The sequence below is a fragment of the Ambystoma mexicanum genome, chromosome 9, assembly GCF_040938575.1.
Source record: "Ambystoma mexicanum isolate Mex_15411 chromosome 9, UKY_AmexF1_1, whole genome shotgun sequence".
NCBI lineage: Eukaryota > Metazoa > Chordata > Amphibia > Caudata > Ambystomatidae > Ambystoma > Ambystoma mexicanum.
Window position 1 is genome coordinate 770,696,726 of NC_090931.1, and position 144,179 is coordinate 770,840,904.

Genomic DNA, 144,179 nt, shown 5'->3' on the forward strand with positions numbered 1-144,179 from the left:
GAGACAGCTTACTGTTTTGCGGAACACGAGGCACTGGCACAGGGAAGGATATCATGTTCTAGCAGGGAGACATTCCAACAATGTTATGTAGTTGCTGAGCTCATGGGCTAAGTGTCAGACAGTTCTGAAGCAGAGAAAAACATCCTCTGTGAAGGAGCAGCATTAGTTGCATATAATTCTCAGTTAACTGCCTTCTACGACAGTGTTTGCAAGACAGACTGGCACCTGGCCTCTGATTAGCCGCGGCTCTTGTACAGCTTCAAGGTTTTACCGAATAATAAAACAACGTATTTCTGCAGGGTTTCACATTCCTATCTACATTAGTATTCAGAGTTCAAGCTATGGCCCCGCAGCGTTTGTGGGTTTGAAGCACAGAATTTGATTTGCAAAGCATTTCTGAAAAGAAAATGGTGGACAATTACAATATGGATTCCCACTGGCCACATTCAGGCTTCGTGGTTTGCGGTGTTCGTTACATGATGCAATTTTCTTACTGCCACCATACATAACGTGGCATTCGGGCTGTGCGATTACATCACAGTTTAACAAACCCTCCTTTTGGCCTTAAGCCAATAGCATCATCCGTACATTGCATCCTCATCGGACAAAGTGTCACTTTCCGAACTACCCAGCTCACTATCATAATCAGTATCATAAACATTAATTGTCATGAATTCTTTGATTACTTCATTCTCTTGTTTATGATCAACATTTTTCATAGGCTCTTTAGGTTTTCGTATCTTGGCACTTAATATCTGTATGCATTCATATGTGATTATGGAGCAGATGGCTGGCAGACATTGTATACAGCAACAACAAAGTATGAGGATACTAAGTATCACAATTAGGATAGAGACCACCTTCCATCCCCAGGATTGTAACAGTTCCCAGAACCAGGTACTCAAATGCCAGCCACCCATGGAAACATGGATTTCAGAACTCAGAACATGTAACCTTTTAATTGCTTCAAATATCATGGTGGAGGAGTCACTTATGAAAACACAGCACGCTGATCCCACCAATTTGCATAAACATCCACGATCAGCCAAAATAACGTCAAGGACCATTCTATTCTGAAGTGCAACTAGTCTGATTGCTTTCTGTTCTAGGGTCATGTTATGCAGTATAAAGTGGTTTCCTTAATTGTTTTCTCTAACACTCTGGACAACCTTCTAAGGTTCCATGAATGTATGGCCTGCCCTCAGAAAGGTATAAAGGATTTGGCTATGTCACCAAAAATCTGTAAGGTAGCATCATCTCGTCGAGGTTGAGATCTGGATATTTTAGATATTTCAGAGGTAGTGGCAAGGAATACACCAGGTAAAAGTATCCCTAGGAAACAGGTACATTCCCAGTCTCTAGGTAGCCATGGATAGGCTTGATACCAACATACAAAATAAACAGGACCTCCTACATATAGTGGTTTATCTTCATGTTCAAGTACAGCAGTATTCATGCATTTGGCAAATGTACCCATCGGATGAGAACCTTTCTTCCTCAGACAAAATGGGACAGATTGAGGACTATGATTAAAAGTGTAAGAAGGAAGCATGGCGTACTATTTACGTACAGGAGCTATTTTAAAAGTGATTAGTTACTGGTACGGTCTAGAGAGTCTATCATTGGGGCTAGACGAGACAATTTTCATTTTATTCTTATTTGTAAACACAGAACATCCTAATGGTGTCAGTACTAATATCTCAAATTCATTTATATTGGTTCCATCAAAGTTTCCAGTGGCACTATCATTCCATCTTCAAAACAAGAGGGCTCTTAGTGCAGCATAGCAAGCACTACTCAGAGGGAAAGGATGTATGTACCAACCCATTCCTCTTTCTCCATGCTGGGGTAAATGCGAGCATACCCACCAGTTAGATCTATTCATTATTGCATGGGTCATATTCATAATATATAAAAGAGTATTGTTATCATAACCTTTTCGATGCTTAACATCTCGTGCAGGAAGGGTGTAAGAAAGCACATTTGCAGGGGTCGTAGTGGGAACAGTAACAGTGGGCAAAATAGTATTCATTGGATACATTTGTTCTAAGTACCAGGTCATTGGAATCAGAGTAAGTAAGATGCAGATGATTACGATGAATAGTAGGATTTTCACAGACCAAGTCTTTCTCGGGGACAGCTCGATGTCCATACTTCTAGTAATAGTTTCATCGCCTTATCAGTACAAGAGGCAATAGGAGCAAAGGCAGACATTTCTTAGGGAAAGTGATTTTGAATTCTTTCTTAGCATCTGTTGAAAAAAGCCTCGCTGTTAAGCTTTTTGTTCAGTATCTCAGCGAAGTGGCAACACATGTATTAGTAGAAGTTCAGGATGCAAACAGGTTAAATTTTGCTTGCTTAAGATGGTATCAAGCTGGTGTTTACCTCAGAAACTCCAAAATGCAGGAGCCAGTGTTAACATCAGATTTCCATTGAGTCTGTACCTTTGCTCCCGCTTGTTCACGCTAGGTTGCAAAGCCCTTCACTTTTCAAAGATAGCACCGGGAAACCGCGTGTCAGAGCTTCATCCAGTACCGTTGTTCAGCTCATATGCTCCTTTTCCCTAGGCCTCCGTTTCCGGACCCAATCCGTGGGTCAGAAACAAAGGCTGTTATAATCACTTTGGAACTCGTGGACATAGATTGTGCTTCGTAGCACCAGGTACAGCGTGATCGATGAAGTGTGCATTGTCGTTGCTTACAGCAGATGCAGAAACAGTGCCAATTGGCAAAGCAGAAAATGGTGATGATGAAGCAGCAGACGAACAGGATTGATGTGACACTGATGTCTCAGATTTTCTTGCAGTCTCCCCAGGCCCCTCCTTGGGCTCAGGAAGTAGTTTCAGCTGAGTTTCGATGATGTCTTTGTAATCAATTAAAGCTGGCCACTCTGGAAATCGGAATCACCGGTCTCTTTTTCATGTGGCAGAGGATGCAGGACTCTTTTCGTGTGCTTTGCATGAATCCAATGTTTACGATCACTCACTCGAACAGCAGTCTGCGTGGCCTGAAGAATTTGGTAAGGCCCCTTCCGACGTGGTGCAAGTAAAGATTTTCTCATCAAAGTTTTTGATCAAACACCAGCCACCCGGCTGCAGCCAGTGACCTGCACCTGTGTATCTGGCAGGAAGAGCCTTTTGTTCCTGCTGATGAATCAAACGCATGTCAACTGTTTAAAATAATCAATCAGTAATGGATATTCAATATTCCTAAGATTTTTTGGACGAGGCACATTCCATACATTGGCAGGTCTCCCCATTACGATTTCATATGGGGAGAGACCTGTCCTTGATTGCACAATCGTGAGCATCGACAATAGGGCTATAAGTAAAGCGTCGGGCCATTTCAAGTTACTCTGGGCACATATTTTTGCCAAGTTATTTTTCAAAATTCCGGCTATGGCATTGCACTGTGTGTGGGTCTGAAGCATAGAATATGTTTTGCAAAGTGTTACTGAAAAGAAAATAGCGGACAATTACAAAATGGATTCCCACTGGCCACATTCAGGCTTCATAGTTCACAGTATTCGTTACATGATGCAATTTGCTTATGGCCAACATACATAACGTGGCATTGGGCTGTGTGATTACATTACAGTTTAACATAACAGGGGTGAACCTGTTTTTTTTTTTTTATCAAACAATTAGTATTGTTTTTTTAAAGAAATGAACACACATATTACAAACATCTCTCTTCATTATAGGGGGGGAAAGTGGGACATTACTCAAATCAACATGTCCAGAGAGAGGGGAGAGGGGAGAGAGGGGGAAGGGGAGAGAGACAAACATATAATGTAGTCTTACAGATCAGGCTCAGTCTGCCCTGGGTTACAGGGCCTCACCCCGTCCCCATCTCTGTGGCGACGCTTCTGGTAGTTAGTCGGCCTCCTCCCACCGATTCCATATCTTGTTCGCCTTTGGCGGGCAGCCTCTCGCCTTGTACACCCGGTGTTCCATTGCAGCGCAAATGTCCACATCCATGACCCATTGATCGTACCTAGGAGTTCGTTTCGGAGCCCCACAGTTGAGCAATTTTCCACCTAAGTATCGCTGTTGCAGTCGACGAGAGCAATTTCTCATAGCGGGAGAGGTCAGTTTCACCGGAGATCCCTAGAAGCAGTTGTTTCGGGCACCTTTGTATCGTCATACCTATGACGCCGGTCAGATTATCGCAGCATCTCCGCCAGAGCTGCTGAATGTTGCTGCATTCCCATATGATGTGGAAGAAGGTGCACTCCTCCCGCTTGCAGCGAAGGCAACGCGCGTCCGACGACCTGCCCCAGCGGAAGAGGGCCACTCTCGGATAGTAGGTGCGGTGGAGGATTTTCAATTGGACCAGTCTGAGTCTTGAGGAGATGGCCGCCTCGCGTGGGTACATCAGGGCCTCCATCCAATCTTCTGGTTGAAGCGGTCCAACATCTCATTCCCATTTGGTTTTCAGGCTGGTTAGTTCTGGTGTCGCAAAGGAAGTTATCACGTGGTACATTGTCGAGGTGACTTTTCGTTCCACTCGGTCAGTCACTATGTTCCGCTCTAGACAGGAGCTTTCTGGCATGTCTCATATGTCCTGATGGAGGGCGCCGCAGGCGTGTTTCACTTGAATGTAGTGGTACCTTTCTGTGGCAGGGGGGAAAAACTCTGCCTGTAGTGTCGCAAAAGATGCCAGATTGTCCTCCCATACCACATCTCCGATACTGGTGATTCCTCGCTGAACCCATTCGGGCCATCTAGGCAGTTTTTGCATTTCGGGAAGGTAGCAGTTGTTCCATAGGGGTGGGGCTAATGTCAGTTTCCCTTCCCAACCCAGAAATCGATGTGTTTCCTTCCAGATTGTCACAATATGCATTGTCATGTCTTCTTTTTGTGTACGGCTGAGACCCCGTAGAGGTGCTCTATCGGGGTTGTTGCACTAATGGAAGTAATCCCTTTAATGTGTGGCAGATTTGTGTCACCATGAAGCATATCGCTCACCACCAACATCTGACTGGCCCAGTAGTATGATTGAAGTCTGGGCAGCCCGATCCCCCCTCCCAGACGGACCTCTGGAGAGTAGATAGGGCAATCCGTGGGTGTCCACCTCCCCATATCAGCTTCCGGAGGGTGCAGTCTAGTTTTTGAAATTCTCGGTATGGGATATATAGTGGAGCATTTTGCAGTATGTACAAAAATTTGGGGAGGGCGATGGGGTGAACCTGTTTTGATAAGGCTTTCATAGATCGGACTTGTCTAGAAACCTTGTCTGCGGAGAACAGGGGAAAGGCAGAGAAGGAAGAGTGGTGGAGGCTGTAGACAAACCAGAAGAAGAGCAAGAAGTGGGGGGAAGGAGGGGATAGGAGGGGAGAGAGGACAGGATGAATCTCTTTCGTGTGATTTTCAAGATCCCCCTTCTCCTCCTCTCTTCAGCTTTCCTGATATATAATTCTCAGCTGCTTCTCTGCTCATGGGAGTGACTCTTTTTTTCAGCAACATTTTGAGAGATCTTTTTAATGTTATTTATAGATGTATAAGGTGCCGAAGCCCACAGGCAGAGATAAAGTTATTCAAGTTTACATGAGAGCTGTACCCATCTATACTAGTGGGTGAGCAGGCAGATATTTGTTGTTTAAGCACTGAGACATAAAGATGATGGCCATTTTCCACAAGGCTCTGAGGCCCTATTCTGAGACATGTGCAAAATAAGAAATGTATTGTTCTGTGATGGAACAGCACTTTTCTTACTTCTTCTTTAATCTGATTAAAAAAACAAATTTAACAAAATAAAATGCAATGCACAATGTTGTGAGTCCTAACCTGATGCCATAGTAACCTCGAGCGTTTGTTTAGGAAGGGAATTCTCCTCCACCTTCGACATCTGTACACCAGATATTTTCATCATTCATTCAAAGCACCTGCGAGGTATCGCACTGGTTGTACAGAGGACAAGTGTCAGGTAGAGTCTCAGAGGACTGTTTCCCCTGTTGTTAAAAGAATGCGCAGATACACAATGTGAACAGAATCACCATTGGCAAGGCAAGAGGAAGATTGTCCACTTATTTATTTTCCTTTCACAGCATGGTGACATTTTAGTAAATTAAGAAAAATCTCGTTATGCCATGGGAAGTGTTGCCAAGCCACACATGCACCCACTTCCCTCTCTCCATTCATTTTGCATGATACACCGCATGACACCTTCCCACCCCTCCTTCCACACACCTCAGAATGCTGGTCCTGGAAGTTAGCATAGAGGCTATCGTGATTAAATACTTCTCATTATAGCGCAGAATTGGGCCCTGGGTACCCTAACATATCCTTACATTTTGATTTGGGTTGACATTCTTCAAATTATGTTTTTGTACATCCCAAAAATAAAAATATAAGGATAGTTTTCTTGGACTGTCTACTTTTATCGTGCAATACTGGTTGTATCTTTATGAATGGAGTACCATAGTGTGTGTTAGTTCATGAGCTATTTCATTTAGCCTGGATGTTTGCATTTAGCTTGAGTGTTTGCGATCTTGTATTGAACGTAAAATACATCAATTGAATCTGTTTATATTAAGAACAAGATGGACTATTGGACTATGTCTCCAGTATCTTAGATGTCTAAACATTAAGTAGGGTCAATGGTAGGGTCAAGGGACAATGGTAAAATAGGTAAGTGAAGGTGTAGGTAGGATAGGAAGTAGTTTAGATGTGGTTGCCCACATCTTCTTGCTACTTCTAAAAACAGTCCTTAGCAAAGTCATGTTTTGGCACAAGAGAGGACATTATGTCAAATGCTGTCATGCCATTAGAGCATTGGTGCTAAAGTGAATGCTGCTATGGAATCCGATAGCAGAGATGGATGTGATGCTGCTGTTCTTGGTTGATGCTGATTGTTCCAGTACATATAATGCTACGCTATGTCACAGATAGCTCAGAAACCATTCTGATTAACCCCCTTGCTCTCTCATTTCACCTGTGCTTCCCACCCTAGTCCAGGTGCTGATAACCCCGGATTAGTATTAATGAATTTTAACATCTAAGTTCTTCTTGTTATATTAGCAATGGTATCCCTGAGTGTAGACTCATTAACTCCCTTGGGAACTTTCCCTACACTTGCCATAGGTTAGATGTCTAAAGGAAACAGTGTCGGTAGGAATCTTCTGTACCATGCACACCCAATCTCAACTTTACCTTACCCTACCTGGTTTTTCACTCGTCCTGACTCCTGCTTACAACCTTTGATGTTACCTTTCCCCTTGTTTCTTCCCCTCTCCCTTTCCACTACTATTCCTCTCTTGCTACTACTACATTCACCACTGCAACTTTCCTACAACTAGTCTCCACCAACCACTGCTACTCTCCACCAAGCATTGCGATTCTCCAATCACTACTACTCCTCTCCAACTACTTCTTTATCCCTCAAATCACTAGTAGTACCCTTCAATCACTATTACCCTCCTCCCATCTCTATTACTAATTCACCCAACTTTCACCCAGTACCAATCTTCTCACAGTCACGCCTTACTCTGTCGTCATTACACACTTGTCTCACACTCACACATGCTAACACTGCATAACCACGAACACTCCTGAACCAATACCTTACCTTTTCCAACAATATCTTTGTGATCCACCACTCGTTCCCCTCTCCTGCTGGTCTCATTGGCGACGTCCACCTTCACTGCTGAATTCACCTGGTGAGCCACAAATACCTGTTTCTTTCTCCCCATAAATATACATCTCTTCTGATGCACTTGTTCTATTCCCCTAGCCAATCTGATTTGCTTTCCCATTATCAGCATGTATTTTTGCAAAAGGAATCTGTCAAAAGGGGTTTAAGCCTTATACACTGGTGTTGCTGGAACTTGTGGTGTTATGGTGGCACATCAAGCCTTTGGCAACTATTTGTATTAAGGGGGAACCCCAATGTTGTTGCAAAGTCTCTGGTTTTGTACATGGTGGATTAGCAGGATAATGCTCGAGTACCCGTTGTTGCGTCCAGTCGGATCCGCGCCATCTCTGTGATTGCTGCATACTCTTGAAGATCATCCTTGTGGCTCTCTCTCGTTTCCCTGTTCTCCAGGCAGTCCAAAGTGGTTATGGTCAGCGTGCAAGTCATTCAGTACTACAGGTCCTCTGTGGGTGATGTGCCTGCTACTCAGTCAGTCTGATAGTCTGGTGAAGAGAAATACAGGCGAAGAGAAACACTGGCGAGTAACTGATTTATGAGGCATGATAAGAAAAATGGTTCTGTATGCATAAATATGGGCACAAGGAACAAAAGGAATGTTACTCTGTTTTGCTCTACTCAGCCCCAATGTATTCTCTAAATACACCCCATCACCTCTCTTCCTGACAAGGTCAAGTCTTTGACCTTGTCACACACCTCCACCCTATCTTCTGAGCCTTCCGTGGATAGGAACTTTCCCTGTAATCTATGCGCCTTCAGGTAACTTGACAGGAAATCTATGTTTGTATGCATGGTGCCCGCTCTATGTTTCCCCGAGAATTAACATAGCTTTAGAGCAAGAACCACCCTAAAACTCAGGGATTACGGTCCTTATTTCTAGCCGTCCACACTAAGGGTGAATGGTCGATGATTGGCCTGAATCTTCTTCCTGTTAAATGATAACTAAGGTGAAACACTTCCCACTTGATTTCCCAGGCTTTCAGTTCCACAATTGGGCAGCTTATCTCTCAGGCTTGTAATTTGTGGCTGATGTAGATGAATGGCTTCTCCTCTACATTTTCTTTTTGTGATAAAATGACTCCTCCTAATTCATTGTAGATGCATTTGTTTGCAGGGGAACACTTTCCCCAACATTTGGCATAATGAGCATGTGGCTCTTGCACAGGGCCTCGTGCAGAAGCTTAAAAGAAATGTCTGTTAGTTTATCCCAGTATATGACATTTGGATGGTCTTTCTTTAATCTGTCGGTTAGTGGGCTGGCGATGTCCTGAAAACAGGGTGCAAACGGATAATAATATCCCACTAGAAGGCTTGAATGTCATCTTCATGACAGGTCAATATACCTTGATGCTTTGTGTTAGTACCATCCACTTGCCCCCATCTACTGGAATCCCATGTAATTTACATTGGGTTCGGAAAGATGCACTTAGCAGAATTCCAGCACGAAATGCGCAAAAATCCCCTATCTTCCCGCAGGACGAACACTGTCCTCCAAACCTGGGCCTCACACCTCCAAATCCACCCCATCTGCCTTACACTCTGGAAACCTCCCATTTCCATCATGTTATCTATGTGCCTCTCAGCCCATTCCTGTGCCTGTCTTGGATCATGCTGCCTTTCTGTTGGTCTAGTAATCAAGCTCCTTCCACGTTAAATTTAGCTAATTTTCTCTGTACCAGTTTCGCCTCTGCCTTTTGCGCTTGCCCAGCTATCTCTTTCTTTTGTCATACATGTGCTTGACAGTTATTAAATGATGCTCCATCATGATATTCACTGTTTATCTGTACACCTGGATACCCCGCCTTCCTCTGTATTTCGTCAGCCTGTTCCCCAAACAGTGCAGTGAACAAACTCTTCATGTCCCCTACAGCTAACATGATACCTTCTGTCTGCTTTTCCTATGCATATATCCACTTGCCTGCTCCCGCTGTAAGTGAGGGGAGTGCCTTCATTAAGTTGTTCTGATCCATAGGAGGCCAGGGCACGTAATGTGCCCTCCCTAGTCCCTTGTGTAACAAAGGTTACTGTGCCCCTAACCTCTTAGCCTATAACAGTCTTCCTCCGAACCTCCCATTGACCACAGCCATTCGACCCTGATGTATTCCAAGCCAACGTCCCCATAAGGTCCCAGTCTGCTGTCCTTCCTCTTTTATGTTAGGTTCTGGCAAATGAAATTCACACTGAATGGTCCCCTTCAAGTGAAACTGGGGTTCAACAAAGTAAAATGTTTGGGGATCAGCAGAATGCAGATGGACTCAAGCCAATATTTTGAGTTAATGCTCACTATTTATGTGTATCTGTAGATGGCCTCATCACCTGTCTCCTATTTGCTTCTGCTGTCTGCATTTTGCGATGCATGCCTCTGTCCTGGTTCATTATTTTGATCTATGAGAAATCAAATGCAGGTTGTTTGAGAACATACATGCCCTCGTTTCCCACACACTCACCTAAAAATCACCTTCTCAATTCAATGTTGCTATGCTATTTTTCCTATTTGCATGTTATTGCACTAGTGTTGTTCTTTTCACATTAAAACCCTGCAAATGACATTGCAGACATGTTTTATATATTTGTTCTGCCTATGTTGTTTGTCAACAACTAATTTCTGTGTCTTCTGTGTGTGACTTTAGATTGCTGCCTTTTTCTGTACTACGAAGCCCATCTGCATTGGTCAGCATAGTCAATTATGATGGATAATATATTTCATAGTTATAGCACCTGAAGAGCACAGATTGCAGACCCTTGTTCTAAAGTCAGACATATCTACATCCGAATTGAACATGCACTAGTGATTCAATCATCAGGTGACAGAGTTGCCAAATAAGCTCGTTCAGGTCGATACACAGACAAGGTCATAAATACTGAAGTTCGGGAAGCTGCCCCTGTCCTAATTTCATGAATTGTATTCATAATGGCCTACATAGAAGATAAAAGAGAGAAGATTGAACCTAAAATTTCCATAATTGCCATGGAAGTAAGTTTACCACAAGCATTTACTATCACTTTGAAATGGCCAAAGTGGTCTAATTAAAGATTTTAGTGTCGATTGGGGGAGGTGCTGATAAAACGCTTCTGAATTTTAGAAATCTTCACATCCACTGGTAAGGTTTAGTGTGCCAATTGCTAGTTTTGATAATCACAATCTGAAAGGCAGAGCTGGCAAAGCCTGATTTTGAGCGGTCTGGAGAGCCAGCAACATCCTTTGCCAGATTTATCTGGTAGCACGTAATTTTACAAATATGGGCATTAAACCAAGATCAAGATATTTTACCTGCATAAGGATGCATTAGAAACCCCCAAACATGTTTTCCATAGGACAACCTAAAATTCTTCCTTATTGGGTTTACATTACACCAGTATTCCACAATTCAGCTTTGTATCGTATAAATATACCCTTCTACACAATGAATGCCAATCTTAGTGAGTGCAATCCAAAGAAATCCACCCATTCGTGCCTTCTCCTGTCTATCTACCATTTTAAAATACAGGACCCAATTTACTTTAAAGCTAAAAATACATAAATGCAGTAGCAGCCTCTGACTTAGCTCCATTAACAAACCAAGGCCCTATTCTCTGTGAGCATGCACAGTGCAAACAGTGCCAGCCCTGTTTCTTCGTGTTAATTAACATATTATTGAATAAATAGTAATTATCAAATGTCCTTCGCAACTCTATTGGGGATGCATCTAATACCACTATATCACCGGCATAGGACAACATCCCTTAATGATGCTCACCCAATTTGGGTTGAAAGTATTAAACCAAGCATATAATCTCCAGATGACCTCACAAAAACAGGTTAAACAGCATTGTGATCAACAAGCAGCCTTGCCTTAGGCTTCATAGTGTTGTCATTTTAGCTGTTCCTCCTTCTAACTGGCTCACAACTAAACTCTCCTATTGGAACTTGTAGATATAATCAAGTTGAGCAATCCAGTTGAAATACACCAAGCCTACTCCATGAGCCAGAGTTTTTTCCTTTTTACCTTAACAAAGACCCTAGTAAAACCTAAAATCCGCAATGAGAGTGGACGTTTCCCTTCACACAACTACTCGGTAAATAATAATGTTTAAATCAATTATTGATGGTAGATGTGCCTATATTAAACCCTGTGTTAGAGCATGGCACTTGGGCATTCCTCTTCCCATTAAGTCAAATATATTAAAAAAGAGCTTCAGTAAAACCTTACGCCCATTTTCTATCAAAGTGATCACATTTTTCTTGATCTTAGCAATTTATTTCTTACGGAAGGGGATCATAATGTACACTGCCAAATACACACAATAGTGACAGTGTTAACTGTAGATCTACAACCCAATGTTAAAACTAATGAGCATTTGATGGATTTGCTTCCAAAACTGAATTAAACAGACCATTTAAGTAAGACTATTGCGTGGAAGGACTTCAGAAATTTATTTATATCCATACCTTTTCCCTCATTGATGCATGGTTCTGTACCATAAACTCTAGATTTAGATTTTCCACTGGCCATATCACTTGCCTCATTTCAGGTTTAAATGTTTTCTGAGATAAACACAATCCATGCCTGACTATGCCTGAGACAGGGGCTGAATGAACAATGTTATTCCCTTGAAAGCAGGAACAACTAGCTGCCAGGATAGACTAGCTTACATTTACTTCTACTCTTTCATTTGCAACAGTAATTTCAATTCATTTTTTAACCAGTTCTCTTTGTTCTATTTTGGGTAAAATCCATGTGAAGTTACCCAGTCCATTAATTTTTCCAGCAATGTTTCTCTCCAATGTGTCATCTTTGCTTTACATAGTGCTTGATGAACGTCCCCCATTAAAGTTTCCAGTAGTGTTGTATCTGCTTTAAAGCATCTTTTAGGATCACCATTCTCCTGACCTAGTTTCCTGATAAATTCCTTAACTTCATTAGAGTCCATCAGGGCAGATGATTCAAAGGTGTAGGCCATCCAGCTAATTTGCTGATTCAACTTTCACTCCAAGGAGAAGGCACAAGATTGCAAGCAAGCCAGGTTTATAAGCACCTGGTTCATAATGGACATGATGTAAAGCTCCATGATCCTTATCAAAGAGTAGGCCCATGGGCGTCATCACCAATCGTAATAGATTTCTATGCACACGAAGAACACATTGAATGGTTTTACAAGAGCAATGTCTCCATCTCTGTGGAAACTTAGGGGGATTTTACAGACGCTGAGGGGCTGTGGAGGTGATCAAAAGAGTTGTGGTCCTATAGTTGAGAAGCTGTGACTCATTTCTGAAATAGATAAGCCCCATGGTTCCAAGAGGAAAAGGGCAGCTGGATGAAGGTTCTGTGATGGCTGATGCAGGATGATTTCTTTCCTTCAGCCCGGAGAACATGACGGAGGCTGCATTGAGGATTTTGGTGATTCTGCATTCACATTCATTCTCTAAAAAAATCAGAATTCCTTATGATTTTCAAAACTACTGAGGCAGAACATAGTAATACACACCTCAAATCTTACATAGGGTGCATCATTTGCACAACATGTAGACAAAATCTTTCATTTTGATTATAAAGTATTGTCAGAAACAAAATGTTTCATTCTGCTACCTCTAAACAACCTCCTGGGTAGAAATGTAACTTAGAAGATATTAGTGTATCACTACATTTCAGGTTATCACTGAAATCTGGCCACATTTTTAATTTGAGTCACCATTAGATTAGGCTGCTGATAGCTGAATTGACACTTTATAAATACTGATTTTCAGACAAGACTGAATTTTATAGGCACTTACAGAATTAAACACACAGTGATACACATGGAGTGACTGTACATGCCTTACTTACAAACAGTGTATTTTTAATGTAAGTGAAGGACACCTCACCTGAAAGACCAAAGAAATATCGAGGCTTAGTACCACCAAAATGAAATACACCAATCACGAGTTCAGAGATACATGTATTATTTATTTCTGTACAGATAGCTATCTGGCTCCCAACACCTTGCAGTGTGTACCAGCAGACACAGTGAGGGGAGAGAGTGTTGGACATTACAAAGTATGCGTCTTTTATACACAATCCCGGGTACATCGTCCAGCCCTTCTCCAAGCCAATTTGCTGTGGTACATACCCAGTTCACATTGCTAATACAGAATCAAATAATTGTACATTGTTTAATGTTTTCTTTAAACACTTGCCATGTTTTCCTGCATCCTGCACTCATAACACAATGGTGACATTTGGTTTCTGGCTTAAAGTAAGTCTGGTTTCAAGAACAACCACAATGGATTTCTGCAAAAACACACGGTTTCAGCTATTCAGTATTATGTTCACTGTTTGAACAAGGATGAAGCTATTGGTGTAGACATCTAAATTGAGGTTCAGTTCAGCTCCAAGGTTTCTTAGTGCAGGACAAACATTCTGCTTCAGCAGCCTCAACATGTTGACATAGTCCAAAGTTCATTTTGCTGAACTCGAGCCAAAAACATAGTTTAACATGAGTCAGAAAACAGGAGTGTATTCAAAATGGCGGATGATTCTAAAATGGCGGTGAAGTCAGCTTTACTCCGGTTAATTCAGACACGGTTTTCAGTGCGATGCGAATGTGCTAAGGCCAAGGTTCATTATCAGTCAGTATTATGTGAAATATGGTTTTACAAACCCTACTTTTGGCCTGAGCCAAGAGCATAACTCAAACATTCATACTATTGAAAGACCACGTATCATCATCAGAGCAACCTGAGTCACTGGTTTCAGAGACAACAATCGCCATTAACTTCTTGATGGTAATATCCTGCATTACTAAGACATTGGTAGCTTTTTCAGGCATATGTATCTTAGGTCCTTGTGTACCTATGGCTTGTGCACAACATCCTCCTATCATCGAACAAATGACAGGCAGAAATTGTATACAACAACAGCAGCACAGAAAAATGCTAAAGATTACCATTAAGACTGCGAACATTTTCCAACCCCAAGATCGCAACAAGTCCCAGAACCATGTGCTAATATTCCAGTTTCCCTCTGGGACCTGAACTTTAGTACTTAAGGTATGTAGATTCTGAATTGCCTTAAATATGGTGGGAGAGGAATTGGGTACAAAAACACAGCATGCAGATTCCACCATTTTGCATACTCCACCACGCTCAGCTAAAATGATTGTCTAACACCATCCTATTTTAGAGGGCTACTAATCTAATATCCTTTTGCTCTAGTGTCATGTTATACACAATATCAGTGGTCATATTGATGATTTTCTCCAATACCCTTGCTAGTTTTCTGATATCTTCAGGATTCATTATCTGTCCCCAGAATGGCACGAATGATTTGGCAACATCACCCAAGACTTGTGAAGGAGTGTCACCATTCTCATCTTGCCTGGGTTGAGCTTTAGAGACTTCAGCAGTGGTGGCAACATATACTCCTGGCAGCAATATACCCAAATAACAAGAACCTTCCCAGTCCCTGGGTAACCACGGATAGGCCTCATTGCCACAAACAAAATAAACACGTTCTACCAACATACAAAGGTCTATCCTCACTAGTTAGTATTGCAATATTTGTATATCCATCAAATTTACCCATTGGTTGGGAACCGTCTCTCTGTATGCAGAATGGAATGGAGTTTGAACTATGGTTGATAGTATAGGAAGGGGGCATGGCATCCTTATTGCCTACGGAAGCCATCTTGAAGGTAATTAGCATTTGGAATGGTCTAGAGAGTCTGTCAGAAGGTCTTATAGAAGTAACATTTAGCTTGCTCCTATTTGCAAACAAAGAACATCCTAAAGGTGTTAAGACTCATTTCTCAAATTCGTTAATATTAGTCCTGTCAAAATTCCCAGTGACACTATCATTCCAATGACCAAAGAATAATGCCCTAAGTGAGGCATAACAGGCAAGAGTTAAAGGGAGAGGATGTATATACCACCTCAGTCCCTTTTCCCCATGTTGTAGTAAATGCAAACAGATCCAGCAGTTTGTCTTATTTAGGATGGCATGGATTGCATTCATAATTTGCAAAAGAGTGTTATTATGATAACTCCCTTTGTGTTGGAGGTCTCGAGGAGGAAGAGAGTACAGATGCACATAAGGTGGAGATGCAGTGGAGGTACTTGCAGTTGGTAACAAGACATCAAGCGGATGCACATTTTCTAGATACCAGAACCCAAATGTCAATGTAATCATAAGAATTGCTGCTATTGTAACAAGTAACCATTTGGTTCTCAAAGGTCATGACCCTTGTCAGGCAGATTTATCATCAAAAAGTGACCAACATCCTTTTTAGTATGAGTGGCTTTTACAATGGGCATTGTTTCTCAGTGTCCGTTAAGAAGCTTCACTGTTAGGCTTTTTTAGTTCATCCGGCAGTACTCCTGACCACGTGGCCTATGTTGATTGAAGGTAACTTTGCCAGTCTCCACCTCTTATTTCTATTCAGCAGAGGAATGGCGAGGGACTGGCTCAATGGTGGTTTCTTCTGAGCACATCCTATGCTGCACTTTAAGTTTGATTCCGTGGTCGCAGATCGTACCTTAAGACTCCAGGTATGGTATGATCCATGAACAAAGTGTCGTTGATTCCTGAAGACAATGAGGAAGCAGAAGCAAGATCACTCGATGGCGAAGAAGAATTTGAAGAAGAAACAACAGTCTCCCCAGGCCCCACGGGCTCAGGAAGGACTTTCATAGACAAAGCAGCAGTCTCCCCAGGCCCCACAGGCTCAGGAAGGATTTCCATGACACCTTCAGCGTTGATTAGAGCAGGCTCGTTGTGAGCATAAAGATCAGCAATTCCCTTTTCCTCTCCTTTGTTGTAGGTCAGAGGAAAAGTGATCCTCTTCACGTGCATCGTGTGGATCTAGTTCTTCTTTCTGGCCACTCGTACAGTACTGTGCATGGCCAAAAGGATTTGGTGCGGTCCCTTCCAGCGAGGTGTGCGATAGAAGGCTCTTTCAAAGTTCTTGATCAAGACCCATTGGCCCGGTAGGAGTCGATGACCTGGACCCTCGTGTTTTACAGGGAGGACTTCTCGCACCTGTTGATGAATCAAATACAAGTTTTGAGTTAACTGATCACAATAGTCAGAAAGAAGCGAATGTTTGACATTCTTCAACAGTTTGGGTTTTGGTATGTTCCATATATTGGCTGGTCTCCCCATGACAATTTCATAGGGGGAGAGCCCTGTCTTTTATTGAGCGGTCGTCCGCATTGATAATAAGGCTATTGGTAAGGCGTCAGGCCATTTCAAATTACTTTATGCACAGACCGTTGCTATATTATTCTTCAATATTCCGTTATGATGTTCTACAAGTCCAGCACTCTGAGTATGACTGGCCAAATGGAACCATTTATCAATCTGTAATCCTGCGCATACTTGCAGGATGACAGCAGCGATAAAATGTGGACCATTATCAGACCAAATGACTCTCGGTAAGCCAAACCTAGGAAAATATTCCTCAAGCATGGCTTTCGCTGGTGACATTGCAAAGCTTCAACCTATTTACTGAAGGTGCAAATGACTACTAAAACATACTTAGTTCTGACAACGCTCCACCTCAATAAAATCAAAATGTATAACCTCAAAAGGCATGGAGGGGGGACCAAAACTACCCTTTGGTGTCAGTGTTTCTTTTCCAATTCTATGCTGCAAGCATATCATGCAACTTTGGACAAATCTATCAGCAGTCTTCTGAATATTAGGATTGTACCAGACAGGATCTAACAGTTTGCAAATCTGTTTGGCACATGTAAGATTTGGACCATGAGCCATTGTCACCATAGCGGTAACAAAGGCATTGGGTAGCATCCATCTTTGTTTTTCATTATCCACCGAACAACCCTCATCATCTAGACTTGCTGGACCCTCTGCCCATTGTTTAATTTCATCTGGAGTAGTGTCAGCCTGAATTTCTTTTATACAGCCAATTCCTTCATCTATCATACAAGTGTCAGTGACCCCTTTTGTTGGATCTAACACAAGCATCATCAAATGCAAATCAGTGGCAGTCTGTTTAGCTATACTGTCAGCAAATGCATTTCCTTTTCCTACATCATCCGTCACCTTCTGGTGATCGGCACACTTCATTATTGCTAACTGTGCAGGAAGCGCAAGTGCTGAAAGTAACCAAACTATTAAAGGGCCATGCTGAATCGTTGTTCCATGCAAGGTCAAGAAACCTCTCTCAGCCCATAGTCGGCCAAAGTTGTGAACTACTCCGAAGGCATATTGGCTGTCCATGTATATGTTTGCACTAAGCACTTCAGAAAGTTCACAGGCTCTAATCAACTCAATAATCTCTGCGGCCTGTGCAGAATTATGTGAAATTTGTTTGGTTTCCAAGATAGTGCTTAATGTGGAGATTGCGTAAGCAGCAGTGGATGTACCATCCGGGAGTTTAAAGCAGGAGCCATCACAAAATAGCTCCCCTTGTGGATTCTTTAGAGGTGTATCACTTAGATCAATTCTGACCTTAGTTTCTTGTTCTGTGGTATAGAGGCAGTCATGTGACAGATTGTCACTACAATCAGTTTCTTGCAGAAGAGAGAATAGTTGGGCCGAATTTAATGAGCAACATCTCTTAATTTGGATATGTGGAGCAAATAGAATCAGCTTTTACCTTGTTAGTCGTGCTGATGTGAGATGTTGTGTCTGCGTTCTGTTTAATAGAACGTCTACAGATTGGGGTACCATCACGGTTAAAGAATGACCTAAAACCATACCCTCACGTTGTTCTAAAGATGTAGCAGCAGCAGCTACAGCTCTCAAACATCTTGGCAAACGCATGCAACAGGGTCTAACGTGGAGGAAAAATAACTGCACAGTCTATTCTTGCCTGCATGTTCCTGTGTTAAAACAGCCAAAGCACATCCTTCACATGAATGTACATACAACACAAAGATCTTTTCATAATTTGATGTGCCCAAAACTGGTGCTGAACACAACGCAGCCTTGAACAGATCAAAAGCATGCTGGCAATCCATGTTCCATGGTAAAGGCAAATAAATTCCCTTCTTTGTCAGTGCCAACATAGGTTTTATCATTAATGAAAAATGTGGGATGCACTGTCTACAGTATGAAGCCATGCCTATTAAAGCTCTGACCTCTTTCTGTATATTTGGGACAGACATGCTAGAGATGCTTTGTATTTGTTCAGGTGTCAGTCTTCTTCCCGCCTTCGACAGGAGATTGCCTAAATAGGTAACCTCCCGTTGACAATATTGAAACTTTTTCAACAAAGCCTTATGCCCCTGTTCTGCTAAATGGCTAAGCAGCAACACAGTGCCCTCCTTGCAAGCAACTTCAGAATCTGCAGCTAGAAGCAAATCCTCTATGTACTGCAACAACATGCAAGTAGAAGGTAAGTGTATCATTGTTCTTTCAATGCTCTATTATAGATGCTTGGACTCTCAGTGTACCCTTGTGGCACATGAGTGAATGTAAACGAGCGTCACCCTTGGGTAAACGCGAAAAAATATCTACTATCAACATGTTCAGGAATACTGAAAAAAAACATTTTTCAAATCCAAAACACTAAAATGTGTAGCTGTGGCTGGAATCATGGTCAATATTGTAGTAACATCAGGTATAATCGGAAAATGTGGAGGAACTAGTCTCCTTGAGACACTCCAAAAGATCACTAGATCACATCGACAAAAGAACCAACACTCCAGACTCAGCAAAAGCATTCAATGATGCCCACAAAATCTACAAAGCAGCCATAATCACCCACAAAGCTAACGCTTTCAATCTATGCATCACAAATGCCTCTTCTAATTCCAAGGAATCGTTCTCCATAAGCAGAGAACTAGAGAATCCCTGTCAAGTCACATCACCCTGTATTGCCAGCAAAGAGTGGTGCACCACAATTCAAGAAGCACTAGCAGCCAAATTCTACTTCTACAAAATAAAATTGCTTGCAAATAACAACTTCTAGCTAGCAAATCCCCACCCACTATCTTAGAGGACTCACCTAACACTAATTCTAGCAAACCCTTCCAATTCACCCCATCTCACAAAAAGAGGTGCTAGACACCATAGACAAACTTAAAGCTTCAAAATGCAAAGTAGACCAATTCCCCTCCCACCCCATTATCACAGAATTCATCAATGCCTCTTTTAATTCCAACACGGTCCCCACCAGCATCAAAAAAGCATGGGTGACCCCCCCTTTGAAGAAGCCTACATTAGATCCAACCATCCCCACAAACTACCGACCAATAACTACGGTCCCATTCCTCTTAAAAATAATAGACAAAATAGTGTATACTCAAATGCAAAAACGCTTAGAACAGCACCAACTACTGGTTTCCCCACAATCAGGCTTCCGCCCAAACCACAGCACTGAAACGGCACTTCTGGACCTGAAAATCCAAAGGGATGCCAGTCATGAGGTTTGTTTTCCAAACAAGTCTGGTTTTATTCAGAGTATCTCGATCGGCTGATCGGGTCTCAACACCTCACGATGTGTGCTCACAAACACAGTGAGAGGAGAGAGAGCAAGCCATCGATAAAGCAGTAATAAATATGCATAATACATCATCATTGAACAGCATTATTCAGACCACCCATATACATGACGTGCAAGCTAGGGTTCAGTAATTGACAGTTAGGCACGTAACTTCATTCAGTCTAAACATTTGGTACTTCTAGCCAAGGTTTGCAGAGACAGCTTACTGTTTTGCGGAACACGAGGCACTGGCACAGGGAAGGATATCATGTTCTAGCAGGGAGACATTCCAACAATGTTATGTAGTTGCTGAGCTCATGGGCTAAGTGTCAGACAGTTCTGAAGCAGAGAAAAACATCCTCTGTGAAGGAGCAGCATTAGTTGCATATAATTCTCAGTTAACTGCCTTCTACGACAGTGTTTGCAAGACAGACTGGCACCTGGCCTCCGATTAGCCACGGCTCTTGTACAGCTTCAAGGTTTTACCGAATAATAAAACAACGTATTTCTGCAGGGTTTCACATTCCTATCTACATTAGTATTCAGAGTTCAAGCTATGGCCTCGCAGCGTTTGTGGGTTTGAAGCACAGAATTTGTTTTGCAAAGCATTTCTGAAAAGAAAATGGTGGACAATTACAATATGGATTCCCACTGGCCACATTCAGGCTTTGTGGTTTGCGGTGTTCGTTACATGATGCAATTTTCTTACTGCCACCATACATTACGTGGCATTCGGGCTGTGCGATTACATCACAGTTTAACAAACCCTCCTTTTGGCCTTAAGCCAATAGCATCATCCGTACATTGCATCCTCATCGGACAAAGTGTCCCTTTCCGAACTACCCAGCTCACTATCATAATCAGTATCATAAACATTAATTGCCATGAATTCTTTGATTACTTCATTCTCTTGTTTATGATCAACATTTTTCATAGGCTCTTTAGGTTTTCGTATCTTGGCACTTAATATCTGTATGCATTCATATGTGATTATGGAGCAGATGGCTGGCAGACATTGTATACAGCAAAAACAACGTATGAGGATACTAAGTATCACAATTAGGATAGAGACCACCTTCCATCCCCAGGATTGTAACAGTTCCCAGAACCAGGTACTCAAATGCCAGCCACCCATGGGAACATGGATTTCAGAACTCAGAACATGTAACCTTTTAATTGCTTCAAATATCATGGTGGAGGAGTCACTTATGAAAACACAGCACGCTGATCCCACCAATTTGCATAAACATCCACGATCAGCCAAAATAACGTCAAGGACCATTCTATTCTGAAGTGCAACTAGTCTGATTGCTTTCTGTTCTAGGGTCATGTTATGCAGTATATAAGTGGTTTCCTTAATTGTTTTCTCTAACACTCTGGACAACCTTCTAATGTTCCATGAATGTATGGCCTGCCCTCAGAAAGGTATAAAGGATTTGGCTATGTCACCAAAAATCTGTAAGGTAGCATCATCTCGTCGAGGTTGAGATCTGGATATTTTAGATATTTCAGAAGTAGTGGCAAGGAATACACCAGGTAAAAGTATCCCTAGGAAACAGGTACATTCCCAGTCTCTAGGTAGCCATGGATAGGCTTGATACCAACATACAAAATAAACAGGACCTCCTACATATAGTGGTTTATCTTCATGTTCAAGTACAGCAGTATTCATTCATTTGGCAAATGTACCCATCGGATGAGAACCTTTCTTCCTCAGACAAAATGGGACAGATTGAGGACTATGATTAAAAGTGTAAGAAGGAAGCATGGCGTACTTATTACGTACAGGAGCTATTTTAAAAGTGATTAGTTACTGGTACGGTCTAGAGAGTCTATCATTGGGGCTAGACGAGACAATTTTCATTTTATTCTTATTTGTAAACACAGAACATCCTAATGGTGTCAGTACTAATATCTCAAATTCATTTATATTGGTTCCATCAAAGTTTCCAGTGGCACTATCATTCCATCTTCAAAACAAGAGGGCTCTTAGTGCAGCATAGCAAGCACTACTCAGAGGGAAAGGATGTATGTACCAACCCATTCCTCTTTCTCCATGCTGGGGTAAATGCGAGCATACCCACCAGTTAGATCTATTCATTATTGCATGGGTCATATTCATAATATATAAAAGAGTATTGTTATCATAACCTTTTCGATGCTTAACATCTCGTGCAGGAAGGGTGTAAGAAAGCACATTTGCAGGGGTCGTAGTGGGAACAGTAACAGTGGGCAAAATAGTATTCATTGGATACATTTGTTCTAAGTACCAGGTCATTGGAATCAGAGTAAGTAAGATGCAGATGATTACGATGAATAGTAGGATTTTCACATACTTCTAGTAATAGTTTCATCCGCCTTATCAGTACAAGAGGCAATAGGAGCAAAGGCAGACATTTCTTAGGGAAAGTGATTTTGAATTCTTTCTTAGCATCTGTAGAAAAAAGCCTTGCTGTTAAGCTTTTTGTTCAGTATCTCAGCGAAGTGGCAACACATGTATTAGTAGAAGTTCAGGATGCAAACAGGTTAAATTCTGCTTGCTTAAGATGGTATCAAGCTGGTGTTTACCTCAGAAACTCCAAAATGCAGGAGCCAGTGTTAACATCAGATTTCCATTGAGTCTGTACCTTTGCCCCCGCTTGTTCACGCTAGGTTGCAAAGCCCTTCACTTTTCAAAGATAGCACCGGGAAACCGCGTGTCAGAGCTTCATCCAGTACCGTTGTTCAGCTCATATGCTCCTTTTCCCTAGGCCTCCGTTTCCGGACCCAATCCGTGGGTCAGAAACAAAGGCTGTTATAATCACTTTGGAACTCGTGGACATAGATTGTGCTTTGTAGCACCAGGTACAGCGTGATCGATGAAGTGTGCACTGTTGTTGCTTACAGCAGATGCAGAAACAGTGCCAATTGGCAAAGCAGAAAATGGTGATGATGAAGCAGCAGACGAACAGGTTTGATGTGACACTGATGTCTCAGATTTTCTTGCAGTCTCCCCAGGCCCCTCCTTGGGCTCAGGAAGTAGTTTCAGCTGAGTTTCGATGATGTCTTTGTAATCAATTAAAGCTGGCCACTCTGGAAATCGGAATCATTGGTCTCTTTTTCATGTGGCAGAGGATGCAGGACTCTTTTCGTGTGCTTTGCATGAATCCAATGTTTACGATCACTCACTCGAACAGCAGTCTGCGTGGCCTGAAGAATTTGGTAAGGCCCCTTCCAACGTGGTGCAAGCAAAGATTTTCTCTCAAAGTTTTTGATCAAACACCAGCCACCCGGCTGCAGCCAGTGACCTGCACCTGTGTATCTGGCAGGAAGAGCCTCTTGTTCCTGCTGATGAATCAAACGCATGTCAACTGTTTAAAATAATCAATCAGTAATGGATATTCAATATTCCTAAGATTTTTTGGACGAGGCACATTCCATACATTGGCAGGTCTCCCCATTACGATTTCATATGGGGAGAGACCTGTCCTTGATTGCACAATCGTGAGCATCGACAATAGGGCTATAAGTAAAGCGTCGGGCCATTTCAAGTTACTCTGGGCACATATTTTTGCCAAGTTATTTTTCAAAATTCCGGCTATGGCATTGCACTGTGTGTGGGTCTGAAGCATAGAATATGTTTTGCAAAGCGTTACTGAAAAGAACATGGCGGACAATTACAAAATGGATTCCCACTGGCCACATTCAGGCTTCATAGTTCACAGTATTCGTTACATGATGCAATTTGCTTATGGCCAACATACATAACGTGGCATTTGGGCTGTGTGATTACATTACAGTTTAACATAACAGGGGTGAACCTGTTTTTTTTTTATCAAACAATTAGTATTGTTTTTTTAAAGAAATGAACACACATATTACAAACATCTCTCTTCATTACAGGGGGGGAAAGTGGGACATTACTCAAATCAACATGTCCAGAGAGAGGGGGGAGGGGAGAGAGGGGGAAGGGGAGAGAGACAAACATATAATGTAGTCTTACAGATCAGGCTCAGTCTGCCCTGGGTTACAGGGCCTCACCCCGTCCCCATCTCTGTGGCGACGCTTCTGGTAGTTAGTCGGCCTCCTCCCACCGATTCCATATCTTGTTCGCCTTTGGCGGGCAGCCTCTCGCCTTGTACACCCGGTGTTCCATTGCAGCGCAAATGTCCACATCCATGACCCATTGATCGTACCTAGGAGTTCGTTTCGGAGCCCCACAGTTGAGCAATGTTCTGCCTAAGTATCGCTGTTGCAGTCGACGAGAGCAATTTCTCATAGCGGGAGAGGTCAGTTTCACCGGAGATCCCTAGAAGCAGTTGTTTCGGGCACCTTTGTATCGTCATACCTATGACGCCGGTCAGATTATCGCAGCATCTCCGCCAGAGCTGCTGAATGTTGCTGCATTCCCATATGATGTGGAAGAAGGTGCACTCCTCCCGCTTGCAGCGAAGGCAACGCGCGTCCGACGACCTGCCCCAGCGGAAGAGGGCCACTCTCGGATAGTAGGTGCGGTGGAGGATTTTCAATTGGACCAGTCTGAGTCTTGAGGAGATGGCCACCTCGCGTGGGTACATCAGGGCCTCCACCCAATCTTCTGGTTGAAGCGGTCCAACATCTCATTCCCATTTGGTTTTCAGGCTGGTTAGTTCTGGTGTCGCAAAGGAAGTTATCACGTGGTACATTGTCGAGGTGACTTTTCGTTCCACTCGGTCAGTCACTATGTTCCGCTCTAGACAGGAGCTTTCTGGCATGTCTCGTATGTCCTGATGGAGGGCGCCGCAGGCGTGTTTCACTTGAATGTAGTGGTACCTTTCTGTGGCAGGGGGGAAAAACTCTGCCTGTAGTGTCGCAAAAGATGCCAGATTGTCCTCCCATACCACATCTCCGATACTGGTGATTCCTCGCTGAACCCATTCGGGCCATCTAGGCAGTTTTTGCATTTTGGGAAGGTAGCAGTTGTTCCATAGGGGTGGGGCTAATGTCAGTTTCCCTTCCCAACCCAGAAATCGATGTGTTTCCTTCCAGATTCTCACAATATGCGTTGTCATGTCTTCTTTTTGTGTACGGCTGAGACCCCCGTAGAGGTGCTCTATCGGGGTTGTTGCACTAATGGAAGTAATCCCTTTAATGTGTGGCAGATTTGTGTCACCATGAAGCATATCGTTCACCACCAACATCTGACTGGCCCAGTAGTATGATTGAAGTCTGGGCAGCCCGATCCCCCCTCCCAGACGGACCTCTGGAGAGTAGATAGGGCAATCCGTGGGTGTCCACCTCCCCATATCAGCTTCCGGAGGGTGCAGTCTAGTTTTTGAAATTCTCGGTATGGGATATATAGTGGAGCATTTTGCAGTATGTACAAAAATTTGGGGAGGGCGATGGGGTGAACCTGTTTTGATAAGGCTTTCATAGATCGGACTTGTCTAGAAACCTTGTCTGCGGAGAACAGGGGAAAGGCAGAGAAGGAAGAGTGGTGGTGGCTGTAGACAAACCAGAATAAGAGCAAGAAGTGGGGGGAAGGAGGGGATAGGAGGGGAGAGAGGACAGGATGAATCTCTTTCGTGTGATTTTCAAGATCCCCCTTCTCCTCCTCTCTTCAGCTTTCCTGATATATAATTCTCAGCTGCTTCTCTGCTCATGGGAGTGACTCTTTTTTTCAGCAACATTTTGAGAGATCTTTTTAATGTTATTTATAGATGTATACGGTGCCGAAGCCCACAGGCAGAGATAAAGTTATTCAAGTTTACATGAGAGCTGTACCCATCAATACTAGTGGGTGAGCAGGCAGATATTTGTTGTTTAAGCACTGAGACATAAAGATGATGGCCATTTTCCACAAGGCTCTGAGGCCCTATTCTGAGACATGTGCAAAATAAGAAATGTATTGTTCTGTGATGGAACAGCACTTTTCTTACTTCTTCTTTAATCTGATTAAAAAAACAAATTTAGCAAAAAAAAATGCAATGCACAATGTTGTGAGTCCTAACCTGATGCCATAGTAACCTCCAGCGATTGTTTAGGAAGGGAATTCTCCTCCACCTTCGACATCTGTACACCAGATATTTTCATCATTCATTCAAAGCACCTGCGAGGTATCGCACTGGTTGTACAGAGGACAAGTGTCAGGTAGAGTCTCAGAGGACTGTTTCGCCTGTTGTTAAAAGAATGCGCAGATACACAATGGCCCTCATTACGACCCTGGCGGAAAGTGACTGACCGGACCGCAACAGCGTAAATAGCGTTTCCGCCATTGCACGAAGGAGCAAAGTGCGGCTAATCACGACCCATCGGGCACGAGCATTACGCCATGGCGGAATCCGAAAGGCTGCGATGGCGGAAATGACCCCAAAACGGCCCTTACCGCCGCCGTACGCTTCACCAGGTGCAATACCGCCACCCATCTTAGCGGTCACCGTAATGAGCGGTCACCGTAACGAGCGGGCACCGCAAATTACGGCCACCGTAAATATACGGAAACGGAAGTAAAAGCATGTGGCCGGAACGGGAAACAGCACGCCGCACAACTATAAAAACCGAATCCCAACACAACCATTAAAAATCCGACCCTGACACACATCCCAACCCGTTAGCAACCCCAGTTAAAAAAATAAATATGGGAAAGGTAGCCAAGAAAGCGTGTGACCGCAAGCGGCAGGTACACTTCTCCCGAGAGGAACTGACCGTGCTCACCGAGACCCTCCAGGAAAATGCCGCCGTCGTCTTCTCCAGTCAAATGACCAGGACGGCCCTTGCCAACAAGAAGGCCATATGGGCCCTGGTGGCACAGCGCGTAAGTGCGGTGGGGACAACACCCCGCACGCCACAGCAATGTCGCAAGCGGTGGGACGACCTGCGGATCCGCGTACGCAGCATACTTTCTGCGAACAGGAACATCGCCACAGCTACCGGGGGGGGTTCAGAGTCGCCCATCAAGTTGACCCCCTGGGAGGAAATCTGCGCCTCCACCATAGGAATGGAGAGCATAGAGGGAGTCGGAGGGATGGAGAAAGGAGTGCCGACATCCGGAGAATCAGGTAGGTTGGCCAAGAGAAACAATGCGAAATCCACAAACCACGAACATGTGCAGTACCATGTGACCCCATAGTGCAATACATACTTTGCCCTGACAGCGCCCTCTAAAAGTCAGAATGAATAAACAAATCAATCAAGATGCCATAAACAACCCCTACATGTGCAGCATGCACCCCCTAACTGCAGGCAGCCAAATGAATGCATCCTCAATCCACACGAAAATGAGACCACCTCCAAGGCCCAGTCCCAAATCAGCCTCATGTACCACCCCAATGCATTTGATACGTTGCCATTCCAAATCCGACAGACCCATAACTAACGCTCGCCCCTCTTTACTCCACCACAGGGTCCGATACCAACGACGAGCTGCAGGACACCCCTACCAGCACGCCTGCAAAGAGGGCCAGGACCAACGTCCCAAGAGCCTCCACCTCAGGTGCAAGGATCAAGACACGGCAGCAGCAGGAATCAAGTGGCAGCACACTGGAGGGGACTGCAACAGGCACCCCAGCAGCCAGCAAGTCCACAACCCCAGCACCACAGGTCCCCCCAAAGAACGTATCTGATGGCACTGCCTCTGGTGGTAGCAACACCATAGGTGACACAGCTGTCATGCCAGCATGCTCCGACACGGAAAACAGTGCTGGCGACGTAGGTACCATCCATGACCTTTCCCAATCCCCCTGCATGTTCCATCCCCTACACCATGACGAAACCACGCAGGGGCACCCTGAAGACGACGACTGGCCAACCCCCACAAGTCCTGTGCCAAGGCAACATGTGTTGAGCAGCCCCCCTGTCACACCACCGCAAATGTCCATGGCCCAGCAGAGGCAACAGTCCCTCGACCTGCTGATCGAGCAACAGCAGGAAGTGTCCACGCTACTCAAGGACCATGCAAATGAATGCGGGGGTTCCAGGGCAGCCATGGAAACATCCACCGAGACACTCAGGGCACAAATAGAGAAAAGTAGTGAGAGCCTCAGGGGAGAAATGGAGAGAAGCACCGAGAGCCTGAGAGCACAAATGGAGAAAAGCACCGAGAGCCTGAGAGCACAAATGGAGAAAAGCACCGAGAGCCTGAGGGGGGAACTGCATGCGACGTCCAAAGACGTTTGTGCTGAACTTGCTGCTGTGCGACGTGTGCTCTCGGAGCTCTCACAAACCCTCAGAGACATGCATGGACGCGAGCAGGCAGAGACATCATCCGTGGCAAGTTCCGTCCAGGGCAGCCCCCAACGCAGATCTGGCAGGAACCTGCGCTCCACGGGCAGGGGTGCCCCTGATACCCGTAGAGGGGGCTTGCAATAGCGTCCAACCACGGACAGCATGCATATTTGGACACTGGTGTTGGGGGGGGAGGTAGTAGGGTGGAGGGGGTGTGTTGGGCTTCACTGGGTGGCGGGTCCATAGGGTGTATAAATCAAATCACATTAACAATACAGCATCTCATAATCATCCAATGACATGTGTGGACATTGATATTTGCGTACGAGGCCTTCATAGGCGTACAGTCCACAATGTGCCTGTACTACACACACACAGTGCCACAGGTCCCCTTTCCGTGTAATAGGCACCATGCGTGGTTGCTAGAAGCATGCATCTATGATGCTCTGTCGGATTGCACGTGCATCCTGTGCCTCATGGACTCCTTGAGGTGCCTCCACATCCCCACCCTCATCATCATCATCATCTTCAGGTGCATGCAGTACAGCGTCAGGGGGCATGGGCACATTCCTACGTATGCACATGTTGTGCAGCATGACACATGCCATGACCATCTTAGAAACCTTCTCATGGCTGTACATGAGTGCCCCGCCAGACCTGCTGAGGCTGCGGAAACGAGCCTTCAGTAGGCCGAATGCCTGTTCAATGACCACACGGGTACGTGAGTGGGCATGGTTGTAGTCCTCCTCATGCTCGTTCTGTGGGTTCCGGATTGGTGTAAGGAGCCATCTCTTCAGTGGATACCCGGCATCACCTGTATGAGACGAATAAAGGGTGTCAGTGGAATGATAGTGCTAAGTAGCCCCCCCCCCTCCTGCAAGGTCATTGACGCATCAAATGGGCCACGATGTCATGCATGGAATGAGACTCACCGAGTAGCCAGGATCTGTGCCCTGCGTGTCGCTCCATGTAGCGTGGTATTCTTGTGTTCCTCAGGACCATAGAATCATGTGTAGATCCTGGAAATCTGGCACAACAATGCGTAAATATCTTGTTGGAGTCACACACCATTTGCACATTGATTGAATGAAATTGTTTCCGGTTGCGGTACTGGACCTCCATGGCATGTGGGACAACCAATTCAACATGGGTGCAGTCGATGGCACCAATGCAACCCGGGATGCCGCCAAGTGCATGGAATCCCACTTTTGCGTTGGTAATCTCCTGGTACGTGCGTGGTAGTGTGATGTGGTCGTCGGCGTGCTTCAGGAGGGCATCGTGCACTTGGAAGAGTGTCCGTGAGAACAGTGGCTGTGAAATGCCATGCAACTGTCCCACTGTGTGCTGGTAGGTGCCTGTGGCCAGGAAGTGGAGTGCAGACACCACCTTCAGTAGGGGTGGGATGGCGGTTGGGCTATCTATCATGCTCACGAGGTCAGCATGTGTCATGTCCACAATGGCGATTATGGTGTCCCGGTCCAAACGGTAGAGGGTGTGGATCTGCTCAGCAGTGAGGTTGAACGGATCGGCTCGGAGGCGTGGGATTGCGGGCCGCCTGCGTGGTGGTAGTGGCAGTGCTTGTGGGCCTTGCTGACCCTGCCTTGCCCTCCTCCTCCTCCTTCTCCTCCGTCTCCCCTGTGCGCCCGGTTGTTGTACCTGTTGTTGTTCGTCGTCTTCTTGTAGTTGTAGCACTTGCAGTGCTATCTGGTCCCCCAGGCCCAACATCGCTAGTCCTGCCGGTAGCATTTTGGAGTGGGAGTGGTTGTGGGAGGGGTTTGGGTCTGCTATATATGTGCTGTCGGCCTGTATGGCCTCCACCTGTGCTGATTGAATGATTCTGTGGCAGATGCTATCCCTTCTGGCCGAGCACGTCCCGCACGTAAGGCTGCATTTGGCCGCATGGCATCTTGGGATTGGAATCATGTATCAAATCCCGATGGCAGTGTGATGTACTTTGACTGATTTTCATGGTATGCTCCCATTGTTACACATGCTATGATTGCAGCCGCTTACATACCTGTGAAGAGTCAGTGGTATGTAGGGCTCGATCGATGGCCGACCCTCATGCAGCACAGTAACGTACTTCACCGACGGGCGTGGCGTCCCATTTGTGATTGCAGCCAGTTAGCATCATGACACACAGCCGCACTACATTGATGTAATTGTGAATGCAAGCGTTCACAGAAGCCTTTTCGACGTAATGTTGCAAGTGAGGAATTCGAAGGCCAGCATTTTTGGTTTTGAAGTAGCGGCGAGGATACGCCCACAGGTCTGGCTGGAAATGTAACGTTCTATTGTAGAATGTCCTTGGGACATGGCCCATAACGAGCAGGCAATGAATGATATGAATTGAATGGGATGCGCAATAGCGTAGTGGACGATAAGGCAGGACGTTCCCAAATCCATCTTGCTTCACAACACTACAGATCCGGCCAGGGGCACAGTGGTTTTTGCGGACTGCATTACGCACAGACGCGATGGAAGTTTCACATATAATGTGAGTGAATATTCATGCGTTTTCATTGCGGGATGAGGGAATGATGAATGGATGCATGGACTGATGATTCCGTTTAGGGTCTGCCATGTACATGGGTTTTTTGAATCACTCCCCTTCCCCTGCGCTATGTGATGCAAGGCTGCCATAGTGGGACATACGTCTATCTGCCCTTGTCGGATCCTCCCTGTCTCGACGCGCCTTCATACACTTGTGTCTAGGCACGTTACTAATCCCATGTCATGGGTTCTATCTTGACGGACGCATGCACAGTAACCGACGTTGCCAATGGTGTATTTAGCTCGATTGATTTCGTTATGATTCGATACTGATTTAGGGGTGTGTATATTCCTTTGGAGTGGGCTAGCATGCATATGGGTGTGGATTTGGTGTGTTGAATGAAGATTGTAATGCATCATGAGTCCCGTAATGCAATCGGTTAATTTGTGTTTCTTTTGGGTGACAGGTATCTCCTGCCCTATTGCAGATGCCATCTCTACGCCACTCCTCCAGATGGTTTTTACTCTCGACTCCTGCAGCTTCGGGTGAATCAGTGGAGCACCATTTCGATCTTATGGGACGATCGCCAATGGGCCACATGCCCTTACGCTGTACTGGTGGCTAGATGCAACATTTCGGCCTTTCAGCTCGACTAGTGCCTGCCTCATGGGACGGACCTGCGGTTCTTGCCGCTTCCATGTTGCCTTTTGGAACGTTGATGTAGGCCCTGTGTGCCATGATGGTACAGGGCGTCACACAAGTGGAAGCTGGTCAATTATTGCAGATGCAGACCTCGGTGATGATGGTTGTTTTGGTGTTATTTTGCAAATTGCTGTGGGGCCTTTGTCATTTGGATGTGCATTTAAATTGTATTCCGATATTTGTCGTGTTGCGTTGTTCTTTGCAGGTGATGTGGCGATTTTCGCTTTGTGGCGGTATGTATTGCGAGATGATCTGCATTGTGTTCCGCCTTCTGAGTTGAGTTGTGTGGTACAGTACTGGCCGCGTTTGCCTACGTAGCACAGTATGGTCACGGATAGGGGCTGCCATTGTGACTGTTTACATGATGTGCTGTTCAGGGGCGGGGGATTGGCTTTTGGCCGACTGGTGCCTGTCAGCCAGGTCGATTGGTGGAATGATGGGATGTTCAGAATGTGGCTGGTCACAGGTGACTGTGTTTGCGTGCGTTTGTTGGAGGGGGACTGGGGTCATGTCCATTGGAATAGCTTCTGTATTGATGCCATCTGTGCCCTGCAGCTCCCATCGGCCCCTCTTGGGATGAGCCTGGCTGCTCAGTCACTCTGCCAACTTGTGTGGTACATGCTTCTGCTGATGGTTGGTTTGTTTACTGGCATGAGTACAGGGCTGGTGCAATCCCCCTCAGGATGCTGTTTTGGATGTTGCCTTGCGCTGGTGGCAAGCGATGGGGGACTACTGTTGTTTTGTGTCATGTGTTCTTGATTTTCATTTTGATGTATTGTACCTTCACATGCCTGTGCTGCGTCAGTACGGCTATGGTGACATGCCGTACATGGATGCCCACTCACGGGGCGCTTTGAGCCCCTGCATGCTTTTCTACGTTGGCATGCATGGGTGAATTGTAGATTTCACTGGTTGCATAGTGTGAGTACATTGCGCCTGCCAGGAGTTGTGCAATGTGGCCAGGGAGTGGAGTACAGGCACTCAGTGGGCCATTTACGGTTGGTTCACGTTGCCGTATTTCTCGCCATGGCGGAATGGTACTTTACGACGTGCTTGATGGCGTTCAGTACATGTCCGCTAGGGTCAGAATTCGCGTACCGTTGCGCCATGGCGGTGATTCCGGTTTTGCAAGGCGCGCGTGCGCGTACTTGGTGCAGTTAGCGTTGCCGTTCACTGCGGTGTCGCTAATGGCATCGTACTTTACGGTGACGGGTCATGATCGCAACGAGCGGTGTTCGATGGCGGTATTGCATTTCCGCCATCATTTTTCCATTTCCGCAAGGGTCGTAATGAGGCCCAATGTGAACAGAATCACCATTGGCAAGGCAAGAGGAAGATTGTCCACTTATTTATTTTCCTTTCACAGCATGGTGACATTTTAGTAAATTAAGAAAAATCTCGTTATGCCATGGGAAGTGTTGCCAAGCCACACATGCACCCACTTCCCTCTCTCCATTCATTTTGCATGATACACCGCATGACACCTTCCCACCCCTCCTTCCACACACCTCAGAATGCTGGTCCTGGAAGTTAGCATAGAGGCTATCGTGATTAAATACTTCTCATTATAGCGCAGAATTGGGCCCTGGGTACCCTAACATATCCTTACATTTTGATTTGGGTTGACATTCTTCAAATTATGTTTTTGTACATCCCAAAAATAAAAATATAAGGATAGTTTTCTTGGACTGTCTACTTTTATCATGCAATACTGGTTGTATCTTTATGAATGGAGTAACATAGTGTGTGTTAGTTCATGCACTATTTCATTTAGCCTGGATGTTTGCATTTAGCTTGAGTGTTTGCGATCTTGTATTGAACGTAAAATACATCAATTGCATCTGTTTATATTAAGAACAAGATAGACTATACTTCAACACCCATGTAATGTCTCCAGTATCTTAGATGTCTAAACATTAAGTAGGGTCAATGGTAAAATAGGTAAGTGAAGGTGTAGGTAGGATAGGAAGTAGTTTAGATGTGGTTGCCCACATCTTCTTGCTACTTCTAAAAACAGTCCTTAGCAAAGTCATGTTTTAGCACAAGAGAGGACATTATGTCAAATGCTGTCATGCCATTAGAGCATTGGTGCTAAAGTGAATGCTGCTATGGAATCCGATAGCAGAGATGGATGTGATGCTGCTGTTCTTGGTTGATGCTGATTGTTCCAGTACATATAATGCTACGCTATGTCACAGATAGCTCAGAAACCATTCTGATTAACCCCTTGCTCTCTCATTTCACCTGTGCTTCCCACCCTAGTCCAGGTGCTGATAACCCCGGATTAGTATTAATGAATTTTAACATCTAAGTTCTTCTTGTTATATTAGCAATGGTATCCCTGAGTGTAGACTCATTAACTCCCTTGGGAACTTTCCCTACACTTGCCATAGGTTAGATGTCTAAAGGAAACAGTGTCGGTAGGAATCATCTGTACCATGCACACCCAATCTCAACTTTACCTTACCCTACCTGGTTTTTCACTCGTCCTGACTCCTGCTTACAACCTTTGATGTTACCTTTCCCCTTGTTTCTTCCCCTCTCCCTTTCCACTACTATTCCTCTCTTGCTACTACTACATTCACCACTGCAACTTTCCTACAACTAGTCTCCTCCAACCACTGCTACTCTCCACCAAGCATTGCGATTCTCCAATCACTACTACTCCTCTCCAACTACTTCTTTATCCCTCAAATCACTAGTAGTACCCTCCAACCACTATTACCCTCCTCCCATCTCTATTACTAATTCACCCAACTTTCACCCAGTACCAATCTTCTCACAGTCACGCCTTACTCTGTCGTCATTACACACTTGTCTCACACTCACACATGCTAACACTGCATAACCACGAACACTCCTGAACCAATACCTTACCTTTTCCAACAATATCTTTGTGATCCACCACTCGTTCCTCTCTCCTGCTGGTCTCATTGGCGACCTCCACCTTCACTGCTGACTTCACCTGGTACAGCCACAAATACCTGTTTCTTTCTCCCCATGAATATACATCCCTTCTGATGGACTTGTTCTATTCCCCTAGCCAATCTGATTTGCTTTCCCATTATCAGCATGTATTTTTGCAAAAGGAATCTGTCAAAAGGGGTTTAAGCCTTATACACTGGTGTTGCTGGAACTTGTGGTGTTATGGTGGCACATCAAGCCTTTGGCAACTATTTGTATTAAGGGGGAACCCCAATGTTGTTGCAAAGTCTCTGGTTTTGTACATGGTGGATTAGCAGGATAATGCTCGAGTACCCGTTGTTGCGTCCAGTCGGATCCGCGCCATCTCTGTGATTGCTGCATACTCTTGAAGATCATCCTTGTGGCTCTCTCTCGTTTCCCTGTTCTCCAGGCAGTCCAAAGTGGTTATGGTCAGCGTGCAAGTCATTCAGTACTACAGGTCCTCTGTGGGTGATGTGCCTGCTACTCAGTCAGTCTGATAGTCTGGTGAAGAGAAATACAGGCGAAGAGAAACACTGGCGAGTAACTGATTTATGAGGCATGATAAGAAAAATGGTTCTGTATGCATAAATATGGGCACAAGGAACAAAAGGAATGTTACTCTGTTTTGCTCTACTCAGCCCCAATGTATTCTCTAAATACACCCCATCACCTCTCTTCCTGACAAGGTCAAGTCTTTGACCTTGTCACACACCTCCACCCTATCTTCTGAGCCTTCCGTGGATAGGAACTTTCCCTGTAATCTATGCGCCTTCAGGTAACTTGACAGGAAATCTATGTTTGTATGCATGGTGCCCGCTCTATGTTTCCCCGAGAATTAACATAGCTTTAGAGCAAGAACCACCCTAAAACTCAGGGATTACGGTCCTTATTTCTAGCCGTCCACACTAAGGGTGAATGGTCGATGATTGGCCTGAATCTTCTTCCTGTTAAATGATAACTAAGGTGAAACACTTCCCACTTGATTTCCCAGGCTTTCAGTTCCACAATTGGGCAGCTTATCTCTCAGGCTTGTAATTTGTGGCTGATGTAGATGAATGGCTTCTCCTCTACATTTTCTTTTTGTGATAAAATGACTCCTCCTAATTCATTGTAGATGCATTTGTTTGCAGGGGAACACTTTCCCCAACATTTGGCATAATGAGCATGTGGCTCTTGCACAGGGCCTCGTGCAGAAGCTTAAAAGAAATGTCTGTTAGTTTATCCCAGTATATGACATTTGGATGGTCTTTCTTTAATCTGTCGGTTAGTGGGCTGGCGATGTCCTGAAAACAGGGTGCAAACGGATAATAATATCCCACTAGAAGGCTTGAATGTCATCTTCATGACAGGTCAATATACCTTGATGCTTTGTGTTAGTACCATCCACTTGCCCCCATCTACTGGAATCCCATGTAATTTACATTGGGTTCGGAAAGATGCACTTAGCAGAATTCCAGCACGAAATGCGCAAAAATCCCCTATCTTCCCGCAGGACGAACACTGTCCTCCAAACCTGGGCCTCACACCTCCAAATCCACCCCATCTGCCTTACACTCTGGAAACCTCCCATTTCCATCATGTTATCTATGTGCCTCTCAGCCCATTCCTGTGCCTGTCTTGGATCATGCTGCCTTTCTGTTGGTCTAGTAATCAAGCTCCTTCCACGTTAAATTTAGCTAATTTTCTCTGTACCAGTTTCGCCTCTGCCTTTTGCGCTTGCCCAGCTATCTCTTTCTTTTGTCATACATGTGCTTGACAGTTATTAAATGATGCTCCATCATGATATTCACTGTTTATCTGTACACCTGGATACCCCGCCTTCCTCTGTATTTCGTCAGCCTGTTCCCCAAACAGTGCAGTGAACAAACTCTTCATGTCCCCTACAGCTAACATGATACCTTCTGTCTGCTTTTCCTATGCATATATCCACTTGCCTGCTCCCGCTGTAAGTGAGGGGAGTGCCTTCATTAAGTTGTTCTGATCCATAGGAGGCCAGGGCACGTAATGTGCCCTCCCTAGTCCCTTGTGTAACAAAGGTTACTGTGCCCCTAACCTCTTAGCCTATAACAGTCTTCCTCCGAACCTCCCATTGACCACAGCCATTCGACCCTGATGTATTCCAAGCCAACGTCCCCATAAGGTCCCAGTCTGCTGTCCTTCCTCTTTTATGTTAGGTTCTGGCAAATGAAATTCACACTGAATGGTCCCCTTCAAGTGAAACTGGGGTTCAACAAAGTAAAATGTTTGGGGATCAGCAGAATGCAGATGGACTCAAGCCAATATTTTGAGTTAATGCTCACTATTTATGTGTATCTGTAGATGGCCTCATCACCTGTCTCCTATTTGCTTCTGCTGTCTGCATTTTGCGATGCATGCCTCTGTCCTGGTTCATTATTTTGATCTATGAGAAATCAAATGCAGGTTGTTTGAGAACATACATGCCCTCGTTTCCCACACACTCACCTAAAAATCACCTTCTCAATTCAATGTTGCTATGCTATTTTTCCTATTTGCATGTTATTGCACTAGTGTTGTTCTTTTCACATTAAAACCCTGCAAATGACATTGCAGACATGTTTTATATATTTGTTCTGCCTATGTTGTTTGTCAACAACTAATTTCTGTGTCTTCTGTGTGTGACTTTAGATTGCTGCCTTTTTCTGTACTACGAAGCCCATCTGCATTGGTCAGCATAGTCAATTATGATGGATAATATATTTCATAGTTATAGCACCTGAAGAGCACAGATTGCAGACCCTTGTTCTAAAGTCAGACATATCTACATCCGAATTGAACATGCACTAGTGATTCAATCATCAGGTGACAGAGTTGCCAAATAAGCTCGTTCAGGTCGATACACAGACAAGGTCATAAATACTGAAGTTCGGGAAGCTGCCCCTGTCCTAATTTCATGAATTGTATTCATAATGGCCTACATAGAAGATAAAAGAGAGAAGATTGAACCTAAAATTTCCATAATTGCCATGGAAGTAAGTTTACCACAAGCATTTACTATCACTTTGAAATGGCCAAAGTGGTCTAATTAAAGATTTTAGTGTCGATTGGGGGAGGTGCTGATAAAACGCTTCTGAATTTTAGAAATCTTCACATCCACTGGTAAGGTTTAGTGTGCCAATTGCTAGTTTTGATAATCACAATCTGAAAGGCAGAGCTGGCAAAGCCTGATTTTGAGCGGTCTGGAGAGCCAGCAACATCCTTTGCCAGATTTATCTGGTAGCACGTAATTTTACAAATATGGGCATTAAACCAAGATCAAGATATTTTACCTGCATAAGGATGCATTAGAAACCCCCAAACATGTTTTCCATAGGACAACCTAAAATTCTTCCTTATTGGGTTTACATTACACCAGTATTCCACAATTCAGCTTTGTATCGTATAAATATACCCTTCTACACAATGAATGCCAATCTTAGTGAGTGCAATCCAAAGAAATCCACCCATTCGTGCCTTCTCCTGTCTATCTACCATTTTAAAATACAGGACCCAATTTACTTTAAAGCTAAAAATACATAAATGCAGTAGCAGCCTCTGACTTAGCTCCATTAACAAACCAAGGCCCTATTCTCTGTGAGCATGCACAGTGCAAACAGTGCCAGCCCTGTTTCTTCGTGTTAATTAACATATTATTGAATAAATAGTAATTATCAAATGTCCTTCGCAACTCTATTGGGGATGCATCTAATACCACTATATCACCGGCATAGGACAACATCCCTTAATGATGCTCACCCAATTTGGGTTGAAAGTATTAAACCAAGCATATAATCTCCAGATGACCTCACAAAAACAGGTTAAACAGCATTGTGATCAACAAGCAGCCTTGCCTTAGGCTTCATAGTGTTGTCATTTTAGCTGTTCCTCCTTCTAACTGGCTCACAACTAAACTCTCCTATTGGAACTTGTAGATATAATCAAGTTGAGCAATCCAGTTGAAATACACCAAGCCTACTCCATGAGCCAGAGTTTTTTCCTTTTTACCTTAACAAAGACCCTAGTAAAACCTAAAATCCGCAATGAGAGTGGACGTTTCCCTTCACACAACTACTCGGTAAATAATAATGTTTAAATCAATTATTGATGGTAGATGTGCCTATATTAAACCCTGTGTTAGAGCATGGCACTTGGGCATTCCTCTTCCCATTAAGTCAAATATATTAAAAAAGAGCTTCAGTAAAACCTTACGCCCATTTTCTATCAAAGTGATCACATTTTTCTTGATCTTAGCAATTTATTTCTTACGGAAGGGGATCATAATGTACACTGCCAAATACACACAATAGTGACAGTGTTAACTGTAGATCTACAACCCAATGTTAAAACTAATGAGCATTTGATGGATTTGCTTCCAAAACTGAATTAAACAGACCATTTAAGTAAGACTATTGCGTGGAAGGACTTCAGAAATTTATTTATATCCATACCTTTTCCCTCATTGATGCATGGTTCTGTACCATAAACTCTAGATTTAGATTTTCCACTGGCCATATCACTTGCCTCATTTCAGGTTTAAATGTTTTCTGAGATAAACACAATCCATGCCTGACTATGCCTGAGACAGGGGCTGAATGAACAATGTTATTCCCTTGAAAGCAGGAACAACTAGCTGCCAGGATAAACTAGCTTACATTTACTTCTACTCTTTCATTTGCAACAGTAATTTCAATTCATTTTTTAACCAGTTCTCTTTGTTCTATTTTGGGTAAAATCCATGTGAAGTTACCCAGTCCATTAATTTTTCCAGCAATGTTTCTCTCCAATGTGTCATCTTTGCTTTACATAGTGCTTGATGAACGTCCCCCATTAAAGTTTCCAGTAGTGTTGTATCTGCTTTAAAGCATCTTTTAGGATCACCATTCTCCTGACCTAGTTTCCTGATAAATTCCTTAACTTCATTAGAGTCCATCAGGGCAGATGATTCAAAGGTGTAGGCCATCCAGCTAATTTGCTGATTCAACTTTCACTCCAAGGAGAAGGCACAAGATTGCAAGCAAGCCAGGTTTATAAGCACCTGGTTCATAATGGACATGATGTAAAGCTCCATGATCCTTATCAAAGAGTAGGCCCATGGGCGTCATCACCAATCGTAATAGATTTCTATGCACACGAAGAACACATTGAATGGTTTTACAAGAGCAATGTCTCCATCTCTGTGGAAACTTAGGGGGATTTTACAGACGCTGAGGGGCTGTGGAGGTGATCAAAAGAGTTGTGGTCCTATAGTTGAGAAGCTGTGACTCATTTCTGAAATAGATAAGCCCCATGGTTCCAAGAGGAAAAGGGCAGCTGGATGAAGGTTCTGTGATGGCTGATGCAGGATGATTTCTTTCCTTCAGCCCGGAGAACATGACGGAGGCTGCATTGAGGATTTTGGTGATTCTGCATTCACATTCATTCTCTAAAAAAATCAGAATTCCTTATGATTTTCAAAACTACTGAGGCAGAACATAGTAATACACACCTCAAATCTTACATAGGGTGCATCATTTGCACAACATGTAGACAAAGTCTTTCATTTTGATTATAAAGTATTGTCAGAAACAAAATGTTTCATTCTGCTACCTCTAAACAACCTCCTGGGTAGAAATGTAACTTAGAAGATATTAGTGTATCACTACATTTCAGGTTATCACTGAAATCTGGCCACATTTTTAATTTGAGTCACCATTAGATTAGGCTGCTGATAGCTGAATTGACACTTTATAAATACTGATTTTCAGACAAGACTGAATTTTATAGGCACTTACAGAATTAAACACACAGTGATACACATGGAGTGACTGTACATGCCTTACTTACAAACAGTGTATTTTTAATGTAAGTGAAGGACACCTCACCTGAAAGACCAAAGAAATATCAAGGCTTAGTACCACCAAAATGAAATACACCAATCACGAGTTCAGAGATACATGTATTATTTATTTCTGTACAGATAGCTATCTGGCTCCCAACACCTTGCAGTGTGAACCAGCAGACACAGTGAGGGGAGAGAGTGTTGGACATTACAAAGTATGCGTCTTTTATACACAATCCCGGGTACATCGTCCAGCCCTTCTCCAAGCCAATTTGCTGTGGTACATACCCAGTTCACATTGCTAATACAGAATCAAATAATTGTACATTGTTTAATGTTTTCTTTAAACACTTGCCATGTTTTCCTGCATCCTGCACTCATAACACAATGGTGACATTTGGTTTCTGGCTTAAAGTAAGTCTGGTTTCAAGAACAACCACAATGGATTTCTGCAAAAACACACGGTTTCAGCTATTCAGTATTATGTTCACTGTTTGAACAAGGATGAAGCTATTGGTGTAGACATCTAAATTGAGGTTCAGTTCAGCTCCAAGGTTTCTTAGTGCAGGACAAACATTCTGCTTCAGCAGCCTCAACATGTTGACATAGTCCAAAGTTCATTTTGCTGAACTCGAGCCAAAAACATAGTTTAACATGAGTCAGAAAACAGGAGTGTATTCAAAATGGCGGATGATTCTAAAATGGCGGTGAAGTCAGCTTTACTCCGGTTAATTCAGACACGGTTTTCAGTGCGATGCGAATGTGCTAAGGCCAAGGTTCATTATCAGTCAGTATTATGTGAAATATGGTTTTACAAACCCTACTTTTGGCCTGAGCCAAGAGCATAACTCAAACATTCATACTATTGAAAGACCACGTATCATCATCAGAGCAACCTGAGTCACTGGTTTCAGAGACAACAATCGCCATTAACTTCTTGATGGTAATATCCTGCATTACTAAGACATTGGTAGCTTTTTCAGGCATATGTATCTTAGGTCCTTGTGTACCTATGGCTTGTGCACAACATCCTCCTATCATCGAACAAATGACAGGCAGAAATTGTATACAACAACAGCAGCACAGAAAAATGCTAAAGATTACCATTAAGACTGCAAACATTTTCCAACCCCAAGATCTCAACAAGTCCCAGAACCATGTGCTAATATTCCAGTTTCCCTCTGGGACCTGAACTTTAGTACTTAAGGTATGTAGATTCTGAATTGCCTTAAATATGGTGGGAGAGGAATTGGGTACAAAAACACAGCATGCAGATTCCACCATTTTGCATACTCCACCACGCTCAGCTAAAATGATTGTCTAACACCATCCTATTTTAGAGGGCTACTAATCTAATATCCTTTTGCTCTAGTGTCATGTTATACACAATATCAGTGGTCATATTGATGATTTTCTCCAATACCCTTGCTAGTTTTCTGATATCTTCAGGATTCATTATCTGTCCCCAGAATGGCACGAATGATTTGGCAACATCACCCAAGACTTGTGAAGGAGTGTCACCATTCTCATCTTGCCTGGGTTGAGCTTTAGAGACTTCAGCAGTGGTGGCAACATATACTCCTGGCAGCAATATACCCAAATAACAAGAACCTTCCCAGTCCCTGGGTAACCACGGATAGGCCTCATTGCCACAAACAAAATAAACACGTTCTACCAACATACAAAGGTCTATCCTCACTAGTTAGTATTGCAATATTTGTATATCCATCAAATTTACCCATTGGTTGGGAACCGTCTCTCTGTATGCAGAATGGAATGGAGTTTGAACTATGGTTGATAGTATAGGAAGGGGGCATGGCATCCTTATTGCCTACGGAAGCCATCTTGAAGGTAATTAGCATTTGGAATGGTCTAGAGAGTCTGTCAGAAGGTCTTATAGAAGTAACATTTAGCTTGCTCCTATTTGCAAACAAAGAACATCCTAAAGGTGTTAAGACTCATTTCTCAAATTCGTTAATATTAGTCCTGTCAAAATTCCCAGTGACACTATCATTCCAATGACCAAAGAATAATGCCCTAAGTGAGGCATAACAGGCAAGAGTTAAAGGGAGAGGATGTATATACCACCTCAGTCCCTTTTCCCCATGTTGTAGTAAATGCAAACAGATCCAGCAGTTTGTCTTATTTAGGATGGCATGGATTGCATTCATAATTTGCAAAAGAGTGTTATTATGATAACTCCCTTTGTGTTGGAGGTCTCGAGGAGGAAGAGAGTACAGATGCACATAAGGTGGAGATGCAGTGGAGGTACTTGCAGTTGGTAACAAGACATCAAGCGGATGCACATTTTCTAGATACCAGAACCCAAATGTCAATGTAATCATAAGAATTGCTGCTATTGTAACAAGTAACCATTTGGTTCTCAAAGGTCATGACCCTTGTCAGGCAGATTTATCATCAAAAAGTGACCAACATCCTTTTTAGTATGAGTGGCTTTTACAATGGGCATTGTTTCTCAGTGTCCGTTAAGAAGCTTCACTGTTAGGCTTTTTTAGTTCATCCGGCAGTACTCCTGACCACGTGGCCTATGTTGATTGAAGGTAACTTTGCCAGTCTCCACCTCTTATTTCTATTCAGCAGAGGAATGGCGAGGGACTGGCTCAATGGTGGTTTCTTCTGAGCACATCCTATGCTGCACTTTAAGTTTGATTCCGTGGTCGCAGATCGTACCTTAAGACTCCAGGTATGGTATGATCCATGAACAAAGTGTCGTTGATTCCTGAAGACAATGAGGAAGCAGAAGCAAGATCACTCGATGGCGAAGAAGAATTTGAAGAAGAAACAACAGTCTCCCCAGGCCCCACGGGCTCAGGAAGGACTTTCATAGACAAAGCAGCAGTCTCCCCAGGCCCCACAGGCTCAGGAAGGATTTCCATGACACCTTCAGCGTTGATTAGAGCAGGCTCGTTGTGAGCATAAAGATCAGCAATTCCCTTTTCCTCTCCTTTGTTGTAGGTCAGAGGAAAAGTGATCCTCTTCACGTGCATCGTGTGGATCTAGTTCTTCTTTCTGGCCACTCGTACAGTACTGTGCATGGCCAAAAGGATTTGGTGCGGTCCCTTCCAGCGAGGTGTGCGATAGAAGGCTCTTTCAAAGTTCTTGATCAAGACCCATTGGCCCGGTAGGAGTCGATGACCTGGACCCTCGTGTTTTACAGGGAGGACTTCTCGCACCTGTTGATGAATCAAATACAAGTTTTGAGTTAACTGATCACAATAGTCAGAAAGAAGCGAATGTTTGACATTCTTCAACAGTTTGGGTTTTGGTATGTTCCATATATTGGCTGGTCTCCCCATGACAATTTCATAGGGGGAGAGCCCTGTCTTTTATTGAGCGGTCGTCCGCATTGATAATAAGGCTATTGGTAAGGCGTCAGGCCATTTCAAATTACTTTATGCACAGACCGTTGCTATATTATTCTTCAATATTCCGTTATGATGTTCTACAAGTCCAGCACTCTGAGTATGACTGGCCAAATGGAACCATTTATCAATCTGTAATCCTGCGCATACTTGCAGGATGACAGCAGCGATAAAATGTGGACCATTATCAGACCAAATGACTCTCGGTAAGCCAAACCTAGGAAAATATTCCTCAAGCATGGCTTTCGCCGGTGACATTGCAAAGCTTCAACCTATTTACTGAAGGTGCAAATGACTACTAAAACATACTTAGTTCTGACAACGCTCCACCTCAATAAAATCAAAATGTATAACCTCAAAAGGCATGGAGGGGGGACCAAAACTACCCTTTGGTGTCAGTGTTTCTTTTCCAATTCTATGCTGCAAGCATATCATGCAACTTTGGACAAATCTATCAGCAGTCTTCTGAATATTAGGATTGTACCAGACAGGATCTAACAGTTTGCAAATCTGTTTGGCACATGTAAGATTTGGACCATGAGCCATTGTCACCATAGCGGTAACAAAGGCATTGGGTAGCATCCATCTTTGTTTTTCATTATCCACCGAACAACCCTCATCATCTAGACTTGCTGGACCCTCTGCCCATTGTTTAATTTCATCTGGAGTAGTGTCAGCCTGAATTTCTTTTATACAGCCAATTCCTTCATCTATCATACAAGTGTCAGTGACCCCTTTTGTTGGATCTAACACAAGCATCATCAAATGCAAATCAGTGGCAGTCTGTTTAGCTATACTGTCAGCAAATGCATTTCCTTTTCCTACATCATCCGTCACCTTCTGGTGATCGGCACACTTCATTATTGCTAACTGTGCAGGAAGCGCAAGTGCTGAAAGTAACCAAACTATTAAAGGGCCATGCTGAATCGTTGTTCCATGCAAGGTCAAGAAACCTCTCTCAGCCCATAGTCGGCCAAAGTTGTGAACTACTCCGAAGGCATATTGGCTGTCCATGTATATGTTTGCACTAAGCACTTCAGAAAGTTCACAGGCTCTAATCAACTCAATAATCTCTGCGGCCTGTGCAGAATTATGTGAAATTTGTTTGGTTTCCAAGATAGTGCTTAATGTGGAGATTGCGTAAGCAGCAGTGGATGTACCATCCGGGAGTTTAAAGCAGGAGCCATCACAAAATAGCTCCCCTTGTGGATTCTTTAGAGGTGTATCACTTAGATCAATTCTGACCTTAGTTTCTTGTTCTGTGGTATAGAGGCAGTCATGTGACAGATTGTCACTACAATCAGTTTCTTGCAGAAGAGAGAATAGTTGGGCCGAATTTAATGAGCAACATCTCTTAATTTGGATATGTGGAGCAAATAGAATCAGCTTTTACCTTGTTAGTCGTGCTGATGTGAGATGTTGTGTCTGCGTTCTGTTTAATAGAACGTCTACAGATTGGGGTACCATCACGGTTAAAGAATGACCTAAAACCATACCCTCACGTTGTTCTAAAGATGTAGCAGCAGCAGCTACAGCTCTCAAACATCTTGGCAAACGCATGCAACAGGGTCTAACGTGGAGGAAAAATAACTGCACAGTCTATTCTTGCCTGCATGTTCCTGTGTTAAAACAGCCAAAGCACATCCTTCACATGAATGTACATACAACACAAAGATCTTTTCATAATTTGATGTGCCCAAAACTGGTGCTGAACACAACGCAGCCTTGAACAGATCAAAAGCATGCTGGCAATCCATGTTCCATGGTAAAGGCAAATAAATTCCCTTCTTTGTCAGTGCCAACATAGGTTTTATCATTAATGAAAAATGTGGGATGCACTGTCTACAGTATGAAGCCATGCCTATTAAAGCTCTGACCTCTTTCTGTATATTTGGGACAGACATGCTAGAGATGCTTTGTATTTGTTCAGGTGTCAGTCTTCTTCCCGCCTTCGACAGGAGATTGCCTAAATAGGTAACCTCCCGTTGACAATATTGAAACTTTTTCAACAAAGCCTTATGCCCCTGTTCTGCTAAATGGCTAAGCAGCAACACAGTGCCCTCCTTGCAAGCAACTTCAGAATCTGCAGCTAGAAGCAAATCCTCTATGTACTGCAACAACATGCAAGTAGAAGGTAAGTGTATCATTGTTCTTTCAATGCTCTATTATAGATGCTTGGACTCTCAGTGTACCCTTGTGGCACATGAGTGAATGTAAACGAGCGTCACCCTTGGGTAAACGCGAAAAAATATCTACTATCAACATGTTCAGGAATACTGAAAAAAAGCATTTTTCAAATCCAAAACACTAAAATGTGTAGCTGTGGCTGGAATCATGGTCAATATTGTAGTAACATCAGGTATAATCGGAAAATGTGGAGGAACTAGTCTCCTTGAGACACTCCAAAAGATCACTAGATCACATCGACAAAAGAACCAACACTCCAGACTCAGCAAAAGCATTCAATGATGCCCACAAAATCTACAAAGCAGCCATAATCACCCACAAAGCTAACGCTTTCAATCTATGCATCACAAATGCCTCTTCTAATTCCAAGCAATCGTTCTCCATAAGCAGAGAACTAGAGAATCCCTGTCAAGTCACATCACCCTGTATTGCCAGCAAAGAGTGGTGCACCACAATTCAAGAAGCACTAGCAGCCAAATTCTACTTCTACAAAATAAAATTGCTTGCAAATAACAACTTCTAGCTAGCAAATCCCCACCCACTATCTTAGAGGACTCACCTAACACTAATTCTAGCAAACCCTTCCAATTCACCCCATCTCACAAAAAGAGGTGCTAGACACCATAGACAAACTTAAAGCTTCAAAATGCAAAGTAGACCAATTCCCCTCCCACCCCATTATCACAGAATTCATCAATGCCTCTTTTAATTCCAACACGGTCCCCACCAGCATCAAAAAAGCATGGGTGACCCCCCCTTTGAAGAAGCCTACATTAGATCCAACCATCCCCACAAACTACCGACCAATAACTACGGTCCCATTCCTCTTAAAAATAATAGACAAAATAGTGTATACTCAAATGCAAAAACGCTTAGAACAGCACCAACTACTGGTTTCCCCACAATCAGGCTTCCGCCCAAACCACAGCACTGAAACGGCACTTCTGGACCTGAAAATCCAAAGGGATGCCACCAGAGAATCAGGCAAACTATGTCTTCTAATGCTGTTAGATCTATCGGCAGCTTCCGATTTAGTCGGCCACGACAAACTCTGTGCCACTTTAACCAAAAATTTCAACTTCTCTAAGGATGCCAACGAATGGATCAAATCCGTCCTTGCAGACAAGACATCAAGAGTCTCTATTGGCAAAGAGTTAGCCGACCCCATACCAGTCCCCATAGGTGTTCCAGAAGGATCCTGCATATCACCCACCCTGTACAATGCCTATACCAAGCTGCTATTGGCAGCCCTGGATGCCATGGGTGTCATCTACACCAACTTTGCAGATGACACCCAGATCCTCATTCCCTTATCAGGTAACCACAAGCAGGACACACTTCTCATCAACCAAATCTTTGCACTAATCCAAAACTGGATGGCCCACAACAGCCTCTGCCTTAACGATGACAACACAGAGCTGCTCATAGTCAGGTCACCCTCCGGAATCAACTCACTACAACCAGTTTACGCCTCATTCAGCATCAACGGCACCACAATCCCAACTCTCAAACAAGTCAAAACCCTCAGCGTCTACCTAGACGCCACCCTAACCATGACTAAACAAATGAATACCCTCTCTTCAGCCACCTCCTACACCGCCAGACTCATCTCTCTAAGTCGCAAACTCCTCATGCCCAAAAACTGTGTCACCTTAGCGAGAGCATTAATACTCTCAAAACTTGAATATTGCAATGTACTCCTCTTAGGCATATCCAACACCAATCTGACCAAACTCCAGCTTTTGCAGAACAAAGCCCTCCAAGCAGCACTAGGTATAAAAAAGAATGAACACATATCCAGCATCAGAAGAGACAATCACTGGCTACCAATTAAAGCGAGGATTATATTTAAAACCGTAGGCATTACTTATAAATGCATTGCCAACAAAGTCCCCAAATACCTCAACAACACAATCGTGAAAAAAATCTTCCACCAGACCTCTTAGATCCAGCAACAACCCTCTCCTTGAAATCCCCCAATACAAAAGAGCGAGAGCGGGGGGCAGTAGCTTCAAAGTCCTAGCACCTAGACACTGGAATGCTCTCCCAACAAACATTAAGAATGAAGAATCTCACCAGTTATTCAAAAAATCACTGAAAACCTGGCTATTCGACCAATACTAATCATATCCTGGCACCCCAACCCAACCCATCTATGCCATCATAGATGCCTCAGGTTCCATGACATGACTATGTACTGCATTAATGTGTAACCAATGTGTAAGGTGTAACGTATATATAACTGTAAAGATTGTATCTACCAAGTTGTCTGTAACTACGCCGTGATAGCTCTGGGTCTGGGCGTATAACAAATGTAATAAAATAAAATAAATAAATAAACAACATTATTAATGGCGCGCTAGTCAATGATGAAGCGAAAAGGAATCCCATTATCCCCTTTCTTATAAACTGGTAGAATCGGACTATTACACACACTCCCTGCAATTTCCTCAATCACACCAATATGTAAATAATCCGAAATAATACTCTTCAAAGCCTGTTCACCTTCAACCGAAATCTTATGCTGCGGAATACGTGGCAAGTTTACACCTGTTTTCAACACAATTTTAACTGGTTCAATTTGTAAAACGCCAACGCCATTGTCATTAACTGCCCATAGACATGTCGGAACCTTATTCAATTCAGGTGGTAAAGGTCTTGACAAAAACTGTGGAACGGAAGTATGTTGAGGCGAAATCATTAAGTGCATTCCATCCGGAGAACAGTAAATTACAGCATTCAATTCTTTTAATAAATTGAATCCCGACAAATTTTCGCCACAATTTGTCGTCAAAAGAAATGCACATGATTCAGTGAATGGCCCCAGTGAAATTGGTACCGGCTGATAGACTGGACTAAACACTGGGGTACCAGAGAACCCTACAGAAATGTTGTTCTGCTCTGGCAGTGGAATATCTGGAACCTGTGAATGATCAATAGAACACTTCTGTGCTCCTGTATCTATCAAGAATAGATGCTCCCTATTCCCACATCCATTTTAACGTAGGGCCCTTTCAAATCGACGGGAATAGGTACCTCTTCCAAACTGCTTTGGGCTGTCCTAGCGGAAGAGTATATCGTCAAATACGAGATCCTCCTTAAAATAGACAGTCAAAGGATTGTCGAAAATGTTCCTACTATTATCTGTTGATTCTGTGCAAACTGACTTCTACCAGGACCCCCTATCCCAGGACGGCTTCTGGATCGTCTACCATTGGCAACATATGTGCTATTCGATCTCTGCTGAAGGATTGGCATTCTGCTCGCCAATGATCTTCCTGTCTGCAATATGCACATTGGTTCATGTGTCCAGGACCCAGTTGTGCATTACCCTGTGGTGTAAATTGACCTCTAAACTGTGTATTCCCACCTCTGGCTCCTCTAGTAATCTGCTGCAACAATACTCTAGTTTTCACGTCTCCCTTCTTCTTTTCCACCCTCTACTTCTCTGTATTAACTCTATTTTCATTGTACTGAGCCATATGTAATACTTCAGATTGTGATTTTGCTTGCCAAGCGCTTTCAGAAGTCATAATCTGTGATTGGATTTCAGGCAACAATCCGCGCACAAACTTGTCTACAAATAGCCTTTTACATGACTCTGTACTTAAGTCTTGACCACTAAAATCTGAAAATACTTGTTCAAATCAATAAAAATACTCAGTTTCACCCTCTGACTTCAATTGTATGCATGCCGTAAGTTTGTCCCATATGATTCTTTTCTCAGGAACCACTATTCTATCTGGCAACATCAGTATCACTTGTGGCGTCTTCTCACCAGCATTCCTTTCCCCATCTATTCATACTAAGTTATCCCATGTATCACCCATCCCTGCCTGATTGTCTACAGTTCTAATCTGCTTCCATAAATCAGCAGGAAGGATCACGGGACACAGCAAATCTATATCACCCAGTGTGAAAACTGATGAATGCAAAACAGATTCAATTTCTTCATAAAATCCTGTTGGATTCTTCCTAATATCTGGAAATGTTTGTCTAATTGTATTCACTTCCTGTCTGGAAAATGGAACATGAACAAACTGAGAAATATAGTGTGCTTCAATAGTATTAGCAGGCATTCCTGCTGCGGTATCAGCCGGGATTTCTACTTTTTTGGAACAAATGTCGGAGGAACCTCCCTCATCGGCAATTGTAAAATAGGCAAATCTGAACGCTTATTAAGCAACAAAGCTAAATCAAGTGACGAAGTGGCCAAAGCAGAATCGCGCAAACATGCTCTCTTATAAATGACCATCAAATATGAGGGACAACAAACCTTTATCTTCATAAACTCATCTTGCAGATACTCTACCATCACCTGTAACACTTTCCTTTGCATTGCCGGAGCATACTGACTAAACATGTCATGCACTTCAATTGGAGAAATTGAAACATCCGAAATCCATCTAAGAGAGTCTCTTGTGCAAATGCGCATTTAGGGGCCAATTCATAGAATGCAGCGCACAAGTGGCGCAAGGGGCTGGCGTACACAGTGTGCGCGTGCGAATCCCTGCGCCAGCCGCGTGCGCCAAAACCCATTTCCGCGCACAGCGTATTCATGGATTCCAGCCACCAAAACCAGCCGTGGCGCACAGTGGCGCAGCGACCTTGCAGCAGCGCCAGTTACGCCCCCAAGAACGCCTTCCGCGCAGGGAAAAGCCATCAAAATCCCCAATCCAGCGCAAAGGGCTGCGCTAACCCTGTACCAGCACGGCAAGCGGGCTACGTGTATTACAGGGGTTCACGTGAAGTTTCTCACGCGATCGGTCCTGGGGGAGCGGGCTACGTGTATTTCAGGGGTTCGCGTGAACTTTCTCACGCGAACGGGCCTGGGGGAGCGGGCTACGTGTATTCCAAGGGTTCGCGTGAACTTTCTCACGCGATCAGGCCTGGGGGAGCGGGCTACGTGTATTCCAGGGGTGCGTGAGAAGTTCCACACGCGAATAGCCTGGGCGCGTGTATTTCAGGGGTGCGCAGGAAGTTCCACACGCGAATAGCCTGGGCGCGTGTATTTCAGGGGTGCGCGGGAAGTTCCACACGCGAATAGCCTGGGCGCGTGTATTTCAGGGGTTCGCGGGAAGTTTTACACGCGATTTCAGCAGGGTACGTGTATTTCAGGGGTGCGCGGGAAGTTCCACACGCGAATAGCCTGGGCGCGTGTATTTCAGGGGTGCGCGGGAAGTTCCACACGCGAATAGCCTGGGCGCGTGTATTTCAGGGGTGCGCGGGAAGTTCCACACGCGAATAGCCTGGGCGCGTGTATTTCAGGGGTGCGCGGGAAGTTCCACACGCGAATAGCCTGGGCGCGTGTATTTCAGGGGTGCGCGGGAAGTTCCACACGCGAATAGCCTGGGCGCGTGTATTTCAGAGGTGCGCGGGAAGTTCCACACGCGAATAGCCTGGGCGCGTGTATTTCAGGGGTGCGCGGGAAGTTCCACACGCGAATAGCCTGGGCGCGTGTATTTCAGGGGTGCGCGGGAAGTTCCACACGCGAATAGCCTGGGCGCGTGTATTTCAGGGGTGCGCGGGAAGTTTTACACGCGATTTCAGCAGGGTACCTGTATTTCAGGGGTGCCGGGGAGTCCTACATGTGATTTGACAGTGTGGGTCCTCCCAGGTGTTCCCTGTACACCCTCCACGGCCCCTGCAGGCAGCCCACACCACAGGGGACTACCCTGCATCCCTGGTCATGTCCCGCAGGCAGCCCACCCAACATGGGCATGCCCCCCAGCAAAGGCACATGTCTCCTTGAACTAATGAACACCAACTCATGTCCCCCACCACCCCCACCCCCCAGCACTGTGGGGCACCTGCCAGCAGGCCCCCACCCATGTCCAACTCATGTCCCCCACCACCCCCACCCCCCAGCACTGTGGGGCACCTGCCAGCAGGCCCCCACCCATGTCCAACTCATGTCCCTCACCACCCCCACCCCCCAGCAGTGCAGGGGCACCCACCACCAGGCCCCCACCCATGTCTCCCACCACCCCCACCCCCCCAGTCACCAGGGGCAGCCTCCACCAGGCCCCCACCCATGTCTCCCACCACCCCCACCCCCCCAGTCACCAGGGGCAGCCTCCACCAGGCCCCCACCCATGTCTCCCACCACCCCCACCCCCCCAGTCACTAGGGGCAGCCTCCACCAGGCCCCCACCCATGTCTCCCACCACCCCCACCCCCCAGCCACCATGGCCAGCCCCCACCAGGCCCCCACTCATGTCCCCTATCACCCCCACCCCCCAGCCACCATGGCCAGCCTCCACCAGGTCCTCACAATCCCCAACACACATGCACGTCAGCGTGTAATACGAGGAAAGGGCCATGCGCGTAAGCGCGCGTGGAAACTGCACGTCCGTATGTAATACGAGGAAAGGGCCTATGCGCGTAAGTGACGTGACGCACGCAGGTGTTTCCCTCATTGCACGTGATGACAGAACACACGTGGATTTCCACCAATCGCGTGTGAAAGTTCCCGGCACCCCGGAACACACGTACCCAGGCCACTTGCGTGTACGCACACTCCCCTCCGATCACACGCGATGACACTCGGACCGTATCCGAACACGGGAAACACGTGCACGGCAAAAGACGTGCACAGGCGTCAACGCGTCTGCCACACGAAGGCAGGCGGAAGCGTCCCCGCGCACAGCATAAAAGTGCGCGCAAACAACAAACGCGTATATACAGCTACGATGAATGCCCCATTTGTCGCTGCACTGATCGTGGGACACCGCAGGAGGAGGAGAATAGCCAGGGCACGCATTTTCGCAACACGGACAAGCCTTTTTGGGATGCCTGACGACCAGGTCTATGGCAGGTATAGGTTTCCACCCCATATCATCCTAGACCTGGTCAGGGAGTGGGAAGATGACCTCACATCCCCCACCCTTTGCTCCCAAGCATTGAGCCCCTTGGAGAAGGTGCTCAATGTCCTGCATTTTTTGGCCACTGGGTCATTTCAGCGGACCACTGCCATAGTGGGGGGGGTCTCACAGGCCACGCAGTCATGCTGCCTACACCAGGTACTGGCAAACATGACAGCGCGCCCCTCAGTCCGCAGGCACATATACATGCCCAGAACACCCGCAGAAAGGCAGGCCGTTGTCCTGGATTTTTTCAGGGTGGCACACTTCCCCAAAGTGCTCGGTGCCATAGATTGCACCCATGTGGCCCTACGTCCACCTAGGGCCATTGAGCACATCTACCGAAACCGCAAGCACTGGCATTCCATCAATGTACAGGTCGTATGTGATGCAAAGGGAATCATCACCTCTGTCTATGCAAACTACCCTGGCTCCACCCATGACAGTTTCATATACAGAATGTCCGCCCTGAGCCGGGCCCTGGAAGCTGGGCAGCATGGCGACACATGGCTCCTAGGTCAGTACAAATGCCCTTGCACATGCATGCAAGTCACACACAGACAAATATCCAAACCCTAATTATCTCAACTATTATCATCTCCCCAGGGGACAGTGCCTACCCTCTGAGCAACCACATGATGACGCCAATCCGGAACCCCACCACACCACCCCAGGTAAGATACAACGCCGCCCATATTGCAACCAGGGGCATAGTGGAGCGCACATTCGGAGTGCTCAAGTCACGTTTCCGCTCCCTTGACCGCTCTGGCGGGCAACTACTCTATGCACCACCAGTAGTGTGCAGGATCATTGTGGCAGCATGTGTCCTGCACAATGTTGCAACACGGCAGGGCGTCCCGGTGGACATGGTGGTGCCCCCACATCCCCAACCACAGGCGCTGCCCATGGGAGGGGACAGGGCACGTGGCGAGCAAGCCCGGACCCAGCTTGTGGCCACATTTTTCACCTAAACTCCCACCCCTGCGGAGTGCACACAGGCCTGGCACATACCAGGTGACAATCGATGATGACAAAGAGACAGTCAACTGTCACAACCTTACCACCCTGAGATAGTTGCCATGGAAGTGCCACATCGTCTGCATCCCTAGCTACTTAAACACAAGCTATCCTGTGTGACCAAAAGGCACACATATGACATATGACATGATATGGGCCATACACAAGTATTCCAAGGCGCAATGAGGCAGGGAGGGGGGAACAAGGGAACACAGAGAACGGTACTACTAGGCCAGGTGTCATTGGGATCGTGCAAGTGCAGGGGTAGGGGGAATGGGAAAAGTGCAAGGGGAAGGGTGGGGGGGAGTCCAGTACAGGGGAAGTAGCCCGAAAAAACAATACATAGGTCACCTGGTGGCAACTACAAAGGTGAGTGCAGTCAAGTGCTGGGAAGGGAGGGCTGTAGGGATAGAGAGACAGTACTGCAGTGCAGGGGTTGCCAGGGAGGCAGTGCAAGTGGAGAGTGGCTGGGCCAGGGACCAAGGTCGGTGAGAGTGGCCCAGTTGCAGCTCCTGTGCAGTTCCAGTGGAGAATTCTGTAAGGGAGAGGCAGAGAGTAAGCAGAAGCAAAGAGGAAGGACATGAGGTGCTTCCAGAACTGGAGATGATTCCCCTCAAGTTCAAGTCAGGCCGGAAGTCTGTTCCAGGGGGAGGGCCCTGCTGCGGAGAGAAATCTACACCCAGCTAGTTGCACTGAGAAGCGGATGACACGGACATGCAAGGTGTGCATCACACACACCTGCAAACCAGGCCATGGCCATCACTGTCATGTCACACAAACCCTCCCAAACATCAACATGTCATGGCACGCAATACCCATACACCAATGCAGTAACGATAAGGTACACATTGCCATGTCCTAAATGCACAGTGGCATCGGACACTGCTGGCTGACCCGGAATCAGATGAAATGACAGACCAACAACCTCCCACCCAAAATAAGTCATTTCAAAATGCATTACAACAGTCGTAGACGTAATATCACAATGAATGCCTGTCAACATGCACATCATGCATTGCAAAATCAACACTGCAGCTCATGTGTGCAGTGTCCTACTCCTGCATCACACTGCTCAGCGCACAGCACAGTGAACAGCCATTGTGTGTGATGCACACCCTGAGCATCACATCTAAGTGACAGACCACGTCAAACATCAAATCAGGCATGTACTGGATCCATGATCGGTCACAGAACATGTGCTGCCGGACACAGTGGGCACCAGAAGGCAAACAGTGTACATGTGTATATGCAAGGGTGGGAGTACATGTAGTGCATCAGAGTGCAAGTGTGTGGTTCTGCAAGGACATGCACTCCACATATGCATGTGCACTCAAGTGACCATCAGTGTTCCCTACACAACACATGTGAACATCCACCATGTGTACACCCCAGCATGTCAAACCTCAACTATCCCCTCGCACCTGAAAGGAAAACACAACACATGAACAGGCATTGATCAGCAGAACACAACATGTACATGGGATACCACCATTACTATGTCAGAGTTCCCATCACACTGCAGGGCAAGGCAACAATCAACAACAACCCCTCCCTCCCTCACAAATGACCATGACCCACTGAACAACTGCACCTGGGTCATGGAGCCCCCAAACCTCAATTCCACCTGGCCACAGGATCACCTTTACACTTCGTCACCATCTCCCACCTTGTGTGTAAAAAGATGCCTGAACCCTCTGAATACACACTCATTTCCGAAACACAAAATCCAAGGCATAAAAATGAACCCAAACACCCTCCAGTAGATGACTTGACGTAGCAGTACCTCACAAAGGCCAAGTACTACCACAATGATGCAACAACCAAGGTAGCACAGCAAAACAATGTCACGACAGGATGTGAGACATGTTTGGTACATGACATAGGATGATGCACCATGAATGGATGTGTACTGTCACAGGTCCCCTGTACAGGCGCGGGAGTGCCACGAAACAACCACCCCCACCATGTCCCGGGTGCCTGCAAGGTCAAACTCACCAGGCCCCTGAGACCCTGGTGGGGAAGGAGGTTCAGGGATATGCAGTCGGGACAGGTGTTGACACACTGGATGACTGGAATGAGCGGCAGGAGAGGGGAGGTGGAATGACACATGAAACTAGGGAATGCACGAAAATGTACAACCTGCATGAACACATACACAATCCAAACAGACTTGGACATCATTGTCATGGCCTTCTGTAGTCCAGGCTCAGGAGTGGTGCGAACCCACCACCCCCTCTAGGGTTTTGGCGCCTGCAAGTTCGGGCTTACACAGGCATCCGCAACCCCAGTGGGGAAAGAGGGTCAGGGAACGTTGCTTGGATAGGCACGGGAAGCAGGAACACCGGGTAGAGGGTACAGGTTTCAAAATTGCATAGGATCACGGGTGATTAGGGAGAAAATAACATACCAAATTGAACCACACATACATCCATGCATCAGTACACTCCCCAGCAAGCCTATGCAGAGCAGTTTGTAAGAAAAACAACAAGACACTCAGCTCTGGTTTTGAGTGCTGGCCTCCTGCCTGCGCACTCTCAGGTCCGGTTACAGGAGCACTGCAATGCTGCAAAGAGAGACACAGTCAACAACCTGTACGTGCCAATTGCACAAAAACACAACACCAAACATGCCCCATGGCAACAGACTACTCTACAAACAGACAATCTGTGGTTGATGCTTCGTACCCATATATAACATCACCCCTGTGACGGGTCATACACAGTCAATGCAGTAAGGCAGCCGCTGCTGGGTGCGTGGCAAATGGAACACCAATGTGTCACAGTTCACACAACATGCAATGTTCCCTGGGTAAGCAGACAGACCCATATTGCAAGCCATGACTACAGAGCAAGTTGTGTACCACCATGACCGAAACAAAGTTGGCAGTGCATTTATCATGAAGTACGTGGAAAAGACATGCACTGCACCCAAGTATGTCCCTTGCTGCTTGTCCCTGTGAGCTGCCCCTTTCCATGTCTCGGAAGGCTACATGGTTGATACAAGTGGCTCAATGGACCTTGGTGTACCGGAGGGTATGTGCCACTGCCCCTGCATGTGTCCCAGACAACCCTACTATCAGCAGCCATCAGTCCACAAACACATCTGAGCTGCATTGTGTGCTTCAACACCAATATTCGTCTAAGCTCACCCTCAGTGCTGTGACTAAGCCTGCATGTGCAACTCGCCTGGTGCAAGCTTTGCTGTGTCGTGGCCCCCCTGTGATGCTCACCTTGCCTGGAGTTCCTTGGAACATGTCAGCAGTACTAGGATGTGGGTCTGCAATCACTGTGCCTCTGCTCCTGCACACATGTGCATGTGGGCACCAACAAACGGGTCCAGAATTCCGTCGTCCAATGGGACATGTCTGCTGGCAAAGGTGCTCTGGAGGCTCATCCCCCTGCAGAAAGGGCATGTAACACATGATTAATGCTTCAAAGTCATCTGTGTGTGTCTCATCAGGCATCTCATTACTTGACCATGTCAGAGAGTCACATCACAAATCACACCATCAGTCCGTCTTTCACCTACAAAGTGTGGAACACTATCTACAGCATGAATAGCAACAAGCACATGTACAGGAAAGAAATGAAACATACTACACAATGCATAGCAATCAATGTCCACATTAATCATGATACACCCCATCTAGCAAAAGCTGAACAGTGGACAATGACACCTAAATCATCCCCACTAGGGGTGTCAACACAAGTCACACAGCACCAGACATGCCACAGATATGACAGTCCAATGCCCTTGTGTAAAATGCTGTAACACCGAACCATCCTTGCGAGCCCATGGATAAGGGAGGCAGGAGTGGCATATGTGAGTCAAGGAACCCAAGCAGCAAACACATACACAAGACAACCATGAAGGGCCCAGCTGGAACAGACAGTGGATGCCTTCAAAAGCCACAAAGCACCGCACCGTCACATGAAAGCACAATAGACTAGCAATTTTAAACTAACTCAACTATTAACTAATTACACTAACTATGGAAAACCTACATTACCTATTTAAACTAACTATCAAACAGAAACTTAACTAACTAAACTAGAAGAAAAATCAAAAATGGCCACATACGACCCGGGGGGGAGGGGAGGCACCCAGGAGGGGGGAGGTACAGGGTGCTGCTCAACATCCACATGCGATGATGCTGAGCCAAAAAAAAATACCTCCATGGGCTCAACGCCTGCACAGCACGACCTATGTGGGAGATAGATGGTCGTCCGAGTCTGGCTCATCCTGGAAAGGAGGACATGGCACAGTAGCCTGGCCACGCCTAGCCGCAGCTTGCCCCTCGTCGGCAGCAAGTCTGCCAGACGGGTGAGCCTGGTTCTGTGTGGCGATGTGACGTAGGTCTGCATGCAGAACCTCCCGTGATACACGTGCTTCCTCTTGCAAGGTAGCACGTGTAACACGGAGTTCCTCCTGCAAGGCCTGGCTGGACAACCGCTGCACCACCCGGCAAGCCTGTAGCTCAGCCGAGATGGTACACTCAAGCTGTGCAAACCTCTCCTCTGCCCGCTGCCTCTGGGACATCATAAGGACACCCAGAGTGGATCTGAGGGAAGCATACTCCTCCCTCAAGGCATCCATGTGCGCCTCTGCGTGAGCAGCAATTGCTTGACGCAGAGACGACATTTCAGCCTGGCGTGCCCTGTCTGAGGCCGCCATGCCCAGCCTGAGCGAGCGGGCCGTGGACCGTGCCGCCTGCTGCTGGAGAAGCACCTGCCTAGCAGGGGGGAGCACAGATCGGGCCACACGCTCCATGCTCTCAGCGATGTTCTCCATTGCTGCCCCCTGTCATTCGGAATTGGCAGTCATGTCTTGCTCCCACTCAGTATACAGCGGTTGCGCGCGGCGACCGCGTTGCCGGGCTTGACCCCTGCGGGACCCAAGGACCGGGGGTCCTCGCTGTGTTGGCACCGCCTGCGGCTGCACGACTACATGCCCCCGTCGACGTGATGTCCCAGGCACATCAGTGACTGGTGTGGAGGGTGACCCTGCGTCCCGATCCACCACGGGCGGAGGAACCAAGACTGTCTGATCCCTCAGTGCAGGTGTCGCAGACAGAGGAGTGTCCACATCAGAATCACTCACCCCTGACACATGGACTTGATGGTCATCCAACTCAACATGGACGTCAGAGTCGTCATCAACGCTGGACTCATAGGCAGCCAGAGACAAGATGGACTGCAGCACTTGGGGGTTTTCGTGGCCTACCACCCCACGACCCACACTAGTGCCGGGTTGATGTGGCGTTACCAACCCTGTGTCTGGCATGACAACACCATCCTCTGCCTCCATTGCGTCATCACCTGAAAAATAGAGGGGAAAAGGTCAATACACATGTCAGAAGCACACGACACACACACACACCGACAGCAAAGGCATCAGGCAGACATGTGACACACAACATATGACCTGGCATGCATGCTGGGTCTACTTTGAATAGCTTCTGTGATCAGACCTGTTGAAAGGTGGCAGTTTCCATGGAAGTGGGTCTATGCAGTGCAGAAAATGTGTACGCCACTCACTACCTACATGTACAAGCACTACATGGTGTGTGCCAGGAAATGTGAAGGCAGTGCAATGTCAAAATCAGACATCACGTGCATTGTGCATTCAATGTGTACCATGTCCAGAAGCCAAGCACCCCTCCACCCCAGTACCAAAGCAGGGATGCCTATCATGGTATCAAAAGGCTGACCATACACCTGTGTATTGACAGGCAGTGTTGACTGGCATCAACAGCTTCATGTGATTCAAATGACAACACTGCAAATGATGCTGGGACAGTGGGCAGGACACATGATGGAAACTCCGGAGGCCGCCCACGTGTGAAGAAGACACAACAAGAGTTGGACAGAGTCATTGGCCATTGAACAGGCTGAGGCCTGTGAGCCACACAGATTGTCAGAGCCTAAACATGTGTGCAACGCAGGACTGAGGCACAGTTGACATGGGAAGGCTGATGAGATGGCAGGCAATGTATGTAACCAAGGACTGATATTACAGTGATCATCCAGTCAAGGACACATAGGGGCATGCGTGCAATGCACATGGAGCATGAATGGGCACTCATGTCCCTGCGGGACATCTGACCCATGCACAGTACAAGTGAGATACCCTGCATCGAGTACTAAGGCTGTACGACATGGCATATGTCTGGCAGATTCTACGCTGGAAGTTAGCATCTACACAGGACACATGGACAAGAAACTACACATTGGCAAGATTGGAGCAGACCAGTGCTAAGGTGGAACTGGGGTGCAGAGTGGCGGAGGAGGGGCAAGGGAGCATGCCTACATGGAGTCCCGCATGCAGGCAGAGGAGACATGCATGACGTTAGCATTGCATTACTTACACATCAGAACCATGTACACGTCACATGTAGCAGCAATCATGCACAACACATCCCACAAGTGAACCACACACGTCCTCAACAAACACGCATCAACACTCACTGGACTGGGCATCGAAGTCCAGCTTCTCTCCCACTCCTTCGACCAATTCAGGTGGTATGAACTCCGCAACGAGAGCCTCATGCGGAGTGAGTTCTTCCTCCTCTGGTGCAGGCCCACCGCCAGTCACCAGAGTCAAGTTGTAATTTGAGGCACGCTTGGCCTTAGTGCTGCGCTTGATGTCATTCCAACGCTTTTTGCACTCCTGCGCTGTGCGCACCTCATGGCCGAATGAACTGACATGTTCCGCAACATGCTTCCAGTGGGTGTCACGTTGGGCAGCCGTGGTCTGACTATTGGCACCCACTAGAATGTCACGGCTGTGGCCCCGCACGTAGTCCACGAGGAAGTCCAGTTCCTGCTTACAGAAAGGCTTCTTCCTCGACGTGCAGGAGGTCGTGGCTGTGTGTGGGGTCGCAGCCTGTGCTGCAGGTGCAACCTTCCTCCTCTTGGACTGTGGCGCAGACCCTGGCTGGCTAATGCCGCCCTGACCAGCATGGCCAGTGGGTTCGGTGGATTGAGCCAAGGGAGTGGCAGGTGGAGGGATGACCAGAGGCCTGACTTGTGTCAGTGGCAGCTGGGTGCCCACTAATGGACCCTGCGCAGCAACATCAGCTGTGGCAGGGTGCTTGGCCGCAACGGTCCTGGTTGGCAGGCTCACAACCGGGGTGCTGTTGGGTACATCTGCCCCTGCACTTGCCAACACCCGGCTGTTCGGGGCAGCAGATGACATGACTGCCCCAGGGACACGTGTCTTGGTCTGAGCAGCCCAGCGTGCCCCTATGGTTTCCCCCCTGGCCTGTTGGAGATCTACCAAGGGCTCTTCAAGTGCCAACGCAGCCTGCGCTGGCAGACCCTGAGCCTGGGTGGCGGTGTCCACAGCTGCACCTGCAGCTACCACCACCCTTGGGCCCGTGGCAGTCGATGGAACGGACTGCCGGGTCATATGGGTGCCAGTGCCAGATGCAGGAGCTGCATCCCCCGGAACCACAGGGGGTGGTGGCATGGCTGCACCGACACATGGCACAACATTGTGCTCAAGTGGCGCACCCCTGCCTCTTCCCCCTCTGTGGCTGCCCTGGACACCCTGGAGTCCCCCTACTCCCTGGTCACCATGGCCACGTCCCCGACCACGCCCGCCACGAGGAGTACGCCCAGCTGAGGCGCCCCTCACCTTTGGTGGCCTCCCAACCATGGCACAGATGTAGTAGTGCTGGCACAGATGGAGTGGTGCCAATGGGAGGTGTACACCACAATTGACCTGGGCAATTGGGGTGAAGGGGGTGGGAAGCAAGATGTTAACAGCCCCCCTGCACCTGCAAGGCTGTATGTGACCCCGGTGATGTGGTGACGGGTCACGCAACGCTCAGGCACCCCAAAACTGCAGTAAAACCGTGCACGCAACCCTGCAGCCTACGTGCGTGGATTGGACCTCCCGCAGTACGCGGTGGCACCCAGTAACACGAATAACGCGTACGCGTGGGACACGCAGGCTACTATGACATCAAAATTGGTGCGATACACAGGGGCACCCGCAGTAGGAAAAAGAGCGTGTGTGACTCACCGTCTGACTAGCGCGATGCAGAAAAACACGCGTAGCCAATACCCCCGCCAAAAGAAGAGATACGTCCTTGAGAGCTGTGAAGTTGTGATGGCGCGCGAAACAACAGGAAGCAGCAACACACGTCGGTCTCCACGAAAGGCACGTACAGCGAACTGCTGGGCCCGCTCACCTTTAACCCGTGCTGAGGGAAACGCACGCGCGCGTCACATCACTTACGCGCATAGGCTCTTTCCTCGTATTACACGCGACGTGCAGTTTCCATGCGCGCTTACGCGCATGGCCCTTTCCTCGTATTACACGCTGACGTGCATGTGTGTTGGGGATTGTGAGGACCTGGTGGAGGCTGCCCCTGGTGGCTGGGGGTGCAGGGTCACATGCGTTGGGGGGGAGTAGTGCAAGTTGACATGTGGGTTGGCTGGTGGGCATGGGCATGGTGGGTGGGGTGCCTGCATGACATGTGCTGGGTAGGCCCCTGTGGTGTGAGCCACCTGCAGGGGCCGTGGAGGGTGTAGAGGGAACACCTGGGAGGACCCACACGTGCAATTCAAGTGTGCTGCTCCCCGCGCACCCCTGTAATACACGTACCCTGTTGATATCGCGCACACCTGTAATACACGTACCCTGATGGAATTGCGTGTGTAACTTCCCGCGCACCCCCGAAATACACGTACCCCGCTCAATCGCGTGTGTCACTTCCTGCGCGCCCCAGAAATACACGTACCCCGCTCAATAACGTGTGTCACTTCCCGCGCGCCCCCAAAATAAGCGTAGCCCGCTCCCCCAGGCCCGATCGCGTGAGAAAGTTCACGCGAACCCCTGAAATACACGTAGCCCGCTCCCCCAGGCCCGATCGCGTGAGAAAGTTCACGCGGACCCCTGAAATACACGTAGCCCGCTCCCCCAGGCCCGATCGCGTGAAGAAGTTCACGCGAACCCCTGAAATACACGTAGCACGCTCCCCCAGGCCCGATCGCGTGTAGAAGTTCACGCGAACCCCTGAAATACACGTAGCCCACTCCCCCAGGCCCGATCGCGTAAAGAAGTTCACGCGAACCCCTGAAATACACGTAGCACGCTCCCCCAGGCCCGATCGCGTGAAGAACTTCACGCGAACCCCTGTAATACACGTAGCCCGCTCCCCCAGGTCCGATCGCGTGAGAAAGTTCACGCGGACCCCTGAAATACACGTAGCCCGCTCCCCCAGGCCCGATCGCGTGATGAAGTTCACGCGAACCCCTGAAATACACGTAGCACGCTCCCCCAGGCCCGATCGCGTGAAGAAGTTCACGCGCACCCCTGAAATACACGTACCCTGGTGAAATCGCGTGTAAAACTTCCCGCGCACCCATGAAATACACGCGCCCAGGCTATTCGCGTGTGGAACTTCGCGCGCACCCCTGAAATACACGCACCCAGGCTATTCGCGTGTGGAACTTCCCGCGCACCCCTGAAATACACGTACCCTGCTGAAATCGCGTGTAAAACTTCCCGCGCACCCCTGAAATACACGTACCCTGGTGAAATCGCGTGTAAAACTTCCCGCGCACCCCTGAAATACACGCGCCCAGGCTATTCGCGTGTGGAACTTCCCGCGCACCCCTGAAATACACGTAGCACGCTCCCCCAGGCCCGATCGCGTGAAAAAGTTCACGCGAACCCCTGTAATACACGTAGCCCGCTCCCCCAGGCCCGATCGCGTGAGTAAGTTCACGCGAACCCCCGAAATACACGTGCCCCGCTCGCACAATTGCTGTATGTTGCCACTTTTGTAATGCGCAGGGACGCTACCGCCTGCCTTCGTGTGGCGGACGTGTATCGGCTTGTGCGTGTCTTTCGCTGTGCGTGGCTTTGCCCTATTCGGTTCCATGAATACGTGTGGTTCGGGTGCGTGTGGGCGTTCCCTCTGCTTCCCTGCAGTACATCCCCAGTTACGCCCTTGTTTTCGCAAGTTGTTCCCCATTCCGCGCGTTACGCCCCGTGTTCCGCCCACTTTCTGGTGTATGCGCAGAGGTTGTGCGCTTTCACTGTGCGCGTCGCGCACGTCTTTCGGGATGTTGCAGTGACGTGTGCGCCATGCACGGGTTTGGCGCACATCCCGAGGAAGACACGCGCAGGGACTTCCATGAATCGCACGCGTGCGCGTGCGCCTCTTTTTTTCCGCTTGCTCCTGCTTGCGCCTGCTTGCGCCTGCTTGCGCGTAGATTTTCGGCGCACGTTTTTTCCATGAATCGGCCCCTCTGTCTCTTGTGCAAATGCGCATTTCTTCACTCTTTGGTTTTAATGGAGGAGGAAATTGTTTCTGCACATATGAGGCTTCCCATCCATTACCATCCAATTCATCTTCCTGTAACCGATCTAGCGCTCTTTTAAACCCAAATACCTTCTCAACATGCTCGTATACTTTCTCTGCAGTGACCCTTGAGCAGGCAAGGACATTTAATTCCTTCAACTCCGTGGGACATTCATGTCCATCAAATCACTCCATATATCAGCTAAATGCATCGCCATATGTTTTATCAAAATAGTCTGTTCAGGAATATTCTCTTGAACAGAAATCGCAACTAAAACAGCCGATTCATTGCTCTCCTCTATATATAATTTAGCCCATGTATGCAATTCTCTTTTTCTAACTTTAGATAATGTACAACGTGTCACTATACTTGAATCAACTCCCTGCCCTTCAACTACTACAGGTGGAGCAGAACAAATTGGTAAGGAATTGATAGGTAACAAAGGCAATACCGCTGGAGGTGCAGACGGAATTAAGGGGACTGTAACTGTCGGTAAGGGTGGAGGTTCAGGAGAAGGAGCAACAACAGGAAGAGGAACAACAACAGCAAAAGGAGGAACTACAACAGGAGGAGGCACAACAACGGGAGGAGGCACATAAGGAGAAGGTGCAGTGGAAACATTTCTACATTCATTTAACAATGTATTAATCAACTCATCTGAGGTATGAAAATCCTGAGATGGATATATCATTTGCACATCAAGTGAAAAAGCCCTATCCATGCTTCTAATAGATTCTGACTGTTTCTGCTGATCATGCAATAATGATTTTTCATTATTCGTCATGTGTCTACGTGCATGGTTTTCTTTACTTTTAAGTTGTTGCATAGCTTCCTTTCTCCAATCTTTAATTGCATCAAATGCTGCAGGCCTAGCCTTTTTCTTCAACAATATAGATTCTAAATACTCTAGGCGGGCAATTTCAAAACTGCCATAAACTGGCCACTGAAGTTCGGAAACATGTCTAGTTTGTCTGTGCCAAATATCATTAAATACGATAACTCCTAGGCCGTACTTACAGTACATTAAACAAGCAGGCGACCCAAAGGGTGGCACTGGTTGGCCTTGTCCCAAAGATGTCTATCTCTGCAGAATAATACCCTGAAACAGGATGACAATTTCCCAGGCATGTCAGATCACTGGTGTTACCTGGCCCTGTTTGTATTCACGAATTCAAATCTGCAACCAATATCAGGATTCTTAGGAATCGGGGCACGACTCACCTGATTTCAATGACAACGGTCCGATCGGATTTCAAAGGATCGTTGTGGCTGGCGATTTCTGCAAAGAGCCCACTCCCTACACCTTGCAGTGTGTACTAGCAGACACTGTGAGGGGAGAGAGTGCTGGACATTACAATGTATACGTCTTTTATACACAATCCCAGTTACATCGTTCAGCCCTTCTCCAAGTTAACAATTTGCTAGGGTTCCTACCCAGTTCAATTGATAATACAGAATCAAATAGTTGTAGATTGTTTAATGTTTTCTTTAAACACTTGACATATTTTCACTCATAACACAATGGTGACATTTGCTTTCCGGCTTAAAGTAAGTCTAGTTTCAAGAACAACCACAATGGATTTCTGCAAAAGCACACAGTTTCAGCTATTCAGTATTCTGTTCACTGTTTGAACAAGGATGAAGCTATTGGTGCAGACAACATCTAAATTCAGGTTCAGTTCAACTCCAAGGTTTCTTAATGCAGGACAAATATTCTGCTTCAGCAGTCGCAACATGTTGACATAGTCCAAAGATCATTTTGCAGAGCTCGAGCCAAAAACATAGTTTAACATGAGTCAGAAAACCCTCACAGGAGTTTAATCAAAATGGCAGATGATTCTAAAATAGCGGCAAAGTCAGCTTCAGTCTGGTTAATTCGTACATGGTTTTCAGTGTGATGCAAATGTGCTTAGGCCAATGTTCATTATCTGGTGGTATTATGTGAAATATGGTTTTAAACACCAAATAAGCATTGTCCCGCCACAGGAATAATGGTTAATCCGTTCAGCTCACTATTGCAGCAGACATTAAAAATCAGTTGATTATGTTTTCATTGTAATCCTTTTCATGGTTATATTGTGTTTGGGTTTTCCATAAAGCAACAACAGTAAGCAATTGAAAAGGTCAACCATTTTTAATTTTCCTCCCTCGTGGCTGCACCATCTTTACCTGTTCTAGCCTCACCACCTGGCTGGAGCAGTATTTGCCATTCCTGTGGGGCCTTCAGCATGGCCACCGGCTTAAGAAGCCTAATCAGCTGACCAGAGGCTGCAACGACATTGAAGAGCACCCAGAGTGAATTCCGTGCCTTTAACACACTTCCGGGCCAGGAGCCGACAGACCAGGATCCGGCCACCTCGATGGGTCACTTTTAAGGGCCTATTATGCCTTGGCTGAGCCTTTTTCACTTGCCCTTCTCGTGGCTCCACCATCTCTACCTGCTCTAGACTCACCACCTGGCTGGAGCAGTATTTGCAATACCTGTGGGGACTTCATTATGGCCACCAGCTTAACAAGCCTAATCAGCTGACCAGAGGCTGCAACAACATCGAAGAGTACCCAGATTAGATGTTGTGCCTTTAATGCACTTCCGGGCCAGGAGCCCACCCCCTCAAAGGACCACATAAAAAGGGCTGTCCGCCTCTCTCTGGCCCCGTGTGGGCCTGGGCAGGCCAAGAGGGCCCCACCTCATCCCAGATTCACAAAGACACCTCACACATCAAGTAACTCTGAAGTACCGGGTAAGCACCCACCCCCACTTGGTCCTATGGTACAGCTATCATTGCCTGCTGTCCATCCTGGAACCATGGCTCTCCGGCCTTCACACTAAGTATTGTGGTCTAATGGTCCTTTTGCCTGCACAATGCCCTCTTCACCACTACACATTGTGCCCAATTCCATACTCATGTTTTCCTTGTGGCCCTGCCTCACGTGGCAAGCCTAGAGATTCTGACTTCTTCCACACCCAACATTGTTACTCCCCTCTCCCCACTTCCTCTAATCTTCTGCCACATAACCGCTTGTTACTACCTGCCTTCAAGCTGCACTCCACCTGACTATCCCTTTTTCAGCACTAAATTGCTACTCCCACTCTACCCAGTGCCTCTGCATGTGCTTACTTATTTGCAACCTTTGTCTGGTTCAACTTGTCCACCCATCCACAGTATAGCATTAGATTGTGTCCCCATGCTGTGTCCTGGTTTGCTTTTTATGCTGCAGCACATGCCTTTTCTATCAGGACTTGATCAGCACCCCGTAAGACTCTTTCCAGATGATTATTTGCATGGAAGCCACCCTTTCCATCTACACTATACTGACTCTTACTTTACATGCCTTTTTACTGCCTTCTTCCCACAATAGTCTAAACCTGGTTCACTATCCATGATCAGTTTTGTCAACAATGCTCATCCTTATGTATGGCTTAGTTCCTCTATGTAACCTTACTAATATGTTTGCTTTCTCCTGTCTATTTGTCTTCATAACACCACAGTGAATTCTAAACATTACCTTGTAATGCTGCCTCTTTTCATGCATATTTGATTTTAAATCTAGGTGTGTTTTCAGTGCATCTGTTTCCCAGGCTAAACTTTTGCATTTCCCTGCTTTTGCGTGGATACACCACATTGGGTATTCTGTAACCTTCCTGCCCTGATAACTGCTGTGCTTTCAGGAACTCACATCTAGATTGATCCCACTTTGCTCATCTAACTGTTTTTCTGCTGTATTTTGGTGCTTTTTTTAAAAGTTGCATTTGGATGTACATTTGAACCTGGGCATTTTCCTACTTTGTTTAATGGCGAATTTAGATGTGAATTTGAATCTGTTCATTTTCCTGCTCTGTTTAAAAGTTGCATTTGAACCTGGGCATTTTCCTGCTTTGTTTAACGTTGAATTTAGATGAGCATTTTTACCTAGGTATTGTATTCTGCTGCATTCTAGCGCTCACCCAGTCTGGGTACGTAATATTCAGCTACCCTGTGCATATCCAGTTCAAAGCACCCCTTCATCTATGAGATTGTTTGTGCATTGTACAACTTCCCCCCTGTCTCTCGTCCTCCTCCATCCCCCACCTCTCACATGGCTCTCTCTATCCCCCCTATATATTCTAACTGCTACTCTGTCACCTATACTATCACTCTCACAAAATCTGAAAGAAAACATCTTTAAGAAACTCTCCTGGACTCTAGTCCATGCCTACCTATTGCTGACACCTACGTCAATGCTACCTCCAGGCAGACTATTACTGACATCCTCTTTTCTGTCCCTTCCCCAGACCTTTGGGCTCACCACTTGGTGTCCAATCTCCCCCCTCTCCCCTCTTCACCCATTAATGGCAGCACTAGTTGGGAACTACTCTTGGCATACTTCTCATCCTCTAGGTGCATCATTAATGTCATATGTGCACATTCATTGCCTGTCTGCCCTGCTCCATCACCCACTTTTGTCATTCTTGGCCCACTACATGTGGTACTGTTCCATCTCTGTTTCCGACCAGGCTGCTTCTTGCAAAGGTGTTCATGTCTCTGTCTTCCTCAATTGGCCAAATTCTCGTTACCCTCACTTACTGTGATGTCAGACACATCCATCCTCATTTCAGCTCCTACCAGTCTCCACTTTGCAGTGATTTTCCCCTCTCCCTCTGTGTCCCTCGTGCTGCACTCCGCTGCTAGGCAATCGTCACTCTGTGTCCTGTCTCCATCTTGCTCTCTGTCATCCATCAACACTGTGTCGTCCATGGGTACTTTGAAGTCCCCTGCATTAGATGTCATGGATGTCCAGTATCTTTATGTTGTTGCAATGCATGTCTTTGCAATTTTTAAAATGTCTTTCCAGGTATGATGTAGTGCATGCAAACGAGGTGGTTTCACTGTGCAGGTAAGTGAAGGGCACTCAGGGAATCACTCGTGTTGTTTTTTGTTGCAGGGAGTCTGTCACTATGTGGGTTCTCTTTTCTTTTGCTTGGATTCAGGTTAATGAGTCCAGTTTTTTGGGTGCATTGGACACATGGTGATGGTAGGCTGGTGTTTCTGATTTTATTACTGAAATGTCATCAATGTATAAGACTCGCCTATTAACGCTTGTCAACAGAATCATTTTCAAAATATCTCATTTGCTGTGCAGTGAATAACGCTTTCATTTAATTGTACTTATTTATGAGTGATTATGGCCACGTTTTCATCTGTATCATTACTGTTACCAATAGGTATATTAGGTTATATACCTTCCACTTTGGTATCATTCTGGCTTGTTTGCCACCAGAATTTAGCCTTTGTGAAATAATCTTTTGTGAGACCTCAGCCTCAGGGACTCCGCTATGATAACGGAACTGCCTATGAATATGCAGACGGGTTTGTTTACCAACAACGTCACCACTATGATGTCATAATGCACGCCTTGTCACTCACCCGTCATGCTATTTAAAGCTGTCATTTTGTACTTCCTAACATGATGGCCAGCATCACTTTTTGTGCAAGTTCGCACGGGTAAGCTCTTTAACTCATTTTGACCAACTTTGGTAGTTCCTTGGATCTTGGAATGATTGTAATGATAATTTTACCTATTTCTTATGGGTTCTTCTGTTCGTATAATTAAACTTGGTGTTTGCAAAGGTCCTTTTTGAGGAGTTGACTTGCTTGGCCGAGGACACACACATAATTACCTGGCACCAAACTGGGTACAGGAAAAGGATTTAGTACCACCATTAATGCATTGGCATTGACCATAACCATCCAGCAATCATGGCAGACACGTAAAAGACTGGTTTATGTTGCCTTCATAGAATACAGAGCTGCCTTTGATACAGTCGACCAAGAAAGGCTGTGGCCGAAATTGATTAGTTGGTGGATACCAGCTGGCCTACTTATCATAATTATGATGTTGCATTATGAGACAAAGGTCAAAGTTCGGTTAGAGGCAATGAGGGAACCTCGGGTAGGATTAACAAAATTATAAAGCTTAAGCAAAGGTGTATTTTGGCCCCCATGTAATTTAATGTATATCTTGCGGACAAGGGGAGGGTCCCGATTGCCCCTACCTACACCCCACCAAAACTTGGAGTTGAAGCATTGCAATGGATGGGCTGTGCTGACAACATTGTACTCCTTGATCTTATCACTGGAGGACTCCAAACAACACTGGACAATCTCTACACATTCTCGCTGGCCAACTCACTCAAGGTGAACATAGCCAAAACAAAGATCCTGGTGTTTGAATACAGACGCACACTTATTGTATTTATTGGAATCTGTCTGGATTCCCCATTGAGCTGGTCTATGATTATAGATATCTCGGAATCATCATCAACACCAAGCTTACTAGCACCACTCACCTGAATGAACTTAAAATTCCCGCAGCACAAACACTAGGGGGAATTTCATCTTTTGCTTGTAAGGGAGGTGGTTACTCGGGATCTTGGTGAAACTCTACGCATTGGAAATTTGACCTATCATCACCTTTGCAGCAGAGGCATGGGCCTTTGCCTCATTACAGACTATCTCCAAACTTGAAATCTCAATTTTAAAAAAGATTTTTAGGTTACCCTTGTTTGTTTCTGCAGAAATGTTCCTTTTTGAATTTTATATTTTCCCCATTAGAAAATGCATTGTCTTAAATTGCTCAATGCTATGTTGGAAACCGTTACTTGCTCAGAGAAACATTCTTATGGGGTTGTTATCTGAGGTTTTCACTACCAAAATTGCTTTCATGACATGTACCCTAGGCATCATCAGGGGAATACCTGACACGTGGTCTAAAATATCTGAGTGTGATCCTCTAGTAATGAACTTTAATAGCTTCAAAAGAATGCTGAGGGTGACATTGCAGGCCTACATACACAATCATTTTATAGTTAATTTGGCAGGTAGATCCTCTGCTGAATGGTTAATTCCATAAATATCTGACAGATTGTTTGTCCCTTCTTACATGCAGAGGTTTATTGGCAACCATCTGGTATGGGATTGTATGCGCTCAAAATTCAACGCAGTCGAAACTGTTGAGATCACTGGGGGATGGTTCAAGATTCCTAGAAATAGCAGATTCTGATGTCTCTGCAGCGAGTTTGAAATATAATCTGTTTGTCATCTACCTTTTGCATGTAACGCAACCGCTGATTTACGAGCAAAGATGATAAGAGCGGTGGGCTATGACACAATGATTTCAGAAGATTCTCTTTGGGAAAATGTCATGTCTGGAACAAGCGCAGCGTGTATTATTTATTTCACCCTATTGTGGAAAAAGATCCTTGAGATTATTTTGATTTTAGCTACATAACAATGTATAGATTTTGTGATTAGTCAATTTCGTAATTGCACGTGGAAAGACATTTTAGACAAATATTGATTTTAAAGGAATAATGTGGATTTTGTTACGAAATGATGAATTAAGATCAATGAAGTAAAATGTATTTAAAGATATTAATTTAACTATCCAATACTGACATGAATAAATACATAAATACATAATTGAACTATCAGAGGAATTATCTTTTAGGGTAGATTTTGATGAAAGCAGCAAAACCAATACTCACAAGACAACCCACATGTGAGTATTCTCTCCAAGTCCATAATCTTTTTCTGAAATTAAATCTGTCCGCTAATAGTACTGTATACAGAGAAATCCATTTGTTTACAGATTCTCATATGCATTAAGGCACTGAAGATTGACATGCCCATGATGCAACGGTCCAATCTCTTAACTCCCATGCGAGAAACCCCAGTCCTAAAGTAGGATACACTTCCCATATTGCAAACAATTTTTTATGTAAATTAACACATATAGCCTATAGCTAATACTCATATATTACATGAGGTGGAATGTCAACCTGCCATACATGCAGATCCTGGCTGTCTAGTCCTTTATGAGATGAATCTTACATTCACCTGATCCTTGACCAATGATGAAGGTAATATCGTATTGCTCTTATAACTTACATTTTAAAACAACCTATATGGTGATCCTTAGACTTAGTGAATGTTTTGTACTTACTCTACAGATTCATAGAAAGTTTGCAGTTTGAAGAAGAAACATTATCTTGTAAACTAGTTTAATTGCTCCTGATGAAGGGATTCTAGTCCCAAACCATGTTGAGCTCTTCTAATCACATTTGTGTTTATTATTATTGTTGTTTTTGTGAAATATCACAAATTTCATTCTGACAATTGCCAGATTCAAAAATGGGGTATGTATACATATACATCTAAATATTGATAAACTTTGACTGAGTGCATCTTAGTAACATTAATGTGCAAGGGACGGGAGTGTCCATCAACTAGGACACTTTATTTCTTGTGTTCCCTTATGTGTGCCTTTATCCTTGACCTCTGATTCTCATTGCTTTCTCATATCTACTTGTGTGTTTCATGCCAGTTGCCTCAGTGCCCTGCCTTCCAGTTTGTCTGACAGCTGTCCCCAGTGAAGTGCTGCCTCCTGCAAGATCCTCTCTTCTGTGCAACTGGTAAGATTTTTGGTTCACCTCTCTTTGGGCTTAGCATCATTGGCTCCCCTGCCAGTGTGTTTACTGCACTAGCCCACTGCCACGTTGATGAGTGGATGGCATATCATGGCATGGGAATACTACCAAGGAGCTCCTGGGTTTCCATCCTCTTAGTGGTCTATTTTTGGGTGTCCTCTCAGTGTCATGCTGTCTGTGGCATGATGCATGTGCTGGGAAGGTACGATCAGCATGATAATGGGTAGGTGTAACATGGTCTTCCACTGCATGGCATTCTGGATGGCAGGCAGTGTAGGTGTTGTGGTTGGGTAAGGTGTCACAGTGTGGGCTGTTCATTGCAATGGCAAGAGGTGGGCGGGTGTGGTTGCATGTGTGCCAGGACACATGGTGATCGGTGGCTGGTGAGTTACTGTATGCATTTGTTGCACTTCACGCAGGGGATCACATGTTGCTGTATGTTTGGGTGCATTGATTTGTTGCCTGTACACACATTGATTTGTATTTCTCTAAAGATGAATTGTTCATGAAATGATGGATGCAGGAATTGTGGCGCAAGTTGTTGCTCTATGCGTGCACAGGAAACAGCATAAGTGTTTGGTGATTTCCAAGCCGACAGAGGGGGAGTTCGATCGACTACACAGTCCAGCTCCTGCAGGCTCACATGTGATGAGGTAAGATGTGCATTTCTCTTGCAGTGTACTTTTTTTTATTTCTGATAAAACATACTTGCTTTGATGTGACTGCATATTGTGTGTCTTGTCGTTGTCAGGGAATGGGTTGGCCACTGAAGCTGTTTATTGTTGTCTAACACGCATTGTTCTGTCCAGAGCTGTCCTCACATGTGTTTGTTATCAATGTTTTACTATGCCTTCCTACTTTTTGTCTCACATGGGTGGTTTTGTGTCCACATGCAGTACACTTGTTGTCCATGTGATGGGGGTCAGGGCCTCTGTTGCTTGTGCTGTGTGGTTTTGGGATGTACTACACGGACAATGTTGGTTCATGTTGCTATGCCTGTGTTGTTGATTAGTGCACTGCCATACAGATTAGGGGCCATATTCATTGGCAGTTTTCATGTTTGATTGCACTATTATTTGACACTTCTCTGACTGTGTCCCTTGGGGTGTGTCAACCACTTTTGCTCACTTACAAATTGGTTCTTATTCAGTGGTTTTTTTGATATGGGATCCAATGTCTCCATATTCCCAATATGTATGTGGCATCTGGACTCTTGCACAACTGCTTTCACGCTCACAGCAACATGGATATGCCTGTAGTGCACATGGACCGAGCGATGTTCAATCCGATTTTGGTTCGTTTATAGGAATTGGTGGGCATGTTGCTTTCAGTGTCCATGATTGTCTAGGTGCTAACATTTGATTGTTGCTTAGTTGATGCATGTTTCTATTGCAATGCATATGTGTACTTCTTGTATTTTTGGCATTTGTACAGTTATTCAGCTTGCAGAATGATTTCACTCTATACTTGGCAAAGTGTTATACTCCCACTTACAAGTCTTTTCTGGGGCCTCTGCTTGTGCATGTTGTTTTATGTCTATAGGACACACACAATTTGGCCCTCCCAGGGGCACATTCTCAGGGTGCTGTTGTGGGCACGGAGGAGCGGTGCCAATTCCTCATCAAATGTCATCTGGGAGTTGGCTTGAGTGTGTGTACTCCACAGGGGCTGGTATTTATGTGAAGTATGATTGCACCAGCTGTGTACATGCAGTCTCTCCACATGCCCTTTGGCCAGCCATGGGCAATGGTGGTGCCTGTGGGTGTGGGTGGTGTCCCACCTGCATGTCCACTGGTACACTGCACCATGTGGCAACATTGTGCAGGACACATGCAGCCACAATGATTCTACAGACTACTGGTGGTGCATATAGCAACTCCCCACCAGAGTGGTCAACGGAGCGGAACGCTGACTTTAGCACTCCAAATGTGTTTTCCACTATGCCCCTAGTGGTGACATTTGCAGTATTATATCTCACCTCATCTTGTGTTATGGGGTTCCTGGTGGATGTCATCATGAAGGTTGTCAGCAAGTAGACAATGTTCTCTGTAAATGTGTACATGGTTGTCATTGTCATTTATTGTATGGGTCTATTGTTCAGTGGGTGGTGTGCATGCATGCGCATGACCATTCATACTCACCAATGAGCCATGCATTACCATTTTTTTCAGATACGAGGGCCCGATGCAGTAGAAGATGTAGCTGTCATGTGTGCTGCCCAGGAAAGTAGCATACACTTCCACTACAAATCCCTTGTCATCACACACTACCTGCACATTGATGGAGTGCCAGTGTTTTCCGTTCCGGTAGATATGCTCTGTCAATCGTGGTGGCCGTAGCGCAACCTGTGTCCAGTCTATTGGACCTAGTACATGGGGGAAGTATGCCACTGCATAGCATCAGTGTCTACCTTTTTCGCCAGTGTTCTGGGCATATATTTGTGTCTGCGCACACATGTACCTGCCGTTATGCATGACAGCACCTGGTGTAGACAGTGTGATTTGGTGCCCTGTGATATCCCACCAACAATTGCAGTGGTCCGCTGGAAGGACCCAGTGGCAAGGAAATAGAGTGCAGTTGGCACTTTTTGTAGGGTGTTAAGGGCCTGGGAGAAGATGGTCTGTGATGTTAGGCCATCTTCCCACTTCCTGACAAGGTCTAGGATTATATGGGGGGCCTGTACCTGGCATAGACCAGGTCATCCAGAATCCCAGAAAGAGTAGTGCGTGTTGTGAAGATCTGGTCCCTGGGCATCCTCCTCCTCCTGTGGTGTCCCTGCACGATAGTTCCGACTATTTCGGAATTCACTGTGGCTGTAGACGTTCTTTTGGTGTCTATTGCTTGCATTATAAGCATTTGTTCCTATTTGCGTTGATGTTTATGCCAGCTATCATGTGGCATATGGGTACAAGGGTTTGCGTGTGCTTTTTCGTGACCTGATGTTCCAAGTTCAAATCCATGAATAGGTTGTATTTGCACGGGTATGGTCGTGTGATTGCTTGGCTGTGGACCGTCCCTGAACATGCCTACATTTTTGTGTGTTCTTCCACATTCGGCGTGATCCGCCCACTATTTGGGTTGCTGCATATGCCTGGTCCACACTCTGCTTGGAGACTCGCGCGAGGCGCTTGTCCACTCGCAGTGATGTGCCGGACCTGCGCGGAATCATTACAAGTCCCAGAAAAGCCCCACGCATTTGTTTCCATGAATCGTCGAATGGGGATTTGCTCACAGATTGCCACTCAAATCCGCGATTTTTCCCTAAAAGAATTATATGAATCATGCACCCAATGTGTGAAACTAGTATTTTGTATAGCCACTAAAAGGCAATACACTCAGTTATAGAGGTTAAATATAAAATCCTCCTACCAAGCAGTATTCAACATTCCTTCATTTACATTTACTTGTCTGTACTGTTGCCCACAACACTTGTGTTTCATGTGGGGCTACAGCAAAAAGGCTTAACTCTCTTTCAGTGTGCATTTTCTCTGTGCACCTTTAAATAGACATTTGTTAACAGTTTGCTTCACAAAATAGGCAACCCTACTGCATGTAAACAATGAAATAGCGTTTCAAAGAAGTGGTCTTTGTAAAGTAGGCAAGTCCTGGATGCTTGACTATTGTAGGAAACTACTGTGAAACGTTGATCTTTCTTTTGCCCTTTGCAACATTTTTTTGTACTGAATAACTATCCGCTGCCTTCATTCTAGAAAGTCCCATTTACACCTTCACCAGAGACGAGTGCCTCCCACTCTAGGCTCCAGGAGACAATGTAAATAGTTTTGTCGTTTTTCAACACTGAAAAATGCTTTTCACACGCTCTGGCCTTTCTCACCTTTCAGAGATCAATAACGCTTTTAAGACTGATATTTGTACATGTTCTGAGTCACACATACCCATTTCATGTAAGAAAAGTGCACCGATTAATAAATCAACAGCTCTGATGAAGGCCAATTTATTGTGAAGCTGCTGAATCCTAGCCATGACAACCTCTGATGTTCTTCTCCTCAGCAGTATACACTGTGCTATTTGATTTTAATGACACTAAATTCTATGTCTGTGAGCATGGGACATATACAGGGAGCCATTTAAGCATGATTCGGTAATAGCATTACTGTGGATCATGAAAGGATTATAAAATCGTTAACAACCGTGATGTGGAGGAGAATGTGAGATGCAGCTGCATGAAAGAGGTGAAAGCGACGACGGGCTGGATATCTGTGTAAGAGTTCCACAATAGATTCTTTGGGACTCTCATGCTACTGTCATTCCAGAGTAATAGTCTCTAAATGGGTTGGTGAAAGGAAAAAGTACAGCTGCCGTTTCAAACAGCAGTTCTTCCATTTTTCAAAGACACTAGAGCTCATGTTCATCAGATCTGTGACGTGGCTGCAAGGTGTAAAAACCTTAAGTAAGGCTTTAACGCCATTCATGGCACAGCTCATTTGCAATCATTTGTATGGTGGAAAGGAGGGGCGGAACGCAGCTTGCATTTCCGCCACCTACTTCCTCTTCGCTATACAAATGATCCAGTATTTATGCGGCATGGATTTTCATGCCGGCGCAAAAGCTGGAGATCCCTATGGAGTCTGCCTGCTCTATGCACTGACATAAAGTGGGCGCACTCAATAGGGATCTATTGTACACGCTTCCTGCCAGCATGGCATAGAGCATGTGGTTTAATTGTATTTGTGAACACTGCTTGCCATGCGTTCATGGTAAGCACTAAGCAGTGCTCACAAATGAAAATTAAAGGCTCTCTGACATGCTTGTGGTGCTTACAATCAAATGTAAACACTAGCTGGCATGCAAACAAGACAGCCAACGTTTACTCACTTTGCACCGCGGAGTGCAAAATTGCAGGGCAAAAGGCAGCGTACACGCTTATACGCATCCTTTTGCCCTACTCACTTGCACCCCATATTGCAAACAACAAAAACTTTGCGGTGGAGAGCCACCTACGTTAAATTGTTAACGTAACGGCAAACGTCAAATTAAATTAATGAGCAAAATGAGCTCCATTGGGGTTGTTTTCAAATGAGCGAAGTTGAAAATGAAAGTGTAAAAACAAGGTGTATTGCTTTTACGATTCCATTTTTCACTGCAGCAATGTTCCTATGTCTTTCCAAGGCATTAGAAGGCAGCAAGGAGTTTGCATCTCCTCTTTGCCTTACTCCTTGGTCTTGGAAGAGCATCAAGCTTTAGGCCGGCAAGAGATTTTCATGCATGTGTAAAAACCAAGGATACATATGGAATACGACTTTGTATAGCACGTGCTAGAGACCAGGCAGATTCCATAGGAATCTATTATAAAATGCTGCTTGCAAAGCAGAATTTTCAGTCAGCATTTTATTTCACACAAAGCGGAGAGTAAAAGTGAAGAGCAAAGGTTATTTGACTTTCATTTACTCATCACACTTACACCTTGCTTTGTGATTGTTAAAAATTGCATGTATGGGACTAGCCACATGTAAGTCAAAGCATTGGTGATCCCCTTCTTACCGTTATTATACAGTGTACTAGTACCCGGCGAGAGACAATCAGATTGTTACACGCAATCTGATTGGCCCTCGCTGGGGCTTTACCCAACACAGAATCCCTCAACTTTCTTCATATCCCCAGCGGGTGCTGTGTGGCTGACCCTCAGCCAATGAGGAGGCTCGGAATGGGGTAATACTCGCTCCGAGCCACCACACGGCTGGAGTCTGCCATCCTCCCCTGCTGGGGATTCAGGTAAAGTGTTTTCTCCATCCCCCTCACAATAATCGCCTCCCTGCCCTCCCAACCCCACTTACCTTCTTTTTGGTCCTTTTTCGAGAGCGAACGCGCTGGGAACACTTCTGTCCCCAGCACGTCTGCTCCCGATGGCCGCCATGGAAAGCGAAAACAGACATCGTTTTCCCTTCCCTGGCGGCCATTTAAAAAATAATTTTTGCTTGCGCGCCGGGGTACTAATAGCAATAAGCCCCAAGACGCGGGGCATTACTGGGTCAGGTAATGCCCCGGGGCCTTCATTAAGGGGCCGGGAATTACCTCACTCTGTAATGGACCCGCGGCTCGGGCTTATTGCTTTAAATTGTATCCCCTATGTGGTTTATGTTCTTTATTTTGGTGTCCCCCTGGACCTTTTCTTCAGTACTTTGCCAACAGAATGCAAACATGTTATTTTCCCCTCTACCCACAAATATGCATTTTAAAATATTGTTATTTGGTAGCTGTTCTCAAAAGTTAATTTCTTGATATTAAAGGTACAGTTATGTTTGGACATTAGTTTCTTGTTAGAAGACAGGAAGGAAAGCAATTCTAAAATGTATAAAAGCTTGATAGCAAATTTCTTATTCCAGCTTAAAAAGAGATGACACAGAATCATGCTCCTGAATGGCAAACATATTTATAGACGGTGCCTTTCTTATTCATTTGTGCTATTTGACTATAGCTTTTAAATTCTTTTTACATATAACAGTTGGTAGTGTTAATTATTAAAACATTAGGAATACCTCTACTGTGAAAAACAAATTAAACCTCAAGAAATTCTTCCCACATTGTGAAGAATATATCTTTAAACTCATAGGAGTGATCCTGAATAATTAACATTGAACTTGTCTAGTCATCAATTTTGTCTCATTTATTCTACCATAGTGCAGTAACCCTCTGAGCTATCTGGATGAAAACATACAAGATATATTATGAGGATTGAGCTTGCTTCATTGGCATTTATGGAGCATTGAGAATCTCCACATTTCAATCGAAAACTTTGATGATTAAGCATAGTTTCTGTGCTGTCACCATTGACACCATTGGGAAATCTTAGCATGCACAGGCACCTCATGGTTGTGGTGAGTGAAGTTTGCAACATATGGCAACTGCTCCTGTCACCCCCAAAAAGTACCAGGCACACACAGGAAATACTCCCATAGACATGCAGGACAGGACCTGCACTCCGTCAATGAAGTAAGTAATCAGCCATGTCTCACTGGTGGGCATTGCACTCCATCTCAATTGAAGATAGCCATATCCCTCCTAATGCATGGCCACCCACCCATAAACATCTGCAATATCCCACTAATTGAACACACATCGCACAACACCTCTACCACTAGAATGCAGCTAAGTCCCAGAGTAAAAAATGAAGTCTAGCTGGACACATAATCAGTCTCCTTGACTTGCATACTCTCCTGACAGCATTCACAGCACCCATCCACAAGACAGCTTTACATGGGTCTCTAGCAGGGACTTGACCACCCCACACTGGCTTCGTACTGGCTAAAATGCACACATGCATTGTAAATTCATCTGATCAATCTCTTATACCTCAAACTTCGGTCCTCTAATGGCGTTCACCTACAGCGCTTCAAGGCCATACCAAAGGTAAAACGTGCTATACAAATGCCATAATACAATATATTACACAGAGAACGGCACTTAGTTGTAGTCAGGCCAAAGTCTTCCCTTCACTCTGAGAGGAGTCCCAAGATCTAGCAGAACTGTCACGCAAATGTATAAGTAACAGCAAGTACCAATCAAGTACTGTCAGCTGTTTGGCTGGAGGCGCTGCCCCTAAGCTGCCTGAATTCAACGTTTCCAACGTGTTTTCCAGTGACTGTTACCCGTTTGGCCACGCCCACTCTGGTACGTGGCAATATATTCAAGGGCTCACACGCACCAGCTTGTGCACACCACAGCAAGTACCACAGCAAGTTCCACAGCAAGTACCAATCTAGTACTGTCTGCTGTTTGGCTGGAGGCGCTGGCCCTATGCTGCCTGAATTCAACATTTCCAACGTGTTTTCCAGTGACTGTTACCCGTTTGGGTGTTAAGCCTCCTTCATCTATTCACCTTCTCAACTAATACTGGACTTTATAGTGGACTTTATTTTAGCGCGTAACGCTCATTTCTTTTTATTTTTGTCTTTATACTTTAGCCACGCCCACTCTGCTACGTGGCAATATATTCAAGGACTTGCACGCACCAGCGTGCGTGCACTACAGCAAGTACCAAGCAAGTACTGTCTGCTGTCTGCTGACTGCTGTGCTGCCGTGCTGCCACGTCTGGCTCTTTAATATTTACCTTCTTCATGTTTTCGTCCTAGCTGTCCTGCAGTCATTACTTTCCTTTAACTCAGACATTTTATTGACTGCAGGAGTGAGCTCTGTTTGTTTTCACTGGTGCCCTCGTCCACCTTGTGCCTGCCTGCTTCCAGTGTATTACACCCGTTGCCTGGTTGTCTGCTTCCTACACTAATTTTCTCAACGCGCTCTGAACATTGTTACGACAGGCGGCTGTGATTATTACCATCTGCGTGCTGCACACGCTAATCAGGTAATGCTCCCTGGTTCCCTATTGCTGTGGTAAATGTAACAATTCTCTCAGTAGCTTTGTTGTGTTTTTCATTTGCATTCCTCTGAAAAACCATGATTAGGCTAACCTCGGGAATGCCTTTCCCCCACCCTGTTATGCTCCATGCTTCCCGGTTCATATTCGCCCAGGGTTTCAGCTGTCTCCCTTTGTAGACGGCGCCCAAATGTTAAGATCAGCCAAATGTTCCTCTACTAAGGAGCAAGGCTTATGTCACCCATTTTACATTACATATTAAAATGGGTGACAGACTTAATCTGACAAATTATCATCCCATTGCCCTCCTAAATGCCCTCGGCAAAATATTCGCAAGCTTAGTGATACGTGATTTTACTAAATGGCTTAAAGATAATGAGTTAACTGATATACCTCAATCAGGAATTGTGGCAGGGATTAGCACAGCATTTAATTTATTTATAATCTCTGCCTTTAATGCCCAAGCTATACAATGCAAGCAACCAATCTATCATGCCTTAATTGATTTTAAACAAGCTTTTGATTATATATCACAATCACTTTTATGGGAGAAATTGTTAAACTCTCATTTCCCCTATTATTTTTATTATCTGATTTCTGACACCAGCATTAGAATTAAAATTTGAACTGACGGGATTTTATCCAATTCGATTAAAACCAATTTGGGATTAAAACAAGGATGTCCTTTTGCCTCAATTCTTTTAAATTTTTATATTAGTGACTTTTTAAAAATATTAACTAATCTTCAAACCTTCTCTCCACGTCCTGGGACACTGCATATTCCATATTTATTATATGCAGAAGATCTCGTTCTGTTTGATAATACTACCATAGGCCTGCAGAGGAAGTTAATGGCACTATCTAGCTATGCTGAAGTAAATAAGCTTGATATTAATACCAAAAAAACTAACATCTTAATATTTCACCATTCAGCAAAGAAAGCCACTACCAAATATAATTGGTTCCTATCTAAAAATGTGCTTATTCGAATTGAACAATACAAATATCTAGGAGTGAACATCAACTCTGATGTTGCTGATAAACCATACAAAGAGGAGCTCATCACAAGAATTACATTTTTAGCAACACATGCCAAGGTATTACAAAGAAAGTATGGGGCGTTTTCTTTGATTCGCGTGTGAATGTTTTATCTGCAGAAAGTTATCCCTATAATTACCTATGGCAGTCAGACTAAAATCCTGAACAAGCAGATCAACTGGGACTACCTTGAAGGAATTTACTGGAAAGCTATTCTACCTGTCCCTCTAAATTGTCCAATACCGCTAATTCAATATGAACTGGGTCTGACTTCCATGAGGATAGTAGTCTCTTGGTCCATGTTACTACTGTATAGAAAAAAAAGTACTTCTCGCTTCAGATTCTTCAAGAAACCTATTTCCAATCATTAAGGAAATGATGGAAATCAAAAAACGGTCTGTACTTTCGAAATGGAAAGATGGGTGTGAAAATTTACTACAAGAGGTGGGATTTCCTTGAACGAACTCTTGGTACTTCCTCACAAAGCCAAACTTAAGCTATATAGGCACGACTGCAGAACCACAAGTGAAATATGTTGACAGTATGCAGCATTTACCGCATGATCCTTAATTAAAACATTAAATGAGATACCTAAATACATTCAAGCCTTTCCGGACAGAGCATATGCAGATACATTTTTACGATTTAGATTACATTTATTACCAACCAAAAGCAACATTGCTCAGTATTGTAAAAACAAACTAATAGCGTCTACATGTAGATACAGCAACCTGCCTGGGAAAGATGAGTCCATCTATCACTTGATAGCGGAGTGCGACAAATTGGTTGAACTAAGAAAAAAATATTTTTTTAAGCATTTTAAGTACAGAGATTTTTTAAGTAGAGACCAAATGTGGAACAAAGTTTTTCATGCCACTAACAATTCACTAATTATTGATACTTTCAAATTCTTAAGAGAAATGAAATTGGAAATGTATTGAACACACTTAATTGTTTTTATATTTTTATTGTTGGTTATGATTTTATACTATAGTATGAGTTTATTCACTTAATGAGACATAATTATTTTAACAGGTTTTTCACTATTGTATGACCCTTTGTTTCTTGGATTTTAAGCACTTTCTAAATACCATTGAATGGATTTTTAATGAATTAGAGTTCATGTGTTTTACCACAAATCTATTGATCATAATGTAACAATTTACTGATGATGTGCGATCTTATGTACCAAATTGAAAAAGTTTATTTATCAACTAAAACAATGTTCTCAAAAAAAAGTAACAAAAACATGTTGACATCCTTTTTTTTGTATCTGACAGAAGATAGAGATTCAAGAGTCTTAAAAGAGTTTTAGAGGACCCATGTGTTTGGTCCGAGCATCTGAATTAGAGTTTAATTAGAGTTTAGAAAGGCAGAAAGATTTCACTTTGCTTGATTCTTACTGTCCCAGTCATTTGGACGAAATGGGATCATGATATCTACTTGGAATGCCAAAAACCCTTACAACTAAATGAAATGCAAGGCTACTCTTTGGGCAACCCTAATCTGTGTCACTCAAAATTCCCAGCAAAATGCCCTCTGACAAAACCGTAAGCTAAATCCAGTCTCTCAGTCATCAGGAGTTAAACTAATCTTTTTGCCTTTGTGTGATTTTCACAATTGAGCTTGTTTCACACCTGAACTAGTCTAATTTTACTGCAACATAAGTTGTCCTCATGTTGTCTGGCACATATTGAAAATTGATTTTATTATTTTTAAAGTGTCAAATCTTGAGTAGCTGTTTTCATCAGAGTGCAGACATTAGCATACAAAATTAAAGGTAATGAACAATAAACACATTTAGGATTATGGTCATCTTTTGTGTGCTTCCCAAAACCCCCTCCTACTCCCAGTGTCTTTTAACATTTAAAAAAATGTTAGGATGCATGGTGCAGAGTTATTGACATTGGGCCTTATTACGAGTATGGCGGTAGCCGTGCCTGTAGTACAGGCACGGCTGCCGCTGGTATTGATTTTTATCCGCGTCCAGAAAGGGCAATTACTGGGTCATTATGACCTTGGTGGACCAGGTAATAGCCCTTTTCTGGGCGCTGGAAAAAATTCATCCCCATTCCCATTTGAGCCCCATACGGCTCAATGGGAATGGGGAGGGTGGTAGCAACGGTACTGTTATTAACGGTACCGTTGCTACCATCAAGTTCTGCTTGCGGGTCCCGGTAAAACCTGGTGGCTGCAAGGGCACCCGCGAGCAGAACTCATAGTATGGCGGTACGGTACCACACACAGTTGTTGCCTTACCGCCATACTCATGATGAGGCCCATTGTATTTGCCAGCCTCGTCCATGGTGCCTCGGAACATCTCATCACGACTTTACTTGAAGGGCACCACTAGCAAATTGCTGTGCAAGACTTGGCCACACTGGATGGATGCTTCAAGTTACCCACTAGGCGCTCTGCTAACTTCTGAAAAGCAACCTTCCCTTCCCAACAGACATCAAGCAAGAGAACATCATAAGTCTACAATCATTTTATATATCAGCCTCGCACTGCATCCTACCACCATTAGCAGGCAAGGCTCAGTTCTGGATATAAATGGCTCTTTGCTCTTGACACAGGACACCTAGGAATAAACCCACAACGTTCTGGCTACTTCTAGTCTGCAGGCATCAACACAACAGCAACAAAGCTTTCTTTCATTTTCCCTCTCATTTTCCCTCTCTCCCAACAAACCTAATACACCCAGACCTCTGTGAGATTCACCAGAGCGTCAAGAAACCATGCACATGCCAGCAGTGCTTGGTATAATTCACAACAAAATAATATAACATGCATAGTTTGCGGACATTTTTATATGTGGCGCAAGTGGAAGTAAGGGTTAGTAATGACCTGAAATAGGAATAGGGGCTTGCATTCTTTACTTGGGGTAAGTGAAATTACCCTAGGCAAAGCAAAGCCATTGAAACTCACCCCAAATTTCACTCATTGACGGACCAATTATTTTCAAAATTCATAACTTTTTGGAACATTTTGTTTTTACACTATGCCTGTCACTAAAGGCCCACAGTCAAAGCTAAAGCAGGTCTCCTTCCATCTAAACCCTATTAGTACCCGGCAAGAGTCAAGCAGAATGCAACACGCATTCTGATTGGCTCTCGCTGGGTCCTTACCCGGCCGAGAATCCTTCGATTCTCGGCCAGGACTCCAGCTGCCTTGTCCCCGGCGGGGGGGCGTGGCAGCCCCTCACCCAATGAGGAGGCTCGAAGCGGGACCATCCCCGCTCCAAGCCTCCCCACGGCTGAGAGGCTGCCTCCGCCCCCGCTGGGGACTCGGGTAAGCTTCTTTTTTTTTTCCCCTTCCCTCCCTCCTCCCTACCCCACCCCACTTACCTTCTTGCTCCTGCATCCCTGGTGGGGGACAATGGCAGCCTCCAGCAGTATGGAGACTCTGCGCCTCCACACAGCTGGAGGCTTCCATCGTCCCCTGGCAGGGACGAAGGTACGTTTTTTTTTTTTTTTCTCCCCCGTTCCCCTCCCTCCCACCCTCTCAACCCCACTTACCTTCTGCTTCTTTTATTTTCGGGAGCGGACGTGTCTCTCCCCCCATCACACCCAGTTGGAGTATGCATCTCCCCCCCCATTCACGCCCAGTTGGAGTATGCATCTCCCCCCCCCATTCATGCCCAGTTGGAGTATGCATCTCCCCCCCCATTCACGCCCAGTTAGAGTATGCATCTCCCCCCCCATTCACGCCCAGTTGGAGTATGCATCTCCCCCCCCCATTCACGCCCAGTTGGAGTATGCATCTCCCCCCCCCCATTCACGCCCAGTTGGAGTATGCATCTCCCCCCCCCAATTCACGCCCAGTTGGAGTATGCATCTCCCCCCCCCATTCACGCCCAGTTGGAGTATGCATCTCCCCCCCCCCATTCACGCCCAGTTGGAGTATGCATCTCCCCCCCCCCATTCACGCCCAGTTGGAGTATGCATCTCCCCCCCCACTCACAATCCACATCACACTGACATGTGGTCGGCCTGCTACTCACCAAGTAGCCACGAACGTTGTCCAGCATGTCGCTCCATGTATCGTGGTATTGTCGAGTTCCGCAGGACCATTGCATCATGGGTTGAACCGGGATATCGGGCACAGCAATTTTTTTTTTTTTTTTTTTTTTTTTTTTTAGGCTTTTTTATATAGCGCTACAAACCCTCAGGTATCTGAGCGCTGCTTATTATTACCCACGGTGTGTGGTGCTCATTTATCGACCTCGGAAGGATGAAAGGCTGAGTTTGGCCCCGCCGGGATTCGAACCTGCGTTAACAGGCTCTGCACGGGTGTCAAAGCGGGCGCTCTACTCGCTGTGCCACTTGACCGGCTCAATGTGTGATGATCTTGTTGGAGTCACATACCATTTGGACGTTGATGGAGTGGTATAGCTTTCTGTTACGGTACACTGCCTCATTGGCATGTGGGACCACCAGTTCTACATGGGTACAGTCGATGGCCCCGATGCAACTTGGGATGCCTGCCAGTAAATGGAAGCCAACTTTGGTGTTGGAGATCTCCTGGGCAGTCCGTGGCATGTATATGTGTTGACTTGTGTGCTTCAGGAGGGCATCGAGCACCTGGTTCAGTGTGCGTGAGAATACTGGTTGTGATATGCCATGCATCTGACCTACCGTATGCTGGTAGGTGCCTGTGGCCAAGAAGTGGAGCACTGTTACTACCTTCAGTAGAGGGGGGATGGCAGTACGGATGTCAATGAGACTCACAATGTCGTTGTATATCATGTCTACTATGGTGGTGATGGTATCCCAGTCCAAACGGTACAGGGTGTGTATCTGCTCAGGGGTTAGGTTGACTGGACTGGCTCTGATCCTGGGAATTGGTGGCTGCCTCTGTGGTATCACTAGGTGCACTGGTGGTGCTTGCTGCGCCTGTCTTGCCCTCCTCCTCCTCCTCCTGCGTCTCCTCTGTGCTGCCTGTTGTTGTAGCTGCTGCACTGCAATCATGTCCTCTAGCCCATGTAATGCTGCTAGTATTGCATCCATCTTGGTGTGGGAATGGGTGTGGGGAGGGGTGTGGTGTGCTCTTTTGTGCTGCCAGTCTCCATTGCCTCCAACTGTGCTGATTTTGTCCACCTGTGGCAGGTGGGAACTCTGCTGTGCTCTTTTAACGTGTGGTTCGCGATGCCGGTATTAGCACCTTGCCGGTAAGGGTTCTTTGGGTCTACTACATGCCAGTATTGCCATGTACGCATGGCTCGTGATGCCGTGATATTAGCGCTATGCCGCTATTTCCGGTCGGAGGGGGCGCGCGCTCACGGACTTGCCGCTAATAGTGCCACCGTACTTAGCGGTGCCGCTAATAGCGGTATGTCCGGTTCGTGATTGGGGAGGGGATTTACCGATACCGCCCCTACCGCCGACCGTGTAATGAGGCCCAATATCTTGATACCAATCTTAGGAACGGACTGATAACGGAATCAATCTCTCCGGCAGGGGCATCTTTGTTTTTCATAGCGAAGAAGGACACAGACGAATTAAGACCCTGCATCGTTTATCGGGGTCTTAACAAGATCACCATTCCCGGTCGTTATCCGATGCCACTCATCCCTGATATCTTGGAGGCAGTAAAGGGGGCAACAATCTACACTAAACTGGATCTCAGAGGAGCTTATCACCTCATCAGGATTAAGGAGGGGGATGAGTGGAAAACAGCCTTTCGTACCCCCTTTGGGCATTTCGAGTACCGGGTTATGCCCTTTGGTTTATCAAACTGCTGTTTTCCAGAGGTTTATCGACCACATTTTTTCTTATCTCCTTCTCCATACAACATCCTGGTGTATTCCAAGGACCCTAAAGAACATCACCAACATGTGAGTCAGGTTTTACACCGATTACGGAACAACCACCTATTCTGTAAACCAGAGAAGTGTAAATTCCATCAGACGACAGTAACTTATCTGGGGTTCGTCCTGTCCTCCTCTGGGATTTCAATGGATCCACGCAAAGTAACAGCGATTTTGGAATGGTCTCCTCCCCGTACCATCAAAGAACTCCAAAGCTTTCTGGGTTTCTCAAACTTTTACAGGAAGTTTATAGCAGGGTTTTCTTCCATTGTTCTGCCACTAACAAGGCTGCTCAAGAAGGGGAAGACCTTTGAATGGACAACAGAAGCCCAGTCAGCCTTTGATACTTTGAAAGCCCTTTTTACGTCGGCTCCGCTCTTGCGAACTCCAGACCAGAGCCTACCCTTTATTGTTGAAACAGACGCCTCTCACTTCGCCTTGGGAGCCGTGTTGAAACAGGCTCAGGCACATGGACCAGAACATCCTGTGGCTTATCTTTCTAAAACCTTCTCTCCCTCGGAAATCAACTACACAGTTTTAGAAAAGGAACTGTTGGCCATAAAGCGAGCATTTCAGGAATGGAGACACCTCCTTTTGGGTACCCAACACCCTATCGAAGTACGCACGGATCATCAAAATCTTAAAAGCCTCCAATACGCAGAAACACGTAACAGTCGGCAAGCTAGATGGGCACATTTCTTTTCCCCCTACAACATAACATTCACAATCATCCCTGGTAAAACCAATCTACAAGCCAATGCATTATCACGCAGAGATCCAACTTGCAAACTTGGTTTTCAGACCGAAAGACTGTTTCCTCTGGTTACATTTATCGCTGTAGTCCAAGACTTCCTTCACTCAATTGCTTCCCAAACTTGTCTCGTCAAGGACTCTATCACTCTTCAAATGGAAAAATGGGGTCTCTCCTTTGAAGACGGATGCTTTTATCAGGACCATCGAGTCTATGTCCCTACTCTCCAACTCCATACCGAAGTGATGCATATGTGTCATGATTCCGTCATGGCCGGACATCGCGGTGTAGCCAGCACTCAGGAGCTTTAATTAAGACATTTTTGGTGGGAAACTCTAAGAAAGGATGTGAAAGACTATGTTTCATCGTGCGTGGTCTGCCTCCAAGCCAAAACCCCTCACAGCAAACCATTGGGGAAGTTGGCACTGGTACAGATACCTACCCGTCCCTGGCAACTGATTTCCACGGATTTCATTGTCAACTTACCTGCTTGTTTGTTTGTTTGTTTGTTTATTTATTTAGTATAGCGCGCAAAACCCAGAGGTAACAGGGCGCAACAGAGGTCAGGAAGATAGGATTACATAAAAACTTGGTTACAGAATAAGATAGGCATGAGAAAAAGAGCATTACATTTACAGTTACATTGTGTGGGATGTGCATATATACATATAATTGAGCGAAAGCTTACAAATTTACATAATTAGTGCTGTGCATGGGGGCAGTTCGGTTGCATTTACATATTTACATATTTAAGGCTGTGCATGGTAGTCAGGTTATAGCACTGGCATGATCAGATTAGATGGCAGGGTTAGTCGTGAGGATCATTGGCCCGCAGCCAAGTGAGGGTGTTTCGCCTGAAGCTATAGTAGGATTGGTCTGTCCTAATGTAGAGTGGGAGGGCGTTCCAGTGTTGGGCTGCCAAGACAGGGAAGCTGCTGCCGCCGGTTTTCTTTTGTCTGAAATTGGGTACCTGCAGGCAGTAGGAATTAATCGATCTGGTGGGGCGGGTGGACGTTTTTTTCTTTATTCTGGATGCGAGATAGGGGGGGGCTGCGTTGTTTAAACATTTGTAGGTGAGTGCTGCCGTTTTGAGGGAGATGCGGTCGTGGATTTTAAGCCATTTGTGTTCTCTCCTTTTGTTGGAGATGTGTTCCTTGGAGGGTAGGTTGAGGGCTGTTCTGAGAGCGTTGTTTTGTAATGTCTGTAGTTTGTTGGTTATGCATTTGTTGGCTCCTAGGTACATGGCGTTGCAATAGTCCAGTCTGGATAGTATTAGGGCGTTGGCTATGATGATGCAGCTAGCTTGGGTGAGGAAGGCTCTACTTGCCCTAATTAGCTTGCATGTGTAGGCGGTGGAGGATGCTAGTGAGTTAACTTGTTTTTTTAGTGACATGGTTGCATCAAGGTGAAAGCCTAGTGTTTTCACTGTTTTGGCCACTGTGATGGTGTTGCCATCAATGTTGAAGGCCTTATAGTTGGAACTGAGTTTTTTGAGATTGGTATTGGATCCGAGGAGCAGGATTTCGGTTTTCTCATCATTTAGACATAGACCGTGTGTGGCCATCCATGCCTGAATGATGAGATATATTTTGTTTACCAAGGCCGTATCTGAAGCGTAGTTGCCTGAAAGGGGTATGAGGATCTGGGTGTCATCTGCATAATTGGTATATGAGACACCCAGTCTGTCCAACTTGTCAAATAGGGGCTTGGTAAAGATGTTGTAGAGGGTGGGAGAGACGCAGGAGCCTTGGGGCACCCCACAGGTTATTTTAATGGAGTCTGCTGAGGCTAGGGTGGAGAAGACCCTCATAGTTCGGTTGTCCAAGAATGATTGGATCCAGGCTATGGCCTCTTTCGAGAAGTGGGCTGCTGAGGCCAGGTGTTCGCACAGGACTGCGTGATCTACCAGGTCAAATGCTGCCGACAGATCGAGGAGTAGTAACATGGCAGTGTTCCCTTTGTCGTTAATCTCATTGATCTGGGTTTTAAGATCGATTAAGGCTGTTTCGGTGCCGTGCTTCGGTCTGAAGCCTGATTGGTGGGTGCCTAGTAGTTTGTGAGTTTCAAGATATTGCTGAATCTGCAGGTATGCTACTCTATCTATTATCTTTAACAGGAATGGCACCGTGGTGATGGGCCTGTAATTGGTGGGAATAGCGGGGTCTAGGGTTTGCTTCTTGAGGAGAGGCAGGACCCAAGATTCTTTGAGGTTACTTGGTATGGTGTTGGAGGAGAAGGATGCGTTGATCAGCTTGGTTATAAAGGGGGCTAGATCCCTAGCAGCATCCTTGATTATCTGGGGAGGGCAGTTGTCGCCTTTGCAGTTAGATGGTTTAAGTGAGGCTATAACTTTTTCTGTTTCTGGGATAGATATTTTGGTAAATCTGAAGAGATTCTGGCCTGGACGGTTGGCTGTTTTGTCGTGGTTGCTGGGAGATGCTTCATTGGTGGTGAGAGAGTCTTTTTTCAGAGCGATTTTGGTTTGGAGAGTTTTGATTTTATTAGTTAGGGCGTTTTGGACGCTGGTGCACCATACTTTATCTTTAATTATATTGTCTGGTGGGGGTATAGGGGATTCTAGTTCCCTTAGTATAGCAAATAGTTCTCTGGTGTTGGAGCTCGATTTTTCGATTCTTTCATTGAATAGTTTCTTTTTGGTGAGTAGAATTTCTTTTTTGTAGTTGTTTGCATAAAGTTTGAGTTGTGATTTGTTCTCTTCTGTAGGGGAGTTGCGCCATTGGCTTTCAAGTTTTCTTTTGTGCAGTCTAAGTTCTTTCAGATGTGGGGTGAACCAGGTGTTCAGGTGGGCTTGCTGTTTGCTTTTTTGCAGTTTTAGAGGGGCAATGATGTCTAGTCCTTTTTTTATGGTATTGTTATAGTTTTCTACTAGGCGTTCTGGTTTTAGATTATCGGGGAGAGCATTGAGGGTTGGCAGTAGTAGTGGTAGGAGGTTGTCAGGGGTTATGTTTTTTTTTGCTCTAGTGGGTAGTGGTGGTGCCATGATTTTTCTTTTGTTGACTTCTTTATTGAGAGATAAGGTGAAGTCAATGAGGTGATGGTCTGTCCAGTGCTGGGGAGTGGTTTTGGTAATGACGGTGTCGCAGTTTAGAGTGGCGATCCAGTCCAAGGTCCTACCTTTATTATGGGTGGGGGTGAGCACTCTTTGGATTAGGCCGTGTTCATCTAGCATGTTGGCTATAGCTTGTGCTGATTTGTCGTCAGGGTCGTTTAGTCCTAGATTCAAGTCGCCTAGCAATAATATTTGGGTGGTGTCTTTTATGTTGTTGGCTAGGAGGCTGGATAGGTCTGCTTCGAATGAGCCAATGGGGCCGGGTGGCCTATATATTAGAAGGATGGTTAAGGTGCGACAGTTGGAGATGGGTAGTTTGGCTACTAGGAGTTCGCAGGATTTGAGAGGTGCTTGAGGCAGTGGTCTTAGCTCGAGGTTTGTTTTAGCTATGATGGCTAGGCCGCCTCCTCTGTTGTTGGGCCTGTCCATTCTGATTATTTGGTAATTTTCTGGAATGGCTATTGAGAGTGCTGGGCCTGCTGCTTCGTGCAGCCATGATTCAGTGATAGCTAGGAGGTCGAGGTTGTTTGAGGATAAGGTGTCTGCTATTTCTGTGGCGTGGGCCATTATCGATCTGGCGTTGATCAAAGCTCCGGATATGGTGGTAGTGTTGGGTGTATCCTGGATTGTTATAGGGATGAGTTTGGGTTGGGTGGAGTTGTAGCAGGGTGTGATGTGGCTCGGGTGGATTTTGGTGTGTTGCAGGGTGGGTCTCTTGTTGTGGTAGATGGGCTCGTAGAGACGGGGTAGTCTGGCTCGTAGTCTAGTGTTTCTTTCTAGGGTTGGACAGGGTGCATTTTCTGCAGGGTACATGGTTATGGTGGCAATGAGGATGGTAAGGTGTAATATATGTATGAGGAGATACAGTAGGGTGGCTGTTTGGCTCTTGCTGAGGTACATTGTACGGTTTGGCATGTGTAAATAGACAGGGGGTTTACCTGAGTTCGCAACTCAGGCTAAGAAAGGCATGTGCAAATAGATGCAAGTAGGCAAGGGGTTCACCTAAGAACAGTAATCACATTTGGGCTAAAGGTGGCATGTGCAAGTAGATGCAAGTGGGCAAGTAGTTCACCTAAGAACAGTAATCACATTTAGGATTAAAATGACATGTGCAAGTAGATGCAAGTAGGCAAGGGGTTCACCTAAGAACAGTAATCACATTTGGGCTAGAGGTGGCATGTGCAAGTAGATGCAAGTAGGCAAGGGGTTCACCTAAGAACAGTAATCACATTTAGGCTAAAAATGGCATGTGCAAGTAGATGCAAGTAGGCAAGGGGTTCACCTAAGAACAGTAATCACATTTAGGCTAAAAATGGCATGTGCAAGTAGATGCAAGTAGGCAAGGGGTTCACCTAAGAACAGTAATCACATTTAGGCTAAAAATGGCATGTGCAAGTAGGCAAGGGGTTCACCTAAGAACAGTAATCACATTTAGGCTAAAAATGGCATGTGCAAGTAGATGCAAGTAGGCAAGGGGTTCACCTAAGAACAGTAATCACATTTAGGCTAAAAATGGCATGTGCAAGTAGATGCAAGTAGGCAAGGGGTTCACCTAAATTCGGTAATCACATTTGGGCTAGAAATGGCTACAGACATATAGATAACTCTGCAAGTTGGACCAGTTAGTAGAAAAAGACTACCACATGGTCGGGGGGGCGCATGATACCAAGAAGGATCTGTGGTGTTGAGGGCATTGCTGTGTATGAGTAAACATGTATTCGTGTCTACTGTACTTGCTTCTTGAGTACTATAGAATGATAGCTGTTCAGTAAGTGAGAGAGCTCCAATCACACATTAAGAAATGCGTACAATTTGTTTAACGTTAGAAAATCTTTTGCGCAGCTGGTGATTGTTACCGCTTTTGTTGTTAGGAAATCAACAATTACAAATGTAGGTGTATCGCTTCAGTTATTTCTTAAGAGGACTTAGCCGTCTTATGTAGTTAAGCATTACTCACCAAAACAGTTCAGTTAAGCTGATAGGTATCATGGTGCTGTACATGGCCAATGTACCATACATGTTTAGAATCAGTATAATGCGGCTGAGGGCGTCTCCAACTCCTGATAGTGAGAGATCCTGGAGTTGAAAGGGCAGAGATCCTGGCCCCTGGCTCCTACGGCCCCGAACAGGCACCCAACAGGCCTTAGAGTGGCCTTGGAGCTGGCCGCCATTATGGTAACAGTCGATTATTTTACCAAATTGGCCCACTTTCTGGCCTTACCCTCAATACCGACAGCCCCACAAATGGCCAGGCACTTCATCAATTCCATTTTTTCTCAGCAAGGTCTACCGGACAGTATAGTGTCCGATCGAGGTTTGCAGTACATTTCCCGATATTGGAAGCAAGTCTTTTCCGCGTTGGGAATTAAAAGAGCCTTAAGTTCGGGTTATCACCCTCAAACTAACGGGCAGACTGAACGCTTGAATCAGACTCTGGAAACATACCTACGTTGCTTTGCGTCTGCTGCACAGGATAACTGGATGGAACTGTTACCCTTGGCAGAGTTTGCCTACAACAACGCTCCTCATGCATCCATTAGGACAAGTCCATTCCATTGTACCTATGGGTACAATCCCTCCTGTTCTCCTTCCTCCCTTCTCAAAGCCTCGGCATTTCCAGATGCCGACGCCCTTATGGGCGACATCCAACAGGGTCATCTTCTGGCCAGGACTGCTTTGCTGGAAGCTCAGGAAAGTTCCAAACGCTTTGCGGATTTGCATCGATCACCATCTCCCGAGATTTCTCTGGGGGATTTGGTTTGGCTCTCGGCAAGATTCCTTCCCAGACACTTGATTCCATCTAAATTGTCTCCTAAATTCTTTGGACCTTTCACAGTATTGGGGTCGAAGGGTTCTCTAGCCTTTGAATTACAGCTTCCACCATCTTGGTCCCGAATCCACCCAGTATTGCATGTATCCCAACTCAAGCTCCATGTTCCAGATCGATTCGGCTGTTCTAAGGTCTGTCCTCCACCTGTGTCAACTGATGATGGTCCCGAATTTGAAGTCTCCGGTGTCTGTGATTCTCGTTATCATCATGGTCGACTTCAATATTTGATCCACTGGAAGGGGTACACTGTAGCGGACCGTTCGTGGGAACCAGCCTCTGCTGTCCACGCACCTTTGCTTGTCCGCTGCTTTCACAGGTTTCACCCCAACAAACCAGGTGGGGGGGCCCTTAGAGGGGGGCATACTGTCATGTCTCGCTGGCGCCGCAGCTCCCTTTTGCAGCGCTGAAGGTTGAAGACTATGTCTTTATTTCCCTCTCCCAGCATGGCTCCTGTTACTATGGGTAGCGGTGCAGTGCTTCCGTGTTCAGTCAGACGTCCTCTGACGTCACCATGCTGTTCCAGGGATCCCGGATATGGTGCAGCGGAACCACAGCTCAGCACGTCGCTTCTCTCCCCAGACGCTCCGTAAGTTCGCAGCTAGGGTGCATGTTACCTACATCCTCACCTTTTGCTTACCTTCTCTCTCTACCTACCTACAGACTTGTGTCCTTATCCAGCCTCCCACTCCCGACATCCGAGACTCTTCAAGACTCTTCGTTAGTCACTTCCTCCCAACACGCTGAGTACTGCTCTTTTCCACTTCTGTCTGATTTTTCCGAATGTCTATCCTTCAGCTCATTTCCTGTTTGTTTATTTAGAGTACAGAAGCAGTCAGGGCCCTGCGAATAAGAATCCTTCCCGCGTTGAAAGGCGACATACTGAGGACGACTGGATCCATCCTCCTACATCTTCGTTCCGGCATGGTTTTCTCCCCCAGGAGGGTTTCCCTGGGATCCCTCACAGAACCCCTTTTTCCCTTTCTAGGAGAGGGGAGGTGTCAGGGTCCTCAGGGGACTCCCCAAGTGCCTCGTTGATTGCTGCACCATCAGGTTAGTTATTGAAATTCTTACAATTTACCAGAGCCTGTCCTCCCCCAGAGGTGGGTTATGGTAGTTGGGAGGGCCACAGTCTCTGTACCTTTTACCTCTGCCTAGTTATGTACCACCTTTTCTTGCCCCATATCTGTTGTGTAAAATGCTTGCCAGTCTTTTACTGTTTTAACCATAGAACTACATTGCCCAAAAGTGCTGGCAGTAGAGGGAAAAGCAAACAACCCAACCGAGAGAGAGTCAGCGAGGAACTGCGAGACTGCAGAGTGTACCACCCATCAAAATAGCTTCTAGATTGACCATTGCTCTATCTGTGTCATGAACACTTGATTGTACCTTCAGCAGGAACGCATTTAATCGGAAGAACAGTCAAGATGAGTGTGGAGAAAGATTAAGCATGTACAAGGTAAGGTATTAGATGGTGAAAGGCAGTGGTACTTGTGTGTGAGACTTACTAGACTTAACGAAGGAGCGAAGGGGTGAATGAGACTGAGTTGGAAGTTGACTGGGAGAGGGAAAAGAGGATGACGGTTGGAGAAGGTGTGATTGAAGTGGAATCTAGTAGTGTGGAATAGGGAGATTCTTACTGTGGAGGAGGTTAGAATAGCAGTGTGAAGAGTTTAGACAATCACTGTGGAGAGGGGAGAGTAGTAGAGTAGAGATGGGATAGTACATGAGTGGAGAGGGGAGAATAGTACTGTGGAGAAAGAGAGAGAGAAAAAGAGAGTGGAAGGGAGGCGAGAGAAAAGAAAAAAGGAAGGAGGAAGGATAGAACATCAGGGCAGGTAGTACAAGAGCGTACAAGAAAGGGACTGAGGCTCAGTTTTTTGATAACATTCTTATTGTGGAACCCAGGTTAGAAGGTTCTACGTGATAATGTCGCCTGGAAAATATCGCCAAGTTGGCGACTTTTTTTTCCTGACCCCTAAATACTTTCCCCAAATATTCTAGGAGGAGTTTAATTTTATATTGACTCCCATCGTAAGAATATTTGGGGAAAGTGTTTGGTTTTAATCAGGATGCTGAGCAATAATCACAACCACACACAGCATATGTGTGGTATTTCTGCAACTTTATCTTATTTCCTGATGCCAATATCATCAAATGAGGTATCATTATTTAATCAAATCCAGTAATCACATTAGCGCATACAAGGCGGTGAATTCTGAATCATGTACTGTGCTCCACATCACCTGAAATGGTAATGGTAATCACCAGAAATGAAGTGTCCGGATGTTTTACTGCCAAACTCGTATTGTGCACCGTACTGTTGAGCAATGGATTGCCCTCATGATAACCTTCACGGTTAGGCCCATGTAACAAAGAGCATGTTAACAAAACTATTTCTATCTTTAATATGCAGCTTCACGTCAAAATTTAGCTCGCCCTGGCAAAAGCGTTGCTTCCAAAACTATCTGAAATATCAAACATTTCACACGAGCCACTTGCTGTAGCCCTCGGGAGGATAGCTCAGGGGCAACGTCTTGGAAGCAAGACTACACAGAGCAACACAGGTTCGATCCCGGGTCCGTGTCTAGAAACCTCTGGGTATTAAGGGCGCGTTATAAATAGCCAATTACAATTGCACGCACACTTTCAACATGCTAGCCTAACACTGCAAATCATTGCCAATAATTCTCATCTCTCCACTTCAAAAATGCCACACACAGTCACGAAACTGTTCCTTCCCCAACATCTATTATCAACCATTTTCTTCGAGCAAATGCATTACATATTTGTAATATACTTCCCATACCTCTAGCCTCTACAGTTCATGCAACACAAATATTTCTCAATCCTTCACTTTCTTTCTGAATTCCCTTTTCTCCTGCACTAATGTATTTATCACATGAAGAAAGGGCATGTACAGACAAAAGAGAGAATTGTACATAAGAGGCAAAGGTAAAGTTGGAGACCATGAGGAGTATGTGTTTGAAGAGAAGGTAAGACATATGCAGTTGGTATGCTGCAGAAATGGGCAAGAAAGGGCAAAGCTGGCGACCATTAAATGCCAGCTTGCTACAAGAAGGCATAAAACGATCAGAAAAAAAGTCAGAACCCTCTCTTGCGCACACTAACTTTGAAAATATTTTGTGGAAATGTCATTTGTTGTTGGTGGACTTTCTTCTGACATTCCGATAACTAACAATGAGAGATCCATTAAATGAGCCTTCCCAATAATAGACTCTTGTTGGGTGAAGTATATGAATTGGTGTTATAAGAATTCAGTCTGTTTAGAAGAACCTTATTTTGTCACCTCGTATGAACTAACTGGTAAAATAACATGTGTATGTTCAACATCTATAGTAGAAATGGTGGACACCTGCAGCCCAATAGATAAGTAGAGAATTATGAAGAAGAAGAAGAAGAAGAAGAAGAAGAAGAAGAAGAAGAAGAAGAAGAAGAAGAAGAAGAAGAAGAAGAAGGAGAAGAAGAAGAAGAAGAAGAAGAAGAGGAAGAGGAAGAAGAAGAAGAAGAAGAAGAAGGAGAAGAAGAAGAAGAAGAAGAGGAAGAAGAGGAAGAAGAAGAAGAAGAAGAAGAAGAAGAAGAAGAAGAAGAAGAAGAAGAAGAAGAAGAAGAAGAAGAAGAAGAGGAAGAAGAGGAAAAAGAAGAAGAAGAAGAAGAAGAAGAGGAAGAAGAGGAAAAAGAAGAAGAAGAAGAAGAAGAAGAAGAAGAAGAAGAAGGAGAAGAGGAAGAAGAAGAAGAGGAAGAAGAATCAAATTGACATGCTGACTAAGGGGACGGGAACATTATGAAATTATAGGGTGGGAAAAGAAGATCTGCTTGGTAAAAGAAACACAGGAAACCATTTTTTCCACCCCATCATGATGACACTTCGGTACCCATGACCACTTTGTCTATTATGTTTCCTTAAATCTTAGCCAATATTAATTGGGCACAGCATCTCTAAGGGCATCAGGCATTGCTGGTTGCAGTAATCTGGACTGTGCTTGTGGCGTAATGTACAACTATGAATATCAGCCCACTCAGGCGACTGGGGCAAGGCTGCAGACTCTGTGCTAGTGGATGATGTCTGTCTGAACTGGCTCTGACAAAGGACTGTTCTTCAAAGCCGGACACTATCACAGGGATGGAGGCCCTATGCCGCTCAACTGAGGAGGAGGTCATTAGAAGAACTTAAGCACTGCCATGTTCCCCTGGAAGTGATTCCCTGTGTGCAGTGTTATGGGCATGGATATACAGGGTGGACTTATCCTGAAGAAAAAAAAACAAGTGAGTTTGGAAGATGCAGCAGGTTAGTAGGTTGGAAATGGGTTAAAGCTAGGATGCAGTCCGTTTCTCTTTCAAGACTGACTGTAATAATAAATCTTGCTGACTTTCTTGTTTAAAATTAAGACACTTCTTTCTGACATTTATAGATTGGTGCCGTGACTCAGACCTGTCCCGGAAAGGGCCGGCCCCGGACTGGTGGGATGTCTCCTCTCAAAGAGACTACATGCATGATCAATAAAAGGTAGGAGTTCCTATGAATAACTTCGTGGGGTTTATCTGGAGTAGGTGATGCAGGTTAGTCAGTGATGTGCATGTGTGGTCGCTCAGTGGGAGTAACTGTTTTCTATTGTAAAGGACGGGAAATAGACAAGCTTGTTTAGGGAGTAGCCCAGTATTGGTTGGGCATTCTGGGCAGGGTATGGTGTTTTAATGTTTGCTTTTGCCTGGTTTTGTTGCAATGGTTTTCAGGAATGTCTCTTTCCTACCCTGAAATAGTTCTTGCAAAATACTAACTTAGGTAGGTTGGTTTAGAAATAAAACCCTGTGGGTCACATGTGTATGTACTGTGGTTTGGTTGGACCTTGTTCAGACCCTCGTAGGAGCCACACAAAAAAAGCCGTTCTGACTGTGTTTCTGGTTTAGACAGGAAATCAAATTAGAACAGGCAAGATGGGATATGGTGGGTACATTAACACTCAACACATACATAAAGAAAATGATGGATGAAGGATGAGTGTCCCTTTCAGCACCACTCCATGGAGTCTCCGTAAATCACTTTTTACTCTCAGGACCACAAAGGAGTCAAGTCAAAGAGTGTATTGTGCAGGGGTAAGTGATTGCAGGCACTTGGGAATAAATCTAGGGACAAACATCGGGCAAAGGGTAGTCTAGACAGGCAGAAGCCCATCCTGAATGCTCGACTGCACAATATATGTTCACTAACTCTAACAGTACTACTTGAGAATTTTTAGACTCATGGAATTTCCTGACATGTCTCAATAAACACTCCCCGTTCCTCATATAAGGGACATGTCATTTGGATGAATTGAGAGCACTCAGATGACCATTAGAAGAACAAAAGAGGGGTAGGGGATTGCGACTTGGTTAGAAGAGGCAACAGCGAGACACCATCACAGGAAATCAATGCACTTATGTGCAGAGATATGGAAGGGAAGATAGAAACTGAGAGGATGCTCAGACAGAGAAATGGCTGAGCACATTATTGATTGTATCACTGTTGTTCATGTTGTAGAGAGAGCAGTCCAGAGACAGGTGGGGCAGGAGGGATGATTTCACTCAGAGGGAACTGATCAGTCCCTAGTGGCAATATCACCCCAATGTGCTAAGCCCTGCGCACCTGCACTGCCTGGACTGAGCAATCTGGAAGCTCAAGTGGAGGTCCCTGTTCCCCAACACACCGTCCTCTTATACTCCATCTGCGAGGAGCAGTGCAGAGTGTACGGGAGAGAATCCACGGTCCTCCATGCAACCCTGAGAAACATTCTGGCAGGGAACATGGAGTGGGGCTGGCAGCAGTACCCCCTCCTCCCCCTCATTAGCCCATACATGTTCCATGGACCCTGGGTGATCTACAAAAGAATTCCACAATATTAGGGAAGAACTGCACCAATTCATACAGGAGCTATCCACTGACATTCAGTGCTATAATCCAGCCTGGGCATATCCAATCAGTTCATGAGGATGGGGATGCTGATCTGAGTCCTCTTTGCAAATGGTCAAGCTGCCTAAGTAGCCTAATCTGCAGTGCCTGCTTTCCAGTGACACAGAGAAAGTCCACAGGTCACAGTTGCTCTCTCAACAGCTGCAGTGATAGCCAAGTGTCTGCAATGCGTGTGCTCCATTTAAGATATGCAAGCCTGTTCCAAAAACGACATAACTATATGACTGGTATCCTGGTGGCAAGGTAAACTGTACATTTAAGCCATACCCATGTTGGGGTATGGTGACCAGCATCTCTAACATGTATCCAAGCCAGATCTATTTGATTTCACACATGTCATCTCTGTTAGACGAGTTCACAGGTGAAAGGGTTATGTGTGTGTTTCCCCAGACAGACTAATCATGTTGCTTCCAAGGGTACAGTAGCCTTGGGGTTTGTCTCTCTGTGTTCCTTTATAAGGGCAAGTAACACCCTCCCCAGAATGACAGCCACTCCACAGGAAGCTGTTCTGGGAATAGGAATAAAGAGCAGACCCATTCACAAAACGATTGGCTTCATACCAGGGTGTTGCATGGCTAAATGCCTTCGATCCTATTGTGAAGGGTTGGTGGATACAGAGGGAGCTCTTCATATCTGAAGGAAGGTTGTACCATTGTGTTTCTCTCTGCCCATATTTTTCCTTCCTGTACCCTCCAATTAATGTAGCACACAGCACTTTGGATGTGATGCCAGAAAGCAAAGTCCACTTGTTCGTAGAAATGGGTTGGCTCCCTAAAGCAGGCTAGCTTTGGTCAAATCACCTGGGGTCTGTTGCCTCCAAAATAACGGGTCACACATCATGTCTTTGAATCTTCTCTGACCTTCAAACATTGAAGAAGATTTTGTTGGACCATGTTGGAAGAGCACTCCTTTCTAAAGTCCTCCAGTTGTGACGTTGCCCACCACATCTTTGTAAATTCTATGACCTTCAACCCTTGAAGAAGATTTTGTTGGACCTTGTTGGAAGAGCAGTCCTTTCTAAGTCCTCCAGTTGTGAGGTGAAGACAGGTAGTCCAAGACATAAGAAAGCTCTTCTCCCTAAGCATCCACAGGGAACATTTAGGGTGACCTGCTGCTGGAACAAGACCTGCCTCTTTGCCAGCCAGAATGGTAGCCGGGACCTCATCAAATTGAAGGACACCTGCAGTTGTGTTTGAGCCTCACCTGTGTTTGGGAGCATGACAAAAGGACCCACATTGTTCCTGAGCCCCTAGGTTGGGACTCATAGCACGGTGAGAGACAAGGGAGCCAGGATCCTACAGTATTCACTGTTGATCAGCTTCAAGCTGTGTTTCAAGAACCTTTCAATACATTCGAACCACCAGGACCCTCTGGTGCTGCCATTTGCACTCTTTCAATCTTCAGATAACTCACACCAAAAAGCCTGGTTCGGTGCTGCCAGATCTCCAAGAACCGAGAAAGGTATGATTGACTGCTAATTGCCATTGGTGCATCTTTGGGCTCTAGGGAGTTGCTGGGTCACATTAATCGTTTTTCGCAAAACAAGAACATATTCTTTATCAACATTGTGGTTTGTATTGACTTTTCACCCTGTCTCGTTACCCAGAGTGCTGTAGCTTGCTATATTGCATACTCTTGGTTCATTCTACAAAGGTGGGTTTTTGAAGTGTTTTCTATTTATTTATTGCTGTACAGTGTGTATAATCACAGTATTATATATATATATATATTACATGGCCGCGGTAGCGGCCATGTAGTTATGGTTAAGTTGGTGTTTCCATAGGAAGAGCACTTTTTTGGCGGCTTATAACTTCGCTCCCCCTGGACGAATCCTCACCAAACTTTGCAAAAAAAGTATATGGCCCACTCTGAATGTTTTTGCAAAGTTTGGTGATTGGTGAGGATTCGTCCAGGGGGGGAAAAGTTATAGGGGGGGCCCCAAAACTTTTTTTTTCCAATAGACTGAATGGGAAAAAACTTTGTGCACGGCTACAGCCCGAATCGCTGGACAGATTTACATCAAATTTGCGGCAGTAGCGGCGGCCTGGTCCCGAAAGCGTGCTTTTGGAAATTTGGTGTAAATCCGTCCAGTAGTTTTTTTAAAAATGACCAAAATGTAAGGCATAAAATGAGTGATCTCTGTGTTCGCTTCGCGGACGGACTTCCCTGTTCGCTCCGCGGACAGCACCCCGATTGGCCCATGGCCTTGCGTCATGTCCGCGGACATGTGACGTGTTCGCTGATTGGACGGCGAGGGGCGTGGAGCGCGTCAGATTTTCTGTGGCGCCCGCCATCTTGTATTCGCCGTCGACCGCATACAGCGCGGTGAAACGTGGATAAAAAATTGTATTTAGTGCCCTGTGTTGGTGTGTAAGAGTGTTTGGGGAGGGTGGGGGAGTATGAGATAGGTTCAATGTTTTGTTTTTTATGTGCCAGACGTTTTTGTTGTGTTCGATTTGTCCGCGGAGAACACGGCTGTTCTGACATTTTGTAAATAAACTAAATTGTGGGGTGTTTAGAGGACGGAGTATGTGTCATTTTTGTTCGCAAGGAAGGTAAAAATGAGCTATGAACACTAGCGGTGTACTTAATTGTTCGTAAATACACAAACTGGGCATGTCCTCAGGCCGCTGTCCGTATTGTAATCTGTCTAGTTGAATGTGTTCTAAGAACACTCGCGGTGTCCCGAAATGGTTGCAATTACACAAAATGGGGGTGTTCTGAGAATGTTGTTTGTATTGTTCGTTGTCAGGGTGAAAGTGTTTTAAGACCACTCCTTTTGTCCGCTAATAGTACAATTTCCTATGGGCGTCAACCGACTTTTTGTCCACTAAAGAAACGATAAATCCGGCTGGTGTGCGCCGATATTATGTAATAATCCTATGACTGGCGCTATTGACCTGGCTGACTTGCTTTTGCGACACTAAATCATATCTCCCGCCCCTAAGCCTGATATTATCAAAGCATTCATATTCCCCGCCTCTCTCTTTGACGTTACAGGGTGCGTCATCAAACGCGCCCAGTCCTCTCCAGTCCTAAGTGACTTTACACAGAACCCGGAAGACAACACATATTATGTCACAACACAGCGCGTCACAATTCGGAATATGAAACAGTGATTTAAAAGCAAACAGCAAGATTGTAAATTTTGTAAAGTACATTTATTTGACATCAAATGTTTAGAGAATATTCAGCAATTTGCATTTGTCTTTGTTGTCGATCCACAAAAGTTCATGTTGAGGCACGCGATGTTCCTTTGCGGTACAGAGGGTGTTAGATCAGCTTACAACTCAGTGCGTCACAATTCGGAATATGAAACTGTGGTTTAAAAATAAACAGCAGGATTGTACATTTGGTAAAGTACATTTATTTCACATGAAATGTTTAGTGAATATTTAGCGATTTGCTATTGTCTCTGCTGTCGATCAGCAAAGGTTTATTTGGAGCCACGCGTTGTTCCTTGGCGGTAGATAGGCTGTTGGTTTATGATAAAAGCAGTAAATGGTCGCTCTGATAATCGGAAGGTTGCTCCAACAATGAGCCATTAGACCACCCTATTGGTTGGTATGTTGTTTGTAGCCGCTAGTACTGCGTAAGGGCATATTGGTCCTTGGCGATTGTCACATAAAATGGTGAGGGTCATGAAGTTGCATATTTGGACCTGCACCTGGCAGTTGAAGACCCCATCGTGACATAGGCAAAATGGGGCCACATACCTGTTTTAAAAAACATAAATTAGTCTCACCAGCCGATCTTCATTAAAAATCATCATTTTATTTATTAGGGCGTGAAACTATTTGCTATTTTAATAATAGAATGCTATTTACATCATTGCATAGCTTAATGCACTGATTAGCACTTGATATTTATTCCAATAATCTTTGACACTTTTTTTATTAACATTACACTAAGAATCCCTTGTACAGACTTTTCATGAAAGGTAAATGCACATGTGATGTCATCAGTGATGTCATCAATGACATTTGTGATGTCATCTTTGATGTCCTGCGTGTTAGTGTTAGCAGTGCACGGTGGCGGCGCGAGTTATGGTTGCTTATCTTACCATAACTGCCGAATTTCAGAGGTTTTTCGGTTTTACTTTGAACCATAACGTCCCTTTAACAAAGTTTTTTCACTGAATTTCATAGGTTTTTAGTAGCGCAACTTAACCATAACATCCCTTTAACAAAGTTTTTTTTACTGAATTTCATAGCTTTTTAGTAGCGCACCTTAACCATAACGTCCCTTTAACAAAGTTTTTTCACTGAATATATATATATATACATATATATATATCTTAGAAAAACGGGAATTGGCCTCAAAACTGCGCTCTGCCTCATTAATGAGCTGGTGCTGTTGGGCTAGAGTGGGCTAGGCTCTACAAATTCAAAAGAATGTTAGGAAAAAATGCAGGATAAACAATACATGTTGCCTACAATTTTAACCAAAGTTTTGCCCAAGCACTCATGACCATTAGCTGAGTTTAAAAGTTTCTTTAATTATCAAAAGTAGTGCACATAATCACATTAAAAAAGCATACATAGCAATGTCTGGTCAGACCAGGCACTAAGCAGCACTCACCCCAACGGGTGGAAAAACGCCACGCGTTTCGCTCGACTCGCGAGCTTCCTCAGGCTTATAGTTGATTCCAACTACTGAACTCTCGTTATTAAATAGCCTCGCATGCCGTGTGTCAGGCTCCTCCCACTTTACAATTTCATGTCATAAGATTACCAGTTGAATATATTCTACAATAGATCTCTATGGTTAATTCGATGGTAAATCCACCATCTTGAAGTGTGCAACCATTTAGTGCAATTAGTTGATACATATTGCTTGAAACTGTTTTTTATAGGCCATCTGAATAGTTGGCCAAGACATGAGATTACGCAGTATCGGAGGAGTCCAATCCCCATGCCAACGCGATAATACAAAGTACCAATAATATTACGAGATATTGCACTAGTGCGCTACTATAATTTCCGTTGCCACACCTTGAGAGAAATACATGTCTCCAAGATCTGGCAAACAATCCGCAAGACGGATTGGGTGCAAAAAAGTGGCCGCAGCTGCTGCTGCCAGGCTTCGGCTGTTTCCTGCTCGCACAGAATATAAAAGTGATTGAAAATGTCTTAGTGTATTCTTAATGGAAACACAGTGCTAAATGATCGTATGTGTCCCACAATTTCCCAATAGATGCATTTGCATTTTTAAAAAGGGAATACGTTTTTCAGACTGAAAGCAGTGCATGATGGTAATGCTAGTGCAAAATGTGCCTACCTCAAGCATTTTTAATGTGATTATGTGCACTACTTTTGATAATTAAAGAAACTTTTAAACTCAGCTAATGGTCGTGAGTGCTTGGGCAAAACTTTGGTTAAAATTGTAGGCAACATGTATTGTTTATCCTGCATTTTTTCCTAACATTCTTTTGAATATATATATATCTGTTGTAACTTTCAGGTTCTCCTTTGAAATGCACTTTTTACTAATAAAGAACATTTGGTGCTGCCTGATTCTTGCTGTGAAGCCCTTTATTTGCTAAGGACTGGATTCACTGGACTTGGCTGCTCTTGGGAGTGCATTCCGCAGGTTTCGCCCTCTTTAGGGCTTAATTTTCGTTTGGAAAAAAAATATATATATATATATATATATATATATATATATATATATAACTTTGATTGGACATTCCTTAACTTTTAACTATTATACTTCTGTGTTTTGGTTGCTCCAGAGCCAAGCTTGCATCCCTCGTGAGAGTGTAGCCTTTCCCCAGCCAACATTACCACAAAAGGTGAATGAGGTATATCTCTTAACTGAGCCTATTTTACCTTTATGATTGTGTTGGCTCTTGGTTTGTAGAAGTGTGAGGGCTGAGTGGGGGCTTTAGCCTCTACTCATACTTCTACTCAGTAGGGCCTATGTGTTTAAGAGAAAGAGGGAGAGAAAGGCAGGGAGAGGGACAGAAAGAGAGAGAGAGACAGAGAGAGAGAGAGAGACAGAGAGAGAGAGAGAGAGAGAGAGAGAGAGAGAGAGAGAGAGAGAGAGAGAGAAAGGGGTTGAAGTAAACAAATTGAGAAGGTAAAATTGGAGCTGTTTTTAATGGCCAGTGGCAGAAATGCGAGTAGGAGACTAGGTTGGTTTGCTTTGTTATGCCTTTCTCATGCCTGCTATCCTTTCTAAAGTTTTGCTTTGCCTTTCATGTCCTTTCGTACCGTTCTCATGCTTGCTATGACATGTTATGATTTGCTTTATGAGGCTGCCAAATTATCACCAAAATTGGTTACCGTTACCGCCACTTGGTTTTGTGTGTTTACCATGGGAGTACAAGTGGTGGTAAAGCAGTGTTAGTACCCTTATAACTACATGCACTTTTGGCGGATTTACCACAAGCGATTATTCTGCTGATTTTTTTAGGTAAAGTGGAGTATTTACCTCCCATTCTTTACTGTCGGTAAATTTGCCACTTTTCCTGCAAACTCAGAATTCAACGGTTCTGTAAAAATGGCAGTAATTCTGTTAACGCTCCAAAAATGTGGCAGTAATGGAATTACCACCCCTTTTTTACTGCACTGCTGAGCTCCTAATGAGGCCCAACACGCATTCATATTTCAACTAAGGCATACAAACGACCATTGAATGTTGGACCAGATTCAGGGATCAACAATATTTTCTAAACTGGTTTAAGAGTGGCTTATCACCTGGTTAGAGTCAAGCAAGGCGACGAATGGAAAAGAGCTTTTAAGACTCGATTTGGCTTGTTCGAGTACCAGGTGATGCCTTTTGGTTTATGTAATGCTCCTGCTGTGTTCCAGTTTTTCATCAATGATGTTTTAAGGGAGTATCTGGATATTTTCGTTGTGGTATATATTGATGACATTCTGATCTTTTCTAAGAATATTGAGGAACACAAAGATCATGTTAGAGCTGTTTTAAGGAAGTTGCGAGAAAATCACCTATTTGCCAAATTGGAAAAGAGCCAATTTCACATTGAGACGGTTGAGTTTTTGGGTTTTATCATCTCTCCCAAAGGGTTGGAAATGGATGCTAAGAAAGTGAAAGCAGTCAGGGATTGGCCATCTCCAACTAGTGTAAAAGAAGTGAAAAGTTTCTTGGGATTTGCACATTTTTATAGAAGATTCATCGTAGGCTTCTCGCAAATCATTCCGCCAATCAGAAGACTCTTGAAGAAAGGTGTTAAATTTGTTTGGAGCAGTGAAGCGGAGGAGGCTTTCAAGAATCTTAAAGAAAAATGTGTCTCAGGTCCCATTTTGTTGCATCCAAATCCAGCCAAGCCATTTTTTGTAGAAGCGGATGCGTCAAATTTGGCAATGGGTGCAATTCTATCTCAGCGTCACGAGTTGACCAGTCAGTTACATCATGTTGCTTACTTTTCGAAAAAAGTTTTCAGCTGCAGAGTGTAACTATACCATTATGGATAGGGAGTTATTAGCCATAAAACTTGCTTTTGAAGAATGGCGTCATTATTTATTGGGAGCTCGCCATACAGTTAGGGTGTTGACAGATCATAGAAATCTTCTGTTTTTGAAATCCGCAAAGACGCTAACACCAAGATAGCTACGTTGGTCGCTATTTTTTGCAGATTTTGAATGACGCTCTTTCCATACAGAATCCAGGAAGTGAAAAGGAGATGGAGTTGAGTCCCAGACCTTTAATTTCATTTTGGCTAATACCATAGTAGAGAAATCTATCATACAAGAAGTTCAGCAGAGTATGTCATCAAAACTGTTGGAGGATTGGGCAAGGCAAGATCCAGTGCAATCAATTGTGGAAGGTGTTCCCAGGGGAGGCAGACAGTTGTTTCTGCCCAATTCTGGTCTTCAATGAAAGGTATTGAAAGAGTGCCATGATTCGATTTGGGTGGGACATCCAGGATTTCGTAAGACTCTTGATCTGGTTCAAAGACATTTTTGGTGGGAAACCATAAGGGAAGATATTTTGAACTACGTAAAAACTTGTGAGGTTTGTGCGAGGTCAAAATCTTCAGTTGGAAAGCCAACTGGCTTGTTGGAACCCTTATCGATTCAGCCATGACCTTGGCACACTGTGTTCCTGGATTATATTGTTGGATAGCCCATGGATCAGGGATGTTCCAATGTTTTTGGTGGTGGTGGATGGCCTCACGAAGGAGAGTCATTTTATTCCTGTCAAGGGGGAGGCGACTGCAACTAAGTTGGAGCAAAAATTCCACCTGGCAGTCGTACGTCTTCATGGTTTACCTAGTCAAGTTGTGTCAGACAGAGGCTCTCAGTTTATCTTGAAATTTTGGTCAGCTTTTTGTAAACAATTGGGAATTGAAGTTTGATTATCCTCAGGTTATCATCCCGATACCAACGGGAAGGTCGAAGTTGGGTAGATTATTTATGGTTGGCTGAGTTTGCATATGCATATAATATCTCTACCAAGGATTCTACGACTATGTCTACTTTTTTTGTAATAAAAGGTTTCATCAACATTTACTTAGAGAAGACTTAGAAGGTGATTCTACTAACCCAGCAGTTGAGGAGAGATTACGATTGATGAGAGAAGGCTTAGAAAGGTTACTAAGACCGTGTTAGTTAGCAAAGACAAGTACAAGGTATTTGCTGATAGGAAGAGGAAGAAAAGTCTGAACTATAGTGTGGGAGATCTGGTTTGGTTTTCTACTCGTTTCCTTAGGTTAAAAGGTAAAAACAAATTCAGTCCAATGTTTGTAGGCCCTTTTGAGGTCCAAAAGGTCATAAATCCTGTGGCCGTAAGATTAAGACTATCTAGTGATCTGAAAGTTCACCTGACTTTTCACGTTAGTCATCTTAAACCAGTCATTAAAGGAACTAGGTTGAAAGAGTCCTCCACTTCAGTTACTTTGGACAGTGATAATGAGGAGTATGAAGTGAATGAAATACTTGATTCGAGAGTTACATAAAATGGCTTGCAATACTTGATTGACTGGAAAGGTTTTGGGTCGGAGGAAAGATCATGGGAAGCTAGTGAGGATGTACATGCCCTGCTATTAGTTAAAAGGTTTAATAAGAAATGTCATTGCAAACCTGGCCCTGAGGTCAGGGCTTAAGAGGGGGCTATTGTCAGGTCTGGCTCTGTGGTGAGTGTTGGAGCGTGAGGGAATGTGTTTTTGGATGATTGAATCAGTATTCTTGGAGGAGTTTTTATTCTGCCTTAACTACAGTGCTCAGAGTGAAAGTAACCCAATCCAACATGGAGGAAAGGGGCAGAGTGCTGATTGGTCCAGGTAGTCACCTGGTGGACTTTGCAACATTCTAAACTGCCTTTCATCGTCCAGTCTGAATCAGGAAGGTCCTGTATATTAAGTTCTCCTATATTTTAGCAATTAAGTATTTGTTAAAACAGTTTTCCTGATTTCCAATCCTGAAGACTTGGGAAGTTTCTGCGTGGGACAAGACAACCAGTTGCAGCTGGTGGGAGCGTTTTGTTTTCTTTAACTTTGAGAAGAAATCTTCCAAACTCTTGGAATGCCTGTAAAAATTCATAAGGAATATGAACTGTGTTTTTAGTTTTGTTATTTAGCTAGGAAAAGATTCATGAGAAGATTTAAAGCCGCCTTACATGAACCCCTTGCCTGTATTCTAAACAGTGGTTTTTGATTAGGGTTTCTGTCAAGATCATTCCGACAAACTAACGATTTGTAAAGCGCTTGTTTTCTGGGTTGGTTTGGAACGAGAGATGTTTTTTATGGTTTGTGGAGTCGTTCTTACTGAATTGCTTAGTGTGCATGAGTACAGGGATAGAGAGTGAAAGTAAACACCAGGCGGTAGTGTGACAGATTAGTTAACGCTTGCGCGTAACCATGACAGAAATACATGAAGTGTATGCGCAACTGTAGGAGGCGAGTCAGGCATTTGAATTGTAAAGTGTGTGCTCATAACTCCAAGGTCTTGTTCTGTTTAGCGCATGCGCAGTAGTAATTCGTCCAGTAAGTACAGGCAGTGGATTCTCTTACGTGCGTGCGCGTAGTTGTTTGAATAGCGTTAGGCAAGTTTCTCCGTAGCGAAATAGAAAGACGATCTGACTCCACGTCTTTAATTTTAGTGTTTCAAGATTGCACGCATGTATAGCAGCTGTTTAAGGAAGTTTAGTTTTCCGATTTATCTTAGTATTGGCTAATACGTTGTGGTTTGTATTAAGGTGCAAGTTCCCTCTATTAACAGGTGTTTCCGGGGGGCTCAGCATCAAAGCACTAGTGACTAAAAGACTAACGTTGGTATTCAATTCAGAGAAAAATAAAAAGGAATGCTCAGAACCACAAAGGTGTTTCCGTTTTTCCAAGTCAGTTTCAAGGAACTTTGAAGAGAAGTCTTCTAGTCTTGTGACCAGAAAGCAACGTAACAGTGTGAAGAGGAACACTCAATAAGGATTCTAGTTCTCTGCACTAAAATGTTAAATAGAGAATCCTGATGAATTTCTTTTGCAAAGACTTTCAGAACCGAGACGAGTATCCTCCTATGAAGTGACTCTAAAAAAGAAAAGAGAAGTCTCAATACTGAAAACTGCAGATACTCTAAGCAAGTGGCAGAGGATGCACAGGTATGAAGATTCTCAGTAGGGGTTAGAGGAGGGGCCAGAGACATTCAAATAGTGAGTAATAATTGTTCATTTATTTCCCTGAAGATTGATGCCTGATTGAAGAAAGAGATCTGTGCCATTTTTTATTTTCTCCACTTCCCCTTTCCCTTAAGAGGGTTGGAACTTCAGCTGTTAGTTAGACCAGTTGTTGCTCACACCTTCTTGGGAGACTGTGGGGTGCAGCAGCTTCCGCGGACTGAAGAATACAGGACCGGATATTAACACCTCCTCCTTAGATCTTCATAGAATGCTTACATTCTTTAGCCTCTTGTCTCTTCCCTGGATATGCCAGCTCTGCTTCACGTGATGTCATCAATTTTCTATTTTGCTAGTTTTTCACACTCCTTCCAGGATTTCATTCAAATGGCCATCATACTGTCGTGCATATATGGCTTTCTCAATGGGTATCTTACTTCCAGGATTATTTTCGGTACAGACACTCTCACTGGCACTGCACACATCTCACACTCTGGCTGCCAACATATAGGCATCATGGGGACGGAGCTTTGAGTGGGGGTACTTGGCTCCACCTCTACAGCTTCTGTCAAAGGGAACCAACAGGATGTGGGGAGGTCATTGGGAAAGGTAGTGGAAAAGGGAGTTAGGGGGAACGTAAGAGGCTGGCAGGTAAATTATTTCAGTTTTAGAAGAGGTAAGCATACGGCTTAAAAGAATTATCGAATAGTGCTGTGGTCTGCAACATTTGGCGTTCCAGATGTTTTGGACTACAAATCCCATCAACACTAACTAGCATATTAAATGGTGATGGATTGTGGTAGTTGTATTCCAAAACCTCTGGAGAGCCACAGGTTGCAGACACCTGGATGCTAGAAAGACAGGTGCTTATTTGTTCAGTGATATAAGCAGGGACGTCATTTGGCAGTCGCCAGGGGTCGCAGTTGCGACCCCTGAGTTCTCCCTTGCTACCCCTGTGGTCTCCCTTGCTACCTCTAGAAAAAAACCATTTTTAAAAACTTTTTTTTTGTTTAACTTTAAAAAAAAAATTAAATGTAAGCTCATGGGCTGTGGCCAGTGTCATGTGGCTCTTTATTTTTGGAGTGGCAGACATTCTTGTTCAGGCCTCTAAAAAAAAAACGGGGTACCACAAGTGTATGCCCTTGAGAAGTGACACTAAATAAGAAAGAATAGGAATAACACAAACTTTCAGGGTAATTCATAGAAATTCGCACAAAAGTGGCGCACGCGACTGGCGCACAGCATGCCGTGCGAATGTCTGCGCCAGCCGCGTGCGCTAAAATCGATTTACGCGCACAGCGTATTCATGGATTTTCGCATCCAAAACCAGCCGTGGCGCAGCGTGGCGCAGCGACCTTGCAGCAGCGCCAGTTACGCCCCCAAGAACGCCCTCGCGCAAGGAAAAGCCTTCAAAATCCCCAAATAATCGCAAAGGGCTGCGCTAACCCTGGACCAGTTCACAGGGCTGGCAAACAGCAAATGCCAAGCGGGGAACGTGTATTTTAGTGGTTCGCGGGAAGTTCCACACGCGATTGTCCTGTGTACGTGTGCATCGGGGGGTGCGCGGGAAGTATCACACGCAAAATCAGCAGGGTACGTGCATTTCAGGGGTGCGTGGGAAGAATCACACGCGATTCCAGCAGGGTACGTGTATTTCAGGGGTGCGCGGGAAGTATCACACGCGATTCCAGCAGGGTACGTGTATTACAGGGGTGCGCGTGAAGTTCCACACGCGATTTCAGCAGGGTACGTGTATTTCAGGGGTGCGCGGGAAGTATCACACGCGATTCCACCAGGGTACGTGTATTACAGGGGTGCGCGGGAAGTTCCACACGCGATTTCAGCAGGGAATGTGTATTTCAGTGGTGCGCGGGAATTTCCACACGCGATTGGCCCTGTGCGAGCAGGGTATGTGTATTTCAGGGGTGCGCGGGAAGTTCCACACACGATTGGCCCATGCGAGCAGGGTACGTGTATTTCAGGGGTGCGCAGGAAGTTCCACACGCAATTTCAGCAGGGTACGTGTATTTCAGGGGTGCGCCGGAAGTTCCACACGCGATTCCATCAGGGTACGTGTATTTCAGGGGTGCGCGGGAAGTTCCACACGCGATTGGCCCCGTGCGAGCAGGGTACGTGTATTCCAGGGGTGCGCGGGAAGTTCCACACGCGATTTCAGCAGGGTACGTGTATTGCAGGGGTGCGCGGGAAGTTCCACACGCGATTTCAGCAGGGTACGTGTATTTCAGGGGTGCGCAGGAAGTTCCACACGTGATTTCAGCAGGGTACGTGTATTTCAGGGGTGCGCGGGAAGTTCCACATGCGATTGGCCCCGTACGAGCAGGGTACGTGTATTTCAGGGGTGCGCGGGAACTTCCACACGCGATTTCAGCAGGGTACGTGTATTTCAGGGGTTCTGGCGAGAACTACACGTGAATTGGCCGTGTGGGTCCTCCCAGGTGTTCGCTCTACAACCTCCACAGCCCCTGCAGGCAGCCCACACCAGGGGGGACTACCCTGCACCCCTGCTCATGTCCCGCAGGCAGCCCATCCACCATGGGCATGCCCCCCAGCCAACCCACATGTCACCTTGCACTACTGTCTCCCACCACCCCACCCCCCAGCAATGCAGGGGCAGCCTCCACCAGGCCCCCACCCATGTCTACCACCACCCCCAGCCACCAGGGGCAGCCTCCACCAGGCCCCCACTCATGTCTCCCACCACCCCCACCCCCCCACCCCCCAGCAGTGCAGGGGCAGCCTCCACCAGGCCCCCACTCATGTCCCCCTGCACCCCTACCCCCCAGCAGTGCAGGGGCAGCCTCCACCAGGCCCCCACCCATGTCTACCACCACCCCCACCCCTCAGCCACCAGGGGCAGCCTCCACCAGGCCCCCACTCATGTCTCCCACCACCCCCACCCCCCAGCAGTGCAGGGGCAGCCTCCACCAGGCCCCCACCCATGCCTACCACCACCCCCACCCCCAGCCACCAGGGGCAGCCTCCACCAGGCCCCCACTCATGTCACCCACCACCCCCACCCCCCAGCAGTGCAGGGGCAGCCTCCACCAGACCCCCACTCATGTCTCCCACCACCCCCAGCCCCCAGCAGTGCAGGGGCAGCCTTCACCAGGCCCCCACTCATGTCCCCCTGCACCCCTACCCCCCAGCAGTGCAGGGGCAGCCTCCACCAGGCCCCCACTGATGTCTACCTCCACCCCCACCCCCAAGCCACCAGGGGCAGCCTCCACCAGGCCCCCACTGATTTCCCCCTGCACCCCCACCCCCCAGCAGGGCAGGGGCAGCCTCCACCAGGCCCCCACCCATGTCTCCCACCACCCCCACCCCCCAGCAGTGCAGGGGCAGCCTCCACCAGGCCCCCACTCACGTCTACCACCACCCCCACCCCCCAGCCACCAGGGGCAGATTCCACCAGGCCCCCACTCATGTCTCCCACCACCCCCACCCCCCAGCAGTGCAGGGGCAACCTCCACCAGGCCCCCACTCATGTCCCCCTGCACCCCCACCCCCCAGCAGTGCAGGGGCAGCCTCCACCAGGCCCCCACCCATGTCTACCACCACCCCCAACCCCCAGCCACCAGGGGCAGCCTCCACCAAGCCCCCACTCATGTCTCCCACCACCCCCACCGCCCAGCAGTGCAGGGGCAGCCTCCACCAGGCCCCTACCCATGTTCACCTGCACCCCCACCCCCAGCAGTGCAGGGGCACCCTCCACCAGGCCCCCACCCATGTCTCCCACCACCCCCACCCCCCAGCAGTGCAGGGGCAGCCTCCACCAGGCCCCCACCCATGTCTACCACCACCCCCACCCCCCATCCACCAGGGGCAGCCTCCACCAGGCCCCCACTCATGTCCAACTCATGTCTCCCACCACCCTCACCCCCCAGCTACCAGGGGCAGCCTCCACCAGGCCCCCACTCATGTCTCCCACCACCCCCCCAGCAGTGCAGGGGCAGCCTCCACCAGGCCCCCACTCATGTCTCCCACCACCCCCACCCGCCAGCAGTGCAGGGGCAGCCTCCACCAGGCCCCCACCCATGTCTCCCACCACCCCTACCCCCCAGTAGTCAGGGGCACCCTCCACCAGGCCCCCACTCATGTCTACCACCACCCCCACCCCACAGCCACCAGGGGCAGATTCCACCAGGCCCCCACTCATGTCTCCCACCACCCCCACCCGCCAGCAGTGCAGGGGCAGCCTCCACCAGGCCCCCACCCATGTCTCCCACCACCCCTACCCCCCAGTAGTCAGGGGCACCCTCCACCAGGCCCCCACTCATGTCTACCACCACCCCCACCCCACAGCCACCAGGGGCAGATTCCACCAGGCCCCCACTCATGTCTCCCACCACCCCCACCCCCAGCAGTGCAGGGGCAGCCTCCACCAGGCCCCCACTCATGTCCCACTGCACCCCCACCCCCCAGCAGTGCAGGGGCAGCCTCCACCAGGCCCCCACCCATGTCTACCACCACACCCACCCCCCAGCCACCAGGGGCAGCCTCCACCAGGCCCCCACTCATGTATCCCACCACCCCCACCCCCCAGCAGTGCAGGGGCAGCCTCCACCAGGCCCCACCTATGTCTCCCACCACCCCCTACCCCCTAGCAGTCAGGGGCACGCTCCACCAGGCCCCCACTCATGTCTACCACCACCCCCACCCCCAGCCACCAGGGGCAGATTCCACCAGGCCCCCACTCATGTCCAACTCATGTCTCCCACCACCCTCACCCCCCCAGCAGTGCAGGGGCAGCCTCCACCAGGCCCCCACTCATGTTCCCCTGCACCCCCACCCCCCAGCACTGTGGGGCACCTGCCAGCAGGCCCCCACTCATGTCCAACTCATCTTCCCCTGCACCCCCATCCCCCAGCACTGTGGGGCACCTGCCAGCAGGCCCCCACTCATGTCTAACTCATGTCCCCCTGCACCCTCACCCCCCATCACTGTGGGGCACCTGCCAGCAGGCCCCCACTCATGCCCAACTCATGTTCCCCTGCACCCCCACCCCCCAGCACCGTGGGGCACCTGCCAGCAGGCCCCCACTCATGTCCAACTCATGTTCCCCTGCACCCTCACCCCCCATCACCGTGGGGTACCTGCCAGCAGGCCCCCACTCATGTCCAACTCATGTTCCCCTGCACCCCCACCCCCCAGCACCGTGGGGCACCTGCCAGCAGGCCCCCACTCATGTCCAACTAATGTTCCCCTGCACCTCTACCCCCCAGCACCGTGGGGCACCTGCCAGCAGGCCCCCACTCATGTCCAACTCATGTTCCCCTGCACCCCCACCCCCCAGCACCGTGGGGCACCTGCCAGCAGGCCCCCGCTCATGTCTAACTCATGTTCCCCTGCACCCTCACCCCCCATCACTGTGGGGCACCTGCCAGCAGGCCCCCACTCATGTCCAACTCATGTTCCCCAGCCAACATTTCATCACAATCTAGATCCCTGGTCCCTATGGTCAGCATCCAAATGCAAAACACCGACCCGAGTATTGCATCCACCCACTCAGAAATGGCAATAACATGATAGAACTGCAATTGCAAGTTTGGAAACGAACACATGTCCCTCACATACACCCAATGGGTGTCAGTGAATCTCAAAACCCATATCATGATATGCATGAAACCAATGAGATGATACTACACATTGAAGTTTGACCAAAAAATATGTATTAAAGAAAACATGAGTTGAATCAAAAATAAACTAACAGAAATGGGAATGTAAAAAAAGTAAAAAGAAGCATGTCCATGAAAAAATGCAAAACCAAAGGAATGGTGTCCAAAGTCACAGTCCAGAAAAGAAAATCCAATGGGAAATTATAATTGAAAGCCATTGCTCCATGGGTAAATAGTAAAAAGAAAAGAAAATCCAACAGTGAACTATATACAGGTGAACAAGCCAGGGTCCATGATCCCAACATAAGAAATGAAACCTATCTAACAACACTACCTAATAAAAAATAACTATATACAAAAATGTGGCCCATTGTCCAAAAGGTCCAAAGAAAATGCAAAAACAAAGGAAACCTAACACTAACTACATAACTATTTACATGGGCAGCGGGCTAGTCCAACGGCTCACTGGATGTTGTCATGGGCCAGGGCATCATCGAACTCCTGTTCAATGGCTTGGAGGCAGGCATGTTCCCTGGCCCCGAGGTCTCGCAGGGATAAAGCAGTGTCCAGCTCCAACTCCCTGCGAAGACCCTTGAGGCACTCAGCCCGCCTCAGCGCCCTCCGCATGGAGTTCTCCGTCCTGACCATTGTGAGCCGTTCCTCCTCTGCCCGCTGCCGCCTCGCACCTATCTGCTGGCCCAACCGCTCCCACACGGAAGCCACTCCCATTCCAGGGTTCTCCTGCCCTCCGGCCGATGCCTGCATCCCTGATGTTGATGGCCCCGAGCCATGATGCCTCCCACGTCGAGCCTGCCGCTGCCTCCAACGCAACTGCCTGTGCCAGCACGACGGCATCCAGGCTGATGGTATCCACCGACGCTGTCGTGCACGTGCCCTGCCCGATCATGCCGTCACATCCTCCATCTGCTGGGGTCCAGTTGCTGGTGTGTCCACCCCTGCTGGACCTCTGACTCCCGACTGTGGCAGGGATGGGATCCCGAACGAGCCGGCTGCATTGGTCGGGGCAGGTCCACAGGGGGCCCTAGTGGCATCTGGGCCGGAAGACGGCATGGAGAACGACTGGTGCATAGTCTCCTCAGAGGAGGAGAGGGTCGCCAGATTGGCCGACACATGTAGGAGACCCCCGACGTTCCCAACTGGGCCACGTCGGCACGGTGCTCTCCGTGATGACGTGCATGCTCCTCCCGGGAAGCACGCACCTCATCACAAATTGCACCTGTGCGCAACGCGACACCAATCAGGACCTTCTCCATACGGCCAGGGGTCCCCTCGTACGCAGGTGGAGGGGAGTCAGATGACATGGACATCCCCCCTACCTGCGGACGGGCCTGGGATGGGGCATCCCTGCTGGTGCATGGTGGTGCAGTCACAGTGTCAGGGCCAGTGACATGCACAGGCCCCTCCACGGCGACCTGTGCTGCCTCCTGCCCCTGCCCCTGGACTGCAACACTTGCACCAGCAGGGATGTCCCCACCAGGCCCCATGTGCGCCTCAGTAGCGGCCTCCTCCTCTTCTGTGGAAACCACCAACCTGGATGGCTCCACCCCGACTTCCACCGTTGCAAGCCCCTATGGGGGCTCACCCACCCCTTCCGCTGCAGCCGTGGGGGCATCCCCGCCGCTTTGCTCCACAGAGCCGTCTCCGCCCTCTTCTTCACGTGGCGCTGTGTAGAGGGAGACATAGAACACAAGCATCAGGGTACTGTACAATGGTCCCCTAGACAGGAAGCAATAGCAGATGAGTGGCACTGTCAAAGATCACTTCCATCATGTCCCTCCACAACACATGGCTCAGTGCAGGTAAAACACATGCGGTAACAGGCATGGCGCATGCTATGGACATTAGCATACATGTCCAAGTGATTCTTGAAACATACACTGTTGTTTTGGAACTCACATGCATCATGTGCCATGCCTATCACATGCACACACTTCACCCTTCACACACTTCACCCTAGTTTCATCCATCTGGCCTCGTACACCACAGACACAGTGGATACAAGGATGACTAGGCTGCATCAGTGAACCTGAACATTGTGACAGACATGTGTCATGCATCCCTGGCATTCACAAGTCACAGACACGCAGGTCAGACACACAGACATGGACAGCATACATGTACATGGCATCAGCACCCATCCCTCACCCATGTCCAGGAACAGAGACTGGCATGCTTTCATGTGGCCATTCCGCATAGGGCAACCCATGTTGCATTTGAACACATGCACCAACCATGTGGTTCACACATTACTGGTCTCACATGCATGACGTCCCTGCACACACACATGCATACATGGCCTATGTCACACATACAGGCAAGTATCAGACAACCAGCACACTGCGACATGCCCTGTCTCACACAGCAATGCTTGGCCACTTACCGCTCAACTCCAGACGGGTCTGCCTCTCAAGGATCTGGGCGTGGATTGCTGGGCCTACGCGTTCCAGGACCCTCATCTGGAGGGTACTCATGCGGCCCCGGCCCCCCCCCACGAGGCGCCGGGCCTTCAAGAGGGTCCTGGACCTGCAGTCATCCCAGCGCTTCTTGACATGTTGGTAGTCGCGGACTGCCACCCCCTCCGCGTTGATGGCAGTCACGATGTCCGTCCAGATCCGAGTGCATCCTTCCTTGTTGGCGCGCTTACTTCCGAAGAGGGCATCATACTGCCCCAGGACTTGCTCCACCAGGACACCAACTTCGGTGGCAGTGAAGCTGGTGCCCCTCTGCCTCTCTGGCTGGGGGTTGCCAGTGGTGCCAGATGTTGCAGTGCCCGACATGGCAACCCCAGACGCAGGAGTGGGTGGGCAACTGGGTCCTGGGGCTGGGCTGTGGAGCGATGGTATCCCAGTCGGGAGGCTTCTGTTCCAGCAGGGGTGGACACAGAAAATGGACCCCTGCAGATGGCTGATGTGCAGGCACCAAATGGCAGGGCAGCAACAGATGGCTCGTGGGAGGCTGCTCGGGGCTCTGGGGGGCAGCAATTCGGCCTTTTGGGCAGGAGCGTGGTCTTCCGTGTGCTTACGCGTGGCCAGCTTGATACGGAGTGATTTGGCACGTGAAAATCCTGCACGTCTGCGTGTGAATCGAGGAAAGGCCCTTAGCGCGTATGCACGTCAGCACGCATATGCGATTTCATTGGACCAAAGGCCCTTAGCGCGTGAGCGCGTCTGTGACCTGAGGCGCGCGGGTGTTTCCCTCATTACACGTGATGACAGAGCACACGTGGATTTCCACCAATCGCGTGTGGAACTTCCTGCGCACCCCAGAAATACACGTACCCAGGCCAATCGCGTGTACGCTCACTTCCCTCCAATTACACGCGATGACACTCGGACGTGCAGTTTTACCACGTGTGCTCGCATATGCGATTTCATTGGCCCAAATGCCACCATGCGCAGCTGTGATGTCACGCGCATGGCCGTAGAGAATGGCGCGTGTAAAAATGAAGAGATACACGTCCGAGTGTCAAAGCGCGTAATTGGTGTAAATGGCCTCATTGCGTATGCGCGTCTGTGAAGTGTGTATAAAAGGTACGTGTAGAACGCCATTTCCTTGTGCGTGCTTTTCGTGGAGAGCGAGTGGGTGAAATCTGTACTTCTTGTCGGTTCACACGCGATTTACTTCACGGCGTTTCCAGTTCGTACTCCCTGTTACCTCTGACAGCTTTTTCTCTTTTCCTCTTTTTCCTGGGCCTGTTTCCTCAAACAGCGTTCCCTACTACTGTTGTCCTGTTTCCTCAGACAGCGTACAATTCTTCTTTTGGCGGGGGTGTTGCCAACGCGCACACGCGCATATTTTTCACGCTTTTGTTCCTGGCGGACGGTGAGTCGCGCACGTATTTAACATCTGTGCTTGCCCCGTGTGTCGCGTACCCCTTCAGAGGTCATTCTAGGCTGCGTGTGACACGCATACGTTCATTCTTGTGTTCCTGGGTGCCACAGCGTAGTGCAGGTTTATTTTTCCACGTGGTCTAGGAGGGGTTGTGTGCACCTTACTTCGCTTTTCTGGGGTGCCTGTGCGTTGCGTGGCCCGTCATCTTTCCTCAGGGGTGACATACAGCCTTGCTAGAGCACTAGGGTACGATTACCATCTGATACCCAACTCCTTTGACCCCCAATTGCCCAGGACAATAGTTCACATCGACTCCCATACGCACAATTACATCAGTGCCATGGCTGGGAGGCGAACAAGCCGTAAGGGTGGCAAAGGTGGTCGAGCCCCAAGTGGTGGCCGTGGTGGATCCGGTAGGGGACGTGGCCGTGACTTGCAGGGTGCCCCTAGCCCCCCATGTGTGGAGGAGCAGTCAGGGACACCCATGCCCCCCCCCCTGGTTGAGGTTACCGTGGCTGACACCATCCATGCTCAGCCCTTGTTGGACCAGCCCACTGTGGAACCAGACCTGGCACAGGGTGACTCCATGGCTGACTTCCAGGTCAGCAGGTCTAGGCCACGTGCGCCGGTGAACGTTGGTGTCATCAGACCACGTGGATCAGGGGCAGCTAGGTCATCTGCTGCCCCGCATAGGCAGGCTGGGGAGGCTGCAGGGGCAGCTGCGGCTCCATCCACCCCACCTCTCACACACCCATCCAGGACAGTGTCGGTCCAAGTCCATCATGCTGACATTCCCTGACACCATCACACTTGAGATAATGCCTGCACCAACTCCCATGCTGAGTGTGCAATCCCACGCTCCTGCCCCTAGTGTCCAGAGCGGCGCAGGACACTCCGGATCCCCACCACCTTCCAAGCGGAAGAGGAAGAGTGCTCGTCCAGTAGAGGCTGATGCCCCAGACAGGGCTACACAGTTCGGCCCGTCAAGGAAGCCCAGCTTCAATGAGGCCGAACTGAATGCACTTGTAGAGTATGTGTCCGCACATGACCGCGAAATGGTGATTGTTGCAGGATCCAAGACCACACCTGCACAACGTCAGGTACACTGGCAGACCATTGCGGACATCATAAGTGCCCTTGGAATCGTGAGGCGCACAGCTATTGAATGCTACAAGCGCTGGAATGACCTGAAGCGCAGGGCAAAGAATAAGCTGGCCTCAAGTCATGCCGCAACTCTAGTGACTGGAGGTGGGTCTCCAGCAGACGACATAGAACTCACTCCACATGAGCAGGTTGCTGGGACCTACATCACGGAGGAACAGATCCAAGGCGTGGGAGAAGTGGCAGATTACGAGGCATTGTCCGGTGAGTGCACATGCATGTGTGTGTCATCCATGTGCATGGTGTGTGTGGTAGGGCTTCTGTTTGGGTGCCAGGGGAGGGTGTGTGTGCCTGAGTGGTTTGGCTCACCCATGTGCCTCTTCCTAAACATTCTTGGCAACAGCATTTGGGTATAGCAGCATCTCTTCGGCCAACATTAGACATCCAGCCCAACACCACGCCAGTTGCCCTTGGAGTGTCATCTTGCCACTACACTGTTGCTTATTTACCTCTGTTTATTCAGGCAGATTGTTTGCATACCACCACTTTTACTCAGGATTTCTCAGTCCTATTGTCACATGTCTGACATGGCTATGGTACAGTGGACTCGCTCAGTTTCGTGGACATGATTAGTTTGGACATGTCCCTGTGCTATAGGACCATTTTTGACTGGCAGCTGCATGTTAAACATTTGAACCATTGCAATGAAAATAATCAATCATATGAACAAACTGGACTGAATGAACAATTGGTGACCTCCTCTCCCTCTTCACTTCATGGCTAGGGTACATGCCATCTGTGTGATGGCATGTGTATTTGACCTGCCAATCACTGGCCAATGTGTGATGCCACTGCTAGGCAGCATGCAGCAAATGTGTTCATCTTCCATCTTGGTGTCATCAATGTGTGCCATCTGCCTCCCCATCACACGCAGTGACGGTCCATGCATGGGAGTGTTTTAGTCATGTGGGACATGTGTCAATCAAGTACTGTTTCTGTAGCCTCTCAGCCCTCATTGTGTGCCATAGTGCTAATGCCTGTTTCCATTTGTTTTCTTTCATGTCTTTGCAGGGGAAGACGCACCTGATACTGCTGGGGTTGTGGAGATGGTGCAGACCCATGAGGGGTCTGAGGGCCGAACGACCACCAGTGAGGGACGTGGTGTGGTGGTGGGTGAGAACCCACAACTGCTGCAGGTCGTGCTCTCAAGGGGTGTCTCTGGCTGCACCTCCCCCGAGCTGTACGCAGGTGTTGATTCGGATGATGAGACCTACGTGCCATCGCAGGTGAGTGTTCCTGGGAGGGATTCTGTTCTGTCCGACCCACCTGCACCAGGGTTAGAACCCTCAATGGGGATGTCAGTGTTGGCAGGTACGCCTTTGGTGGTTACGGATGCAGGGTCACACTCTGCAACATCTGATCCTGTTCCTGGGCCAGCAGATCAGAGGGGGAATGCAGTCCTGCAGCCTCAGGCAGTGCCGGCACAGCAAGGCGCAGTTCGCCTTGCCCCAGACAGGTGTGGTGCCCGCCGACGTGGAGGCCGTACGCCACCTGGCAATACCGCATGGGAGCAATCCATTTACGGTATGGCAACCCAACAGGCAGCATCATCAGAGATGATGGCTCAGGCCATGGATAGGGTGGCCACTTCAATTGTCCCCCCCGAAAGGCTGATGGAGCGACTACAGCAGGCAACCGACTCCATCTGCCAGTCACACAGGGAGGACATGTTGGCGTCCGACAGGGACAGGCGGGCGGCACTGGCGACTCTGCAGGAAGCCATCTCCATAGAGTCCCAGGGCCACAGGGAAGCCCTGAGGCTGGAACTCCTTCACCTCAGGACGACTCTTGTTGAGCTTGAGGCTTCAACAAACCGAAGGACAGAACAGCAGCTGGAGTGTCTCACCCGTACGCTCTCAGCTGAGATGCAGGCAACTAGGGCAGAGGTCCAGGCATCCTGTGAGTTGTTGCATGGGGACCTCTGCACACTTATCCTCCAGAACGAGACCTACCACACCCGCATGCTTGCAGCCATGGAGGAAAAGACTAGGGCTTTGCGTGGGCTGCCTCCCATAGTGCCACCACCTCCGGATGCAGCTGCAGAGGGTGAAGATAGCGACAGCAGTGATACTCCCACAATAGGGTAGCCGTGTAGGCCATGAGCCCATGGAGGTGTTTTTTTTTTTGCAAGATCCACACAGGTGGGTTTTGGTGTGCACCCTGTCCTCGGACCTCCTGGGTGGCCTCCGCAACCCCCCAGGGCCCATTAATTGGCATTTTTGATTTTTTTTTTCTTTTTTTTGAAAACATATTTTTTTTTGGGACAGTGTGTTGCCTTGTGTGGCTCCCGTGAGCATACGCTGCATTGTGGCTGGGCACATGCAGGCTTGTCATGGATTTGGTTCAGATGCTTGGGTTTTTGTCACACACACCGCTCCTGCTTCCCATTTCCATGGGCTTGCAAAGGGTGTGCCCAAGTGACATTGACGTACAATGTGACATTGGACTCCCATGAGCTGTGCGGGCAGTCTGTAGTCAATACTGTGTATACATTCATAGTGCATATTGTTGTTGTATTGTACACTGCGTGGTGTATTGATATGTGCCTCTGCATCCATCTCATCCTCCATATTTGCAGGTCCATTCCTCATGTCTTCACAATGCGGTCCACCTTGGAACTGGAGTCCATGTTGTAAGCAGTGCACCTACACTCTTGCGTGGCGCTAACATTGTATACTTGGAAGTGTTCGGAGGGCTGTCATCATCAGGTGGTGAGGCTAGCTAATTTTTAAGTCTGTAATGTCATGTTTAAGGTAGGTTGGAGGTTGTGTAGGTGATTGGTATTCTTGGTAAGTATTTGGTAATGTGGGTTGTAGGTCCTGCATTACTATGAGCATTTCATGTGTGGACATGTTTCCATTAGGGACACTGTAGCTTCTGACACTTGGGGCATGTTGTGGGGATTCATTTCTTTCTTCTCACATTGCATGACATGCCATGGTGTGTTGTGTGGCCGTGCCGGGGAGGGGGTGGGTGACATGGCACTGTTTTCATGTAGTATTTTGCAAGTGGGTATTAATTTCTGCAGCATGGAAGTGTCTTTTCATGACACTGCATTGGTGGTGTTTGTGTAGGTAGGGATGCACACATTGTGACACTTCCACATGAACAATCTCAGGCTGCTATGGTTCTGACAGTTGACAGTCCCTTTGTTCGTCTTAATTGTCAGGTCGAGTCATCATTGCTTATCAGATGGTATGTGCCAGGCCTGTGTGATTTCTATGTGAAGTAATTAGCCACCAGCTGCGTACGGGCTGCCTCACCCCGTGCCCTCTCCCCTCCAATGCGCAGTGGGCGTGCATGTGGTTGGGGATGTGGGGGCACCACCATGTCCACGGCCAGGCCCCGGCGTGTTGCAACATTGTGCAGGACACATGCTGCCACTATGATCCTGCACACTACTGGGGGCGCATATAACAGCTGCCCGCCAGAACGGTCAAGGGAGCGAAAGCGTGACTTGAGCACTCCGAATGTGCGCTCCACTATGCCCCGGGTTGCAATATGGGCTGTGTTGTATCTTACCTCTGGAGGCGTGATGGGGTTCCGAATTGGCGTCACCATGTGGGTGCTCAGAGGGTAGGCACTGTCCCCTGGTGAGGAGGTGATGGGTATCATTAGTGGGGTAGTGACATAACTCTGCATCTGACATGCATGCATGTGCAGTGGCATTCATACTCACCAAGCAGCCATGTATCGCCATGCCGCCCAGCTTCTAGGTCCCGGCTTAGGGTAGACATTCGGTAAATGAAGCTGTCGTGGGTGGACCCTGGATAGTTGGCATATACTGAGGTGATGATTCCCTTAGCATTACATACTACCTGCATGTTGATGGAATGCCAGTGCTTGCGGTTCCTATAGATGTGCTCAGATGCCCTGGGGGGACGTAGTGCCACATGGGTGCAGGCAATGGCACCTAGCACTTTTGGGAATTGTGCCACACCGTAGAAATCGAGGGTGGCAGCCTGCCTTTCTGCAGGTGTCCTGGGCAGGTATATATGCCTACGGACTGATGGGCATGCAGTGATGATGTTCAAGACCTGGTGTAGGCAGCGTGACTGCGTGGCCTGTGACAACCCACCCACTATGGCACTTGTCCGCTGAAATGATCCTGTGGCCAAGAAGTGCAGTACATTGAGGACCTTCTCCAGGGGGCTGAGTGCTTGGGAGCACAGGGTGGGTGATGGGAGGTCATCCTCCCACTCACTGACCAGGTCCAGTATTATGTGTGGGGGAAACCTGTACCTCCCATACACCTGGTCATCAGGCATCCCAAAAAGGCTGGTTCTGGGAGTGAAAATTCGGGCCCTCACTATCCTCCTCCTCCTTTGGTAACCCACGGCCACTGCTGCTAGGAATGGTATATTCATCCTGGCGTATGAGCTTGTTTGTTGTTTGCGCGCACTTTTATGCTGCGCGGGTCGACATACGCCTGCTTCATGCTGGCGTACGTGTCTCAGGATTGGACCATTTTTCGGCATGTCGTAGGCGAACGTGTGAATCTTCCCGCCCACCCCAGGAATACACGTAGCACGCTCTCACAGGCACAGTCGCGGGTAAATATTCCCACCCACCCCTGGAATACATGTGACCCACTCTCACAGGCCCAATCGCGTGTGGAAGTTCATGCGCACCCCGAAGTACACGTACCCAAGCCAATCGCGTGTGGGACTTCCCGCGCACCCCGAAGTACACGTACCCAGGCTAATAGCGTGTGGAACATCCCGCGCACCCCATAGTACACGTACCCAGGCAAATCGCGTGTGGAACTTCCCGCGCACCCCGAAGTACACGAACCCAGGCTAATCGCGTGTGGAACTTCCCGCGCACCCCATAGTACATGTACCCAGGCAAATCGCGTGTGGAACTTCCCACGCACCCCGAGGTACACATACCCTGGCCAATCGTGTGTGGAACTTCCCGCGCACTCTGAAGTACACATACCCAGGCAAATCGCACGGCTGGGGGGTGGTGGGAGACATGAGTGGGGGCCTGGTGGAGGCTGCCCCTGCACTGCTGGGGGGTGGGGGTAATAGGGGACATGAGTGGTGGCCTGGTGGAGGCTGCCCCTGGTGGCTGGGGGTGGGGGTGGTGGTAGACATGAGTGGGGGCCTGGTGGAGGCTGCCCCTGCACTGCGGGGGGGGTGGGTAATAGGGGACATGAGTGGGGGCCTGGTGGAGGCTGCCCCTGCACTGCTGGGGGGTGGGGGTGGTGGGAGACTTGAGTGGGGGCCTGGTGGAGGCTGCCCCTGCACTGCTGGGGGGTGGGGGTGGTGGGAGACATGAGTGGGGGCATGGTGGAGGCTGCCCCTGCACTGCTGGGGGGTCGGGGTGGTCTGAGACATGAGTGGGGGCCTGGTGGAGGTTGCCCCTGGTGGCTGGGGGGTGAGGGCGGTGGGAGACATGAGTTGGACATCAGTGGGGGCCTGGTGGAGGGTGCCCCTGGTAGCTGGGGGGTGGGGGTGGTGGGAGACATGAGTGGGGGCTTGGTGGAGGCTGCCCCTCGTGGCTGGGGGGTGAGGGTGGTGGGAGACATGAGTTGGACATGAGTGGGGGCGTGGTGGAGGCTGCCCCTGGTGGCTGGGGGGTGGGGTGGTGGTAGACATGGGTGGGGGCCTGGTGGAGGCTGCCCCTGGTGCCTGGGGGGTGGGGGTGGTGGTAGACATGAGTGGGGGCCTGGTGGAGGCTGCCCCTGGTGGCTGGGGGGTGGGGGTGGTGGTAGACATGAGTGGGGGCCTGGTGGAGGCTGCCCCTGCACTGCTGGGGGTGGGGGTAATAGGGGACATGAGTGGGGGCCTGGTGGAGGCTGCCCCTGCACTGCTGGGGGGTGGGGGTGGTGGGAGACATGAGTGGGGGCCTGGTGGAGGCTGCCCCTGGTGGCTGGGGGGTGGGGGTGGTGGTAGAAATGGGTGGGGGCCTGGTGGAGGATGCCCCTGCACTGCTGGGGGTGGGGGTGGTGGGAGACATGAGTGGGGGCCTGGTGGAGGCTGCCCCTGCACTGCTGGGGCGTGGGGGTGGTGGGGGACAAGAGTGGGGGCCTGGTGGAGGCTGCCCCTGGTGGCTGGGGGGTGGGGGTGGTGGGAGACATGAGTGGGGGCCTGGTGGAGGCTGCCCCTGCACTGCTGGGTGGTGGGGTGGTGGGAGACATGAGTGGGGGCTTGGTGGAGGCTGCCCCTGGTGGCTGGGGGGTGAGGGTGGTGGGAGACATGAGTTGGACATGAGTGGGGGCCTGGTGGAGGGTTCCCCTGGTGGCTGGGTGGTGGGGGTGGTGGTAGACATGTGTGGGGGCCTGGTGGAGGCTGCCCCTGCACTGCTGGGGGCTGGGGGTGGTGGGAGACATGAGTGGGGCCTGGTGGATGGTGCCCCTGGTGGCTGGGGGGTGGGGGTGGTGGTAGACATCGGTGGGGGCCTGGTGGAGGCTGCCCCTGTACTGCTGGGGAGTGGGGGTGGTGGGAGACATGAGTGGGGGCCTGGTGGAGGCTGCCCCTGCACTGCTGGGGAGTGGGGGTGGTGGGAGACATGAGTGGGGGCCTGGTGGACGCTGCCCCTGCACTGCTGGGGGGTGGGGGTGGTGGGAGACATGAGTTGGACATGAGTGGGGGCCTGGTGGAGGGTGCACCTGGTGGCTGGGGGGTGGGGGTGGTGGGAGACATGAGAGGGGGCTTGGTGGAGGCTCCCCCTCGTGGCTGGGGGGTGAGGGTGGTGGGAGACATGAGTTGGACATGAGTGGGGGCCTGGTGGAGGCTGCCCCTGGTGGCTGGGGGGTGGGGTGGTGGTAGACATGGGTGGGGGCCTGGTGGAGGCTGCCCCTGGTGCCTGGGGGGTGGGGGTGGTGGTAGACATGAGTGGGGGCCTGGTGGAGGCTGCCCCTGGTGGCTGGGGGGTGGGGGTGGTGGTAGACATGAGTGGGGGCCTGGTGGAGGCTGCCCCTGCACTGCTGGGGGTGGGGGTAATAGGGGACATGAGTGGGGGCCTGGTGGAGGCTGCCCCTGCACTGCTGGGGGGTGGGGGTGGTGGGAGACATGAGTGGGGGCCTGGTGGAGGCTGCCCCTGGTGGCTGGGGGGTGGGGGTGGTGGTAGAAATGGGTGGGGGCCTGGTGGAGGCTGCCCCTGCACTGCTGGGGGTGGGGGTGGTGGGAGACATGAGTGGGGGCCTGGTGGAGGCTGCCCCTGCACTGCTGGGGCGTGGGGGTGGTGGGGGACATGAGTGGGGGCCTGGTGGAGGCTGCCCCTGGTGGCTGGGGGGTGGGGGTGGTGGGAGACATGAGTGGGGGCCTGGTGGAGGCTGCCCCTGCACTGCTGGGGGGTGGTGGGAGACATGAGTGGGGGCTTGGTGGAGGCTGCCCCTGGTGGCTGGGGGGTGAGGGTGGTGGGAGACATGAGTTGGACATGAGTGGGGGCCTGGTGGAGGGTTCCCCTGGTGGCTGGGTGGTGGGGGTGGTGGTAGACATGTGTGGGGGCCTGGTGGAGGCTGCCCCTGCACTGCTGGGGGCTGGGGGTGGTGGGAGACATGAGTGGGGCCTGGTGGATGGTGCCCCTGGTGGCTGGGGGGTGGGGGTGGTGGTAGACATCGGTGGGGGCCTGGTGGAGGCTGCCCCTGTACTGCTGGGGAGTGGGGGTGGTGGGAGACATGAGTGGGGGCCTGGTGGAGGCTGCCCCTGCACTGCTGGGGAGTGGGGGTGGTGGGAGACATGAGTGGGGGCCTGGTGGACGCTGCCCCTGCACTGCTGGGGGGTGGGGGTGGTGGGAGACATGAGTTGGACATGAGTGGGGGCCTGGTGGAGGGTGCCCCTGGTGGCTGGGGGGTGGGGGTGGTGGTAGACATGGGTGGGGGCCTGGTGGAGGCTGCCCCTGCACTGCTGGGGGGTGGGGGTGGTGGGAGACATGAGTGGGGGCCTGGTGGAGGCTGCCCCTGCACTGCTGGGGGGGTGGGGGTAATAGGGGACATGAGTGGGGGCCTGGTGGAGGCTGCCCCTGGTGGCTGGGGGGTGAGGGTGGTGGTAGACATGAGTGGGGGCCTGGTGGAGGCTGCCCCTGCACTGCGGGGGAGTGGGGGTAATAGGGGACATGAGTGGGGGCCTGGTGGAAGCTGCCCCTGCACTGCTGGGGGGTGGGGGTGGTGGGAGACATGAGTGGGGGCCTGATGGAGGCTGCCCCTGGTGGCTGGGGGGTGGGGGTGGTGGTAGACATGAGTGGGGGCCTGGTGGAGGCTGCCCCTGCACTGCTGGGGGGTGGGGGTGGTGGGAGACATGAGTGGGGGCCTGGTGGAGGCTGCCCCTGCACTGCTGGGTGTGGGGGTGGTGGGGGACATGAGTGGGGGCCTGGTGCAGGCTGCCCCTGGTGGCTGGGGGGTGGGGGTGGTGGTAGACATGAGTGGGGGCATGGTGGAGGCTGCCCCTGCACTGCGGAGGGGGTGGGGGTGATAGGGGACATGAGTGGGGGCCTGGTGGAGGCTGACCCTGGTGGCTGGGGGGTGTGGGTGGTGGTAGACATGAGTGGGGGCCCGGTGGAGGCTGCCCCTGCACTGCTGGGGGGTGGGGGTGGTGGGAGACATGAGTGGGGCCCTGGTGGAGGCTGCCCCTGCACTGCTGGGGGGTGGGGGTGTTGGTAGACATGAGTGGGGGCCTGGTGGAGGCTGCCACTGCACTGCGGGGGGTGGGGGTAATAGGGGACATGAGTGGGGGCCTGGTGGAGGCTGCCCCTGTACTGCTGAGGGGTGGGGGTGGTGGGAGACATGAGTGGGGGCCTGGTGGAGGCTGCCCCTGGTGGCTGGGGGTGGGGGTGGTGGTAGACATGAGTGGGGGCCTGGTGGAGGCTGCCCCTGCACTGCTGGGGGGTGGGGGTGGTGGGAGACATGAGTGGGGGCCTGGTGGAGGCTGCCCCTGCACTGCAGGGGGGTGGGGGTGGTGGGAGACATGAGTGGGGGCCTGGTGGAGGCTGCCCCTGGTGGCTGGGGGGTGGGGGTGGTGGGAGACATGAGTGGGGGCTGGTGGAGGCTGCCCCTGCACTGCTGGGGCGTGGGGGTGGTGGGAGGCATGAGTGGGGGCCTGGTGGAGGCTCCCCCTGGTGGCTGTGGGATGGGGGTGGTGGGAGACATGAGTGGGGGCCTGGTGGAGGCTGCCCCTGGTGGCTGTGGGATGGGGGTGGTGGGAGACATGAGTGGGGGCCTGGTGGAGGCTGCCCCTGCACTGCTGGGGGGTGGGGGTAATAGGGGACATGAGTGGGGGCCTGGTGGAGGCTGCCCCTGGTGGCTGGGGGGTGGGGGTGGTGGTAGACATGAGTGGGGGCCTTGTGGAGGCTGTCCCTGCACTGCTGGGGGGTGGGGGTGGTGGGAGACATGAGTGGGGGCCTGGTGGAGGCTGCCCCTCGTGGCTGGGGGGTGAGGGTGGTGGGAGACATGAGTTGGACATGAGTGGGGGCCTGGTGGAGGCTGCCCCTGGTGGCTGGGGGGTGGGGTGGTGGTAGACATGGGTGGGGGCCTGGTGGAGGCTGCCCCTGGTGCCTGGGGGGTGGGGGTGGTGATAGACATGAGTGGGGGCCTGGTGGAGGCTGCCCCTGGTGGCTGGGGGGTGGGGGTGGTGGTAGACATGAGTGGGGGCCTGGTGGAGGCTGCCCCTGCACTGCTGGGGGGTGGGGGTGGTGGGAGACATGAGTGGGGGCCTGGTGGAGGCTGCCCCTGCACTGCTGGGGCGTGGGGGTGGTGGGGGACATGAGTGGGGGCCTGGTGGAGGCTGCCCTTGGTGACTGGGGGTTGGGGGTGGTGGGAGACATGAGTGGGGGCCTGGTGGAGGCTGCCCCTGCACTGCTGGGGGTGGGGTGGTGGGAGACATGAGTGGGGGCTTGGTGGAGGCTGCCCCTGCACTGCTGGGGGGTGGGGGTGGTGGGAGACATGAGTGGGGCCCTGGTGGAGGCTGCCCCTGCACTGCTGGGGGGTGGGGGTAATAGGGGACATGAGTGGGGGCCTGGTGGAGGCTGCCCCTGCACTGCTGGGGGGTGGGGGTGGTGGGAGACATGAGTGGGGGCCTGGTGGAGGCTGCCCCTGCACTGCTGGGGCGTGGGGGTGGTGGGGGACATGAGTGGGGGCCTGGTGGAGGCTGCCCTTGGTGACTGGGGGTTGGGGGTGGTGGGAGACATGAGTGGGGGCCTGGTGGAGGCTGCCCCTGCACTGCTGGGGGTGGGGTGGTGGGAGACATGAGTGGGGGCTTGGTGGAGGCTGCCCCTGCACTGCTGGGGGGTGGGGGTGGTGGGAGACATGAGTGGGGCCCTGGTGGAGGCTGCCCCTGCACTGCTGGGGGGTGGGGGTGTTGGTAGACATGAGTGGGGGCCTGGTGGAGGCTGCCCCTGCACTGCGGGGGGGTGGGGGTAATAGGGGACATGAGTGGGGGCCTGGTGGAGGCTGCCCCTGCACTGCTGGGGCGTGGGGTTGGTGGGGGACATGAGTGGGGGCCTGGTGGAGGCTGCCCCTGGTGGCTGGGGGGTGGGGGTGGTGGGAGACATGAGTAGGGGCCTGGTGGAGGCTGCCCCTGCACTGCTGGGGGGTGGGGTGGTGGGAGACATGAGTGGGGGCCTGGTGGAGGCTGCCCCTGCACTGCTGGGGGGTGGGGGTAATAGGGGACATGAGTGGGGGCCTGGTGGAGGCTGCCCCTTGTGGCTGAGGGGTGGGGGTGGTGGTAGACATGAGTGGGGGCTTTGTGGAGGCTGTCCCTGCACTTCTGGGGGGTGGGGGTGGTGGGAGACATGAGTGGGGGCCTGGTGGAGGCTGCCCCTGGTGGCTGTGTGATGGGGGTGGTGGGAGACATGAGTGGGGGCCAGGTGGAGGCTGCCCCTGCACTGCTCGGGGCTGGGGGTAGTAGGGGACATGAGTGGGGGCCTGGTGGAGGCTGCCCCTGGTGGCTGGGTGGTGGGGGTGGTGGGAGACATGTGTTGGTGATCAGTAGTGCAAGGTGACATGTGGGTTGGCTGGTGGGCATGGCCATGGTGGATGGGTTGCCCGTGGGACATGAGCAGGGGTGCAGGGTAGTACCCTGTGGTGTGGGCTGCCTGCAGGGGCCGTTGAGGGTGTAGAGGGAACACCTGGGGGGACCCACATGGCCAAATCACGTGTAGCATTCCCCGGCACCACCGAAATACACGTACCCTGCAGAAATCGCGTGTGAATCTTCCGCGCACATCGGAATACACGTACCCAGGCCAATCGCGTGTGGAACTTCCCGCGCACCCCCACCTAGCCAGGCCAATCGCGTGTGGAACTTCCCGCGCACCCCGTAGTACACGTACCCAGGCCAATCACGTGTGGAACTTCCCACACACCCCCACCTACCCAGGCCAATCGCGTGTGGAACTTCCCGCGCACCCCGAAGTACACGTACCCAGGCTAATCGCGTGTGGAACTTCCCACGCACCCAGGAACACTCGCACATGCTATTTTTTACACAGCGGATGTCCGTGTTTGTCGGTGCCCCTTTGCACCTCATTTGTCCTAGAGGGCCACTGTATGGGCCATTCATCATGGCTTTATATGGGTGCTTTTTGTTAGCGCACATTTTGGCGCACATTTTTTTCAGTCGCCGGGGCGCTACCGCCTGCTTTCTTGTGGCGTACTTGCTTGGCCCTGTGCGCGTCTTTGACCGTGCGCTGGTTTGCCCTATTCGATTGCATGAATACGGGTTGTAGGCGAGCGTGTGGGCGTTCTGCGCACTTGCCTCCTGTACTTCCCCCGTGACGCCCATATTTTCACGTGTTGTTCCCCATTCCGAGTGTTACGCCCCGTGTTCCGCCTACTTTTGTGATGTGCGCCGCGCTATGTACGATTTCGCAGTGGCCGTGGCGCATGCTGTTGGATGACCTGTGCGCCGGCGTGCGCGGCGCACATTTTTAGCTCACACCCAATGTTTTTCTCGCGCACGGACTTCCATGAATCACTGTGCGCTGGTTTTCCTGCGATTTTCGCACTTGCACTGCGATTTTCGCAATTTTCCTGCGATTCGCACGTTTTTGGCACCTCTGCACGGGAATTTTCGGCGCACATTAATTCCATGAATCGACCCCTTTGTCTTTCTGGAATTCTACCCATTAATTGCCAGACTCATAAAGGTTTATTTTCAGGCACACTTCAGGTGGTGAGTCACTGATTTAGCCTGTTCGTAAACACCTTAACTCAGCCTTTCACCCTTCTGAGGTCGATAAATGAGAACCAACACAGGTTGGGTGATATTGTATGTATAAGCACGTAAGTGTAAGTGCTATATAATAACATATCATTATCATTTGGCCTTGAACGACTGCTTGCATTCACAGTAATTTGGTAATATGGTCCTATACAAACTGAAATTAATGATACATATGGTGATCCATTCTTCTATGTAATGTATATAACATTATATTAATATTGCAACGATATTTCTCGTAGTGTACTTTGGAACAATATGTGATGTCCCTTCCTGCTTTGTCAAGGGGTGAAAGGTCATGTTCCATCGCTTCTCGTGATGTCACTCCGAGGTGGGGGGTCAAATGCCATTACTTCCTGTGATGGCATCAGAGGTCAAAAGTCATGTGACGTCACTTGCACTATCCCTGGCATGTGGTGAAATGACGTCCGTGGATATAAGATGTAAAGAAATAATAGGAGAAGATGTTGGTGTCACCAGCAAATACGTTCCAGGAAAAAAGAAATGAAGGAATTGGTTTTCTCTCAGAGGAGAAGACAAGCAAGCCAAGGGTATGGCATTGTGTATTTACTACAGGCAGCATGGTGGGTTGATGGAGCTTTTGTTGAACGAGAAGGAGAAATAGTAATTTGATAGGGCAGAGTCCTTTGAATATAGGAGAAAGTCCTGAATGCTGCAGATGGAGAGTAAGAGGAGAGAGGGTCAGTGGACCTTATAAAAAGCTGTCAATAGACCAACGATGATAAAAATTAAAAGAGCTTGGAGTTTGTACTGTGTTGAGAAAGTTGGAAACAGGGGTCAATGTTATTTGAATGGAATGTCTTGACAGGAAGCCATATTCTATGCAGTGGCAGGACACTTGGATGAAAAGGTGGCAAATAAATTCGGTTAAATAATATATATTGTCTTATTGTATTTTGTTATTTTATATGTGCCATAGTTCAACATGTGAACCTTGCACACAATATCAAAATACATTCTTCATACATATCAATGATTAAATAAAACATCCAACGGAAAAAGGGAACAAGGAATAGAAGAAGAGAGGTAGTAAGGGAGATGGACTAAATCCAGGGGTTCTTCCCAGACTGCTGTTCGCAGTTCGCTGTAGAGACAATGGTCGACAAAATTTGAGTTGAATTTGCAGGTACGTTTTTTAAAAAGAGAAGTATAACATGTTATAGCACTGTTTTTATCATCAAATCATAAAAGGTACTTGATCTAAATGTGAAATCTGGACTATTGCATAATCCTGTTTACTGGTTTCACTGGCATAACCTATGTAGCATTGTTCCAGGAACCTTACAGTCCCTTCTTAAAATGAAAAGCAGGTGATATTGTTGCACTGTACTCCATTCCGACCATTTGGGAGAAGCAGGTTTAGCTTCTGATCGGAAAGCATTACTGGTGCACAATTTTGGTACATTAAGTATAGATCTCCTATCGATTCCCAATAGCTGCAGAAACATCGACCATTAAACACGTGCGTGACAGATGTAGAGCAGCGCTGCTTGCTCGTGCTCGCAAGTCATCTCCATTCATCAAATCACAGTGGCAGGGAGCAACACCTCGATGTGGGGTGAGGTAAGAACTAATTGCTACAGCCAGCTTCATTGCTAACGATTTCTACTCATGCACTGAATAAAAGGTGTAACGGCAAGCCTACACACATTAATCAGGCGGTATTGACGCAGTGCTGAATAAACGCACGTTTCTAGCAACATCCTATATATGTTTTCATGTGTTTTTCCGCGATGTGGAACACACAGGAAGAGTACATTTGATGTAATTAATGAAATTGTTTTGAAGATTTTAGTGGACACTTTTTATGGTTGTACCTACACAGTTTCATTTTTGTAACTATATGTGTTTTATGTTTGTAATATATATTTTAAATGGTTGTTTTAAATGTTATATGTACAAAGCTATTATGCTGAAAGTATATTAATACATTCAAACTCATAAACGAAGTGTACATTAATGGTTGGCAATGCTTCTCAAAATCCAATGCCCTAATATCTGTGTTTCTTTTCACCTGGTAGTTTGGAATGAATCCATGGAGAAGATCCCATTGGTAACACACTAACTAGCATCAGACATCTCCTAAAGCATGCATTCGCCACACGGCAACCTCAGCACACTGGACCACAGGAAGCAATGGCCAGTCCTTGCAACACGTGAATGTTGCTGAACCTTTAACAATACATTGCTTGCTCTCCGAAAACAGTGTTAAACAGACGGAACCTCAAGGCAATGTTGCCAATGCCAGCATGTAAAACGATTTGCGGAATGGCATTGTTATATATAAAACCGTATGCACAGTTTCTGAATTGCTACCATTGCGAAGGTACAAGAAAGTAAATGATCTATTTATTTTTTATTTTATTTATTGTACAGGTGTATGGCGCCTATACAGCCACGATTTTTCCAGGAACTACAAGGCGGGGATAGGGGGACAAGGAGAAACACAATAATAGTCCTATTAGGCCTTGTGATATTCGGATCGTGCAAGTGCAGAATAGAAAGCACAAGGGGAGGGGGAAGGTCAGGGAAGAAGGAAGGATGAGGGAGAGGGAACAGGTGGCAGTGCAGGTAGGAGGGGGCCCATGGCGCTATGTAAGTGCTAAGGGAGCCAAGAAGGAAAGTGCCAGGGGACCGGGGTTGACTAGTGCCGTAGGGTGAACCAGACTGAGTAGGCTGGTCAGGGAAGGCAGCCTGTGGGCAAGTGCTTGTTAAAGGGGTTGGTGGGACTGGTCAAGGAAGGCCTGGCCCCAGGAAGACTCTTAAGGGATCAGCCAACCAGTCACAGACATCTGCAGGGGGAAATTGGCATGGGAGGGGGATAGGGAAGGAGGAGGAGAAACGGAAGGTTTTGAGGAGCTTCTGGAATGTAAGGCTCAAGTCTGAGAGGCTGGGAGGCCGTTCCAGAGGGAGGCCCCTGCCGAAGACAGAGATCTACCCCCACTCTCTGCTCTGAAGAATGTCTGATCTGCAGAGATTTGGAGCTCGAGGACCAAAGGACTCTAGCACAGAGGTATTTAGGCAGAGAAAGTTGGATGTAGCAGGGTTTGTAGGGTATTGTGTGGAGATTTGGGGCCTGACGGTATTTTATTACCGCCGAAAAATAACTTAGCAATAATCACTCTTTGTATTCAGATTTGGCCATGTGCAACAATAATACAATGGACATGCATTATTTCAGCACCCAGACCTGCATATTTGGTATACGTGGTTGGTGGTATTTTGGTGAGCATAATTCCCTTGTTTTATTTGTGGCCCCAATGTCCAGAATCCCTTATCTTTGCTTAGATTTTTCGTGTGATCACTAGAGAGACCTCAGACCTGCATTCTAGGAATACCACATTTTCCAGTGATAGTGTTGGTGTGCCACCATGGGCGAACTCACTGACTTATTTACGACAGAGAGCTATATATGGTAGTCTTGTGGTAATTTCCACTACCTTATATACGGTAGGGAGCTATGTTCAGAGAGTCTCTCTTCCCGTTGGCTCATGTACCTCCAACGAGCTATGCTACAGTCACTCACAATTATTCATACTGATTCTGACATGCACACATCTGTCTTAAAATGACCATTGCACTGTTTAAAAATCTCCCCACATCATCAGCATTGTAATGGTAAACAATAAACATCACCCGTCTGTTTTCAAATATTTTTCTGTATTATAAAAGTTGTATTTAAACACGATCTCATTCTTTACAGAACTAAAATGGTACAGTCAAAGCATTGTCTGTGACACACTGCAAAGAGAGTGGCGGAGCACAGAACTCAAATTGCAACATTAGCACTTGATTAAGACACGCACAGGAATCCCCTTTCCTACACTGACTGCATATTTTCGTGCACACACACGGCTCCCACGCTTATGTAATTACCTTATCTGAGTTTTCTTCAGCTGTTCTCTTTCTGAATGTAGCTCCCTTGAAGATTAACCCCAGTAAAAGGATCGCCTTTCCTTCTCAAACCGGGGTCATTGCCTGGAATTCTCAGCTTTTGCAGATAGGAATGCCTCCAACCAGGAAAAGGTCTTCCTCCCAGCTCGGCCAAATCTTGACTGTAGCAGGGCGCAGAAATCTGCATTCAGTCAGGAGTCCCACAGCCAGGTCTTCTCCCCAGTAGTGCAGAAAAATGTCTGCCTGTCTTTTTCCCCGATACTGCCCACTAAAACTTTCATCTCAACCCTCTGTATGACGTGTCCCAATGAAATCCATCATTTCTCATCGTCCTACTCTCAACAATAGCTTCGCTTATACATTTGCAATTGTTGCAAAACTGACTTTCTTCTTCCTGCAGTTACTGTGCACAAAAACACGGAGAATCAGGCAGAGAAGAGAAGAAAAAAAAATCTGCACACACATTTAAATGGTTTTCAGAGTATGCCTAATTCTGCAGTGGAGAACACATTTTATTAGTGGGTTATGTTAAATAAGGTTTTATTAGTCAGGTTAATGGTTAATAGGTTAGCTGTTAATTTTCAAATGTGTCTCTCGCACCATAGGCATTTCAGGTGAAAAATAGTGTGCATTTTTAAATGAGCACGTGTGCTTTTAACTGTAAAAATAGATTTGCATCTTATATGTTAAAATCGTTTTTGACTGAATAGCCTGTCTTTCCTTGTTAATCTGGTAACCCATATAGCAATGCACTGCACCCTTGTGGTGGTGCTGCGAAAAAAATTGCTACCTGTGTAGTAGTGCTGTACTCTGTGCTGTTTGCTACCTGTGTAGTAGTGCTGTACTCTGTGCTGTTTGCTACCTGTGTAGTAGTGCTGTACTCTGTGCTGTTTGTTACCTGTGTAGTAGTGTTGTACTCTGTGCTGTAACACGCTAAATATCCTTACATATACCCTCCTTTTGTTTTTAGAACTTGGCTATAATCCAAGCCAATTCCTAAAAACAACTTGTTCTTTTTTTTTTTTTTACAATATAGCAATCCAACAAAATGAATATTCATGTGCATCAATGAAAATTTGCAATCAACATTTCATCTGAGTCCATCAGTTCATAAAATGTTCCACATTTGCCTTCTCAGTGGAAGTGGCATTACTTTAAGTTTAAATTTTCCAAGTCAATTAAAAACAACGAAATAAAACAACTAACTAAAACAAATAATTAATATAACAAATTAAAATAAATAATTAAAATAATAAATACGTGGAACTTCATATGCCGGAACTTCTGTTTTGTCTCTTTTGGTATGTCCCGACCAGCGATGTTATTCGGTTCATTCGAGTATTCTTTCACCTTGGCAATCTTGAATCCACAGCAGTCATCTCTTTTGGCATTCCGGTTATTTTGTCTTCACCTCCACCTGGAGGCAGGCATCTTTTGGTCTTCATCCAGGGGACTCCAGGACTCCATCGTCTCTCCCGTGGGCTCTGATCTCGGAACCTCTGATCAAATAATGTTAATTGTCTAAATCAAAATAGAAAATAAACAGATTAAGTACATAGCACAATACTAACTTCATCCTTTTGCCAAAAATAAAACATGCTTGGTAAAAATATTTCATTTTTTTTTTTTTCTGAAATTAAACACAAGTTAAAAGAAAACAAGCAGATATTCAATATTTAACACACTTTCTCTCTGCACACCAACCATGAACTTCCATTATATGTGCATTTATTTATTTATTTATTTATTTATATTTATTTTATATTATATTTTACATATACTACAGTGTTTATGTGCCATCATAACAATCAACTTTTTAACTTCTTTGTCACTGCCTCCTGATTGTACCCATTTATTTTCTCTTTTTGTGTTCAAGGGATTTTATCTGTTTCTACATGCTCAAGCCGCCTGATCTCATGTCTGGGATGGCATGGTTTGATTTGATTTACATGGACAAACTGCTCTATTGCTGTTTCACCTTCATTTTTCAAAATTTTATACACTACAGGAGAGACCTTATCTATAATTCGAAATGGCCCCTGCCAGGCTGCTAGAAATTTAGAATTTTTCTGTTTACTTTTTCCAAAATGAAACTTGTACACCTGATCCCCTACACTGTATTCCTTTACTGATGTCTTTTTATCATAATATGACTTTGCACTGTCAGCAGCTCTTTCCAGATTTCTCTGCACAAAAGCAAATGCATGTTGCAAATGTCTCCTCAGTTCATCAATATATTCATGAACTGTGGATGCACTCACAAGGGTTTGCTCATGTGTTCTGTATAGTAGGTGTTGTGGTAACACCATTTTCCTACCTGTTAAGACCTCATGGGGGCTAACACCTGTTGCTTTGGCAGGAGTCGACCTGATTGCCATCAGAACCAACGGTAAACGTAAATCCCAGCTGGAACCTGCTTCTGCCACAAATTTCTTTAAAATATCCACAACAGACCTATTGCTTCTTTCAACTGTACCTGAAGACGCCGCCCGATATGCGATATGTAGTTTCCTTTTTACACCTAGTATTTGCCATACCTTACTCATTAGACTACTTGTGAAATGACTTCCTCTGTCTGACTCAATTCTTTGTGGCAACCCAAACCTTGAGAACACATGGTTCACCAGCAATGTGGCTGCTGTTTGCGCACTACAATCTGGTGCAGGAATGCATTCAATCCACTTTGACATCAAACATACCACACTCAAAATATAACGGTGTCCCCTGCTCGACCTTTTTAAAGGACCTACATAGTCTATTTGCAAATCTGACCATGGGAGAGTTAGGCCTCTTTTCATCAATGGTGCTCTATGCATTGGTGAAGCAGGTTTAAATTGGGCGCATACTAGACATCCTCTAGTATATAATTCCACATCTTGGGACATATGTGGCCAGTAAGCATAATCTTTTAGTATTTCTAATGTCTTTTGTGAACCTCTGTGGCCTGCAGTTATGGCATCATGTGCATGGTGTAGCATTAGTCCTCTGAATGAAAGGGGTACTACCCACTGTATTTGCCCTGTTATGGACTCTCTAATCATGAGCCCATCCTGTAATCTAATTCGTGTTTTGTTCTTTAATAACACCCTCAACTCTTCTTTTCCCATACAATCTTTTTCTGTTACAGGATTTTGTTCAGGATCTATCAAATGATTATAATAGATTCCCAAAATTTGATCATTCTTTTGTGCCTCAATCAAATCTTGGTCTGGCGTGTCATGACTCCACTGCACCACCGGTTGATCTACCTCCTTTGGTGCTTTAGAACGTGTGACTGCATCAATTTGTATTTCACCCATTAAATAATCAATAGGTAGCAATTCTCCCATCACAGCCCCAATCTTAGCCAGATGGTCTGCCTTATCATTTCCCTCCTTATCCTCTCCTGGTGTTTTTAAATGCCCACAAATTTTTCTCCAGTATATTGTTAAATTATTTTCTGACACCAATTTGTCTATGGCTTGTATCATTTTTCCATGTTTAAGTGGCTTTTTGTTGTATGTAACCATGCCCCTTGCTTTCCAACCAGGCAAATACTCCACAAAGCTATTCCGTGCATAGTCAGAATCAGTCACCAGGACAATTTCACTGAACTTTTTATCAACTGCAGTAGCAATTGCTTTATAGATGGCTGCCAATTCCGCCACCTGACTGCTCCTATCTCCAATCCTCATCCCTATACTGGGGACGCCTTCACATTTCAACCAGACATTTCCTATTCCTGCCACTAACTGTTTATTACTGTCATTTTCAATGTGAAAAGCACAACCATCCACATATACAGTTGGCAAATCCTTGCATGTTTTTTCATCAAAAGCTTTGTGTGATGATTGTTCAAATTCCTGCAAACTAGTTTCCACTTCCATTTCATTTGGTATTTGTTCAGCTGCACAGTCATGTAAGTCAGCTAACCCTTGAGCAATTGGGCTCTTTTTATTTTGTCCATATCTCACTTCTACGGGAAAACCTTGTAATGCCAGCGTCCATGAAGTGATTCTGGATTGCGCTAGATTGCCTGATCTAATCCTTTTACTCTCTAAAAATTGCAAAGGTTGATGATTTGTTTCAATAATCACCTTTTCTCCCTGAACAATGGGGCGGAAATGTTGTAGCGCCCACACAGTGGTTAATAGGGCCTTTTCACATTCATTAAATTTCATTTCAACTTGGGAAAATGCCTTACTTGCATATGCAATGGTTTTGTGGTTCAAATCGTGTTTTTGTGATAATACTGCTGACATACAATGTTCAGAAAAACCTATTTCTATAAAGAAATCCCTGTCCTTTATGGGGTATGCTAAACATGGTGCTTTTACAAGACATTCCTTCAATCTAGCCACTGCATCAGACTGCTCTCTTTCCCATCTCCAGGGAGTATTTAGTTTAAGCAGTTTAGTCAATGGTTGAGTGATTTCTGCATAATTCTCAATGAACTTTCTGTTATAGCCTGTCATCCCTAATAAACTTTTTACTCCTTTCACATTTTTAGGATCTTTTAATCTTTGTATGGCCTCTATTTTCTTCCTTTGTGGATTTAGCCCACGTTCAGTCACTTCATGCCCTAGAAAGTTCACTTTTTTCTTGCACCATTGTGCTTTTTGCAAAGATACTTTGGCGCCTGCTTTCTGCAATTGGCCAAGTACATGTCTTATTTCATCAAAATGGCTTTTCAGGCTTTCATTTTTTATCAGGACATCATCCACATAAACTATTGTTCCTCTTTCCGCTGCATCCGGCATGGCCTTTCTCAAAAATATGCCAAATTCACTCCCACTATTGATGTACCCGAACGGAGCTCTAAGCCAGGCATATTGAGTCCTGTCAAATGTAAAGGAAAATAAGTGTTGTATCTCCTCTGCCAATGGCACACACCAATATCCAGATGTGAGATCTAACGTGGTAAATACATTTGAACCATGTATCTGAGCTAGGCCCTGATCAATGAATGGTAGTGGCCATCTAGATACTGGTACTCTTTTATTTAACTCTCTTAAGTCTGCACACAGCCGCCATTGACCATTTGGCTTTAACACACCTAAAATAGGCGTATTGGATGTGCTATGAATGGGCCCGATTATTCCCTGTGATTCCAAATTTTTAATAATCTCTGCCAATGATTCTAAACATGCCAGCGGTAGTCTATACTGGCGTACAAACACTGGATTTCTGCTACAACCTTCTGGTAGTGTGGCCACATGTAAATCAGTTAAACCACAATCATAAGCATCTTTTGCAAATACATCCTTAAACTCCATAAATATTTCCCTCAGATTGTTTCGATCCTCATCGCTGTCACATGCATCCGCTAAGGAGATCTGCTCTTCTACCATTCTGGAAAATTCTGGAAACTCTTCTGGTAAAGGAATCTCAGCGCTTTCCTCTAACTGTGTGGCTGTATCTTTTTGTAGAGCTGCCACTTTTAAATATTTTGGCATATCAGCTTCCACTTCAATGGTCTGATTTCCTGTTTCATTTTCATTTAAATTAAATATTATGCAATCCTCTTGATGGCAGCACACTGTCTCATTTGAATCATAAGGATACACAGAATGAATTTTAAATATTCCTTTGGGCTGAGAGTCCAGGTGTTCTGGCAACTCGCCCTTGGCATCTACTTATTTTTCAGGAATATTCCCAATCACCATGTTATTTAAATCTGCCGTATAATGTGATTTTTGTATGGCCATTCCTAATGGGGAGTTTTCCTCTAAATGAATATCCTGACAACCTTTATTATTTACCATGATTTTTACAGGTCCCTCACCAATGTCTACCAATGGAATGTATTCATAATCCAGGCCTTGCTGTTTTATGGATTCATTCAGGCATACAAATGCATCAGAGCCTTTCATCTGCTGTCCATTTTTGCATTTCAGTGTTATTGTAAACTGTTTTGTAAATGCAGGAATAATAGTATTTTTCCTCATTTGTAATTCGACTGCATAAGGAACCAGTTGTGCACAATGATAAGCCCTTCTTTTGTCTTCAAATTCAGGTGCCGGACCACCTAGGCGTGACCATATTTTTTTATTAAGGAAATCTAACACCATACACATTCTGTGCATGATGTCATTGCCCATGTAAAATTCATTTTGTGCTCCACTCACTATCCATATATTATGGTAAATTGTTTTCTGACCAATGCTAATTTTAAGCATGCATCTGCCTGCAATTCGGTTTTCAAAGTCTGGACTGTCCAACCCAGAAACATATTGGTTTTTAATCCTAAATTTCGGGATTTCTTCCCTCTCCATAATTTTTTGCAACAATTTCTCATTAATGAAACTCCTTTCATGTTCAAGTGCTAAAGTGGCTTTTATTGTTTTAAGATAATCATTTATACCAACATGAACCCATGGTTGCTCATCTTCCATGTGTATTTCTGCCAGAGTGGTAATGTGTTTTTCTGAATCTGTTTTAGGAACAATATTCTGTTTGCATGTTTTCTCTTTTAAATAGAAACGTAATGTGTGCTCATCTATGGCAGTCTGCCAATCTTTCCTTGGGTCCAAGTATATTTGTACAGGTAGTTTTTCATTGTCGCTCTGATCTTTGTCTTGACACATTAATATAACAGTGACACTAGGTATGCAGCTATTCTGGAGATATACCTCCACAGCATCATTTGTTTTGGCAACGGTGTGACA